The sequence below is a fragment of the Diceros bicornis genome, chromosome 35 (genome assembly GCF_020826845.1).
Source record: "Diceros bicornis minor isolate mBicDic1 chromosome 35, mDicBic1.mat.cur, whole genome shotgun sequence".
Taxonomy (NCBI): domain Eukaryota; kingdom Metazoa; phylum Chordata; class Mammalia; order Perissodactyla; family Rhinocerotidae; genus Diceros; species Diceros bicornis.
Window position 1 is genome coordinate 31,035,185 of NC_080774.1, and position 144,179 is coordinate 31,179,363.

A 144,179-nucleotide genomic window follows, 5' to 3' on the forward strand; every position below is an offset into this window, starting at 1 on the left:
CTGTACAGACATGAACCTCTTGTTCAGTTGTAGACACATCATCCTTACAAATACAGAGAGGAAACCAAATGAAACTTGAGGTGTTCCCTCCACCCTAAATTCTAATGCACAATCCCAAGAACTTGAAGTCCTGTTTTCTACTATACAAGCACCAAACTCAGAGTCATCAGGGCATCAAAGATGGACATGACGCAGCAGTCCCCCCATATCACCCCAGAAGGAGGCATTCAGTTCCAGAAAGAACTTCTCCAGTGACAAGGAACTGCCTCCTCCAGAGGAAAATTCCTCAACACTCTGGGAAGTGCTCTGGAATCCACCCAACCACACTTTTCAAATCCATATTATCATTGTGCCTTCCTTAAGTCCAGACACCCTGTATTTCACAGAGTGTTTCTCCCAGGAGGCCTGATGTGGCACTCAACTCCTCAGCCCCAGTGTGGTCAGAGTCAGCTCTATGACCTGGGGAAGCCCCCCAACTTCTTCATTTACAGAATGGGGGCTGGGGAGCTAGGTGGTCTGCAAGGCCACTTCTACCTGATTAACTAACGAATGACATAATCAAAGCAGTCAGGAAAATCATTCCTAGCTTTCAACAGAAAACCTTAATTACAAATTCATCACCAACCTCACCTGGATCATTAAAATCTACATTTCTTTAGTCAGCTGTATCTCCTCTATCAAAAAATTAATCGAAACTTCCTGTGATCTTTTCAAACTCCAGACCAACTTCTCTCTCCATATTTTTGGAAGATGACCTTGTTCCCTTCCTACCCAGAAGATTCACCTTCCTGCCCCAAATGTGCAAACAGACCCTTCCGCTCTCCCCTTCCTTTACTCTACAATGAAGCTGTGTTCTCCCGTGAATGAGCCCTTGCTCCTACTGATCCCCTACCCAGCGAGGTCCTCAGAGGAATCAGGGTGGAGTTCCCAGGCCGCCAGGGGTCCACAGACCTCTGCAGGGCACAGGGAGACAGAAGCATTTCACAGTAGGACTAGGAGGTGACTAGTCCTTCCACTGTGTTGACATTCGGCCTGATGGTGCACAATCAAAGGTGGACACAACGGCTGGCGCCTGAGCCCGAATCACGGCAGCGGCACCAGACTGTACCAGTGGTCACTGGGTTCCTCACACTTACGCGCTCAGAGAAAAAAGAAGAAAAAGTAAAGCCAGATTCACTTAAGAATGTCCCTGATGCAGCAGAGACGCTGATTAACTGTACTAAATCTCTCCCTGGAGAACTGCCACAAAACGCAAAGTAGGGACGCGGCACTTGTGCACAGGCCGAAACGCAGCGGCTCGGGAGGAGCCCGGGGCATTTGTTTGAGTCGCCAGCTGAACTAGCTGCTTTTCCACGGAACGCTGTTTTCACTCGCAAGGACTGACAACCCGGCTGTTCAGACTGCGGGGTCTGCTATTTACGGTAACGTGCTGCTTGAAAGCGAGTCTTTGTAAAGCGGCTCATCTTAATCTCTAACGTGAGCAGCCCCGGCAGACACGACCCCACGAACGCGGGCTCTGGGTCCTCGAGAACCTGCAGTCGCGGAGGGAGGTCCGGAGACCGCCCCCAGCCTTCGGGACCCCAACACCGTCTGTGCTCCCGGGGCCCGAGTCCAGGCCGAGCAACGACCCGCCGCCACCCCGGCTCCTGACGACACGATGTGCGGGAGCCGCCGCACCTGCACCCCCTTCACCGGACGCTCCCACGCCGGGTCCCCACCGCCCGGGGCCCGCACCCCAGAGGACGAGCCCGTTCCGGGCCCCCGGGCCTCGCGGTGCCCCCGGCCGCCGGCGCTCCGCTCGCCCCACAGGCCGGGCCGCCCGCGCCCTCTCCCCGCGGCCCCCGGGCCTGCCCCCGCCGCCTCACGTGGCGGCTTCGTCCGCCCTCCCGCCTGGGCGTCCGCGGGGCGACAGTGCCGGGGTCCCGCCAACGCCTGCCGGCCCGCAGCGCCGCCTCCCGCCCCGGCCTCACCATGCTGAGCTCCCCGCCGCCGCCGCCGCTCCTCGCCCTCAACCGCTCCTCGCCCTCAACCGCCGCCGCCGCCGAGCGCGCTCCCCAGAGGAGCCCGCCGCTGCCCCGCGGCCATTGGTCCGGAGCGCCAGGTGGGCGGACCAAATGCCCGGAATCCTGGTTTCAATTGGCTCTTGCTCGAGGCGCGGAGCGTAGTGCATTCTGATCGTGTGCGGGTTTGGCGGGAAGGTTGGGGCTCGCGAGAGGAGGAGGGAGAATCCCGCCGTCGGTGTTGTCTTCCGGCCGTAGGTTGGAGTGGCACCCCGCCCCCGATGGGGCACAGGGCCTAACCATACGAGTAAGCTCCCCCAACCTTGTTCTGCTGTCCCATCGCCAGGTGCCCAGGCCCGCTGGCCTCCCCGGTCCATATTCGGGTCTTTGCAGACATGCCTGCTCGTCATCAACCCAAAGTCTGCGCCCTCTTTCTTGTCTGCCCGGTTCCTGGTGCAGAAAAGACTTTCCCATCCAGCGCCCAGGAGCCGGGCGGGATTTGATTACTTCCTTAATGAGGTGTGGGATTCCAGGGACAAGGGAGGCGGAGGGTACACCACAGCCCTCACACCCCCAAGATCTGGGTTGGGGCACCGTGTCCCTTCTGGAGGACTTTGGAACAAGCACCTGATTCCTCCATTCTGTAAAGATGGACTGAACGTTCTTTAAGATCCAATGCGTATATACTTCTGGAAAAGCGGGGCGGGCGGGGGGCTGGGGGGGAGGAATCGAGGCGTACACCAGCTCAGCCCCAGAACGCAGCACCCGGTTATGGAGACTCCTTAGTGGATGTTCAAGCAGACCCTTAACTTGTCCTCCTTAGAGGAGAGTGGACACCCAACCCCTGCAATGGGACACAACAGATAGGCCCTGGGGAGCCTCTGAACAGTGCCTTGAGTTCTGCCCTTAGAAAGATCGCTTTGGCACTAGGAAGGAGGGGCATGGAGAGCCAGGGAAACCAGGAGAAAACCTCCCTGCAACATCTCTCCAGGAGAGTGAGTCCTGTCTCAGTCAGCTAGGGCTGCCAGAACAAAATACCACAGACTGAGTGGCTTAACCAACAGAATTTTATTTTCTCTGTGGACAGAGACAACAAAATGGAGTAACATATGTCAAGGCTTCTAAAATGGGGCTGGGAGGCCGTTAAGGAAATGAAGCCCATGCGCGCACACCATGTCTCTACCCAGGGGGATGTAACTTTTGAACTGTGCTTCACTGTTGTCATCTTTCCCTTCTCTCAAGAAATATGCTTACTCCTGTAGATAAGAACTTTCTGCCTTAGAGGTGGTCTTAGCAACCGATCACGTATAGCCAAGAAATAGCAGTTGTTGCAGCACCAATCACAAATTTTGCAAAACAACCTGTGTAGTTTATCTTTTTGCCTTTATAAACCCTTGCCTCCTTTGTCTTTCTTGCAGCACATTTTGGGTTTCTACCTGAATCTGTGTCTCCCAAATGGCAATTCTAATTGCCCAAATAAATATCTGCTATTTGAATTGTAGTGAATTTTTCCTTGGTCGACATTTCTTGGCATAGTTGGCAGGATCCAGAGCAAGTGACCCTGGACACTGGTGCTGCCACAGACACGTGGAAGGTACCTCGGTTTCCACCAGAGAGCCTCGGAGTTCCAGTGGTAAGTTCTCCTGGATCCAAGCTTCTATTTTCAGTTGAGTTTCTGAGCATGTTTTATTTGGGTGACTAGCTGGTTCTGCCCTCACTCCTCTGGAGGGGAGGATTCCATCCTCACCTTAACTAGGTGGAGGTTTGGGTTTAAGGACATTTCTTGGTGAGTGTTATTGTAGCGCTAGTAGTTTTTCATTTTGTTCAAGTGGCCACATTCTCTCACAATTTGAAATTCAGCTGTTCTTCAGTACAGACCTCTTAGTTTCTCCTCTTATGCAAATGAGACTCCTCTGACTCCGAAGAGCAGAGACATTGCTCCCTCTGACCCTCTTTGGGTTGTTTCTAGGTGACTAGAAACCTAGTGGAAGTGTCAGGACTCTGTCCCTGACCTACAGCAGTTTCACAGGGCCTCCCAACAGAAGGACATACTCCGTTCTTGGGTCACAAGGACCTTCATGAGGTCATCCGGAAGGTACACATAAAGGATTGGTTTTCCTAGGACCTTGAGCAACCTGACAGCACTTGGTGCTTGAGAATCTCCGAGACACGTAAAAGAGAGAGACCAACAGCCCATTGGTGACACTCTGGGAAGTGGTCCTCACACAACAGCCCATACCTGACCCAGAACATATACCCTCCTGCCTTGGTCATCCGAGAACACCCCTCTCTAAATTATGGGGAACAATTGTTCTAGAACAACCATAACTGATCAACCTTCCTTAGGAACTCCAGCTGGATTTATGCTTAAAGAATATGGTCCCTCTTCTTGTAATTTTATCTCAATGGACCCATATTACTCAGGGATATTTAAAACTTCCTTGGCCCCAATGGGGCTCACTTGAAATACCTAAATTAGTTTATTTGCATGCACAGTTAGAAAGTAAGAGATCTAAAACTAAGCAAGTAGAAATGGATGAATTTTTGAGATAATTTGGAATTGTAATGGCCATTCTGGGGAAACTTTGTTTCAGATAAGTCCACCTTAAGGGTCCCTCTTAAAAGAGAGGATTCCAAACCTCTCAGAGACAATGGAGTGCATTCTTTGATAGGTATGCAGAAGCTTCTAAAAGATAAAATGACTTCAAAAACAGCTCTAAAAAGGATCCCTACAGCATGCAAAAAAAAAATCTTTAGTAAAAATCTCTGACCATCTGAGCAGGTAATCTTAACTTGGTCCATCTGCCAGAAACACTATTTGGATCCAACTATTCTGTTAAGTTTTGCACCTGAGACATGGCTAAAAGTTTTAAAGATCTTTGTTTGTGTCTATCTGTATGTCTATGTATGTGAGTCTCCCTATATATGATATTTTTTCTACCTCTGGTTGGTATTGCCAAAATTAAACATTTATATCTGTTAAGTATTCCTAAAACTCTCAGAAATATAGACACTAACCCAAATGTTTTTCAAGACCAAGTGATTTGAGGGCCGGCCCCGTGGCTTAGCGGTTAAGTGCGCGCGCTCTGATACTGGCGGCTCCGGTTCGGATCCCGGGCGCGCACCAACGCACCGCTTCCCCGGCCATGCTGAGGCCGCGTCCCGCATACAGCAACTAGAAGGATGCGCAGCTATGACCTACAACTGTCTACTGGGGCTTTGGGGAGAAAAAGGATGGGGATTGGCGATGGATGTTAGCTCAGAGCTAGTCTTCCTCACACACACACAAAAAAGACCAAGTGATTTGAGATAATCTGTGGTAAAAAATAGTTTTAAGTTTGTTGGTTTACTAAAAACAGACACATCTTCCGAGTTATCAGTATTGCATGTAAAGCAAACATACAACTATTTCTACCTGGGTTTACTGGCTGAGTAGGCTTCTGCTGTTTCTGTTGCGGAATTTGTCTGAAGGGGGAATGACTTGGGATGATAGTTAGCTGTTTACTCTCTAGTCCTAATTCAATTAGTCCTAATTCAATTATTAAAAACAAGTGTTTAAATAAATGTAAATAAGATAAAAGTTTATACTAAGTTAAACTAAATAATAGATATTCATTGAATGTCTAATCATTTTGGGTAGAACGGTATACTGAGACATTGATTACTAAACATCAGTTTGTCTAGTTCTAGCTTTCTAATTCTTTTTCTGAGAGACAAGCAATATTTGGGTTATCAATAGACGTGTTTTTTGCCACATTGAAAAGTTTTCTGTGAAGAGAAATATGCTTCTAGAAATTATGAAATATGTTTATGGGTTTGCTAATCTACTATGGTTTCTACTATATGACAGTTCACAATTGCCTGCTTCCTAGTTTTTATTGGAAAGCAAAGATTGCAAATAGCTTTTTAAAAAGTTGGAAGAATGGGGTCGGTCCTGTGGCGTAGTGGTTAAGTGCACATGCTCCACTGCTGGCGGCCCGGGTTCGGATCCCGGGAGCGCACCGACGCACCGCTTGTCAGGCCATGCTGTGGTGGCGTCCTATATAAAGTAGAGGAAGATGTTACGCACCCCTACGTTCATCGCAGCATTATTCACTATAGCCAAGACATGGAAGCAACCCAAGTGTCCCTCGACTGATGAATGGATAAAGAAGATGTGGTATATATACCATGGAATACTACTCAGCCATAAAGAAAGACAAAATCATCCCATTTGCAACAACATGGATGGACCTGGAGGTTATTATGTTAAGTGAAATAAGCCAGAAAGAGAAAGACAAACAGTGCATGATTTCACTCATACGTGGAAGATAAACCAACACACGCACAGATAGAACTGTTTGGTGGTTACCAGGGGCAAGGGGGTGGGGGGTGGGCACAAGGGGTGGAGGGATGCACTTATATGGTGACTGATAAACAAAAATGTACAATAAAAATTTCACAATAAAAAAAAGAAATCTAAGATATAAAAATTTGCGATGAACAAAGACTCTGTGAAACTTGTAAACTAACTGTTGATAATATGGTGGTAAATACAATTTATTCGATAAAGATTCATAGAACAGATGAGGTATAATATTAAGAAGAAAAGCCAGTGGTGGAAAGTTCAATCTGAGTTGAACAAAACTGTTTGATGATGGAAAATGTGAGAGGAAAACATTAAATTATGATAAAAGTCTATCTGGCTAAAAGGGAAAAAAAAAAAAAAAAAAGTAGAGGGAGATGGGCGTGGATGTTAGCCCAGGGCCAGTCTTTCTCAGCAAAAAGAGGAGGATTGGCATGGATGTTACCTCAAGGCTGATCTTCCTCACAAAAAAAAAAAAAAAAGTGGGAAGAAGAGCTGAGAATACAAATGAGCCAAAGGGAAAATGTCATACATAACACTTAGAATAATAAATGTAAATTCACTCTACGCACACTGTGTGCATCGATGGGGAGAGAATGCAGGCAGAGCAGCAGGCACCCCTTTGACAGATGAGAAGCGATGGAATCTCATGGAGCTTCCTCCTACTCTGGAAGGATTTACTGTAACTTCTTATTTTTTAAACTGTGATCACAGATCATTGATAAATTATGATTAACATTTTTTTAAATGGAGAATGTACATGGTATCTACATTTATCAAAAGAGAGAAATGGATAATATATATCTTCAATTTTATCTATAATACATAGATAAATTTAATATAAATTTATTTATTATATATAAACGAATAATTTCATAGAATGAAAAATAGAATACATGTATGGCATATACTAAAAATAGGAAATACATGTCAGCTTATTAAATTTTTATTTCAGTTACTTATATGGTTTTATATACATAAGTATATGCTAGACCATAATATACACTCTGTGTCTTGCTATGGAATGATCTGAAGCCACTGCTCTTATACCACAGTAAACTGAGCAACAGAAAGTTCTGTGTGGCCCGATGGAAAGGCCAATACAAGAACAACCAGCCTTTCTGTCCTGCACACACACTGACAACTCTTCAAGGCCAGGCTGTAATCACTCTCTGAGAGGCTCACACTTTGTTGTCTTGTCTTTTCAGATTTACAGCCAGGCAGCGATCTTTATTTAGAAGAAGTTCCCCCATTTCTTATAACTGCTTCCAAGGCTGAGAATTCTGATGGTGGCTTCCCAGATATTTATAGCTCTGCCATCAGTTTAGAAGTTGTTGTTCCATCTGTCAAATCTTTATTCTGCCTACTCAACCTAGAGCAACGCTCTTCAGCAAGAATGTGGGGATCTTGTTGCCTCTGCCTGTTCTGTTATTCCCAGTTGAGCAGAGCAATGTCAGGATGAACCCGTAGGCACGAGTGAATCTCATACTGTCATTTCAAAAGAGTGGATTGTTTAACTATATTATATAGAAGGAGTTTATACTCATTTAATGTAATGCATAGGCAATTATGCTATCCTCCAAGAGTAAAATGCGTAATTATTCTCTAACAACTGCCTCACGTCAGTTCTTTCTTTAGATAAACTTTGTAAGTTTTTGAAATTAAGAAAACAATTATATATGAAAAGTAGACAAGGAAAGTAGGATATGTGTTTTCAGTAAGAGAAAGTGTGAAGGATGAAGATGCATTATTTATTTATTTATTTGTGAGGAAGATCAGCCCTGAGCTAATATCCATGCTAATCCTCCTCTTTTTGCTGAGGAAGACTGGCCCTGAGCTAACATCTATTGCCAATCCTCCTCCTTTTTTTTTTTTCCCCCAAAGCCCCAGTAGATAGTTGTATGTCATAGCTGCACATCCTTCTAGTTGCTGTATGTGGGATGCGGCCTCAGCATGGCCGGAGAAGCGGTGCATCTGGTGCACGCCCAGGATCCGAACCCGGGCCGCCAGTAGCGGAGCACGTGCACTTAACCGCTAAGCCACAGGGCCGGCCCTGAAGATGCATTTTTGTTAAAGGAAAATAAGAAAGTAATTTTGTCTTAAAATAAAATGATAGTTCCAAAATAAGAAAGAAAGAGATTGGACAAACCCGAAATAGACATAGAAAGTTGTAGAAGGTTTATGAATAAGGAATCTTTATTTTATTTTTTGTAAGGAAGATCAGCCCTGAGCTAACATCTGCCAATTCTCATCTTTTTTGCTGAGGAAGATTGGCCCTGGGCTAACATCCATGCCCATCTTCCTCTACTTTATATGGGACGCCGCCACCGCATGTCTTGACAAGCGGTGCGGTGGTGCGCACCCGGGATCCGAACCAGCGAATCCCGGGCCGCCGCTGTGGAGCACATGCACTTAACCGCTTGCGCCACCGGGCCAGCCCTGAGGAATCTTTAAAAAGAAATTTTGATATGTGGTCAAGCTGGCTAAGATTAAAATGAATTTATTTAAAAATGAATTTTAATATCAAAAGTAGACTGGTACAAAATTAAAATTTGGTTTTTCTCTCTATTAAAACACAAAGTCGGCCGGCCCCATGGCTTAGCGGTTAAGTGCATGCGCTCCGCTGCTGGCGGCCCGGGTTCGGATCCCGGGTGCGCACCGAGGCACTGCTTCTCCGGCCATGCTGAGGCCGCTTCCCACATACAGCAACTAGAAGGATGTGCAGCTATGACATACAACTATCTATTGGGGCTTTGGGGGAAAAAATAAATAAAATAAAATAAACAAAACACCCCACAAAGTCTTCTCAGATTATTTGTCTGCTCTTAATAAGAAATTGTAAACAGGGCCGGCCTGGTGGCTTAGTGGTTAAGTACGTGCGCTCCGATACTGGCAGCCCGGTTCAGATCCCCGGGGCGCACCGACACACCGCTTCTCCAGCCATGCTGAGGCCACGTACTACATACAGCAACTAGAAGGATGTGCAACTATGACATGCAACTATCTACTGGGGCTTTGGGGAAGGAAAAAAAAAAAAAAAAGGAGGAGGATTGGCAATAGATGTTAGCTCAGAGCTGGTCTTCCTCAGCAAAAAGAGGAGGATTAGCACGGATGTTAGCTCAGGGCTGATTTCCCTCAAACACACACACACAAAAAAGAAACTGTAAACAAAGTTTCTTTACATTTAATGTAATCTGCCTAGGAAACAAACATTCTGTGTTTTGTTTTTATCAAGTCTTCAATTACTTAGAAAAGCTAGGTTTTGCTCAGAACCGTGTAACTTTCTGTGTTTGCCTTTAAAATCTCTTTGTCACTTTGGTTAAATAGATAAGTATTGTTCCATAAAAATCTGTCATCCTTTTTAACCAAATATATATATATTTTAAGTTTATTGAGGTCATAAATGAAATTTCCATTGTACATTATTATTCGTGAGTAACCATATGAATGTGCCCCTTAACCCCTTATGCCCACTCCCCAAACCCCCTTCCCCTCTGGTAACCACTCATCTGTTCTCTTTGTTGATGTGTTAGTTTCTCTTCCACATGTGAGTGAAATCATACAGTGTTTGTCTTTCTCTGTCTGGCTTATTACACTTAACATAATACCCTCAAGGTCCATCCATGCTGTTGCGAATGGGATGATTTTGTCTTTTTTTATGTCTGAGTAGTATTTGTGTATATATATAAACCACATCTTCTTTATCCATTCATTAGTCGATGGGCACTTGTGTTGCTTCCACTTCTTGGCTATTGTGAATAATGTTGCAATGAACATAGGGGTGCATAAGCCTCTTTGGATTGTTGATTTCAAGTTCTTTGGATAAATACCCAGTAGTGGGATAGCCGGGTCGTATGGTATTTCTATTTTTAGTTTTTTGAGGAATCTCCATTACTGTTTTCCATAGTGGCTGCATCAGTTTGCATTCCCACCAGCAGTGTATGAGAGTTCCCTTTCCTCCACAACCTCTCCAGCACTTGTTATTTTTTGTCTTGGTGATTTTAGACCTTCTAACGGGTGTAAGGTGATATCTTAGTGTAGTTTTGATTTGCATTTCCCTGATGATTAGTGATGTTGAACATCATTTCATGTGCCTCTTGTCCATCTGTATATCTTCTTTGGAAAAATGTCTGATCATATCCTCTGCCTGTTTTTTGATTGGGTTGTTTGTTTTTTTGTTGTTGTGTTGTGTAAGTTCTCTGTATATTTTGGGGATTAACCCTTTATTGGATATATGATTTGCAAATATTTTCTCCTAGTTGTTGGGTTGTCTTTTCATTTTATTCCCGGTTTCTGTTGCCTTGCAGAAGGTCTTTAATCTGATGAAGTCCCACTTGTTTATTTTTTCTTTTATTTCCTTTGCCTGAGTAGACGTGGTATTTGAAAAGATGCTGCTAAGACTGATGTCAAAGAGCGTACTGCCTATATTTTCTTCTAGGAGATGTATGATTTCAGGTCTTACCTTCACGTCTTTGATCCATTTTGAGTTAATTTTTGTGTATGGCAAAAGATAATGGTCTACTTTCATTTTTTTGCATGTGGCTGTCCAGTTTTCACAACACCATTTATTGAAGAGGCTTTCTTTTCTCCATGGTATGTTCTTGGCTCCTTTGTCAAAGATTAACTGTCCATAGATGTTTGGTTTTATTTCTGGGCTTTCAATTCTGTTCCATGGATCTGTGTGTATGTTTTTGTGCCAGTACCATGATGTTTTGATTACTATAGCTTTGTAGTATATTTTGAAGTCAGGTATTGTGATGCCTCCAGTTTTGCTCTTTTTTCTCAGAATTGCTTTGGCTATTCGAGGTCTTTTGTTGTTCCATATAACTTTTAGGATTCTTTGTTCTATTTCTGTGAGTAATGTCATTGGGATTCTGTTTGGGATTGGAATCTGTAGATTGCTTTAGGTAATATGGACATTTTAACTATTTTCATTCCTCCAATCTATGGGCATGGAATATCTTTCCATTTCTTTGAATCTTCTTTGATTTCCTCCAATAATGTCTTTTTTTTTTTAAATAATTTTATTTATTTATTTTTCCCCCAAAGCCCCAGCAGATAGTTGCATGTCATAGTTGCACATCCTTCCAGCTGCTGCATGTGGGACGCGGCCTCAGCATGGCTGGAGAAGTGGTGCGTCGGTGCGCGCCCGGGATCCGAACCCGGGCCACCAGCAGCGGAATGCACGCACTTAACCGCTAAGCCACGGGGCCGGCCCTCCTCCAATAATGTCTTATAGTTCTCAGTGCATAGGTCTTTAGCGTCTTTAGCTAAATTTATTCCTAGATATTTTATTCTTTTTGTTGCGATTGTAAATGGGATTGTATTCTTGACTTTTCTTTCTGCTAGTTCATTATTAGTGTGTAGAAATGCAACTGAGTTTTGTAAGTTGATTTTGTATCCTGCAACTTTGCTATAGTTGTTGGTTATTTCTAATAGTTTTCTGATGGATTCTTTAGGGTTTCTGTATATAGAATCATGTCATCTGCAAACAGTGAGACTTTCATTTCTTCCCTTCCAATTTGGATTCCTTTTATTTCTTTTTCTTGCCTAATTGCTCTGGCCAAAGCCTCCAGTACTATGTTGAATAGGAGTGGCAAGAGTGGGCACCCTTGTCTTGTTCCTGTTCTCAGAGGGGTGGCTTTTAGCTTTTCACCGTTAAGTATGGTGTTGGCTGAAGACAAGATGGCGGCATAGGCAGACTCTGAGCTCACCTCTTCCCATGGCCACAGCCAATTTTACAACTACTCTTGGAAAAATTACCCCTGAGAGAGAACTGAAAACTGGATAAGAGGAACCCCTGTAACAAACTACAATCCTAATTGAGGTGAAAGAGGCATAAATTAGCTTCTGGAGAGAAAAAATGCCATCTTCACAAGCCACAATGCTTCATGGCCACCCGGGAGCAATCCAAAGTATGCAGCCTTCCCTGGAGGAGTGGGGGACCTGAGCTGGGGAGCACTTCTGCTGTAGGCATTATTTGGACCCTAGCACAACCAAGACTAGTGTTATAATATATGGTTTTGCTGGCCACAAACAACAATGGGGAATACCCCCAGAAAAGCTAGGGCACAAAAAATTAAAGCCGGCTCTTAAAGGGCCCATGCACAAACTCACCTGTTTTGGAAAGCAACCTAAAATCACCAGAAAGAAAAGTTCACAGTCCTTTCCTGAAAAGAGACTCACCTGAAAGGCTCTGGGTGCATCTTGGTGAGATGTGAGACCTCTCCAGGGACTGGGACATTGGCGATGGCCATTGCTGTATCCTAGTGTGGGCATGCTGAAACAGATGCTGGCAGACACCGTTGGAGTTCTCCCTGTGGCCTGCTAGCACAGGGTCTGCCCCACCCAGTAGAGCGAGGATTTAATCCAGCTCAGCCAAGGAAAGCAGCCTGCCCTAGGGACTGTCCCCACCCAACAACAAGCCCTCGGGCAACTTGTGGGCCTGCTAAGTGAGCTCCTTGGCTTCTCTGTATCCTGGCAAGTGGGTCCACCTCTGTGGGGCAGGATGTGCATGAGGAGTGGGTGGAGAGTGTGGGGCGTTGGTGGAGTGGGTGGGGCTTCTGCCTTGGAGTGACTGGGTCCACTCCAGGGGGTTGGGATGCATGCACAGGGCAGGACTGTGTTGACTGTGCATGTGGCCCTGTGGACAGAGGGCTTGTCAGCTGCAGAAGACTTGTGCTTCTCCAAGAGCCACATAGGGGATCAGCCCCACCTTCCAAAGCCTGAAACAATTGGGTGCTCCTCTGCCTGAGGCCAATGCCACCCAGCTGCATTCCTCAGAGAGCTGACAAGAGCCTTATGGGCTGGAGGCTTATAGCAATTGTAAGCCCCTGAGCCTAACAACCAGCTACGCTGGCGGCCTACTCACTTAATAGAAAAACTGAATATAGATATAGAAATAGAAAATAGAAATAGAAAAAATGAAACAGGAATGTGCTATTAGACCTTGTAGCCAACTGCTCTGGGGCTCCCCACACCTGATAAAGAGACTGAAGTGCCCACAAAAACTACACAGAGCTGAGCACTACAACCAGCCAGCCAGGGGGACAGCTCAGCCTCCCTGGGCACCTACGGCAAGAGCAACCCTGCCACAACAGAAGGACACATGTAGCCCACACAGAAGTCACTCCTGGAATATTTGGATCTGATGACAAGAGGGAAGCACACTGCTTGGCCTCATAAGGCATCACTTAGATAAGGTCACCTCTCCAATATCAGGAGATGTAGCTGACCTACCTAATACATAGACACAAGCACAGAGAAAGAGGCAGAATGAGGAGGCAAAGGAATATGTTCCAAGTAGGGGAACAAGACAAAACTCCAGAAAAGGAACTAAATGAAACAGAAATGAGCAATCTACCAGACAGAGAGTTCAAACAAAGACTCATAAAGATGCTCACTGATCTTGGAAGAAGAATGGATGAACTCAGTGAGAATGTCTACAGAGAAATGCAAGATATAAAAGAGAAACAGTCAGAAATGAAAAATGTGGGCCAGCCCCATGGCATAGCAGTTAAGTGTGTGAGCTCCACTGTGGTGGCCCAGGGTTTGGATCCTGAGTGCGCACTGATGCACCGCTTGTCAAGCTGTGCTGTGGCAGTGTCTCATATAAAGTGGAGGAAGATGGGCAGGATGTTAGCCCAGGACCGATCTTCCTCAGCAAAAAAAAAAAAAAAAAAAAGAGGAGGATTGGTATGGATGTTAGCTCAAGGCTGATCTTCCTCACACACACACACAAAAGAAATGAAAAATACAATACTGAAAATGAAAAATTCACTAGAGGGACTTAAAAGCAGAGTAGAGGATACAGAAGAACAGATCAGTGAACTGGATGAAAGACTAGAGAAATCACCCAAGCTGAACAATAGAAGAAAAAAGAATTAAAAAGAACAAGGACAGTCTAAGGGACCTCTAGGACAACATCAAGTGCACTAACATCCGTGTTATAGGTGTCCCAGAAGGAAAAGAGAGAGACAAAGGGGCAGAGATTCTATTCAAAGAAATAATAGCTGAAAACTTCCCTCACCTAAGGAAGGAAACAGACATCCAGGTACAGGAAGCACAGAGAGCGCCAAACAAGATAAACCCAAAGAGGCCCAAACCAAGACATATGGTAATTAAAATGTCCAGAATTAAAGATAAAGAGAGAATCCTAGAAGCCACCAGAGAAAGACAACACGTTACATACAATGGAAACCCCATGAGGCTGTCAGCTGACTTCTCAGCAGAAACCTTATAGACTAGAAGAGAGTGGCACAGTATATTTAAAGTACTAAAAGGAAAAAACCTACAGCCAAGAATACTCTACCTGGCAAGGTTATCATTCAGAATGGAAGGAGATATAAATAGTTTACAAGACAAGCAAAAATTAAAGGAGTTTATCATCAAGAAACCATTCCTATAAGAAATGCTAAAGGGACTTATGTAAGGGAGAAAGAGCAGACCACAAATAGGAAAAATTATCTATTTCCATGATAAGAGAGTAATGGATACAAATGCACAAAAAACAGGTTAGATATGATATCATAAACATAAAATGTGGGAGGAGGGGAGTAAAAGAGTAGAGATTTCAGATACAGGTCAAACTAAAGAGACCATCAACTTAATATATATAGATTACTATATATGAACCTCATGGTAATCACAAACCAGAAACATATAATAAATACACAAAAAACGAAGAGAGAGGAACCCAAACATAATACTAGAGAAAGCCATCAAACCACAAGGGAAGAGAGCAAGAGAAGAGAAGAAGAAAGGAACAAAGAAGAACTACTAAAACACCAGGAAAAAAAGTAAAAAAATGGCAATAAGTACATACTTATCAATAGCTACTTTAAACATCAATGGACTAAATGCTCCAATTAAAAGGTGTAGGTTGCTGATTGGATAAAAAAACAAGACCCATATATGTGCTGCATATAAGAGACACACTTCAGACCTAAAGACACTCACAAGCTGAAAGTGAAGGGATGGAAAAAGATACTCCATGCAAATGGCAATGAAAAGAAAGCTGGGGTAGCAATACTCATATCAGACAAAATAAACTTTAAAACAAAAACTGTAACAAGAGGTCAACAAAGGCACTGAATAATGATCAAGGGAACAACCCAACAAGAGGATATAACACTCGTAAATATCTATGCACCCAATGTAGAAGCACCTAAATGTATAAAACACTTATTAACAGACATAAAAGGAAAAATATACAGTAACACAATAATAGTAGGGGACTTTAACACTCCACTTACACCAATGGATAGATCATCCAAGCAGAAGATCAATAAGGAAACACTGGCCTTAAATGACACACTAGAACAGAAGGACCTAGTAGATGTATACAGAGCTTTCCATCCAAAAACCGAAGAATACATGTTCTTCTCAAATGCACATGGAACATTCTCCAGGATTGATCACATATTAGGCGACAAAACAAGTGTCCATAAATTTAAGAAGATTGAAATAATACCAAGCATCTTTTCTGTCCACAAGAGTATGAAACTAGAAATGAACTATAGGAAGAAAACCAAAAAAGCCACAAATATATGGAGATTAAACAAAATGCTACTGAACAACGATTGGGTCAGTGAAGAAATCAAAGGAGAAAGCAAAAAATACCTGGAGACAAATGAAAATGAAAATACAACATGCCAGAATTTATGGGATACAGCAAAGGTGGTTCTAAGAGGGAAGTTTATAGCAGTGCAGGCCTATCTCAACAAACAAGAAAAATCTCAAATAAACAATCTAACAATGCACCTAAAGGAACTGGAAAAAGAAGAACAAACAAAGCCCAAAATAGGTGGAAGGAGGGAAATAATAAAAATCAGAGCAGAAATAAATGATATAGAGACTAAAAAAACAGTAGAAAAAATTAATGAAACCAAGAGCTGGTTCTTTGAAAAGATAAACAAAATTGACAAACCTTTAGCTAGACTCACCAAGGAAAAAGGAGAGAAGGCTCAAAGAAATAAAATCAGAAATGAAAGAGGAGAAATTGCAATGAACACCTCAGAAATACAAAACATTATAAGAGAATACTATGAAAAACTACATGCCAACAAATGGGATGTTCTAGAAGAAATGGATAAATTCTTAGAACCATACAACCTTCCAAAATTGAATCAAGAAGAAATAGAGAATTTGAATAGACCAATCACCAGTAAGCAGATCAAAACTGTAATCAAAAATCTCCCAAAAAATAAAAGTCCAGCACCAGATGGCTTTCTCAGTGAATTCTACCAAACATTCAAAGACGACTTAATACCTATCTTTCTCAAACTCTTCCAAAAAATTGAAGAGGAAGGGAAGCTTCCTAACTCATTCTATGAAGCCAACCAAAACCAGACAAGGACAACACAAAAAAAAGAAAATTACAGACCAATATTGCTGATGAACATCAATGCAAAAATCCTCAACAAAATACTAGCAAATCACATACAACAATACATTAAAAAGATCATACACCATGATCAGGTGGGATTTATCCCAGGGATGCAGGGATGGTTCAACATCTGCAAATCAATCAATGTGACACGCCACATTAATAAAATGAAGAATAAAATCACATGATCATCTCAATTGATTCAGAGAAATCATTTGACAAGACACAGCATCTATTTATGATAAAAACTCTGAATAAAATAAGTATAGCAGGAAAGTGCCTCAACATAATAAAGGCCATATATGACAAACCCACAGCTAATATCATCCTCAATGGTGAAAAACTGAAAGCTATCCCTCTAAGAACAGGAACCAGACAAGGATGCCCACTTTCACCACTCTTATTTAACATAGGATTGGAAGTCGTAGCCAGAGCAATCAGGCAAGAAAAAGAAATGAAAGAAATCCAAATTGGAAAGGAAGAAGTGAAACTGTCACTATTTGCAGATGACATGATTTTATATATAGAAAACCCTAAAGAATCCACGAAAAAACTTTTAGAAATCATAGATGAATACGGTAAAGTTGCAGGATACAAAATCAACATACAAAAACCAGTTGCATTTCTATACACTAACAACCATGCAGCAGAAAGAGAAATTAAGAATACAATCCCATTAACAATTGCAACAAAAAGAATAAAATACCTAGGAATAAACTTAACCAAAGGGGTGAAAGATCTGTACACTGAAAACTATAAAACGTTGTTGAAAGAAATTGAAGAAGACACAAAGAAATGGAATGATATTCTGTGGTCTTGGATTGGAGGAATTAACATAGTTAAGATGTCCATATTTTCTACAGCAATCTATAGATCCAATGCAATCCCTATTAAAGTTCCAACAACGTTTTTCACAGAACTAGAACAAAGAATCGTAAAATTTATATGGAATAACAAAAGACCCCAAATAGCCAAAGGAATCCTGAGAAAAAAGAACAAAGCTGGAGGTATCACACTCCGTGATTTCAAAATATACTACAAAGCTGTAGTAACCAAAACAGCATAGTACTGGCACAAAAACAGACACACAGATCAATGGAATAGAATTGAAAGCCCAGAAATAAACCCACACATCTATGGACAGCTAATTTTTGACAAAGGAGCCGAGAACATACAATGGAGAAAGGAAAGTCTCTTCAACAAATGGTGTTGGCAAAACTGGACGGCCACATGCAAAAAAATGAAAGTAGACCGTTATCTTACACCACACACAAAAATTAACTCAAAATGGATGAACGACTTGAATGTAAGACCTGAAACCATGAAACTTCTAGAAGAAAACATAGGAAGTATGCTCTTCGACATCGGTCTTAGCAACATATTTTCAAGTACCATGTCTGATCGGGCAAGCGAAACAATAGAAAAAATAAACAAATGGGACTACATCAAACTAAAAAGCTTCTGCACAGCAAAGGAAGCCATCAACAAAATGAAAAGACAACCTAACAATTGGGAGAAGATATTTGCAAACTATATATCTGATAAAGGGTTAATCTCCAAAATATGTAAAGAACTCAATCATCTCAACAACAAAAAAGCTAACAACCCAATTAAAAGATGGGCAAAAGACCTGAACAGACATTTCTCCAAAGAAGATATACAGATGGCCAACAGGCACATGAAAAGATGTTCAACATCATTAACTATCAGGGAAATGCAAATCAAAACTACAATGAGATATCACCTCATGCCCCTCAGAATGCCATGCCTCAGAATGGCTATAATTAACAAGACAGGAAACAAGTGTTGGAGAGAATGTGGAGAGAAGGGAAGTCTCATACACTGCTGGTGGGAGTGCAAACTGGTGCAGCCACTATGGAAGACACTATGGAGATTCCTCAAAAAATCAAGGATAGAACTACCGCATGAGGGGCCGGCCCAGTGGCGTAGCGGTTAAGTGTGCACGCTCCACTTTGGCGGCCTGGGGTTCACGGGTTCAGATCCTGGATGCACACCGGCGCACCCCTTGTCAAACCATGCTGTGGCGGCATCCCATATAAAGTAGAGAAAGATGGTCACAGATGTTAGCCCAGGGCCAATCTTCCTCAGCAAAAAGAGGAGGATTGGCATCGGACGTTAGCTCAGGGCTAATCTTTCTCACCAAAAAAAAAAAAAAAAAAAAAAAAAAAGAACTACCATATGCTTCAGCTATTCCATTGCTGCGTATTTATCCAAAGGACATGAAAACTCCAATGTGTAAAGATACATGCACCCCTGTGTTCATTGCGGCATTATTCACAATAGCCAAGACTTGGAAGCAACCTAAGTGCCCATCAAGGGACAAGCAGATAAAGATGTGGTATATATTCACAATGGAATTCAACTCAGCCATAAGAAATGATGAAATCCAGCCGTTTGTGACAACATGGATGGACATTCAGGGTATTATGCTAAGTGAAATAAGTCAGAGGGAGAAGGTCAAATACCATATGATCTCACTTATAAGTAGAAGATAACAACAACAACAAACAAACACATAGAGACAGAGATTGGATTGGTGGTCACCAGAGGTGAAGGGGGGAGGGAGGAGGGTGAATGAGATGATTAGGCACATGTGTGTGGTGATGGATTTTACTTAGCATTTGGGTGGTGAACATGATGTAATCTATGCAGAAAGAGAAGTATAATGATGTACACCTGAAATTTATACAATGTTATAAACTAATGTGACTGCAATTAAAAAAAGATAAAAAAATAAAAAAAAATATCCTCACCAAAAAAAAAAAAATGATGTTGGCTGTGGGTTTGTCATATATGGCTTTATTATGTTGACGTGCTTTCTTTCTTTACCCATTGTATTGAGAGTTTTTATCATAAGTGGGCGTTGCATCTTGTCAAATGCTTTCTCTACATCTATTGAGATGATCATGATTTTTATTCCTCGTTTCGTTAATGTAGTTTATCACATTGATTGATTTGTGGATGTTGAACCATCCCTGCGTCCGTGGTATAAATCCCACTTGATCATGGTATATTATCCTTTTAATGTATTGCTGTATTTGGTTTTCTAATATTTTGTTGAGGATTTTTGCATCTATTTTCATCAGGGATATTGGTCTGTAGTTTTCCTTCTTAGTATTGTCTTTGCCTGGCTTTGGTATCAGGGTGATGTTGGCCTTGTAGAATGTGTTGGGAAGTGTTCCATCTTCCTTTATTTTTTGGAATAGTTTGAGAAGGATAGGTATTAAGTCTTCTTTGAACGTTTGGTAAAATTCTCCAGAGAAGCCATCTGGTCCTGGACTTTTATTTTTTGGGAGGTTTTTGATTACTGTTTCAATCTCTTTACTTGTGATTGGTCTATTCAGATTCTCTTTTCTTTTTTTTTTTTTGGTGAGGAAGATTGGCCCTGAGCTAACATCTGTTGCCAATCTTCCTCTTTTTGCTAGGAAGATTGACTCTGTGCTAACATCTGTGTCCATCTTCCTCCATTTTGTGTGTGGGGCACTGCCACAGCATGGCTTGATGAGTGGTGCATCAGTCCATGCCCAGGATTAGCACCTGCAAACCCTGGGCTGCCCAAGTGGAGTGCGCAAACTTAACCACTATGCCACCGGATCGGCCCCAGATTCTCTATTTCTTCTTGATTCAGTTTTGGGAGGTTGTATGAGTCTAGGAATTTATCCATTTCTTCTAGATTGTCAATTTGTTGGCATATAGTTTTTCATAGTATTCTCTTATAATCCTTTGTATTTCTGTGGTATCTGTTGTAATTTCTCCTCTTTCATTTCTAATTTTATTTATTTGAGCCTTCTCTCTTTTTTTTCTTAGTGAGTCTGGCTAAGAGTTTGTCAATTTTGTTAATCTTCTCGAAGCACCAGCTCTTAGTTTCATTGATCCATCTGCTGGGTTTTTTGGTTTCAATTTCATTTGTTTCTGCTCTAAATTTATTATTTCCCTCTGACTGCTGACTTTGGGCTTTGTTTGTTCTTCTTTTTCTAATTCTGTTAGATGTAGCTTAAGATTGCTTATTTGTGATTTTTTTTGTTTGTAAAGGTGGGCCTGTATTACTATAAATTTCCCTCCTTGGACCACTTTTGCTGCATCCCATATGAGTTGGTATGGTGTATTTTCATTTTCATTTGTCTCCAGATATTTTTTGATTTCTCCTTTAATTTCTTCAATGATCCATTGATTGTTCAGTAGTATGTTGTATAGTCTTCACATATATGTGACTTTCCCAGCTTTTTTCTTGTAGTTGATTTCTAGTTTCATATCATTGTGGTTGGAAAAGACACTTGATATGATTTCAATCTTGTTAAATTTATTGAGGCTTGCCTTGTTTCCCAACGTATGGTCTATCCTTGAGAATGTTCCATGTGCACTTGAGAAGAATGTGTAATCTGCTGTTTTTGAATGGAGTGTTCTATATATCTCTATTAAGTCCATTTGGTCTAGTTTTTTGTTTAATTCCACTATTTCCTTGTTGACTTTCTGTCTGGATGATCTATCCATTGATGTAAGTGGGGTGTTAAGGTCCCCTACTATTATTGTGTTGTTAATATCTCCTTTTAGGTTTGTTAATAGTTGCTTTATGTACTTTGATGCTCTTGTGTTGGGTGCACATATATTTATGTGTTGTGTCTTCTTGGTGGAGTGTCCTTTTTATCATTATATACTGCCCGTCTTTGTCTCTCATTGCCTGTTTTATTTTGAAGTTTATTTTATCTAAGTATGGCAACAACTGCTTTCTTTTGTTCACCAGTAGCTTGGAGTATCATCTTCTATCCCTTCTTTCTAGGCCTGTGTTTATCTTAAGAGCTGAGATGTGTTTCCTGGAGGCAGCCTATTGTTGCATCTTGTTTTTTTAATCCGTCCCGCCACTCTGTATCTTTTGATTGGAGAATTCAATCCATTTACATTAGAGTGATTATTGATATATGAGGGCTTAATGCTGCCATTTTATCATTCATTTTCCAGTTGTTCTGTACTTCCCTTGTTTCTTGTCCTGTGTGTTTCAGACTACCAATTCAGTTTTGTAGTTCTCTATGATAGGTTTCTTTTTTTTTTTTTAATTTTATTTATTTATTTTTCCCCCCAAAGCCCCAGTAGATAGTTGTATGTCATAGCTGCACATCCTTCTAGTTGCTGTATGTGGGATGCGGCCTCAGCATGGCCAGAGAAGCGATGTGTCGGTGCGCACCCGGGATCCGAACCCGGGCCGCCAGCAGTGGAGCGCGTGCACTTAACCGCTAAGCCACGGGCCGGCCCATATGATAGGTTTCTCAGTTTTCTCCTTATTTGTCATTTGTGTCTCTGTTCTGATTATTTGTTTAGTGGTTACGATGAGGTTTGTATGAAAAATCTCATAGATGAGACAGTCCATTTTCTGATAGCCTCATATTTACTTAGACTAAGCTGATTCCATCCCTTTCCTCTTCCCCTTCTAAGTTATTGTTGTCACAAATTATTCCATCTTGTGTTGTGAGTTTGTGGTTAAAATGACAGAGATTATATTTATTTTTGATGTTTTCTTTCCTTTTATCTTTAATGTTATAATTAAGTGTTTGCTAACCTGTTCTGATATAGAACTGCAATTTCCTGAATTTGTCTGCCTATTTATCTCCTTGATCAAGGCTTCGTAAACTCTTTATTTCTTTTTTCTTCTTGATTATTTCTTTTAGAGGATGTCTTATGGCAATGTACTCTCTTAGCTTTTGTTTATCTCAGAAAGTTTTTATTTCTCCATCATATCTGAAGGATATTTTTGTTGGATAGAGTATTCTTTTTTATTTTAATAATTTTATTTATTTATTTTTTTGTGTGTGTGTGTGAGGAAGATCAGCCCTGAGCTAACATCCATGCTAATCCTCCTCTTTTTGCTGAGGAGGACCAGCTCTGAGCTAACATCTATTGCCAATCCTCCTCCTTTTTTTACCCCCAAAGCCCGAGTATATAGCTGCATGTCATAGCTGCACATCCTTCTAATTGCCGTATGTGGGACGTGGCCTCAGCATGGCTGGAGAAGCGGTGCATCGGTGCGTGCCTGGGATCCGAACCCGGGCCGCCAGCAGTGGAACACGTGCCCTTAACCGCTAAGCCACAGAGCTGGCCCAGATAGAGTATTCTTGGCTGAAAGTTTTTGTCTTTCATAATTTTGTACATATCATTCTACTGTCTCCTAGCCTGTAAGGTTTCTGCCGAGAAATCTGCTGAAAGCCTGATAGGGGTTCCTTTGTAAGTTATTTTCTTCTGCCTTACTGCCCTTAATAGTTTTTCTTTGTCATTGACTTTGCCACCTTTACTACTATATGCCTTGGAGAAGATCTTTTTACATTGATATAATCAGGAGTTCTATTAGCTTCTTTTAATTGTATTTCCAGCTCCTTCCCCAGGTTTGGGAAGTTCTCAGCTATTATTTCTTTGAACAAGCTTTCTGCTCCATTCTCCCTCTATTCTCCCTCTGGAATACCTATAATCCTTATGTTTCATTTCCTAATTGAGTCAGATATTTCTCAGATAATTTCTTCATTTCTCTTTAGTCTTAGTTCTCTCTCCTCCTCCATCTGAAGCATTTCTATATTTCTGTCCTTCAGATTGCTAATTCTGTCCTCCATAATATCAGCTCTGTTATTCAGGAACTCCATATTTTTCTTTTTTCCTTTTTTTTGTGAGGAAGATTAGGCCTGAGCTAACATCCATTGCCAATCATCCTCTTTGTTTTGCTGAGGAAGACTGGCCCTGGGCTAACATCTGTGCTCATCTTCCTCTACCACAGGATGGCTTGGTGCGTCGGTCCGCACCTGGGATCCGAACCTGCAAGTCCTGGGCCACCGAAGTGGAGCGTGCAAACTTAACCACTACACCACCGGGCCATCTCATTGCCAGACTTTTGCCATCCTGACATCCTTGTAACGTGGCAGCGGTGTGCTCCTGAATCACAGAAATTAAGGTGGGGAAACAATGACTATAAATTCAATAGTCAGGGTTATGGAAAACCTGGTTCTTCCTGGCTCCCTGGCAAACCCCGTTTTTTTCATTTTTACATTCTTTCACCCACCATAGTGCATTACGAACAACTATTCTTCCCCAGAGGCCTCAGCACTCCTCCTTCTGGTCCTTTGAGCACGTGCAGCTGGATTTCATTCAATTGCCACTTACTATGGCTTGTGAATATGTTCTTGTTCTTGTATGTGTTTTCCGGATGGGTTAAAGCCTTTCTTTGCCACAAAGCTGATGACCTCACAATGGCAAAGAAACTGTTAGAAAATGTATTTCACACTTGGGATGTACCTTCCACAATCTGCAGTGACCAAGGCACCCACTTCGCTTGGCTAATCATACGAACCTTAATGAAAACTTTGCAAACTTCTTGGGATTCTCACTGTCCCTATCACCCTCAATCATCAGGCAAAGTCAAGAAAACTAATGGAAAAACTGGATTCATGCAGAAGAAATATTAAATTACACTGGACTACATGAGCTAAGAAAGATGGTCTAATGTTTTGTTTTTCCAGATTTAAAGAAATATTTTCTCTTAATCTATCAACTATTTGGTAAGACATACCTTTGTGAACAAAGATGAAACATTGACCTTTTCTCCCTACCTAAGCCTTCCAGAATTCAGAAATTCTCAGTGAGTATTCTTATTTCACTTGTATAAATAATCAGGTCAGGGGCCAGCCCAGTGGCACAAGCAATTAAGTGTGCATGCTCCGCTGCGGTGTCCTGGGGTTTGCCAGTTTGAATCCTGGGCACGCACCAACGCACCACTTGGCAAGCCATGCTGTGGCGGTGTCCCATATAAAGTGGAGGAAGACGGGCATGGATGTTAGCCAGGGCCAGTCTTCCTCAGCAAAAAAAAAAGAGGAGGATTGGAAGATGTTAGCACAGGGCTGATCTTCCTCACTAAATAAATAAATAAATAATCAGGCCAAGTTTTTAAGATAAACAAATTAGTTTTACTGTGACAATTTTTGGTAAAAAATGAGGGTAATTGTAGAGAGGAAAATTATGTTTGCACCTTTGTAAATATTAGATTCTAGTCCTATTGTCTTCGAGGTTTGTTATATACTGTGGACTGGACTTCCCTGGCTTAAGATATTGCTTTTGGTCTTGCTGACTGTTCCTAGTGCCCTCTTTGGAAAACATGAACTGACTCCACATGAGACAGTCACTAAGAGATCAGTGTCTGTTGGCACACAGCCTTCTGCTGATCTCCTGTTGTCTTATGTGAGTCTGACCAGCTACTGTAACTCCCTACTGTCTTATGCTCAAGCCCATCATCAACAGGTTAAAGATGCTTTCCAAGATTCCAATTTAAAGGATCCTGTTGGTCACAGTGCAGAGTGTGGTACTGGGTATACTAGAAGCATCATCAGGGGAAGACAGCCCTCGAGCCCCATGGAAAGGACCTCACCAAGTGTTCCTGACCACTGACACTGCTACAGAACTAGAAGACATTGCATGCTATGTGTCCCCTCTTGAGTACACCTTCCACCTATGGGGAATCATGGGCTTATGAATGTCTAGACAGCTGGTGTATGGCAGGACAATGCCTTTTAGGATTCCATAGTATTTTCTTTCAAGTTCTTTTAAAAGAAGAAACCCAACCACCATCTCATAGGTCTACACAAAACTTGGTGACCCCTTTTTACACCCCATCTACTCTCCATTGATTACCATTGCCAAAAACTTTGTCCCTTGGATTGACATTGTCCATAATGACCTGTTGATGAAAAATGTATCCCTAACCTTAGGTACTCTGGCAAATTCTACTGCTTCAGCCTTGGATTGATAACAATGATCCCTGGATTCCCTAGCAAGGGTTGTATTTGATAATCGAATGGCACTCAATTATATCCTTGAAGAACAGGGTGATATCTATGTCATAGCCAACACTTCCTACTGTACCTGGATCAACTCTTCTGGTAACGAGTTAGAACTTGGAAAAATTACAAAAATATCACGGGGTGTCTACAGTCCAATGTCTTCTAATGACACCCTCTGGTTCCCTATCAATGTTTTCAGCTGGCTTCCTTCAGGTACGTGTGCTTGGATGAGATCAGGACTTCAAATATTGTTTATGATGATTATTAGAATTTTGTTGTGCGTACTTGTGTTTAAGCTTCTTATGCTGCTACTCACTCAGATCTGCTCAATTTATACTAATGATTTATACTAATGATTATTGTTCTGATTTGTGTGATCTTTGTCGCCTTCAAGCTACTAAAGATTTGCATTTCTCCATGCTGTGTGTCTGTCTCTACCACCTGAATAATGATTGCTCAGCGACTTGAGATGATCGACCAATCTTGAAACTCCAAACAAAGGACTTGATACTTTTTCAGATAAAGACCGTGCCTACGACTCATTTCCTGACCATCTCCATATTGCTCAGACGCAGCCAGAGCCTCTGACTGCGTTATTCCTACTGATGACTGAGCACTTCGCTTCCCTCGACATGAGGGATATGGCTTCCCAAGAATGAGCCTTCCTGGAAATGAGGGAAATATCAATATATCAAACAGTTGATCTGAGATATTTTCAGGTGAAAGATCTTGATCAGAAGGGGAAAATGTAGACAGTGACAACAAAATGGAGTAACATATGTCAAGACTTCTAAAATGGAGCTGGGAGGCCATTAAGGAAATGGAGCTTATGCACGCACACCATGACTCTACCCAGAGGGAATGTAGCTTTTGAACTGTGCCTCACTGTTGTCATCTGGACCCTCTCTCAAGAAATATGTTTACTCCAATAGATAAGAACTTTGTGCCTTAGAGATGGCCTTAGCAGTCAATCACATATACCCTAGAAGTAACAGTTGTTGCTAGGACAAACCACAAATTTTGCAAAACCACCTGTGTAACTTATCTCTTTTTGCCTTTATAAACCCTTGCCTCCTCGTCTTCCTCAGGACACGTTTTGGGTTTCTGCCTGAATCTGTGTCTCCTGAGTTGCAATTCTAATTGCCTAAATAAATATCTGCTATTTGAATTGTAGTGAATTTTTCGTCAGTTGATATCTCATAGTTCTGGGGGCTACAGGTCCCAGATCAAAGTCCCAGATCATATAGGTTGACTTCTGGTGAGGCCTCTCTTCCTGGCTTGCAGAGAGCTGCCTTCTTGCTGTGTCCTCACATGGGGGGAGGGGGAGAGGGCAAGCTTTCTGGTGCTTCTTCTTATAGGGATACTAATCCTATGGGATCAGAGCCCCACCCTTATGGCCTCACTTAACCTTATTTACTTCCTGTCTCCAAATACAGTTACACTGGGGGTTAGGCCTTTAACATGTGAATTTTTTGGGGGAAAAATTCAGTCTATACCACCCTCCTTCCTCAGGACTCCAACCACGCCATGCACATAACTGAATTGTAGCCTGTATTATGTTGTGGTTTTAGGTACTATTTATTTTTCTGGTTCTAAAAGTAAGACATAGTTAGAGTAGAAAGTGTGGAAAATGCATAAAAATATAAAGAAAATAAAAATACATAAACCTACAACCTAGAGATAAACATTATTGAGATGCTAGGGGGTTTTTTTGGTGTTTTTCTTCCTGTGTTTTTCATAAATTTTTTTTACATAATTTGGGTCAAACAATATGATTCTTATTTTGGTAACAGCTTTCTTGAGATATAATGCACATACCATGCAATTCACCAGTGAGTGAATTCACCAAATGAATGAGAGCACAGGAAGGTCCAGGTTAGTGCAGGGACCATGGGGGCTGAGGAGGTACAGGTGTCAGAGTCATGAAGGCTGGCTCTGTAGGACTTACCCCCCAGTTGACAGGGGGCTCAGTGCAGACTCAGGTGGTAACAAGGCATGGTGAGGCCCAGAACCCTCCACTTTGAAGTTGAAGTGGCCAATGGAAGATGAGGAAGCCACACTCCACAGTCATTTCGGGGCAGATGCTGGTGGGGACGGTCTGAAGACTGGCAGCAACTGTGTTTTGTACTCCACTCTGTGGGCAGCAGTCTTTATGCAAAGCCCTGGGAGAATGACCTTCACTGAGCTGGCCAGGTCATCAAACTCTCTACTCACCTGGACATCCTGAGGAGACACCCAGGACAAGGCAGCACATTGTCACTTTCTGAGAACTTGACTTCTTTTAATTACACACACAGGGTCTTGAAGAAGCTCCTTAGTACAGCTTCTTTCCTATGGATGACAATGTCATTACTCCCCAAACTATTATTATAGAGAAGGGCAGGTGTTCATGAGGGCTTCTGGGAGCCTGCTCTATTTCTTGATCTGGGGTCAAGTGAAAATTTACAGTAAGGATTCAGACGTACTTCCCTTAAAGCTGAGGATAAAATCTGGGCTAGGCTGATTAGACTAATGATAACAGTGAAGGACAGAAAATAGAATGTTGTATCTAGACTAGCGTTGATCTCTGATTCAGAATCAAGATCTAATGTTGATGGATGAGGATTTGGTCCCAGGCCTCTCTGACTGCACACCCCATGGGATTTCCATTATACTAAAGCTTCTGATAATAACCATACATTATATTGAATAAGCTATATTGTTGCAGGAGAATTTCGTATATCCCTCCATTTGTTTTAGAATGATAGAGTCCAGTGCTGACAGGCATTCTCAGAGCAGAGAGAACAGGGTCAAGGCAAGCTCACCTCTGCCTGTGGAGCTGTAGAGATGAGGCAGGTAGAAGGAAACAAAGACATTTGACACCAGGTGGCACAAGCCTGAGGATTGGAACCGTGAAAACACATCTCTGGAGAGGCTTTGATTCAAGTCTGGATGGAAATAAATCAGGATGAGAATAAGCAGTGACTTGAGACTAGACTTTCTTTTAATAGTTTGTATTTGGGGAATCTCTCCTTAGTGTTTAACTGCCTTGGAAAAGAATGACATTGTTTCTATGTTAAAAACGCAAAATAGAATGAAAATGGGTCCTGATCTCCCTCACAGCCACACAAGGGACTCTTCCAGCACCAGGATCCACCTGCAGGCCGGACGGGCTGGGAGGAGGGGCCGCCTTGCAAAGGCTGAACCTGCAAATCCAAACACCAGAGAACCGTGAGCATCGTGCTCCCCGAGCCAGCTATTCTCTCTCAGCCAGTGAAGAACCAGGCAGGGGTCCGAGGTGAGACTGGGGCGGCACCCCAGTCAGGAGCAGGAGTGGAGCCAGAGGGGAGTCATGACCCACAGTCAGGCCTGGGCTGGAACGTGGACTCTGCCACACCATGGATCTGGGCAGGGCACTCTAGTTCTCTAATCCCCACTTTCTCCCTTTAAACGGTCCCTCAAGAGGCTGTTGGGAGGATCCCAGGTGGGGTTTATGGAAAGCTCTTACAGAGAAGTCCAGCAGTTCCAGGGCAGACACTGGATTCTCCTGGACAGACTTGAGAACACCAAAGCAGCCTGCACTTCGCATGGGATTCCTGGACAGCTAAGAAACCCACACACGCACACACTGAGAACAGCTGAGCCCGGGGAGGCCGGGAGATCAGCGTGAGGGGAAGGAAGGAGTCCTCATCTCAGGTGACACGGCCGAGGACGGCCCCACTGTCTCTGCTCCGGTGTCTCCATGGGACAGGATGCCTTGGGTGAGGCTGCAGGGCCAAGGAGAGAGGAAGGGAGTGATTGCTGGCTGAGTGCTCACGTAGTGCCCTGCTCTTTGCAGGGGACAAGGGTACAGACACACAAGACACACTCCTGCCCATAAAGAGCTCACCCATTGTGGGGAGGAGAGGAAAAGGAACCTCATATAAATGCAGTGTGATAAGTGCAATAGAGAGTGTGCCCCAGCTCCCCCTGGAGTAAAGTTCGGATGAGGACAGAGCCCCTGAGCTGAGCTCCACAGGTGAGGTGGGCGGAGCCGGGCACTTCAGCAAGAGGAGCAGCAGGAGCAAAGCAGAGGTGAGATCCCGCCCTGTGTGCACGGAGAATCCCAGGCAGCTGGGAGTCAGAGGATGGGTTTCAAAGTGGGAGGGAAGAGGGGGGATGGCAGAGCCCAGATCCTGAGGACGTGCTGTGAGTGACACACTGGGAAGCTTGGATTTATCCAGAGGGGAGCCACTGACGGGTTTAAACCAAGAGGGACAGGAGCACGTTTCTGGTTTAGGAAGATCACCTGGGAGCAGGTGGGAAGGAAGGGCCAGAGAGGAGAAAGCAGCAGGACCACAGGACTGGGGGAGGGGAAGTGAGAAGGAGGAGCAGGCAGCCTGGGCGTGCTGCAGGAGGTGAGATGGAGGAGGGAAGATGTGGGAAAGAGAGGGAGGGGCGAGTGCTGGGCCCCAGCTTCTGATGGGACGGAGTCCCCCTGACCAAGGGGCAGCCCTTAGAGGGAGATGATGCCTTCAGATTGGATCTCATAATCTGATGTGCCTAAGGGCCACGTGGGGGAGCATCCAGCTGGTGGCTGGAAGTGGGGATACAGAGCTTAAGAGAGAGGTCCAGGTTCTAGCCAAGGGCAGGAGAGGAGTGAGCCTCAGGCTGCAGATGGGGGTGCTGCAGGGGGCTCCTCTGCTAGTTGAGGGAGCTGAGGGCCCAGGAGGGCTGGATCCCCTGGAGCTGGTGGTTCTGTCCTCTGAGCACATGCTGTTGGCACAGTGGTCCTCGTGGACCTGCTCCACCCTCAATCACACCCTCCCTTCTCTGTCTTCTGCTCTCAGCCCCGCTCAGCAGCTCCCTCCCCCGTGGCAGCCCTGGAGGAAGGAACCCCTGCTGTGCGCCCAGGGCCTCAGGTAGGTCTGAGCCTGGGTCCAGCAAGGCCAGAGGAAGAGCAGGGGAGAAGATGAAGGGGAAGCAAGGGTGCCCTGGCCATCTTCAGCAGAGCAGCACCCAGTGGGCTGAGAAGGAGGAAGGGCAGCTGGGAGGGAAGGATGGAGGGGGAGGAGTCTGCAGAAGGGCATGGGCCAGGCCAGATGGGTGAGTGAATGGCAAAAGGAAGAAGTGGTCACAAGAAGAAGCCAGGAGGCCCCTTCCCATCTGAGCTCTGGAACCTGTGTCCCCTGCTGCCACTGGGGTGGGGAGATGTGACAGAGGAGGGATCTGCATGCACAGGCACAGACAGGTCTGTGTGGGGCCTCCCCCATCAGACTAGCACTCCCAACAAGAATCCTCAGTGTCTGGGTGACCCGGAGGCCCAGGCCCAGGCTCAGGGCTCCCACCACAGAGATGCGATGTTGCTGCAGCAGAAAGACATGTGCACTGTGCTGCCTTGCACACAGATCACCCCAGGCTCCCAGCTGGAGCTGCTGGTGCATCCACTGGGTCAGGCTTCACATTCCAGCCCCCACACACGCCCCAGGGACCCTGGGCAGGTCAGTGAGTAAAAGCTGGATAATGACTCTGCTTCATCGGAGTCTCCCAGTGTTCAGGGAGATCCCCCAGCAGACACGCCTAGAGCGTCCCTCCCCTGGTGGAGACCAGCAGCTGCTCCCTGGCCCTCAGAGCTCAGAGGGTGCTCCTATGAGTTCTGCCCCAGCTGGCACCCTGTACCTATCACTGTGACAGCATCTGTTCTGGGAAACCCCCCAGCTCCCTCCCCACATCCTTTCCTCCTCCCTCTCCTCCTGCTGGACCTGAACTCCAGGCCTCAGCACCGCTCTTGGCCACTTTGTCTTGGAGCCAGTCCCACTTCTCTCTGACTCCTCAGTCCCCAGCTCTGGCCTCAAATTTCAGCATCTCTCGTGGTCTCCTCTGGCCTTGGCTCCTTCCATGGGGAGCAAAGGTGGGCAAGATTGCAGCGGGCAGGCCCTGATCACTCTGGCAGCCCATGACCTGTCAGGGCTCTGCCTCTTTCCTTCCCTCTGGTTTGCGGCCCCTGCTCTGGTCCCCTGCTGAGGCCTGGGACCCTGCCTGGGCCTGGAGGGGCAGCCCCCACACAGCAGGCCCCCAGCAGCCATGTGCCGAGCAGAGCACGTGAGCTGCACCCACCCTGCACCAGGCTCTCTGAAGGTGCTTCATACATACGTGTGTGATTCCCAGCTCCCCGCCTGGGCAGTGGGAATTATGAGCCCCAGTGTTCGAATGGTGAACTCCAGTGAGATGGACAGAGCTGGGCGCTCTCGAATTGTGGCTCTGGCTCCATCATGGGTAGAGTGTGGTAGGCTTGGGAATTAAAGTGCTGAACAGCTGCAAGACCATGGACCCCTGGTCCCTGGGGTGGCTATGAGCCTGGAGACTGTGAAGTGGGGGACACTCATGCTCCTTTCCTCATGCTGAGTTCCTCTAACACGTTGTTGGTCTTAAGTGCCTCACCCATGGCAGAGGCTCCAGGATCTCCAAAGCCATTGTCTGAGATGTCCAGGACTCTCAGGAAGATGTTTGCCTGGAATGCAAAAGAGAGAAGACATGGGAGCACATGTGATAGTGGAGAAAGTCAGGGGCCACAGCCTCAGAGCCCAGGAGGCCTGAGGTGGAAAGAGCATGGACACAGTGTGGAACGGCAGAGACCAGGTTAGAGTCTTGTGTCTTGGATGGTGGTGAGCAGTGGAGCTGAACCCCTGGAAGCACAGTGGAGAGAGGGTGTGGATGTGAATGAACCTCAGAGCCTGGGGGGCCCCCAGAGACACAGTGATCAGGCCCTGTGCCCACTTGGGGCCCTCTCAAGGGCAGGGACCCAGAGGCACAGAGCAGCCAATATGCCCAGGGGGCTCCAGTGAAGGGCAGTTGCGGGGCTGTGATGGGGAGAAGGGTGGAGCTGGTGGATGTGCTGGGAAGACAGAGCCTGAGCTGCCACCTCGTGGGCAGGACCCCAGGTCAGCCCTGTCAGAGGGCACGGCAGTGGCTGCCATTCCTTGAGGAGGACCCACAGGGGGAGCCACACCAAGAGCACTGCAGGCACCTGTGCCACCCTGGCAGGGGCTGCAGCCACCCATTCCCGAGGCTACAAGCCACAACCTCCAAGGGAGTAAGTGGGCTGTTGAGAGTGTGCTGGGACCCAAGGGGGCCAGGGTGTCATCTCAGGAAGCATCTGCATAAGTCTAACAGCCAGCATGTGTCACCAGACTGTACCATGTCCCCACCAGCCGAGTGTCTGTGATATTTGGTATAGGTGTGTGACATTCAACTTCGGTCCCCTCAGTAAGTGATGTGAGAGTGGGCACAGGGAGATGGAACAGTGTCATCATTAAGTGGAGCTGGAAACATCAAAGTTACTTAAAGAAATATTCTTGAAGTTCTGCTGAAAAGATCCAATGTTCATTTCTCCTTTTTTTTTCTTTTCCCCCTTTTCTCCCCAAAGCCCCAGTAGATAGTTGTATGTCATAGTTGCACATCCCTCTAGTTGCTGTATGTGGGACGCTGCCTCAGCATGGATGGAGAAGCGGTGCGTTGGTGTGCTCCTGGGATCCGAACCCAGGCCACCAGTAGCGGAGTGCGTGCACTTAACCGCTAAGCCGCGGGGCCGGCCCCCAAGGTTCATTTCTTAATGAATAAAGAGCTGCAAAGATGGGGGGCTGGCACCTGGGAGACCTGCCCCTAAAAGACAGGCCAGTGGGGCTGATGGGTGGGGGCCTCATACCTCCAGTCCCTTGGCAAAGGCCGTGGCTCCTGGGCCTCAAAGGTGATTCCAGCTCATGTTAAGCTTGTTGAGTGCTGTGTTTTCCGCCAGGGCTTGTTCCAAGTGTCTCCCCTTCAGAAACACCAAGAGAGACCTTCTTATTCACTGTTTATTCCTTCAAAAAATGATACTGATGCCTGCTGTGTGCCAGGGTCTCTGCTGGGCCTGAGGGTCATGGAGTTGAACCCAACATGGGCCTGCCTTGCCCTCAAGAATTTCACATGTAATGGGGGAGACATATATCCAAATTAATGGAGTATGAGCTCTTCTAGTCTACAAACGGGGAGGCGTGGGAACAGAGTGGGGGCTAACCCTGGCTGGGGCGTCAGGAAAGTGAGAACAGAGGAGATAAACTTGAAGACTGAGGGACTCCCCATGCCCGTGTGCACACACAGTGGAGGGCAGACACAGGAAAGAGTGAATGTGTGGAGGCCAAGGGATCATGGGGCACTAGTGGTAATATACACAGGCCTGGTGCTGGTGGTGGCGGAGGGAGGCAGTGAAATGAGGTAGGAGCCATGGGCACTTGAGGGATGCTGAGATCCTTGAATGCTAGGACAAGGGTCTTGGGCACCGCCCTATTGAGGGTGAGGAGGCAGGGTAGGCTTTAAGAAGTGACAAGGCTGGATTCCTTAGTGGTGGGCGTAGGGGAGGGACTCAGGTGGGCAGGGGCAGAGACAAGAGGCAAGGGGACTGTTGGGAGGCTTGTGCCATAGTCTATAGGCAAGAAGTGACATGGCCAGCCCCGCTGTGGTGGAGAGGAGGCAGGGGTGGTAGAGGAAGGAAAGGGGGGCCCTGTGGGGTTAAGATACCCTAAGAGATATTCAGCATGTAAAATAGGCAGAAGCCCCACCCACCCGCCCACCCTGCTCTCCACTCTGTCAGCACTCAGCTAATCTGGTCTGAGTCCAGTTTTCAGAAGTTCCAGGATCAACACATCTCCAGGTTGTGTGGTCTGCTGTGTGGAACTACTGACCCCCTTCTTCACCTGGCTAACAGCTCCTCATCCTTCTAACCTAGGGTCACGGTGTTAGGAAGGCTTGCCCGCCTGGCTGGGCTGGGCCACCTCGGGCCTCATGTCCACTGTGCTTCCATCCTTCCAGGCTCTGGCCATTAGACCTCTCTTTGCCTGGCCTGTCTCTCTCACCAGACTAGGAGTCCCTCAGGGATCTGAACTTGACCCCTCTCCATGGTCCCAGCACCGAGCACAGGTCTAGTAAGGCTGGTCTGAAGAAATGCACAGAGGAAAACAGATGTATTGACTGAGCTCAGCCAGCCCGTGGGGCCAGAACACGTCTGGGCAGACACTTTCAGTACCTTGGAGAGCTCCCTACAAGGAGGGGAGGCCCCTGCGCTGCTTCTCTGAGAACAGGGCTCCAGACGCCATGCCCAGCACCGGGTCTGACCCCCACAGGTTCCAGATAGGGGTACTTTCCTCCTCCTCAGACACTTCCAGGGCTGGGAAGAGAGGGCAGTGGTCTCCCACTTTGTAGGGAAGCCCCTTTGCGGGACAGCTGGAGGATGAGAAAGTTCTTCTACAAGGAGGAATCGGTCTCTTGTGGTTCCAATGCTTGGTCTTCATGACCTCTGTAGCCAACTATGTGGCAGGTGCTACAATTGCCGTGGGTCAGGTGAGGACACTGGGACCCAAGCTCCTTCACCCTCCAGGGAGTTGGGCCCACCCACAGATCCCCACTTGGGGAAACAAAATGGCCCTGCTGCGTCTGTCCTTTTCCAGGCTGGAGGCCGCCCCCTCCCGTATTTGTGCAGCCTCCACAGGGCCATAGCCTCCAGCCTGCTCCCTCCTGGTTGCCTCTCTGGTGCTCACCGTCTGACCGTGCAGGCCCAGAGGGATGCCTATACTTAGTTTGAAAGTTTGAAAGTTTGAAATGAGCTTGTCTGTTAATTTCTCTGACTTCCCACAATAATTTTCTTAGATGGGGGTCTGGCTCTCTGGCAGTTAGATTCTAGGGCTGATTCTCACAGGCCAAGGCTGGTGCCACCCCATGCACTCTAAGCAGTTTGAGACAGAGCAGTGACTCCCAAAATTTCTCTATCAGACACATCTGCTGGGGCTCCTGCTAAAATGCAGATGCACAGGCCTCCCCCCAAGAGTCTGGTGCAGCAGGTCCAAGGCCCAGGAATCTGTATTCCTAAGCCAGGGTCCCAGGTGATTCTTATAATTGATTGGAGTAGTTGAGGACAGGCAAGTAGACCTCCATGTACCTCACAAAGCAGATAACCCCTGCAAAGGCCCTGGGGCATTAGAGAAAGTGGTGAGATCAAAGAATCCCACTGATGTCTTCTACAGACTCAGAATAAAATTTTAATGCCTTTTGCCATGATTTGTAGCCCTGCAGCCCCCTGTCACCTCTCCACTCCACAGCCTGGCCACTCTGCCCTGGCCCAATAGCCCATTCACACTGGTGTCTGTCAATCTGAGAAATAGGTCTGCATGTTCACCGTTCCTCTGCTTGAAATGCACTCCCTCTGGTCTTGCCATGGCTGATTCCTCCCCACCCTGCCCATTTCGGCTTCTATGTCGCCTCCTCACAGAGGCCACTCTGGCCACCCACCTAAGCAAGGACCCCCATTCTTCTCTAGAATCACACCCGTGTTTGTTTCTTTTGTAGCACCAATAATTATGGAGAATGACCTTGTTAATGTGTGTTCCCTGAGGCCAGGGCCTCTGTTGTGTTCATGCTGGGTCCCTACTGGCTAAGTCAGCACCCAGCACAGGCAGCAGTGGGCAATGTGATGTCCAGGCAGTGGACTAAGAGTTCTGTGTGGGAGGAGTGGGGAAGGGGCAGGCTGAAGTGGGACATGGGGAGAGGGCCCAGAGCATGGATGCTCAGAGTGGTCCTGCCAACCTCCCCCCACCCCTGCCCCAGGAAGACGGGCCCCATGGTGGCCCAGGCCAGATGGGACCTGCTTGTTCACTCAGATGATTAGAGCTCAGGTCCAGGGACTTCAGGCCCCTGTGGGCCAGCAGGAGTTCAGCAAGGTACTGGGGCGCCTGCTCCTCTAGGCTGTTCCTTGCCAGCTGTACCCTCTGCATGGCTGGGTTCACTGTGAGGGCGGCACACACAGCCTGGGTGCCCACTGCTCCCAGCTGGTTCTCCGATAGCTCCACATCTGGGGGCCGGCACCACTCCCAGTCAGCAGGCTCCAAAGTCAGGCACGACCCTCCCCCACCCTCCTCCATCCCCCAAACCTCCAGGCCTGAGGCAGTGGAAGGGGCTTTGCAGGCGGACTGTCCTGGGGTTGCATGGTGACTCTGCAACCCATCTGCTGGATACCCCACCCCCACCCCATGTGTCCACGAGTTTCTTTGTCAAGGGGTTACACCACCTCCTTTGTGGTGCTCTGGAGGATGCTGTGATGGGGCCACAGCCACCCCGTTGATGACTCGTGCCTGGCAGCAATATAACTCCCACAGAAGCCCTCACAGCCGCATCTCTGCAGACTGGCAACGACAGCCCAGAGGCCATGCACGGAGCACTGACATGGGCCAGACTCTCGGCTGAGCATCTAATGCTCATCACAACCCTGAGGGCTAAGTGGTGTTGTTGGGTTCATTTCACAGATTGGAAACTGAGGCTCAGCGAGGTTGAGCTGCTTGCCCAGGGTCACCCTGATCTTCTGTGGCAGAGGCGGCATTTGGATCCAGCCCCGCCAAACTCCCCCAGCCCTCCCTCCTCTCACCCTGCCAGCCCCGGTATCTCTGTGTCGAAGGACTCTCCCCCTGCAGTCAGGCATTGGGAGGCCCCCATCTGCAGGGGGTGCTGCCCGGCAGAAGAGGGGTTGAGGGGTGGGGTGGGTCAGGAAGGGAGTGGCGTCCAGCCTTGGGTGCACCACTGAGGGTCTAACTCCACCCCCACCCACCCCACCCTGCGATGAGGCCCCTCCCCCAGCAACACCAGCAGGTCCAGGGGGAGAAGGCCTGGCTGTGTAACACACAAAACTATGTGCAATGCTTAGGTGGGCTCTAATAGCAAGAGCCGAGCTGGAAGATCACCTCCCCTTCTCTATGCCCAGCCTCTGTTAATGTGTCCCGGGGCAGCTTCTGTTTTTGTGGGCAAACACAGCACACTCCTTCTTATGCTGAGTGCAGAGTCACTTATGATCTCTGGGTATTTTTACTACAATTGGGGTCAAGCCAGAGTGCCCCACCCTCTTCTTGCCCGTTCATGCAGAAATGCAGACTCTCCCCTGAAAGCTCACCTTTTCCTCTCGCCGGGGGATGTTCCAGGGATTCAGCGTCTGTCCCAGAGCACACTCGCTGTCTTCCCCAGCTGTGGATTTTTCCAACTTTTTTATTGCCACAAAATATATGTAACATAAAATTTACCATCTTAACCATTTTCAGGCGTACAGGTCCGCAGTTGTGGATTTTGTCTGAACAGTTGGGACCCAGGACATAGCCCTGGAAGCCTCCCTCCATGGTGAGGTCTCTCTTTTTTTTTTATAATTTTATTTATTTATTTCTTTTTCCCCAAAGCCCCAGTAGATAGTTGTATGTCATAGTTGCACATCCTTCTAGTTGCTGTATGTGGGATCTGGCCTCAGCATGGCCGGAGAAGCGGTGCGTAGGTGCGCGCCAGGGACGCGAACCCGGGCCGCCAGCAGCAGAGGGCGCGCACCTAACCGCTAAGCCACGGGGCCGGCCCCAACGTCTCTCTTTAATTGAGTCCAACATGGAATCACTGGCTGGGCTGGAGGGTCACTGTGTGGCCCCCTTTCCCCTGAGTCCTAGTCGTTGGTCCCACCACCGTTGCTGGGAGCCACATGTCCCTGGTTGGCCCCATCCACAAACGAGGTGAGGCAGGTGCACAAAGCATGTGCTGACATTCAGAAACACACGCGATGTCCTCCCTTTCTAGATGCTCAGAGATATCTAGTTGATGTGCTGTTTGTAGACTGTCCTGAAACTGTGCTGGGGCCACGGTTCTCTGTTTTCTGGAATCCACGTGGTTCCTCTTTGCCCGTGTCCAGGCTTCTGGCCCTTCCCTCAAAGCTGCCAGGGCTGGGTAATTCATCAGACCAGACACCCCGGCTTCCTGAGAATAGCAGAGTTCCTGCCAGCTCCTCTCAGGGTCTGGTCATTTGGTCTCTCCCAGCACATGCTCTGTGCTCCTTGTAGTGTCACAGCCTCCAGCAAACACCTGCTGAGCCTCCCCCAGACCAGACTTGCAGAACTACACCCTCCCCACCTCCCGGAGCTCCTGCACACACAGCCCGGCCAGGGGGGCAGGGCCTGCGATGGGGCAGAAGCTGCAGCTGGGAGACCCAGGGAGGCACGTCAGCCAACCCGGGGCCTCAGGAAGGGTTTCCTGCAGGATGGGAGGCTGAGTGGGATCTAGAGGATGTCCAGGCAGAGGGGCTGCATGGGCAAAGGCCCCAACTGTGTGAGAGGAGGCACCTCCAGGGTTCCCTGCTGCTGAGTGGGGTGGAGCCTAGATTTGGACTGGGGCAGGAAGGGGGTAGCCCCAGACCACAGGGGCCTGGGAGCCCCTCTAAGGAGCTGAACTGGAGCCAGCAGCATCAGGAGCCACAGATGGGCTCAGGGGAGGGGCGCTCGATCGTCTGTCACTGGGATGGGCCACTCGGGCTGCTGGAGGGAGGTGGATGAGGGCAGAGGTGGAGCCCCGTGGTGGTCACCGTGGGGTCTGTTCGGAGGAGATGGTGGCCCAGCCAGGGTGGAGAGGAGAGGCGGAGTCAGAACATAGGTAGGGACAGCGAGGCAGAGCAGGTGGCCCCACTCTGTCCTCTGCCCACTTATCGCAGTCCCACCCCCACAAAGTCCCACCATTTCCTTTGGCTTCTCAGAGTCTCCGGCCCTTCCTGCCACACTGGTGCTGCGTTCCTCCTGCTGCCCCTGAGCCCGGGGTGTCCACCCTCCGCCTGGCAGAACCATGTCTGTGCGAGTGCCTGACGCTTGAGGGTGCTTCCTCTCTGGGTCTGGGACTCCCAGAATGCTAACCACCATCCCCTCCTGGCTGATGCCCAGAACTCTGTGACTGTGTGCAGGCACTAATGTCCCTATTTCACAGCAGAACAAGCTGGGAAGGGACTGGCCTGTGGTCCCTTGTCCAGTGTGTGGGGTCCCACTTCCCTATAGGCCCCTCTGACTAGGGTCCCTCCCTTAGTCTGCCACGCCTAGCACCTCCACCCTGGCATGAACTTACCCTCCCAGAGTCCCGCCACCTTCCCTATTCTGTCATCGGAATTGCAGGAGGCCAGGCCTTGAGGAGTCATTTCTGCCCCCGCCAGGGACAGAACTCTCAGGAGGGAAGGAGTCTCGCTCTTTCTTGGGATACAGCACTGCACCCCGATCTGGCCAGGGCTGCTCGCCCTCTCCCCTCTGACCACCTCCTTTTATTTGCACCCCCCAGCTTTCCCATGTGTCCCCAAACTCAGGGAACCCTGGGGGCTAAGAGGGGGAAGGGCACGTCCTTGGGGACAGCAGGGCTGGGTCACGAAGGGGAGACACCTCCTGGGCCTGGACAACTCTGCTCTCTCACCGCCTCAGCACCCTCCATCCCACTGTGAACCGCTGGGCTGACGAGGACTGTCCTGAAGGGAGACGGGGACGCACAGCCACGGTAACTGTGGGCCTGTCTTCCAGTGCCTCCACTGGGAGGGGGTTCAGGGGGCCGTGCTGGGACCCTGGGTGGCTCCCTCATGCAGGCCCGGTGGTGCCTGTGTGTGTCTTCTTTCTGCCAACAGCCCCCTGCCCACTCCCTCCCCAGGCCCTGTGGAGTCTTGAGAGCCTGGAATTTGTCTTATTTTCAAGGCATAAAAATGGGCCAGTGTGTGGAGTTCAGTGGGACCCACAGGACCTGTGAGATCCGGGGCTGGTGCCCCGTGGAGAGCGACACTGTGCCCGTGTAAGTGTCCCCGACACCCAGGGCAGGTCCCAGGACCAGCAGAGCCTGCCCCTGACCTCCCCCACCTGCAGGAAGCCCCTGCTGGTCCAGGCTGAGAACCTCACACTGTTCATCAAAAAACTGTCACCTTCAGCAAGTTCAACTTCTCCAGGTCAGCATGGGGGGTCCTGGCTGCCCCGGATCCTCCTTGTCCCGTCTGGACCGACCCCCGGCCCCACCCCCTCTCAGGTCCAATGCCCTAGAGACCTGGGACGCCACCTAGTTTAAGTGCTGCCACTGTGACCCAGGCTTCAGTCCCACTGCCCTGTGTTCCTCATCGGCGACCTAGGGGCTGGGGCTGGAGGGGTCTGTGAGGACCTGGTGTTGCTGGTGGGCCCCTGGGGGGAGGGTTCTGGGAGGGCTGGGGAGAGGGTCCCTGCCTGCATGCTGGTGGAGCAGTGACGCGCTGTGTGCGGGGTGGGGCCGTGGGCATCCACATCTGCTGGGATTGTGACCTGGACGCCGGGGGGCTCTGACGGTGGCCCCACGACTCCTTCCAGCTGCAGGAGAGGAGCTACGACTCCAGGTGTGGCCCCACTGCCCGCCTGCTGCTCCTCAGCCAGGTCCCCCTCCACCTGTCCTCCTGTGGCGGCCGGGACAGACCCCAGCCTGGCCCATCACTCTGGACCCTCTGCTGTGTGTGTGAGGGGTCCCCAGGGCAGGAGGGGGGGCTCTGAACTCCAGGTCCCCCAGTACAGGCTCCGTCCAGCCTCCGCAGTGAGCCCTGTGGCCTCCACCCTGTGTGTCCCCCACACCCCTGCTGTAGCTGGGACCCCTCACCCCCAGCCCCTCCTCCACTCCACCCTGCCTCCAGCGTCTCCCTCCACCACACAGCGGGCTTTCTTTACTTTTCCCTTAAGGTTTTATCTAAAAAATTACAAGCATCTATAGAATAAACTTCAAAGATTAGTACTGTGAAAACCCATATAGCCTTCATCTGGGTTCACCAGGGTTTTTTTTTTTTAACCCTTTTGCCCCATTTGCTCTCTCCCTCCCTCTCTAGAGTGAGCCAGATATATGTAGATAGATTTCACAGGAAACTGTTGGAAAATAAGTGGCATATATCTGGACACTCACTCTCTCAATGCTGTCCTGAGAATGAGGACCTTCCCCAGGTGACCGCTGGCCTCCTGTCACACTCAGGAAATCTAACATTGGCAGATAACTCTAATATGTAAATTTCCCCAGCTGTGCCAATAATAGTCCTAAATCTTTTTTTTTTTAAAGATTTTATTTATTTTTTCCCCTCGAAGCCCCAGTAGATAGTTGTATGTCATAGCTGCACATCCTTCTAGTTGCTGTATGTGGGACGCAGCCTCAGCATGGCCGGTGAAGCGGTGCGTCGGTGCGTGCCTGGGATCCGAACCCGGGCCACCAGCAGCGGAGCACGCGCACTTAACCGCTAAGCCACGGGGCCCCTAAATCTTTTTTTTTTGCGATCCACGATGCACTCAAGGATCTTGTGTGCATGTATTGTCATGTCTTTGAGTGTCCTAAGCAGGCCCCCATCCTTCTGTCACCTGTCACCTTGTCACTCGCACGCATACGTGCACACAGCCCCCAGGCCTGGAGGTGATGCCCCTGACACTGCTTGCTGGGCCTGGCCTGGCCTGGCATCGCTGACCTCCCCAGCCCTTTGCAACCATGTGGGGCTGGACCCCGCCTACACTCTGCTCCCCGCACCCTGTGCTCTCACCGGCCCTACGTCTCTGCCTAGAACTCCTTCCTGACCCCTGGAAAACCAGCCAGAGAGTCTCTGAGCAGGAAGCCTTCCCTGGTTCCTAGGGGAGAGTGAGTGCCCCTCTCTGGACCCTCACAGACCCAGATCTGCCACCGCCTCCCCAACCCACTGCCAGTGTGTTTAGGGACCCTCTGTCCCCATCCCCTCAGCAGGCAAGGAGCTTCTGAGAGGCAGGTCCCAGCTTGCTTGTCCCCTGTGTCCTCAGCAGTGACACAGGGCTGAGACCCAGGACTCGGGCTGGGGGTGATGGAGTCAATGGATGAGGAAGATGAGGCCTGTGAGGGGCAGCCCAGCCCAGGAGTGGGCAGAGCAGGCCACTAGACTCCCTCCTGCCCCCAGGACAGCTGCTCACTGGTGGGAGGGCTCAGGAGTGGAGGCCCGGAGCCTGCTCAAGCTCTATGGGATCCTTTGATATCCCTGTCACTGGAGGTAGGGGGCAGACTGGGGCAGGCAAGGGTGAGGGGTGGGAGGGGTGACAGCCACAGCCAGAGATACTCAGCCCAGGTCTGTCTCAGGCAGGGAAGTTGGGGCTGATCCCCACAACCCTCACTCTGGGCACCGGAGCAGCTTGGCTGGGTGTGGTGAGTCAGGCCAACATGGCTCCCTCTGGCTGCCAGCAAGCATGTGCCCCTGGAGTGCGTGTACCCGGGCAGGTGGGCCTCCACATCCCGGGGCAGGCCTCAGGCACATGCCCTGCTCTCTGGGAGCCCTGGGAAACCGAGGGAACCCCAGAACTCCACAGCCCTTTCTAGGCGGCCGCCTTGGGGTCCAGGCTCTGCTCTCTGGATCAACCCCCGAGGGCACATGTGTGGAGCCTGGGAGTGAGCCTGACTCCACCCTGTCAGGGACCCCTCTGTTCCTGGTGTGTGTAGCTCCCCTCTGAGCTGGGCAGAGGGCACTGGCCTGCGGGCAAGACCCCAAGACCCAGGCCTGGCCATGTCCCTAACTCAGGGCTGTCCCAGTCCTGGTACCTCCCTCTTAGAGAACCCGGCAACTTTGCTGTTGATTAGGGACAACTGTCTAGATCCTGGGAGCAAGTGAGGACTCTGCCACAAAGATGCCACAGTGGACATGGCAGCAGGCCACATGTTGTTATTGTGGATCCCCGGGGCTGGGGGCCTCTTCCCTGCCCGCCCTACTCCACCTGCCCAGGTAGCTGGAGTTGGTCATAAACGGGAAGGCGCTGGGTTAAGAGTCCACCACACCAGCGCTGTCCACAGCCCACTCCCAAAGACTTGACACCTGGGCTAAGGTCCTGCAGTCCTGAGAACCCCCAGTCATGTGCAGGCCTGCAAACCCGAGCTGCACCAGGCAGAGGGGACTTCCAGCCCCTCTGGTCTCCCGAGAAGGTGGGGGAGGGCAAGCAGCTCCCTAGTGGTCCTCATGGATTGTCAGGCTGCCCTGTGTGTCTGGGCTCCTGGGCAGGTGTCTGGCTGAGGGGCTGCAGGGCCTGCACCGTCTCCTCCAGGCTGCCGCGTGGGGCAGTCAGCCCCGGCCGCTCCCGCTGGTTCTCCTTGCTGTGCCGGATGCCGTAGCCAAAATACACCGCGAGTCCTGCAAGAGTGACACAAGCGTGAAGAACAGGTCCCAGCCCTGCTTCCCTGCTTGCCCTCCTCCTGCAGCCCACCTGGGGTCACGGGCTGGCCCCCACTCACCGATCAGCAGCCAGATGGAGAAGCACAGCCAGGCCAGGGAGCTCAGGTGCAGCATGAGGAAGATGTTGAGGAGGATGCTCAGGGCTGGAGTCAGGGGCACCATGGGAATCTGGGGGGGCAAGGGCAGGGCTGGGCTGGGCTGTGGGAAGGTCTGCTGGCCCAGAGCCTCATTTCTCAGGAGTCCTCAGAGCCTTCTCCACTTCTGGAGATTCTGCAGACAAGGGCCCACTCGCCATGCAGAAAGAGGGGGATGGGGTACTGGCCTCCCCCGCCCTGTGAGCCCTGGTGCACCCTGCCACGGCAGAGGAGGGAGGGGCGAGGGGAGCTGGCTGGGCTGAGAGTGAAGGGGATTGGCTGGAGGAAGTACCTGGAAGGCGTCCTGCCGGCGCTGTTGCTGGTGGGCCCCCAGGACGAGGAGACTGAGCAGAAACATGACGGAGCTGAGCAGGAGCAGCAGGGTGTAGCCCCAGAGCGGGAGGTGCAGGGCCGAGTCCCCGAAGACCAACACGCAGTCCAGAGTGATGGCCGAGGCCAGTAGGACACCAAGTGCCCAAGCCACGGCAGCTCCAGGCCGGCACCCACCCAGGAAGCCGAGGTAGGGCCTCAGGGCTGGTCGCAGCTGCCCAGGCTCAGGGGCTGAGGCCTGCTCTGTGCCCACAGGGCTGGCTGGGTCCAAGGAACTGGATGGAGGGGCCTTTAGGAAGCGTAGCACAATGATGCTGGTGACCAGGAAGGTGTAGACCAGCAGTGCGCCGATGCAGCGGAACTGGACCAGCGTCTTGAGGTCCAGCAGCAGCGCTAGGAAAGCCATGATGACCATGAACACCAGAATGCCCACCATGGGCACCTGTGTCCGAGGGTGCACGTGGGCAAACACCTGGAAGAAGAGCCCGTCGGTGGCCATGGCACTGATGATATGTAGCAGGAAAAAGATGTACCTGAACAGCACGGTGGTCATGGCTGTGGCAGAGGATGGGAGACGGGTCAGCATGGTGGACAGGCCCACCAGGGGCTGCTGCTGGGGCCTAGGGCTTGGGTGGCCCCTTGGGAACATAGCATGATTTTGGTCTCCCAGAGTGAGCCTGAGTGTGTGTGGGGTGCTGGATTGTTCCCCCTCACCACACAGGAATGGGACACCCCAGTTTAGGTGATAGAACTGCTGGAGAATATGATGAGGGCTAAGTCCCTCTGCCAGGAAAGGACCTGGTTCTCTTGGAGACTTAGGGCAGGGCCTCACTCCCCTGGTCCCTCCCACCTTGCCGAGAAGGGCCCCTTACCGCAGATGGAGCCAGCCACTACGATGAAGCCTGCCCAGCTATAGCCTCGCTGGTAGAAGACGTCAGTGAGCGCCCAGTCAGGGTCCAGGCTGTGCCAGGGCACCATGAGGGTGAGCACAGTGGAGACAAGGATGTTGGTGCCAACCACCAGGGCAACTGAGATGGCGATGGCCCTAGGGACAGCTCGCTTTGGGTTCCGGGCCTCCTCGCTAGAGACAGCAATGGCGCCAAAGCCCATGAAGGCATAGAAGCAGGTGGCAGCACCAGCCATGATGCCGGAGAAGCCGAAGGGAGCAAAGCCGCCCTCCTCAGCGCTCCAGTTGTGCGGGCGGGCCAGGACACACCCCAGGATGATGATGAAGAGGATGACGACCAGGCTGATGGCAAGGAAGATGTGGTTGAGCCAGGAAGAGATGCGGACTCCACAGGAGACAAATGCAGAGACCAAAAGTATGATGCCAGCAGCCAAGAAGTCTGGGTACTGGGCCAGGAGGGGCACCTGCCAGATGCCCACATGGGCCACAGTGAAGCTGCGGATGTGGTGGCTGCAGATGGCGTCCAGATAGCTGCTCCAGACGCGGGCTATGGCGGCGCCACCAGTGAGACACTGGAGGATCAATATCCAGCCAATGAGGAAGGCCCACAGCTCACCCATGAACATGTAGGTGAACAGGTAGGAAGAGCCCCTGCGGGGCACACATGCCGCCAACTCCGCATAGCACAGGGCTGTCAGCAGGGAGGCCACGCCAGCCACAGCGAAGGACACGAGTACTGCAGGGCCGGCCATCTCCTTGACCACAGTGCCCGTGAGCACGTAGAGGCCCAAGCCCACTGTGGCACCCACACCCAGCAGGGTCAGGTCCAGCGTGGTCAGGTGGCGCTGCAGTGACGTCTCCCTGGTGGACTCCTCCAGTGTCTTCATCCGGTTCAGCTTCTGGCAGAAGCGCACCAGGCTGGCGGTGCTGGGCAGCCCCTGGGCCATGGTGGGCAGCTGAGAGGAGCAGCAAGCCGGCTGTCGGCACCTAGGAAAGCCAGAGGGGAGTGACGGGCTGCCCAGCAAGGTCCTGACCAGCCTTCAGTCCTTGCTCTGACCCTGCCCTGGGGACCCAAACCTGGAACCACTGGCTAGCTGGAGGGCTGGGATGAGGCAGGGTCAGGGCCTGCCAGCAGGGTGGCAGGAGGTCACAGGGAAGCAAGTAGATCCCTTTGGCCTGCCTCCTGGGCACGTTTGGGAGGGGCCCTGCTGGTGGGGAGGGGGCAGCCTCAGGGAGCCCAGCTAGGAACCACTCCAGTGGTCTGGGACCCTAAAGCAAGTGGGAAACCCGAGACTTCGTAGGAGCAGGGCCAGGCCTCCAGGACCTGAAATAGGAGCGACTCTGTGGCCCTGGGCTTAGCCAAGACAGCCACCTGGCCTCAGACACTGGCAATCATTGCCCCATCTCCCGCCTCGCCAGTCTGGTATAGCAGCTCACCCCACCTGGAGCGGGGCATGCCCTGTACCGTGTGCCCTGCCCCCATGCCTGGACATGCCGCCAGAGCCAGTTCTGTGTTGCCACTGTCCCCTGATATCAGAGTCTTTGCCTCCTCTCTCGCCTGAGTCCGTCCCCATAGGACTTGCTGTGACTCACCTGCTATCACCTGCTGTCACTGCCACTGCCCCTCTGTGCAGAGGGCGCACTCCTACCTCTGGGTGCCAGATCTAGCACTGGACTCTATGTCATGGTCACACAGGCACTCAGGCCCCCCTACCCACACCTCACATGGTCAAGACCAGAGCTCACAAGGTTCTAGGGAAACCCTATTACTGTGCCCGGTTCAGAGATGAGGAAGCCCAGGTGACCGGGTAAGTGAATAGCCCAGGTCACGGGGTGGCCTCGGGAGGCTGGTGGAGGTTAAGGTCCAGGTCTGGGGGTGGTTATCCGGAACCCACCCGTTTTCCACTGCTGCAGACACCCTCCTTGATCCCTCATCCCAACACACATATTCCTCCTGCTGGGCACCCTCCAGGCCCCTCAACACTGGGAGGTGTGGGGGCTGCGGGCATCAGGCAAGACTCTGGTAAGATGAGGGTATGAATCTGGCTGAGAGGCCCTGGGCAGTCCCTGACCTCCCGGCACAATGGGATGGCAGGAAGCCACCCTCCTCCATTGACGAGGGAGTGCCTGACTTTGGGGAGTGTTCTGTGAATGGACAGAACTCACACTGGCTGTTCTGAGCTTCCAGCTACAGACAGTGTCCTGAAAGGAGGCAAGTAGACTCCTGGGGACGACAACCAGCCCTCCAGGTTGGGGCACCCCTAGGGCCCGTCAGATACCAATGGCAGCCCCTCCTCGCCCAGGAGCACCTATCAAGCCTGCAGGACCCCAGGGGACCCTAAGGGCAGCTCCCTTCTTGTGGATATCCATGAGAGGTATCATGGACTGAGCATCTACTCCATGCCAGTCCCTGCATCACAGGAGCACATCATGTGTCTCATCACGTGACCATCACAAGCCCCACCGCCCCAGGCTTATTTATTCCTGGGGCTGAGGGGTCTTTGTCCTTCTGCTCCTCCCACTTCTTTGAAGGTGGAAATGTTGGTGTGACAGGTGTTAACTTGTTTACAGCAAAATGACGACAATCCATCCAAGCAAAGCAAAACCAAAACAGATGTCCTCTTCCCCCAGAACTTTCTCCATGTTTTCAGGTTTGTATGTGGTTTGTGGAATAGGACTTTAGGGGCACCTGCAGGCTGTCTGGCTCAGTGGGCTGGTGACAGGATGGTGGATTCCCAGACAAGATGGTGCCACTTAGAACACTCTGCCTTAGCCAGCCCCCTTGCTCCCTTCTGATATTTGGCTGACATTGTCTTGAGGAACTTCTCAGATGGGCTCCCACTTCCTGCAGGGGTGACATCTCCCTTACCTCGCTCCCGTGGGGCCTGAACATAATTGAGCAGATGATGGCTGTAAAGATAATGTAGGATAGAGGTTACGATAGGAAAGGCACCAAGCCTCTTTTATCAAAAACTCTGTCTCTCCCTGACCACCTTATCTATAGATGACCCTGAAAAGAACTGTCTTCCTGCCCTCTGAAGTCCCAGGCCACTACCCACCCCCAACACGCTCCTCGCCTTTAGCTGCAATACTTAAGCAAGCAGCTTAGACAGAGGGACGAGTTGCTCATTTCTGAGTTTCTCCCATGTATACATGTTATTAAACTTGGTATTATTTTCTCCTGCTAACCTGTCTTGTTAATTATTTGGCCAGCCACAAGAACCTTAAGGGAAAGGGCAGAGGGAGATTCTCCCTCTTCCCCCACACATCACAAGAAAAGAAAACTACAGACCAATATCTTTTATGAATATAGATCCAGAATTGCTCAAGTGGATACTAGCAAATTGAATCCAGCAACATATAAAAAGGACCAGGTGGGATTTACCCCAGGAATGCAACATCGATTTAACGTGAAAATCCATCAATGTAATATGCTGTACTAATAGAATAAAGGACAAAAACCACAGATCGTCTCAATAGACACAGAAAAAAACAGTCAACAAACCTGGAACAGAAGGGACCACCCTCAAACTGATAAAGACCATCTACGAAACACCCTGGGCTACTACACTCAATGGTGAGAGACTGAAAGCTCTCCCTTTCATCAGGAACAACAGCAGGATGTCCTCTCTCTCCACTTGTACTCAACATTTTACTGGAGGCTCTGCCCATGGCAATTAGGTGAGAACATGAAATAAAGGGAATCCAGAGTGGAAAGGAAAAAGTAAAACTCTCTCTAGCCACTGATGACATGATCTTATGTGTAGAAAATCCTCAAGTATCTGCACAAAAAATATTAGAATGGATAAACAAGTTCAGCAAAGGTGCAGAAGATAAGATCGATATACAAAAATCAATTGTATTTCTATACACCAGCAATGAACTACCCAGAAATGAAATTAAGAAAACAATTCTGCTTACATAGCATGAAAAAGAATAAATTTATGTATAAACATACTTAAAATAAATTTAACAAAAGAAATGCAAAACTTGTACACTGAAAACTACTAAACATTGAAAAAAATTAAAGAAGACCTAAATAAGTGGAAAGACATTCCATGTTCATGGACTGCAAAACTTAATATTGTAAAGATGGCAATATTCCCCAAATTGGTCTACAGATTTAGTGCAATTCCTATCAAAATCCCAACTGCCTATATTCCAGAAATTATCAAGCTGATCCTAAATTCATATGCAGATGCAACAGACCCAGAAGAGCCAAAACAATTTTGCAAAGAAACAAAGTTGGAGAAAAACTTACACGTTCTGAGGTCTAAACTGACCACAAAGGTACAGGAATCAAGACAGTGTGTTACTGACATAAGGATCACTGGAATAGAACTGAGAGTCCAAAAATATGGGCAATTAATTTTTTAAAATTTATGGCCAATTGATTTTTAAAAAATACACTTTATTTTTTTTAGAGCAGTTTTAGGTTCACAACAAAATTGATCAGGAGGTGGAGCTCCCATATACCCCCAGCCCCTACACATGCACAGCCTCCCCCACTATCAACATCCCCCACCAGATCGGTACATTTGTTATAACTGATGAACCTACATTGTCACGTCATTATCACCTAAAGTCCATAGGTACACTAGGGCTCACTCTTGGTGTTATACATTCCATGGGTTATATGACATATGTATAATGACATGTATAGATTATTACAGTCTGCCCTAAAAATCCTCTGTGCTTCACCTATTTATCCCTCCCTCCCCACTAACCTCTGGCAATCACTGATCTTTTCACTGTCTCCACAGTTTGGCCTTTCCAGAAAGTCATATAGTTGGAATCGAATCATACACTATGTAGCCTTTTGAGATTGGCCTTTTTCACTTAGTCATATGCATTTAAGGTCGTCTTATGTCTTCTCATGGCTTGATAGCTCATTTCATTTTAGTGCTGAGTTATAGTTCTTGTCTGGGTGGACCATAGTTTATTTATCCATTCACCTACTGAAGGACATCTTGGTTACTTCCAAGTTTTGGCAATTATGAATGAAGCTGCTGTAAACATCCATGTGCAGGTTTTTGTATGGACATAAATTTTCAACTCATTTGGGTAAATACCAAGGCGTGTGGTTGCTGAATCATATGGTAAAAGTATATTCAGCTTTGTAAGAAACTGACAAACTGTCTTCCAAAATAGCTGTGCCATATTGCATTCCCACCAGCAATGAAGGAGCATTCCTGTTGCTCCACATCCTCAGCAAAATTTGGTGTTGTCAGTGTATTGGATTTTTGTCATTCTAACAGGTGTGTAGTGGTACAATATTGTTGTTATAGTTTGCAATTCCTTAATGACATATGATGTGGAGCACCTTTTCATATGCGTACTTGCCAACTGTACATCTTTGGTGAGGTGTCTGTTCAGGTCTTTTGCCCATTTTTAATTAGGTTGTTGGTTTTCTTATTGATTTTTAAGAGTTCTTTGTATATTTTGGATAACAATCCGTTTTCAGCTATGTCTTTTACAAATATTTTCTCCTACTCTATGCCTTGTCTTCTCATTCTCTTGATAGCCAATTGATTTTTGACGAGTGTCAAAACAATTCTATGGGGGAAACAATAGTCCTTTCAACACACTGTGCTCCAACAACTGGATATCCACATGCAAATGAATGAAGTCAGACTCCTAGCTCACACCACATACAAAAATTAACTCTAAATGAATCAGAGACCTAAATCTAAGAGCTGAAACTATACAGGCATACCTTGGAGATATTGTGGGTTTGGTTCCAGGACACCATAATAAAATGAATGTCACAATAAAGTGAGTAACATGAATTTTTTGGTTTCCAATTGCATAAAAAAGTTATTTTGCACTATACTGTAGTCTATTTAAGTTTGCAATAGCATTTTGTCTAAAAAAAGAATGTACATATGTCGGGGGAAGAGAGAGAATCTCCCTCTGCCCTTTCCCTTAAGGTTCTTCTGGCTGGCCAAATAATCAACAAGACAGGTTAGCAGGAGAAAATAATACCAAGTTTAATAACATGTATACATGGGAGAAAGCAGGAACACTGCGTTTCTCAACACAATAGCAGAAATTCTCGTCTTAAATATCATTTTCAGCCAATGACAAAGGAGGATTTTGGGGGTGGGGGGAGTCAGTTACAGGAGATTACCACTAAAGCACAGTAAACAAGAGTAAGGTTTATTATGTAGCTCAAGGCCTCACCTTCCACATTGATAAGTCACTAGAAATGAGCTCATCCCCCTCTCTTCTCCAAACAGAGAGGGAGATACCTTTACAAATGGAGATTTCCCTTATAAATGTAAATGATTGTCTGGCAACTCTTTGCAGGGTCATCCAGAGAATGTGGCCAGAGAGACAGAACTTTTGATAACAGGGGCTTGTTGGTGCCTTTCCTATTGTAACATTTACCCTACGTTATCTTTACAGCCATCGTGATAGATCTGTTCTAGGAAGGAGCCACCATGTCAAATTTTTTAGGCAGTTAGTGGGGGAGGTCAAATGTCCCTAGAGAAAACAACCAAGGTAAAGAGATAGATTTCAGGGTGGCCAAATCTTGATCTCCCACACATACATTAATTTAAAAATACTTTATTGCTAAAAAAATGCTAACCACCATCTGAGCCTTCAGTCAGTTGTAATCTTTTAGTTGGTGGAGGGTTTTGCCTCCATGTTGATGGCTGCTGACTGATCAGGGTAGTGGTTGCTGAAGGTTGGGGTGGCTGTGGCAATTTATTAAAACAAGACAACAATGAAGTTTGCCACATTGATTGGCTCTTCCTTTCGCAAACATTTTCTCTGTAGCATGCAATGCTGTTTGATAGCATTTTACCCACGGTAGAAGTCTTTCAAAATTGGGGTCAGTCCTCTCAAACCTTGTCACTGCTTTATCAACTAAGTTTATGTAACAGTCTAAATTGTTTGTTGTCATATCAACAATCTTCATAGCATTGTCACCAGGAGTAGACTCCATCTCAAGAAACCATTTTCTTTGCTCAACCACAAGAAGCAACTCCTCATCCCTTAAAATTTTATCATGAGATTACAACAATTCAGTCACATCTTCAGGCTCCACTTTCTTTTTTTTTTTTTGTGAGGAAGATCAGCCCTGAGCTAACATCCATGCCAATCCTCTACTTTTTTTTGCTGAGGAAGACTGGCCCTGGGCTAACATCCGTGCCCATCCTCCTCCACTTTATATGGGACGCCGCCACAGCATGGCCTGACAAACAGTGCATTGGTGCACGCCCTGGATCCAAACCCAGGCTGCCAGCCTGGAGTGCGTGCACTTAACCGCTATGCCACTGGGCTGGCCCCATCCACTTCTAATTCTAGTTCTCTTGCTATTTCCACCATATCTGCAGTTACTTCCTCCACTGAAGTCTTGAACCCCTCAAAGTCATCCATGAGGGTTGGAGTCAACTTCTTCCAAATTCCTGTTAAGGTTGATATTTTGGCCTCTTCCCATAAATCATGAATGTTCTTAATGGCATCTAGAATGGTGAATCCTTTCCAGAAGGTTTCAATTTACCCTGCCCAGATCCATCAGAGGAATTACTATCTATGGTAGCTATAGCCTTATGAAATGTATTTCTTAAATAAGAAGACTTGAAAGTCAAAATTACTCCTAGATCCATGATCAAAATGACTGCCCACATCCTGCAGAATGGATGTTGTGCTAGCAGGCATGAAAGCAACATTAATCTCATTGTACATCTCCATCAGAGCTCTTGGGTGACCAGGTGCATTGTCAATGAGCAGTAATATTTTGAAAGGAACCTTTTTTTCTGAGCAGTAGGTCTCAATAGTGGGCTTAAAATATTCAGTAAACTGTGTTGCAAACAGATGTGCTGTCATCTAGGCTTTGTTGCATTCATGGAGCACAGGCAGAGCAGATTTAGCACAATTCTTAAGGGCCCTAGGATTTTCAGAATGGTAAATGAGCACTGGCTTCAACTTAAAGTTACCAGCTGCATTACCCCTAACAAGAGAGTCAGCCTGTTCTTTGAAGCTTTGAAGCCAGGCATTGACTTCTCCTCTCTAGCTATGAAAGTCCTAGATGGCATCTACTTCCAGTATAAAGCTGTTTTGTCTAAGATGAAAATCCATTGTTTAGAGTAGCCACCTTCATTAATGATCTTAGCTAGATCTTCTGGATAATTTGCTGCAGCTTCTACACCAGCACTTGCTGCTTCACCTTGGACTTTTATGTTATGGAGATGGCTTCTTTCCTTAAACCTCATGAACAAACTTCTCCTAGCTTTAACCTCTTCTTCTGCAGCTTCCTCATCTCTCTCAGCCTTCAAAGAATTGAAGAGAGTTAGGACCTTTGTTCTGGATTAGGCTTTGGCTTAAGGGAATGTCATGGCCGGTTTGATTAGCGAGTCTGTGACTGGAGGTGTCCCATGCTCTGGAGGGAGACTGGAGACATCATTTTCAGAACACCATCCTTACTACCTGTGCAATGGAAGCTCTTTACTCTCTCTATTTTGGGGAATGAACATTTTGGACCCTGGGGGCTACATCATCTATGCGCTCCCCAGGGATGCCTCCTTCATCCATGGTAAAGATTTTAAGCCTGGAAACTTATCACCAATCTTTTCCTTAAAATGGCTCATTGGACTGAGCCACTATTGGAATAAATATACAAATGGAGATCCTCCTCATCAACGGCCTGATGATAGATCTTTTGAATTGGCAATTCTTCTATATTTGAAAACTATTTTAGAGAGCTCTTATCACAAGCAGCTGCCTGATTAGTATTTATGGGAAGATCAAATGGAAAAGCCAAAAAAATATAATGGCTAGCCTTAGGGAATCTCTTAATAAAATTAAAGAACAGAAGTCAGATTTAGAACAAAGATTAAAAACCAAATTTAATGAAAATTCCCCTTCTCCTCCCTGTCTCCAACTCCCTGTCCCCGACTCCCCAGGAGATCTGTTGGGTCTCTGGGCCCCTGGTTTCAACTCCCTCTCTCAAGACTTAGCTCCTCAGCCAGCTCCTCAGCCAGTTCCCTCAGATCCTAAAACCCCACCTTCTCCAAACAGCACTCAGCTGCCCATTTTCACTTCCCTCTCTTTAGAAGACTTACAGGGGGCACTCAGGCCTGACCTCCAAGCCAGGGGCATACAGGCCAATTGTGTAAATGCTGAAAGCTAGGAAGTGATTCAGTAGAAGCAGCCAGGAGAGGCAGGAAGGCTGGCTTTGCTGTCCCTCCTAAGTCCTCCTACTTCCCAGGGCTCTGTCATCAGGCTCTGCCAGCTTCAGGCATTCCTACACAGTGTCCACTGTGGATGTGTCCTGGACCTCCACTGCAGAGAATTCATGTCCCCTGGACAGCAGGTGATCTATTAAATTATAAAACTCTCCTGCCTCCATTGTCAGAAGATGCCACTAAATTTAGAGAGGAATTAGAAAGATTAGTGGCTATTCATAACCCCACCCACAGACATCTCCACTGGCTGCTAAGGGGGGTTTCCTCCAGCCCAGGTTTACACTGTAGTTGAGCCACACAGCTCCCTGGAGAAAACCCTCCTCATAGGGGAAATATATGGCCAGACTCTCTCCCAGACCCTCCTGCAAATGACCAGGAAGCGGCTCTGCTAGAGGCTGATATTCAAGGTTTAATAGGAGCGATTTTAGAGGCCTTTCCTCCTAAAGTTAATTGGTCAAAAATTGAATTATGCCCTCAGAATGAGGGGAACATCCAAAAGCCTTTGTTGAACATTTCACACAAACTTTTCAAAGGCACACTGCATGAAACCCGGAAGCCCCAGAGCACAGGAATCTCCTAATTTTTGCTTTAGTAAGAAATTTTCTTCCTGATATAAAAAAAAACCCAACCCCATATTCCAAATAGTGTGGTTGGTTGGTCAGAGCAACCATTAAGTGTAATAATGGAGACTGCTACACAATTCTTTGAAAATAGCAAGAAAGCAAAAGGAAAAGAGAATTAAAAGCAATTCTTCTCACTTTACAACTTGAGTCTTGAGACAAGTAAAAATGTAACTCTGAAAGTAAATTACAGCCTACTCAGAGGCCTCCTTATTTGCCTCCAGACAATTGCAGGTATTGCAAGAAACCAGGGCATTGGAAAAGAGATCGTCCTGCTTTTAAGAGAAGAGACAGCTTAAATATACCCCGCCTTGGCCCCAACACCCCCAGAAGGCTTGTTTTTCTCCTCCTGAGGGGCATTTTCCCCTAAGTGATGGGGTCAGCCGATCCTCAGTCACACCCGAGCCTACCACTAAAAAAACAGAGGATAGGGACCTGGATTTCTTTTTCTTTTTTTTTTTTTTTTTTTGTGTGAGGAGATCAGCCCTGTGCTAACATCTGCCAATCCTCCTTTTTCGCTGAGGAAGACTGGCCCTGAGCTAACATCCATGCCCATCCTCCTCCACTTTATATGGGACGCTGCCACAGCGTGGCCTAACAAGCGGTGCCTCGGTGCGCGCCTGGGATCCGAACCGGCGAACCCTGGGCCACCGCAGCAGAGCGCGCGTACTTAACTGCTTGCGCCACCAGGCTGGCCCCAGGAACTGGATTTCTTAATTGATACTGGTGTGACTTTCTCTACTAACCCTTCAGAGGATTTATGTCTACCTGTCACCTCTGATTCTATTCAAGCAATTGGAGTCTCTGGGCAGCCTATTTCATGGCCTACGTCTCAGCCCACTCCAACATTTTTAGGCCCCTTAGCACTCATCCTGCCTTTCTAGTCTCCCACTGTTCACCAGCAAACGTTTTTGGCAGAGATTTGTTATGTAAATATAATGCCACTATAAATCGTCACGAGAAAGACTTTTTTATCTCCCTGCCCTCAGACCACAACCCAAGTCTCCTACTTTCCTTGCTAGAAACTCATCTTGATTTAAATTCTTCTGAAGAGGATGAGTCTTTAAATGATGTCCCAATTAGTCTCTGGGCTATACATGCAAATGAAGTAGATTGTTACTGTGCACATTACAGAGAAAAAAAATGAACTGTGTCCATCAGTAGCCCAATATCTGCTCTTCAGAGATGCAGAGTGAGGACCTGAATCTATAACAGACTCCCGTTTGCAACAGGGTATACTAGTTTTTACTTCCTCATTCTGTAATACTCCAATCTTGTGATACATAAATGACAAGCAATAGGATATATTGGAGTATATGAGGAAGCCACTTGGGTTAAAACTAATTCAGCCTGGCCTTGTTTGTCCAAAATGGCCTGATGTGGCTTGTTGAGCATGCATTGTATATCTGCTTTAAGTATTTACTATGTCCCAAAGCCAAGAACCATGCCCTTAAAGATAAGAATGTAACATCCCCCACACCAGCATTTCTGTAAGAATAAGCATCTCTCCCTAAACTAAGGATTAATTGCTGACCTGCTGTGCTCACCTTGTGACCACCCACCTTGCAACCACCAACCTGCTGTGTTAACCAAATTGCTGTGCCGGTGAAGCAATGTCATGACTACTGTAAAAAGGACATTCCTGTTATATGTGATGCATGCTCTTTGATGGTGTATAACCACTTTGTAGACCCCACTTCTTTTTTTTTTTGGTGAGGAAGATCAGCCCTGAGCTAACATCCATGCTAATCCTCCTCTTTTTTGCTGAGGAAGACAGGCCCTGAGCTAACATCTATTGCCAATCTTCCTCCTTTTTTTCCCTTTTTCTCCCCATAGCCCCAGTAGATAGTTGTATGTCATAGTTGCACATCCTTCTAGTGGCTGTATGTGGGACGCCACCTCAGCATGGCCGGAGAAGCGATGCGTCGGTGCGCGCCCGGGATCCGAACCCAGGCTGCCAGTAGCTCAGTGCACACAATTAACTGCTAAGCCACGGGGCTAGCGCCCTACACCTCACTTCTTTGGAGCGTTCCCTTCCTTTGTGAAAGGACTCTCCTGGGCTATGGTCCTCAAGGTTGGCTCATAATAAACTCACCCCAATTTTGATTTATAGATTGGTTATGGATTATTTGCATCATTTCTTGGCATAGTTGGCAGGATTTCAGAGAAACTCACCAGAGACCACCTGGAATCTACATTTAACTGGTGCTTGGTACTACAGGTGTTACTGCCCAAGGCAGGGGGGAAGTGTCATCTGCCCACTGCAAGACATGCCAGTAGTCAAGAGGCAAGGAGGTAGGAGAGAAAGGACTGTTTATTACAGCTTGCTAGCAAGGGGGAAGATGGCAGACTAATGTCCAAAAGAACCATCTTACAGAACAAAGACTACAGGCCAGTTATATAGGGGGCTGGTCTCCGGGTGGGAGAGGCATCTGGTCTCAGGGTGGGGCATCCATCTGGTCTCTGGGTGGAGGCAGACATGTTGTCTTAGTTCCTGATAGTCTTGTTTCACTGAATATGCATCAGAGATGGGAGAAATACCCTCTATCCTGATCTTTCAGTTGTCCTTGATGATGGTCATCAGCATAGACTCTCTGCCCAGGGGTCATCACATTCCTAAGGAACTCAAAAGAACAAAGTTATCAACTTATTGCAGCTGGGAGGGGCCATACAATCCACAGAGCATGTCTGGGCTAGTTAATCAGAGGTCATTCAAAGTTACAATATGATCTCTTTTCTACAATATGGCTTCCCTCATGTCAACCTTGTGTTGAGCTGGTATCACAGGGACCCCTTGAGCTCCGTGGATCACTGCATTCTTCAGGTGATCCTGGTGAGTTCTCCTAAAACCCAGACCTCCTTATTTTAAGTTGACGGTCTGAGAGTTTACATGAGCTGTTTAAGGTCTTAAGACTAGAGAATTTGAAGGGTACTGGTACATTTCCTAGGTGAAGAGAAACCTAGGGGGAATATCCTAGGCCAGGGGAGCTTAGGGGAAGCTTGGAGTGAACTGGGTTGGTTGCCCTTTTAATTTGGCTTTAAAATTGGAAAGAATTGCTTTATAAAGTCTGAACAAACTGCTTGATAGAGAAATGAGAGTCTAAACTTCTTCAGCTCAGAAGAAAAGGGACACGAGCTCCTCCCGGCCAAAAAGCGTTCTCAGGTGGCTGAGAACCTCAGTGGGAGTGTCAGAGGATCAAATCCTCACAACACATAGCTGGCCTATAGGGAACTCCACTATCGTTCATGTTAATTAATTAAAGGCTCATCTGGGGAAGCGCATATTAGAGTTGGTCACTCTCACGCTCTGAGCCCCCATGGTGGTCTTAGACTGCCAGCAGGAGAAAGCGTGACACGTAAGAGAGTGTTTATGATCGTTCTTTAGGGAGTAATACCCACAAGCAGCACATTTCTGACCCACTACACTGTCCTTAGAAATTGTTCAGACTTTATAATAAAACAAAACTAAAAGAAAATGGGAAACTGTGCTTCTAAAGCTGGCCAGCTCCTAGATGGACAACCCTACAGTGGAACTCCAGATGGTTTCATGTACAATGTGTACAGGAACAAAGCTTGCAAGTGTTTAACAAAATGGGAAAGATTAACAAGGATGACTTAAGTCTTAAATAGCCAAAGCGGGGAACATTTGGCCTGTCAAAACTACTGTATTCAGATGCACAAGTTGAAAAAGCCGGCTATAAAACTAAAAGAATGTGAAGCCTATTACAATTGACATTTAGAGGCTTCAAAATGTAATAATGATAAAATGACTTCTTTACAGGAGACTAACCATAAATTGGCAGAGACTGTGTCTGAATTAAAGAGAGATAAGAAGTCAGAAGCTGACTTCCCCCTTATCTTTTCCATCTCCTCTGCTGCCACTTTCGGCACCTCAGAACTCATCTTCTCCCTCAGCACCCTTATATCCTTTCCTTTCTGAACTTCCACACACTGACTTGTCCACTCTACCTCCTCCTCCCCCTCCTCCACCCCTAGAGAAAACGAGGAGTAACTCTCAGGGAGCAGATACTAAAAGTCCTAAAGTTATAGTGGCTCCCTTTAAGGAGAAACCTTTACTGGGAGAGGTGAGCCTGTTCTTGTGTATAATCCCTCAACCAGAACTGAACTTAAGAATTTAATGAGAGACTTCACAGACCCTTTGCAAGATCCTTGAGGGTTTGCTTGAGAATTTGATTTAATCATTAGAACACATGCACCAGGATATTCAGATTTATATCAGCTTGTGCATTTGCTGGTGTCTGAGAGCAAAGCAAAGGGATGGATAAAAGAGGCAAGTTGGAGAGATCCCCTGGAGGATTTCCGTAAGTATGAGCCTCAGGACCTTAAGGAGTGTAGAGATATTGCTCGAGACTTACATAAAGTCATTCCTGTAATTTTTCCCAGGAAGACAGATTGGGCTAAAGTCCATCAATGTAAGCATAGACCGAAAGAATCTATCTTTGATTATTCTGAAAGGCTCGAGGAAACCTTCAAACAACACTTTGGGATGGCTCCTGGAAGTTATCAGGATCATCAAAATGATCCAATTTTATTTATTTGTTTGTTTTAGTTTTTTTGTGTGTATGTGAGAAAGATTAGCCCTGAGCTAATATCCGATGCCAATCCTCCTCTTTTTGCTGAGGAAGATTGGCCCTGGGCTAACATCCGTGCCCATCTTCCTCTATTTTATATAGGATGCTGCCACAGCATGGCTTGACAAGTGGTGCGTCAGTCTGCGCCCGGGATCCAAATCTGCAAACCTCGGGTGGCCAAAGCAGAGTGCGCGAACTTAACCACTACACCACCAGGCCGGCCCCAAATGATCCAATTTTAAATTCAATTTTCTTAGATGGATTAGATGAGGAATCAGCAAATTAGTTAAGAGACATGAATTGGATTGGACTTTAATGCACATTAGTGTTCTGGACAATACTGCAGCTAAACTATCTAAAATCTTACAGAAAAAGCCACTAAGGTTATGAGTATACAACTGCAACAGCTTAGTGGCCCAACAAAACCCATCCTTTTAAAATCTAACCAGAGAGAGAGAGAGTCAAGATGGCGGCGTAAGCAGACTCTGAACTCACCTCCTCCAGCGGACACAGCCAATTTACAACTACTCGTGGAAAAATTACCCCGAGACAGAACTGAAAACTGGATAAGAGGAACTCCTGCAACAAAGGACAATCCTAATTGAGGTTGAAGAGCCAGAAACTCCCTTCTGGAGAGAAAAAAACACCACCTTCACAAGCCGCCAGCTTCACGGCTGCCCGGGAGCAGCCCACAGGTACGCAGCCCTCCCTGGAGGAGTGGGGTCCTGAGCCGGGGAGTGCCCCCGCAGTGGGCATTTTGTGGACCCAGCACAAACGAGACGAGTGGCATAATATCTGACTTTGCCTGCTACTAAAACATCGGGGAGTACCCCCAGAAAAGCTGGTTCACAAAGAAAGTAAAACCGGCTCTTAAAGGGCCCACATGCAAACTCACCCATTTCAGAAAGCAACCTAAAATCACCAGAAAGAAAGGTGCATGGTGCTTTGGTGAAAAAGAGACTCACCTGATAGGCCCTGAGTGCATCTTGGTGAGAGGTGAGATCTCTCCAGGGACTGGGACATTGGCGGCGGCCATTGTTGTGGCCTGGTGTGGGTATGCTGACACAGACACCATTGGAGTTCTCCCGGGGGGCCTGTTAGCCCAGGTCTGCCCCACCCACTAGAGCACCGATTTAATCCAGCTCAGCCAGGGCAGGCAGCCCACCCTAGAGACTGGCCCCACCCAACAAAAGCCCTCAGGCAACTTGTGGGCCTGCATAGATTAGTGACTGGATTCTCTGCAGCCTGGCAACTGAGCCCACTTCAGTGGGGCAGGGCATGCACAAGGAGCGGGTGGAGAGTGTGGGGCGGTGGTGGAGTGTGTGGGGCTCCCATTGTGGAGAGACTGGGTCCACTTCAGAGATGGGGCGTGCACACAGGGCAGGACTGTGTTGACTGTGTGTGTGGACCTGTGGGCGGCAGGGCTTGTCAGCTGCAGAAGACTTGTGCTTCTCAAAGACCCACATAGGGGGTTTGCCCCACCTTCCAAAGCCTGAAATAATTGGGTGCTCCCGTGCCTGAGGCCAGCCCCACCCAGCTGCAATCCTCAGACAGCTGAAAAGAGACCTAAAGGCTGGAGGTCTCTTATGGCAATTGTAAGCCCCTGAGCCTAACAACCTGCCATGCTGGGGGCCTACTCACTTAAAAGAAACACTGCAACACAAATGTGGTATTAGAACTTGCAGCCAACTGTACTGGGGCTCCCCACACCTGATAAAGAGACTGAAGGGCCCACAACAACTAAAAACAGCTGAGCATTACAACAGCTGGGCAGGAGCATAACTCAGCCTCCTTGGGTGCATAGAGGGAGAGCAAACAGGCCACAACAGAAGGACACACATAGCCCACATAGGGGTCACCCCTGGAACACTGAGAACTGAGGGAAGCACACTGCAGGCCTCCTAAGGCATCACTTATATAAGGTCACCTATCCAAGAGCAGGAGACGTAGCTGACCTACCTAATACATAGACACAAGCACAGGGAAAGAGGCAAAATGAGGAGGCAAAAGAATACATTCCAAGTAAGGGAACAGGACAAAACCACAGAAAATGAACTAAGTGAAACAGAAATGAGCAACCTACCTGACAGAGAGTTCAAACTAAGAGTGTTAAGGATGCTCACTGATCTGGGGAGAAGAATAGATGAACTCAGTGAGAATGTCAACAAAGAAATGGAAGATATAAAAAAGAACCAATCAGAAATGAAGAATACGATACTGGAAATGAAAAATTCACTAGAGGGACTCAAAAGCAGAGTAGAGGATACAGAAGAACGGATCTGTGAGCTGGACGAAAGACTAAAAGAAATTACCCAAGCTGAAGAGGTAAAAGAGACAAGAATTAAAAAGAGTGAGAACAATCTAAGGGACCTCTGGGACAACATCAAGCGCACTAACATCCGTGTTATAGGTGTCCCAGAAGGAGAAGAGCGAGACAAAGGGGCAGAGAATCTATTTCAAGAAATAATAGATGAAAACTTCCCTAACCTAAGGGAGGAAACAGACATCCAGGTACAGGAAGCACAGAGAGCCCCAAACAAGATAAACCCAAAGAGGCCCACACCAAGACACATCATAATCAAAATGTCCAGTATTAAAGACAAAGAGAGAATCCTAAAAGCCACAAGAAAAAGACAAGTTACTGGGCCAGCCCCGTGGCTTAGCAGTTAAGTGCACGTGCTCCGCTGCTGGCGGCCCGGGTTCGGATCCCAGGCGCGCACCGACACACCGCTTCTCCGGCCATGCTGAGGCCGTGTCCCACATACAGCAACTAGAAGGATGTGCAGCTGTGACACACAACTATCTACTGGGGCTTTTGGAGGAAAAAAAAATAAATAAAATTATAAAAAAAAAAAGACAAGTTACATACAAAGGAAACCCCATAAGTCTATCAGCTGACTTCTCACCAGAAACCTTACAGGCTAGAAGAGAGTGGCACGATATATTTAAAGTGCTAAAAGGAAAAAACTTACAGCCAAGAATACTCTACCCAGCAAGGTTATCATTCAAAACGGAAGGAGACATCAAAAATTTCCCAGACAAGCAAAAATTAAAGGAGTTTGTCACCAAGAAACCAGTGCTACAAGAAATGTTAAAGGGACTGATTTAAGGGGAAAAGAGAAGACCACAAATAGAAAAAATTATCTATTTCCATGATAAGAGGGTAATGGATACAAATGCACAAAAAAGAGGTTAGATATGATATCAAAAACATAAAATGAGGGAGGAGGGGAGTTAAAGAGTAGAGCTTTCAGACGGAGGTCAAACTAAAGAGACCATCAATTCTGTATAGAAGCAGAAAGGAACAGAGAAAGACTACTAAAACACTGAGGAAAAAAAAAGTTAAAAAATGGCAGTAAGTACATGCTTATCAATAGCTACTTTAAACGTCAATGGACTAAATGCTCCAATTAAAAGGCATAGGGTGGCTGACTGGATAAAACAACAAGACCCATGTATATGCTGCACACAAGAGACACACTTCAGACCTAAAGACACTCACAAAGTGAAAGTGAACGGATGCAAAAAGATACTCCACGCAAAATAGACTTTAAAACAAAAACTGTAAAAAAAGACAAAGAAGGGCATTACATAATGATCAAGGGAACAATCCAACAAGAGGATATGACACTTGTAAATATCTACGCACCCAATGTAGGTGCACCTAAATATATAAAGCAATTATTAACAGACATAAAAAGAGAAATAGACAGTAACACAATAATAGTAGGGGACTTTAACACTCCACTTACACGAACGGATAGATCATCAAAACAGAAGATCAACAGGAAACATTGGCCTTAAATAACACATTAGAACAGATGGACCTAGTAGATACATACAGAGCATTCCATCCAAAAACCGAAGAATACACGTTCTTTTCAAATGCACATGGAACATTCTCCAGGACTGATCACCTATTAGGCCACAAAACAAGTCTCCATAAATTTAAGAAGACTGAAATAATACCAAGAATTTTTCTGACCACAATGGTATGAAACTGGAAATCAACTATAGGAAGAAAATCAGAAAAGCCACAAATACGTGGAGATTAAACAAAACGCTACTGAACAACGACTGGGTCAATGAAGAAATCAATGAAGAAATCAAAAAATACCTGGAGACAAATGAAAATGAAAATACAACCAGAATTTATGGGATACAGCAAAAGCGGTTCTAAGAGGGAAGTTTATAGCAATACAGGCCTATCTCAACAAACAAGAAAAATCTCAAATAAACAATCTAACAATGCACCTAAAGGAACTGGAAAAAGAAGAACAAACAAAGCCCAAAATCAGTAGAAGAAGGGAAATAATAAAAATCAGAGCAGAAATAAATGAAATAGAGACTAAAAAAAATAAGAAAAAATTAATAAAACCAAGAGCTGGTTCTTTGAAAAGATAAACAAAATTGACAAACCTTTAGCTAGACTCACCAAGAAAAAAAGAGAGAAGGCACAAATAAGTAAAATCAGAAATGAAAGAGGAGAAATTACAACAGACACCTCAGAAATACAAAAGATTATAAGAGAATACTATGAAAAGCTATATGCCAACCAATTCGACAATCTGGAAGAAATGGATAAATTCTTAGAAACATACAACCTTCCAAAACTGGATCAAGAAGAAGTAGAGAATTTGAATAGACCAATCACCAGCAAGGAGATCAAAACAGTAATCAAAAACCTCCCCGGGAGGGGCCGGCCCGGTGGCGCAAGCGGTTAAGTGCGCGCGCTCCGCTGCGGCGGCCCGGGGTTCGCTGGTTCGGATGCCGGGCGCGCACCGACGCACTGCTTGGTAAGCCATGCTGTGGCGGCGTCCCATATAAAGTGGCGGAAGATAGGCACAGATGTTAGCCCAGGGCCGTCTTCCTCAGCAAAAAAAGAGGAGGATTGGCGGATGTTAGCTCAGGGCTGATCTCCTTACAAAAAAAACAAACAAACAAAAAAAAACAAAAAAAACCTCCCCCAAAATAAAAGTCCCGGACCAGACGGCTTCCCTGGTGAATTCTACCAAACATTCAAAGAAGACGTAATACCTATCCTTCTCAAACTCTTCCAAAAAATTGAGGAGCGGGGGAAGCTCCCTAACTCATTCTATGAAGCTGACATTACCCTGATACCAAAACCAGACAAGGACAACAACAAAAAAAGAAAATTACAAGCCAATATCACTGATGAACATCGATGCAAAAATCCTCAATAAAATACTAGCAAATCGCATACAACAATACGTTAAAAAGATTATACACCAGGATCAAGTGGGATTTATTCCAGGTATGCAGGGATGGTTCAACCTTTGCAAATCAATCAACGTAATACACCACATTAATAAAATGAAGAATAAAAATCACATGATCATCTCAATAGATGCAAAGAAAGCATTTGACAAGATACAGCATCCATTTATGATAAAAACTCTGAATAAAATGGGTATAGAAGGAAAGTACCTCAACATAATAAAGGCCATATACGACAAACCCACAGCTAAAATCTTCCTCAATGGTGAAAAACTGAAACCTATCCCTCTAAGAACAGGAACCAGACAAGGATGACCACTGTCACCACTCCTATTTAACGTAGTACTGGAAGTCCTAGCCAGAGCAATAAGGCAAGATAAAGAAATAAAAGGGATCCACATTGGAAAGGAAGAAGTGAAACTCTCACTATTTGCAGATGACATGATTTTTATATATAGAAAACCCTAAAGAATCCACCAAGTTTTAGAAGTAATAAACGGATATGGTAAAGTTGCAGGATACAAAATCAACATACAAAAATCAGCTGCATTTCTATACACTAACAAGGAAGTAGCAGAAAGAGAAATTAAGAATACAATCCCATTTACAATTGCAACAAAAAGAATAAAATACCTGGGAATAAACTTAACCAAAGAGGTGAAGGATCTCTACACCGAAAACTATAAAACACTGCTGAAAGAAATGGAGAAGATACAAAGAAATGGAAAGATATTCCATGCTCTTGGATTGGAAGAATTAACATAGTTAAGATGTCCATACTTCCTAAAGCAATCTATAGATTCAATGCAATCCCTATCAAAGTTCCAACAACGTTTTTCACAGAAATAGAACAAAGAATCCTAAAATTTATATAGAACAACAAAAGACCCCGAATAGCCAAAGGAATACTGAGAAAAAAGAACAAAGATCGAGGTATCACACTCCATGATTTCAAAATATACTACAAAGCTGTAGTAACCAAAACAGCATGGTACTGGCACAAAAACAGACACACAAATTGATGGAATAGAATCGAAAGCCCAGAAATAAACCCACACATCTATGGACAGCTAATCTTTGAGAAAGGAGCCAAGAACATACAATGGAGAAAAGAAAGTCTCTTCAACAAATGGTGTTGGGAAAACTGGATAGCCACATGCAAAAAAATGAAAGTAGACCCTTACCTTACACCATACACAAAAATTAACTCAAAATGGATTAAAGACTTGAATGTAAGACCTGAAACGGTGAAACTTCTAGAAGAAAACATAGGCAGTATGCTCTTTGACATGGGTCTTAGCAACATGTTTTCAAGCACCATGTCTGACCGGGCAAGAGAAACAATAGAAAAAATAAACAAACGGGACTACATCAAACTAAAAAGCTTCTGCACAGCAAAGGAAACCATCAACAAACGAAAAGACAACCTAACAATTGGGAGAAGATATTTGCAAACCATACATCTGATAAGGGGTTAATCTCCAAAATATATAAAGAACTCATGCATCTCAACAACAAAAAAACTAACAACCCAATTAAAAAATGGGCAAAAGACCTGAAGAGACATTTCTCCAAAGAAGATATACAGACGGCCAACAGACACATGAAAAGATGTTCAAAATCATTAACTATCAGGGAAATGCAAATCAAAACTACAATGAGATATCACCTCACCTCATTCAGCCCGTCAGAATGGCTATAATGAACAAGACAGGAAACAACATGTGTTGGAGAGGATGTTGAGAGAAGGGAACTCTCATACACTGCTGGTGGGAGTGCAAACTGGTGCAGCCACTATGGAAAACAGTATGGAGATTCCTCAAAAAATCAAGGATGCAAGTACCATATGATCCAGCTATTCCACTGCTGGGTATTTATCCGAAGAACTTGAAAACACCAATGCGTAAAGATACATGCACCCCTGTGTTCACTGCAGCGTTATTCACAATAGCCAAGACTCGGAAGCAACCTAAGTGCCCATCAGGGGACGAATGAATAAAGAAGATGTGGTATATACACACAATGGAATACTACTCAGGCAAAAGAAAGGATGAAATCCAGCAATTTGTGACAACATGGATGGACATTGAGGGTATTATGCAAAGTGAAATAAGTCAGAGGAAGGTCAAATACCATATGATTTCCTTCATTAAGTAGTAGATAATAACAATGATAAACAAACACATAGAGACAGAGATTCGATTGGTGCTTACCCGAGGGGAAGGGGAGAGGGAGGAGGGTGAAAGGGATAATTCGGCACGTGTTAGGTGATGGGTTGTAATTAGTATTTGGTTGGTGAACATGATGCAATCTATGCAGAAATAGAAATATAATGATGTACACCTGAAATTTATACAATGTTATAAACCAATGTTACTGCAATAAACAAAAAATTAAAAAAATAAAAAATCAAATCAAATCTAACCAGAAACAAAATGACCATGCCTGTTACTGTTGCAAAAAGCCTGGTCATTTCAAATGAGATTGCCATAAACTCAAGTGGGATTTAGGGCGGGACAACAACAAATAGCAGTAAGGTTGCTCTGAGGGTTACGAGAGGGTGTTTCCCCTCCTCACAAATACCTTAGGGGAACTTGAGATAACTATCGCGTTTCAAATTTTCCAATGCAGGTTTTTAAATCTGAACCAATAATTTTTCAATTAGGAACCACCATGGGAAAACAAGTGTTTCTCCTGGTAAAACGTGCTCTAATTCATTTGATTGGATGAGATCTTCTAGAAGCATACAATGCCCATATTGCCTTGTCACAAAAGAGTGAAGTGCTTCTAGATTTAGAAAATAGGGATGCTGACAAAAATGTAGTTACTGAAAGGTTGATGATTGTGAAATCAATGACTCAAATAAAAGAAGAGAGGGCCGGTCCTGTGCGCAAGCAGTTAAGTGCGCGCGCTCCGCTGCGGTGGCCCAGGGTTCGCCAGGGCGGATCCCGGGCGCGCACCGACACACTACTTTTGTTAAGCCATGCTGTGGCGGCGTCCCATATAAAGTAGAGGAAGATGGGCATGGATGTCAGCCCAGGGCTAGTCTTCCTCAGCAAAAAAGAGGAAGATCGGCATCGGATATTAGCTCAGGGCTGATCTTCCTCACACACACACACAAAAACATCTAAGGACTGGACTATTGATTGATTTTGAAAGGATTAAAGGAATCTTGGCTTTTTCTCTCCCTAAGACAAAGAAACAGTTAAGGGGATTCCTAGGACTAATGGCATATTGCAGCAACAGGGTACCTAGCTTTTCACTCATTGCCCAATCCTTACATACATGACTAAAGTCTGACCAGCCTGATTTAATGGAATGGATGCCAGAAGGAGAGAAGGCAGTAATTACCTTAAAGTCTGTTTTGGCTCAAGCACCAGCCTTAGGACATCCTAATTACAGCTTGCTGTTTTTCCTCTTCATACACGGAGATAAAGGAAATGCCTTAGGTATCTTAACTCAAAAACATGGAGATCAACATCGACCTATAGGGTATTATAGTCAGCAATTGGACTCAGTGGCAAAAGGGCTTCCACCTTGTATGAGAGCCATTTCAGCAGCAGCCCTCTTATGCAAGACCACTGAAGAAATAGTGATGGGGTCCCTTTAACTATCTATGTTCCTCACTCAGTCGAATCTCTCCTAAATTCTCAGCACACTCAGCATTACTCTGTCAGCCGACTAGCCTCCTATGAAGCTCTGTTGCTCTCTGAACCTAATATTACCTTAGCCTGGTGTAATAATCTTAATCCTGCAATTTTACTTCCAGCATCACAGGAAGAAGATGCCCATGACTGCATTTTATTAACTGATTACCTACTTACTCCTAGGAACGATTTCCAAAAAACTCCCACTGACAATGCTGCTCTAATTTGGTTTACAGATGGGTCTTACTGAAAGGATGAACAAGGACATTATCAGGCTGGATATGCAGTAACGTCCTCAGTGGATGTAATCGAGAGTTCTTATTTACCAGAGATCAAATCAGCACAGCAAGCTGAATTAATTGCTTTAGCTTAAGCTTGTCAGTTGGCCAGAGACCACGTAGCAAATATCTACCCTGACAGCCGTCATACTTTTGGAGTAGCAAATGACTTTGGAATGCTGTGGAAACAATGAGGGTTTTTAAAACCTCTTCAGGTCAACCTATAAAGAATGGGAAAAAAGTTGCAGAATTATTAAATTCTACACAGCTACCGAGACAACTAGCAATTATTAAAGTACCAGGGGATTTCAAATCTGATACTTTGGAAGCTAAAGGAAACCGGCTTGCTGATGCAGCTGCTAAACAAGAACCCTTGCTCTATCCAGCCTCGAGGATGCCTGCTGCTTCCTATTAACTCTGCTAACCCAGTAAAAGGTTTCCTTCTACAGGCTCAAGAAATCACCGTGGAAGAAGAGAAACAGACATGGCAGTCAAAAGGGGGAAATTTTGACGCCCCCTCACAGATGTGCTTCAGGCCCAACAGGAAACCCATAGTGCCTGTTGGAGCACAATTGCCACTGCTCCAACATATATACCAACTAACCCATTGGGCACCTGAAAAGACGATTTTATGGGGAAGACAATACTTTTGGAAACCTTCTCCCACAGTGGCCCATAAAACCTACACTCGTTGTGTTATATGCCCAAAATATAATCCAGGGAAACCACTTCATGGATCATAAGGCCATTTTCCTCTTTTAAAGGGACCCTTTGAAGTATGGCAATTGGACTTTGTCCAAATGCCACCATCTCAAGGATATAAATATATCTTGGTAATGATCTGTATGTTCTCACATTGGATTGAGGCCTTTCCTTGCAGAAGAGCAATGGCTCTAACAGTAGTTAAATTACTATTGGAGAGAATAATCTCCTGTTTGGAGAGAATAATTCCTACTGAGTTACATAGTGACTGGGGAACTCATTTCACTGGACAAATAATTAAATCTATTTGTAAAATTTGGCCAATAATACAGCATTTCCACCGTGCTTACCATCCCCAATCCTCAGGACTGGTAGAAAGAACTAATGGCACAATCAAAACTCAATTGGCAAAGTTTTCATGAGCATTTAATCTCTCATGGCCAAAAGCTCTTCCGCTAGTGCTCCTCAATCTTAGATCTACACCCTTTGGTAAACATCAGCTGTCTCCTTTTGAGATAATAACTGGACGGCCTATGCAATTAAATGAAGGAATGTATGAATCAACTTTACTTAAAGGAGATATTTTACATTTTTGTCAAGGTCTCATTGAGACACTCAAAAGAAATGAGAGATTGGTAGCTGATTCATTTCACAGTGAGCTCCTGGGAGATTAAGACCTTAAGGATCATGCATTACAATCTGGAGACTTTGTTTATTGGAAAGGACACCAGATAAAGGACTCTGCAGCTCTGTTGGAAAGGACCATATCAGATGCTTTTAACCAACCCATATGCTGCAAAATTAAAAGGCACAGGGGCCGGCCCGGTGGCGCATAGCGGTTAAGTTTGCGCATTCTGCTTCGGCAGCACGGGGTTCACTGGTTCAGATCCTGGGGGCAGACCTACTTACTGCTCATCAGGCCATGCTGAGGCGGTGTCCCACATAGAAGAGCTACAACCCTACAACTATGATACACAACTATGTACCGGGGCTTTGGGGAGAAAAAAAAAAAGAGGAAGGTTGGCAACAGATGTTAACGCAGGGCCAATCTTCCTCAAAAAAAAAAAAAAAGGCATAGACTCATGGATTCACATTTCTCATTTAAAAAAGGCTTCTCTACCTGAGCGGGCTTCAACTCCAGTCTCTGACACCTGCCTTTGACTGACCAAGACGTATATCTCCAAAGCAGCATGAGAAGATGACATCTGCTGTAGACAGCTGCCCCAAGACTCTGGACCAGGCCTGTATTCCTAACCTTATATCTCCTCATTTAAACCCTTGTAATATTTAGACTTTATGTAATTCCTACAATAATCAATTTCTAGATTGCCTTACCTTTTTCATACCCCAATACTTTACTCCCCCCAACTTTATAAGATAGATTAGAACCTAATTACAAAGCCTTTAATTAATTACGAAAATGCTATTTAAGATTTTCCTAATACTATGTTTGTTTTTCCAATCTACATCTGAATGTGCCTCTGATGGCAATGTTTTTCTGCAATGGGCACATTCTCTTGCTACATGCAAAAATCAGTCCAATTGTTGGCTATGTGGCCAACTTCCACGTTCTAGTATCTCTGGGTTGCCTTGGTGGGTCTCTCCCTTTTCAAGGCAAGGATTGGAAAGCTCTAAAGCAATTGATTGGAAAGCTCTAAAGCAATTAATTACGATGGAAAGATCTGGTTCCAATGTTCACAGTTCATCTGATATTACTAATTATGATCATGAAACATGGCCAGTAGCCCATGCTATTAATGATACAGGGCATGGTATTCTTTTTTTGTTACTCAGACCATCCAATTAACCCAACAATTTGCAAATAAACAAAAGAAACCAGATATTACAGTGAGAACTATGGAAGGTTTCACACAAATTTGGGATGGATATGTTTGGCTTACTCCTAAGCCAGGAATCTTTAAACATACGGGCATTTTTATGTTGGGAACAAAGAAATCATTCCAAATAAAATCTACCAAATTACACTCAAAATATGGGCTGGATAGCCCCTGAGTCATGTCAGAATACTATCATACTTAAAGAAAGTGGTTGGTTTGGAACAGACTGGTCTCAAAGACCAGGCATTTATTGGGTGGCTCCTAATGGAACTCAGTGGTTATATGGAACAAACCTCTGGCCTTGGCTGCTGTCTGGATGGCTAGGGCGCTGCACTCTGGTATTCCTTTGCATACAAGGAAGCATTCGCCCTGAGCTAACAACTGTTGCCAATCTCCCCCTCCTTAAGGCCAGAGGGGCTCGTTCAGTGTTCCACTGGTATGACCACCTAGCGGCTATATTTGTTCCTTCCTTGGGGCTAGATGTCATATCACATATAGAGGCTCTGACTAAATTTACTCAACAAGCCCTTAACGATAGTCAAACAGGAATAGCTTTATTAAATACTGAAATATCTTTAATGAGAAAGGCTGTCCTTCCAAATAGAATGGCCTTAGATATTCTAACAGCATCCCAAGGTGGTACATGTGCAATCATTCAACTGAATGCTGTTTTTTATACCTGATGAGTCTTCCAATATATCATCTCTGCTAAAGCACATGAAAAAACAGGTGAATGCCTTAAGTGATCCCACACCCAGTCTCAATTTGTTTGGTTGGCCCCCTTCCAGTATCGGTTCCCTTTTTCAATCCAGATAGCACTTCCTATTTCTATTACTTCTTGGAATTCTTGTACTAGTCATAATATTCAAACTAATTGCCATTTTCTTTACTCAGTGTTGTAAGACTGGCATGCAAGCTAGAGTAAGGATTGCTCAGCAACTTGAGATGGTCGATTGATCTTACAACCCTGGACAAATTTCCTTTTCTGATAAGAACTACGCCTAAGAACTCACTTTAAACTAATCTTTTCAAATATTGAATTATTATCACTGTTACTATACTTATTCTATAACTGTGAACAATGTAAACATAAGGAGTCATAGAAAAACACATGTATAATGTTTGTGCAACAACTTAAAATTAATTAAAAAACCTATGAAATGCTTCCTCAGTTAATATATATATATATCTCTCTCTCTATGCTTGTCCACTATATCCAATTATTTCCCCCCAACATGGACAACTGGGCAAACAAGTGAGATAAAAGCCTGGCACCAAGGAACATGATGGACCCAGGGCAGGCAGCAACCACCCTGGTGCCAAGGGACAATATTTTGATAATCAATGCTTTCTATCAAAAGATTATAGATCAAAAGGGGGAAAATGATAAATAAATGACAAGCAATAGGATATACTGGAGTATATCAGGAAGCCATTTGGGTTAAAACTAATTCAGCCTGGCCTTGTTTCACCAAAAGGGGCTAATGTGGCCTGTTGAGCATGCATTGTATATCTGCTTTAAGTATTTACTATGTCCCAAAGATAAGAAAAATGCCCTTTAAGGAGGTAACTTCCTCCACATTGGCATTTCCTTAAGGATAAGCATCTCTCCCTAAACTAAGGATTGATGTCTGACCTGATGTGCTCACCTTGTGACCTTGAGACCAGGGACCTGCTGTGTTCACTGAACTGCTGTGCTGCCAAAACAATCTCATGACTATTGTAAAAAGGACATTCCAATCATATGTGATGCATGCTCTTTGATGGTATATAACCACTCTGTACACCCCACTTCTTTGCAGTGTTCCCTTCCTTTGTGAAAGGACTCTCCTGGGTTATGTGATCCTTAGGGTTGGCTCATAATAAACTCACTCCCAAGTTTGATTTATAGATTGGTTATGGATTATTTGCATTGACACTTGCCAGTGAAAAAAGAAGGCAAGTTTCTCTCAGATAGGAACCAAATCTGTAGATTTGTACAAGACCTCAGGCCATAAAGTCTTTTGTATTCCTCAGCATCCCTGGTCCCTGAACCAGCTGTTATCCTGACCTCAGTTCCGGCAGGTGCAGCCTGGGTGACAGGAGTTGACCCTTGCTCAGCTTTCTTTTCAATCCCTTTGCAGCCTGACTCACAAGTTCTTTTCGCATTTACATTTAAAAGGAGGCAATGAACATGGACTCACCTACCTCAGGGATATTGTGAGTCCCCTTCATTATTTTCCCAAATTCTTAAAGCTGACTTGGATTCTGTAGTCTTTACTCAAGGCTCCACTCCTGTTCAATATGTGGATGACCTCCTACTCTGTAACCAAACTCTTGACTCCCTTGTTCTCCTGAAGGCATGAGCTGCATGAGGCCATAAAGCCTCCAGATCTAAACTTCAGTGGGTGCAAATGACTGTTATTTACTTAGCACATGAGATATCTCAAGGCATTCAAAACCTACCCCAAAATGCCTTGAGTCCATTTTGTCCATCCCTCTCCCCAAAAAGGAAAACACAGCTACATAAATTTCTAGGGGCAGCTGGTTACTGCCCCAGTGGATTCCTAATTCTGCAGCCCTTGCTAAACCTCTGTATGCTCTTCTCCCAGATATCACCCCAGAGCCAATTTCCTGGTCTTCACAGGCATTAAACTCCTTTGAAGCTTTAAAATTAACTTTGTCTACACCCTGGCTCTCGGCTTACCTAATCTTGAAAAACCTTTTCATCTATACTACCGTGAAAATAGTGGAACTGCTGCAGGCATTCTAGGACAGTCTTTGCCTCTCAGATATGTCCTATAGCCTATTTCTCATGCCAACTAGTCCCCGTGGCATCAGGCATGCCCCCATGCTTATGTGCAGTGGCCACAGCTGCTACCCTGATTGACAAAGACAGTACTCTAACGTTAGGCTCTCCCATTCATCTCTATGTTCCCCATGCTGCTATTTTGCAAGTTCACAGGACACAACACATCTCTACAGGATGACAGACCACCTATGAGCTGGCTCTTTTAACTAACACTTCCACTATCTTAAATCATTGTCACACTTTACATCCAGCTACCTTACGACCCCTCCCTGATGATGGAGAGCCCCACTCCATCCCACATGATTGCCCTGCAACTACAGACACGGTCTCAAAGCCATGAGAGGATCTCGCGGATATCCCTTCAGACAATCCAGACTTTTGTTTTGTGATGGCTCCTGCCAATGGAATTTCTGGGGAAACATAATAACTGGTTATGCCGCAGCTTCCCCACATGAAATGCTTGAAGCTTATTCCCCACCTACTGTAAAATCAGCCCAAGCTGCTGGACTCATAGCTCTTTCTAGAGCCTGCACACAAGCAAAAGGGAAACTGCCACTCTTTACAGTGACTCCAGATATGCTTTTGGAGTCTGCCATGCTGTTCGCACGATTTGGAAATTCCCTGGATTCTTAACTTCCGCAGGAACCCCTATTGCTAATGGACACTTAATTGCTGCCCTGTTACTAGCTATTCACCTCCCTTCTCAAATTGCCATTGTTCACTGCTCAGCCCATGCTCAGGAGACTGATGTCGTATCTTCAGGAAAAGCTGCTAAATATGCAGGTCATCATGGAGCCCCTTGTCCTTTCTTCATCCAATTTTTAAACCTGCCTTTAGCCCTGACTCACACTATTAACTCTCAGGCAAATGCCCCACGAAAGGAGCGCCAAATAATGGATACAAAAGGGTGCCAAATAATGATCAGATGGATTTGACACTGGGCGAAAGGACTTCCTGTAGTTCCTTTTCCTTTGACTTTTTGGCTTCCCCTTATCTCCCACCAAATGGGACAGATGTGCAGACGTGGGATAGTTAAGGAAACAAAAGACAATTGGTTTTGCCCTAGCAGCCACAAAATTTCTGACCCAATTATTTCCCAGCGCACGACTTGTAAATCTCACCAAGTTTCTGGGAGAAGTCAGTGTACCCCAGGAAGTCCTCCCAGGCCCACACTGCCCTTTGTGGCACTCCAAATGGACTTTATAGACCTGCCCCCAGCTTTAGGCTATTCTCACTGTTTGGTTATCATCTGCATGGTGAGTGGATGGACTGAATGTTATCCGACTAGACGTGCAGATGCCACAACAGTGGTAAAGAAATTAATAACAGGTTATTCCTTGTTTTGACATTCCTTTATGGATTGAATCAGACCAAGGAGCTCATTTTACAGTAGATAAACCACTTGCTTGCAGAAACTCTAGGGTACTCATTATAATTTCATTCCCCACATCATCCTCAATCATCACGGCAAGTGCAACGTAAAAATCTAGACATCAAAAGGACTTTAGCAAAGGTCTGTCAGGAAACTGGGCTTAAGCGGGCAGAAGCTCTGCCCTTGGCCCTTATGAAGATCCAGAATACTCCAAATAGGAGACATGGATCGACTTCTTTTGAAATAGGTTTTGGATGCCCGATGCCTACTGGCATCTCTAAACCTTCCATTCCTGGCTTAAGTGAATATTATGGGAACTTAAGTGAACCATTTGATGCCAAGACTAGCTATAGACAAAAATTAACTAGTATACTTGAAGCATATCATCAACAGGTAAAAGAGGTATGACTCCACCATCCCTTTGGACCAGGAGATCAGGTGTACATCAAGGTCTTTAAAAGAAAACATGCAGTGTCATCTCACTGGAAAGGACATTATGAAGTCCTACTGACCACATACACTGTCATCAAAATAAAGGAAAAATCTTGCGGCATCCATGCAAACCACACCAAAATAGACCCAGAATATCACTCTCAAGACAACTGGGAGAGTCCCCACAGTCCTTTTTTTTTTGTGAGGAAGATCAGCCCTGAGTTAACATCCATGCTAATCCTCCTCTTTTTGCTGAGGAAGACCAGCTCTGAGCTAACATCTATTGCCAATCCTCCTCCTTTTTTTTTTTTTCCCCAAAGCCCCAGTAGAAAGTTGCACATCCTTCCAGCTGCTGCATGTGGGACGCGGCCTCAGCATGGCCGGAGAAGCGGTGCGTCGGTGTGCACCCGGGATCCGAACCTGGGCCGCCAGTAGCAGAGCGCGCGCACATAACCACTAAGCCACGGAGCCGGCCTCCCACAATCCTTAAACTAAGAATTTCCAGGGCAAATTCCCAGGCCCCAGAAGCAGCCGGCCTCATGGAGTAGATGGCTTTTCCTAAGATCATGGATCAAGAAACCTGGCTTTCATCTATTTTCCCACCTTCCTTTTAAAACTCCCGAACACACACACACACACACACACACACACACACACACACACACACGCACCTTTTCCTATTAATAAATATATATATATTCCTTTTAATCATATATTAGAAAGCTGACTGGAGAGCACTCTTCTTTATCTGTCCCTCTTCCCTCTCTAAGTTTCCACTATGGGCTTTTTCCAATCTGTCTTGCTTTTACTAACGCCTCTCTTTCTCAACAGGTCGAGTGCAGACCAAACTCCCCCTTATGCCAGTTTACCAAACCCTGGCCACACCAAGTAATGCATCTGACGGTGGGTTATGTCAACAGCTAGACAGTGCAAAAGAACCTAAACTAGTCTCTGCTCCTGCTGATGTAAACACCTGGTGGACTAAGTATGGAAGATGGATGAACGACAGGGTATGGCATCCACGACAAGGAAAACATCACTCTGCTTCTTCTCCTGGTGAGTCACTTCAGCCCCAGAAAACCTCTACAGAAGCTCACGGACTGTCCCTTGCCCAGATAAAGACAATTGGTGAAAATTGTTCCCTTTGCATTGAAAGTAAACATGACACTGGACCTTTCCTGGGTGACACACCAGGACAGCAGTGCAACCAAACTCTGTGGTTTGATTCCACAGGTGGCATCTTTAAACTTCTCAAGGGAATCGTAAGTGACTCTAACACTACTCCCTTTGGCACAAACATCTGCCAAATCATGTCAAAACCAGAGGACCTATACCAGCTACTCTGCAATCTGTTCTGCTCTCCCAGGTTGACAGGAGCACACGGAAAATGGAGATGTTTAGGCACTAACAGTACCAGTGGCAAAGGTCACAGAATACTCCAGACTCTGGGAACTACAGGTTCAGTTCTAACCTTGTCTGTAAACCACACTGGTCTTTTTATTTTATGTGGCAACAAAGTACATAAAAGGATTCCCACCTAATTGGTCAGGACGATGTGGACTTGGATACCTGGTCCCTTCTGTCACCAGATACTCCACCCTAAATGCCAGCCACATCGCAAACGGGTTTGTTTGTTGTTAAGATTGTGCCACATAAACGTGGCAGTTGAGAAATCATAGAGAATCTGCTTGTGTATAACAAGTTTCATTTCTTTTCAGCATCAAAGTCTTATTCTCCAGCTTTGGAAATTATGAGTTGGAAAAGGCAATCTTAAATCTCTCCATGGTAATGAACAAGAGTTCACCACCACCATGCAAACTTTGAAAATGCTCCAGTCACAGATTAACAGCCCAGCCTCTGTGGCCCTCAAAATCGATGTGCTCTGGACACACTGACTGCCCAGCCAGGAGGAACTTGTGCAGTCATCAGTGAAAAACGTTGGGGTTTTTTTTTTTTTTTTTGTGAGGAGATCAGCCCTGTGCTAACATCCGCCAATCCTCCTCTTTTTTCTCTCCACAGTCACCAGCTCAGCTTTTAATATGTGAACCTTCCAGCGAAGTTTCAGAGAAGGGAACTGATGGGGTTTAGGGCAGGCCACTCCAAGGTGTGCCACTCTGGTATGCAGATTATTTTGAGCTGAAGATGATCAAGGCTAAGAAGACTCTGAAGAACACTTGACTTTCCCCCAAATTGCCTAAAAGAATTTCAGAAAGAAGGGCCTGTCCCAGGAAAGAGAACTTACCATAGATAATTCTAGGTGTGGTAGGCAGGAAGGCATCTAGCAAGGGCCATTTTATCAAAAGATTTCTTTTGGGTCCCATTGTCTATAGATAAGACAATGTAAACATGTGTTACCAAATATGAACTCTTCCCATCTTCCTGTAAATTGCTTTCTCCCCCTTTGAAGGCTCAGATCTCTATCTCCCTCTCCTTAGTCCAGAAAGACATAGATACCTCATTTTCCCTATCTTTGGAATTCTTCAAGCTTATGTAAATTTCCCATGTGCACATATTAAACTTTGATTTTCTCGTGCTAACCTGCCTTGTGTCATTTCTAATTCTATGACCAGCCATAAGAACCACAAGGGGAAAAGGGGTTATTCTCCCTCTTCCCCTACATCTTCAATTTGTAAAAAACACAATATCTGCAAAGCACAATAAAATGAGGTATGCCTGTAATAGGTATTGTGACTTTGTTAAGTTAACATTTGTTAAGTAGAGCCCTGGGGGTATTAGATGGTGAGCCTCTGTTCAACAACAGACCACAAAGGAATTGAAATAGAGAAGTCTGTTACTCACAGGTCCTGGAGAAGGTCCACAGGGGACAGACCTTGAGGAGCCACACCAGGAGGTTAAAGCAGAGTGCAGGCAGAGAGCAGGGCAGGACCTGGGGCATATGCCTTTATTAGGGTTCGCAGGTGGAATGCTTTGTGGTTGCCAGCCTAAGTCTGGGTTGGTCAATTCAAACCAAAAAGAGGTTGTGGTAAGCTTTGCAGGGGTCTCATCTAAAGGGTGCACAACCAGAAGGCCCTGGGAGGCCGGGAGAATGCTTCTCACAAGGGCAGTTGCAGGAATCATATCAGGAACTTAGGTTTACTTATGACTCTGTTACCTAGCCCACCAATCCCCTAAGACATTAACCACAACGCTGCTCAGAAAAAGCCTAACGGATGATCTTTAGCTTACAGGAAACCACAGAGAGAGGAAGGAGAAGATGACTGAGACCCATGGTGAAAACCAGTTAAAACTGGTTGAAGGCACCATGACAGTCTGACTTGACCTTACATAGACCCTGCAGCTCATTATATGCTCATTGTAATACATTATCATGCTACGTATCACACCTACCCATGGCCATGACAGGAAATTCCAGACCAAATAAGGGAAGAAAAGGGGTGGCACCCCTTTCCCCAGAAAACCCTGCCCAGTGCCCCATACTGCTATGAATATTCCTCTCCTTCATTACCCTGACCCCTTGTAACAGCTGCTTAATCCCTCCAGAGCTGAGAAGTTCATTTGCAAAATTTGTTCCTGCTTTTCTATACTTCAGCCATTGTATAAAGCTTGTGCTATTGAATGCTCAGCTTCAGTTTTGTTTCCACTCTGTAACACCAAACAGGAAGGAACTATCCAAAGAAGAGCTGGGGATTGTGGTTTGAGTGGCACCTATGGACTCTTCCTCATGTCCCCTCTGATTGTGGGTTTGAGTCCCAGCAGAGGAAGGCTAAATTGGTAACAGAATTGGCATCTGATTGTGGGTTTAAGTCACACCAGAGTGAAATTGGTAAGAAGTCTGCCACTGGTTATTTGGGGCGTGCACTCTCGGGAGGGGCTAGTGTCACTTCCAGGCCCCTGCAGGCTGCTTGTCCACACAAGATGGATGCCGAGACAGCAACACTATGGAGTAGTTTAGCTGAACTCCCAAGAAAGTCTTAGAAGAAAACATATGAGTAAATCTTCATGACTGTGGGTTAGCCAATGGTTTTTTTCTTTCTTTTATTTTTTATTTTTTATTGAGGTAACATTGATTTATAACACTGTATAGATTTCAGGTGTACAACATTAGAATTCAACATCTGTATACACTACAGTGTGCTCACTACCAAAAGCATAGTTTCCATTTATCACCATATACTTGACCCCCTTTACCCATCTCACCTTCTCCCCAATGGTTTCTTTAAACATGACAGCAAAAGTTCAAGCAACCTAAGAAAAATATGGATAAACTGAACTTCATCAAAATTGAAAACTTGTGTGCTTCAAAGGATACCATCAAGAAACTGAAAAGAGAATAATCCACAGAATGGCAGAAAATATTTGCAAATCATATATTTGATAAGGGGATTGTATCCAGAATACAGAAAGAACTTTTACAACTCAACAATAAACAGATAAATAGCCCAATTTAAAAATGGGCAAAGGATCTGAAAAGAGATTTCTCCAAAGAGGATACACAAATGTCCAATAAGCACATGGAAAGATTCTTGTCATTATTAGTCATTAGGGAAATGGAAATCAAAACCACAGTACGATGAACTCCCTAGGATGGCTACAGTCAAAAAGTCAGAGAAGAACAAGTGTTGAAGATGATGTGGAGTGACTGGAACCCTCATACATTGCTGGTGGGAATGTAAGATGGTGCAGCTCTTTTGGAAAACCACTGAGCTGTTCCTTAAAATGCTAAACATTGAGTTACTGTATGATCCAGCCATTCCGCCCCTAGGTATATACTCAAGACATGAAAACATGTGTCCACACAAAAACTTGTACGTGAATTTTCATAACAGCCCCAAAGCAGAAGCAATTCAAATGTCCATCCACTCCTGATGGATAAATAAAATGTGAAATATCCATATAAGGAATATTATTTGTCCATAAGAATGAATAAAGTGGTGAGATAACATGGATGAATCTTGAGAACACTATTGCTAAGTGAAAGAAGCCAGTTACAAAAGACCACAGAGATTGAATGATTTCATTTATATAAAATGTCCAGAATAGGCAAATCCATAGAGACAGAAAGTAGCTTAGTGGTGGCCAGAGGATGGGGGGAGAGGCGAATGGGAAGTGACTGCTAATGGGTACATAGTTTCTTTTTGAGGTGATGGAAATGTTCTGAAATTAGATAGCGGTGATGGTTGCACAATTCTGTGGATATACTACAACCCACTGAAGTGTACATTTTCAGTTGGTGAGTATTATGGTATGTGAATAAAACTTTTATCAAAATAAAAGATAAAGCACCAACTGTTTCCAAGAAAGAACTCCAGGGGCACGAAGGGCTGAGTGCCAGACAGAGATGAAGACTGGTAAACAGAGGAAGAGAGTGAGAAGTTGGAAGACTAGTGTTTCTCCTAAGCTGGCCCCTTGTGCATTACCTGATTGAGCTTGTGAAATGTGAAACAAAACAGTCGTTTATGTCTAAGGGGTTTAAAATGGAGCTGGGAAGCCATTAAGGAAATGGGTCTTATGCACGTCCTCATCCAGCAGGACCATGAACTTTAGAGCTGAGAAATGTTGCAAGAACCCTGCAGCTCATCATAGGGACAGACTTTTGCCTCCCTCTAGCTAGCCTTAGCAATCACTTATTTTTAGCCAAGATTAGTTTTCTGCCTTCAATCCCGATTATCATTGTTTGTAATGCAAACCTCCCTTCTGTGTCTTTAAAAGCTCCTGACTTTTACTCCCTAGCAGGACACTATTTGGGTTTCTACCTGAATGTGCTCCCTGAATTGCAATTCTCTGATCCCCAAATAAATGCCTGTATGCCTCTTATTTGGGTTCTTTATTTTTAGGTTAACATACATATGTGTCAGAAAGTGGGACCTGAAGTGACCTCACCTTCGTGGACGGACCTCCCCTGGAACCGGGTAAGGTAGCTACATGAGCCACCTGGGGCTCACTGTTTCCATGGACTGTGGGTCCTCTCAGGTTCTGACCTCCCTCCATTTGGTTGAAGTCAGTGCCCATTTTTTTTTTTGATGGGGTAGGCGACTGTCCAGAAAATGATTGTCTCAGTCTAGTGTGGCGGCCATTGCCACAGGAGGGGATTCCTCAGCAGGGTTTTTTCTTTGATTGGTGAGCACTCTCACTAAATTGAGGGATTTCTCTATTGTCATTCTGCAACTGTGGACCCTCCAGGACCAGTTCAACTGAGCCCATCTCTTATCAACAGAGTGATTAAGAATTGACTTGAAGAAAATGTTCCTCACAGAACAAGCTCATGGGCAAAAGAAGAAATCGTGACCTGAAATGATCTCAGAATCAAAGAGCCTCCTTCCATGGAACCCAAGGACAGGGACACTACCAGAACTTGAAAGTCAGACCCTTATCAGAAGGGAGGAATCCCTCATTCAGGAAGATCCAGTGTTAAAATTCCTTCCCCACCTCATCAAAAATGTTTACAACCCCATCACAAATGTTTAGAACCTCATCATAAACATTTAGAATCCTGACATAAATGTTTAAAACCTTACCATGTATGCTTGAAGGCCAACAATCAAAACCTGTCCAGACAGCAATTCTGCATGCCAGCCTATTCTCCCTAACCTCTTAAATTTCACCCCAAATCCTGAAGACAGATCTGAAGGCACGCACCCTCTGTCCCCCTGCAGATCAATCTTGCAGAATAAAGCTGATCTCTTTTCCCAAAGGCTGTAGCCATAATTCACTGGCTTGTTTATGCTCATGGGGCAGAGAACCCCAATTTTGTGTGGTAACAATTCCTGTCTGTGAGCTTTGCTTTCACATGGGACTTTCATTTTCTAAAGTCTCCTGAAAAGTTTCTCCCTCAGAAAGTCCTACCAGTTTTATGTTTAAGAACTGTGGTTGCCTCTCTTTTAAATTTCTATCTCAATGGACCAAAATTACTAAGGATCATTTAAAATCACAATGACTAGTCAAGGAACATTTTAATGAGATAAGATCATTTAAAAGGTGCACTTAAAAGCAAAGGCTTCAAAATTCTAAAATAGCTTCATTGAAAGTTTTGTTGCAAAAAGCTAATGAAAAATTAAAGCTATAAGAGGGACCTGAAAGACTACACAACCATAAACAGAAGTCCACCAAGTTAGTGGCTTTACTGACACCCTCATATCCACTCTCATATGCGGTCTCCTGGATGGACCCTTCCAGAGTTGATGAGACTCTGAAGGTTTTTCTGGTAAACTGCTATGTTATTCCTCTAAACAGCCCAGGGGAAAGTAAAATTAGAATTAATGGGGTTATTTAATACTTCCAGAAATGTTTTCTGTTTGTCCCAGCTGAAAACTAACAAGATATTGAGAAGGATTTTTTTTTTTAAGTAGTTCTATGGCCAAAAATTGGCCAAATTAAAAGCTGATATTCAGAGCCTGATAGGAATTTTTTAATAGACTTTCTTCCCTAAGTGTTACCACACAAAATTCTTTCCTCAGGGTTCCTCTTCCACAAACCTTCTATAACTTTCTTTTTTGCATTCAGAATTTGTCCCATGCCTTTTTTCTTCCCTTCTAGTATTTCAGGACAAATTTATCTTTCTTAACAAAACAAACAGAAATATTTCCATTATTTATACCTTCTTTACTGAAAACACATATCTTACTTTCCTTGAATACAAAGATATTTTCCTTATTAATTTTTAGTAGCTTTAGTTACACATATTAATTGAAATATTTAATCCTTACAGACCTTAATTTGTAGTGAAAACTAAAAAGCAAGCAATTATGAACTGTCTTTTACATTAGCATTCTGTGTCTTGGCAAGATTATAAACACTTTTCATAATTTCTAGAAACACGCTACTTCACAGTACAATTTTTGTGTGTGTGTGTGAGGAAGATCAGCCCTGAGCTAACATCCAATGCCAATCCTCCTCTTTTTTGCTGAGGAAGACTGGTCCTGGGCTAACATCTGTGCCCATCTTCCTCTACTTTATATGGGATGCTGCCACAGCATGGCTTGACAAGTGGTGCATTGCTGCGTGCCCAGGGTCTGAACCTGCACACCCTTGGGCTGCTGCAGAGGAGCGCGTGCACTTAACCGCTATGCCACCGGGCCAGCCCCTTCACAGTACAATTTTTAATGAAATACAAGACATGTTTACTAATAGACTCAAATATCTTCTAGTTTCTCTGTAATAAGAAGCCAAAAGTAGATAAACTTAGACATGTTCAGTGATAATGTTTCAGTATTCTATCTTATTTGAAAATGACCCAAATAGTCAACAAGTTTTTTTTTTTTTTTTTGTGAGGAAGATCAGCCCTGAGCTAACATCCATGCCAATCCTCCTCTTTTTGCTGAGGAAGATTGGCCCTGGGCTAACATCCGTGCCCATCTTCCTCCACTTTATACGGGACGCCACCACTGCATGGCTTGACAAGCGGTGCGTCAGTGTGTGCCTGGGATCCGAACCCTGGGCCGCTGCAGTGCAGTGCGTGCACTTAACCGCTACACCACCGGGCTGGCCCCTTCAACGAGTTTTCTATCACTTAATTTCACCTAGCAAAACTTCAAAGTTTCAAGTTACCAGAGAGATTTTGGAAGTTATGTTAAATATACATGCCATAACATAATTATTGTCAAAAAGTTCAGCCAACACATCTTTTTCATATCTATTTAGTTTACTCATTTCCAATAATTATTTAGATTGCCTACAAAACTCCATGAGACAGTAGGTAAAATTAGCATTCATTTTAAGTGATTATTTTTGCTAACTAGTTTTGTAATAGAGATAACATCAGCTTATTTGACCAATAAATGTAGAATAAAGACTGCAGGTCTGCCTCATATGCAATGCTGATAACTTTGAGGACATGCCCACTTTAATCAAGTCAACAAGCTTCAATAAGCTTTCATTTACCAAAGATTATTTTTTATCATGTTAACTTGAAAGATATTTGGGTTAGTTTCTACTACATTTAGAAATATTTTACATAAGTGCTTACTTTAAGCCAATTGAACAGAGCTCTTTAGAAATGATACCATCCAGGGGTAAGATGTCACACACACACGTATATATAGACACACATACACAAGGACTCCATAGCTACTGTTTTAAAATTACTGCCATGAGTCAGGTACAGTAATACGAGTCTCCCTAGTTATGAATCCAAATTTTGGTTTAAGCTTTTTACTAATATTTGTGGAGCAGATACTCAAGATGCTAGATTTTTTGGTGGGGGTGCTCTTTGGCTGTTTTTCTTTCCTTTTTCCTTTTTTTTCTTCAGTCTTAGGAATTGGTGATGGGCTAGATACTACCTGGGAAGTTTGCCAGTTCTTTGAGATAAGGGTAATGAATGGAATCTGAACTGCCTCTAGGGCTGCATTTCCAGTCTTGCAAGGATTTTTTTTTTTTTTTTGTGAGGAAGATCAGCCCTGAGCTAACATCTGCCAATCCTCCTGTTTTTGCTGAGGAAGACTGGCCCTGGGCTAACATCCATGCCCATCTTCCTCCACTTTATATGGGACGCTACCATAGCATGGCTTGACAAGTGGTGCGTTGGTGCGTGCCTGGAACCCGAACCAGCGAACCCCGGGCTGCCGCAGTGGAGCGCATGCACTTAACCGCTTGTGCCACTGGGCAGGCCCCGCAATGATTTTTTTTTTAATGACAGTTGCTCTTAATTCCTCAGAAATTGGGTTGTAACTTAAATGACATTATAGGTTGATCTACCTGTCCAACTACATTTGGACATATCAGTTTCTAACATTCTAACATCTATAAGCATTTTTAAAGGAATAGGGGAGGCTTTGGGATTGGAAAAAGGACAAGTCTAGATCCATACCTCTGGCCCTGCAGAGATTTGCAAGACAAAGATGGTTGTTTCCAGTTCCCCAAAGAACTGGAAAGGTGGACCCACCCTTTCAGGTACAATTTTTCCAATTGCCTCTCTATATCAGGGAGATTTTTAATTTAAGAGGTGAATCAAAAGATTTTTATGTTCTAAAACTTCAGGACAATGTATCACACCTTTAAAAAGTGTGCACAAAGTGTTTAAAAAGGCCCTTTTTCCAAGTGCACAATTCAACTCTAGATCAATTTACCCTGGGCGGGGGGGGGGGGGGGGGGGGGGCTTTCATTAGCATATATAAGACCATGAGGGGAAGATGAGACTCCAAATTTGCTTAAGTTCTTTTAAGACTAGCCATTATGAGAGCTCTCAAAATTTTTTTTTCCAATTTAGAAGTTTTTCCAATTTAAGGATCCATCGACAGGCAGAATCTTAATAATGACTCAAACCGATAAGCATTTATGGCTTAACTATGGATGCAAGAGGTGTCCCCAAAAAAGAGTGCAAAAGAAGCAGCCCTCACAAGATCCAGAAAGTTCACTCCCAAAAATAGCCCAAGAAAGCAAAGGTTTCTACTGTACAGGTGGTAGTGCACTAACAAGCAATGAACGTTGAGATGACAAAGGCCCTTGGTGGATTGAGACCTCTCATGACAAATTCTTCTCAGAGCTGATACAGCCAGACAAAGAGAGTACATCTCAGAATCCTAGTCTACTTGACTGGCCACCAAGATGAACATTGGTGCATGCATCCTCCAGATGGTGGAGACCAAAAAGGCCAAAAGCCAAGCTCTCAAGACACAGAACAAGACAAAAGAAAAAAAATCTCATCTCATATGCATATTAACAGCTTTAACTAAGCTTTGGGTCTCTTGGAGCCAAACTAATACCTAGGAGGGAAGTGTCTCTGGGTTGGGGATTGTGTGTTGTTTTACAGAGTACCTCATAGCATAGAAATTTTCTTGAGGTTGGTGGGGATCCTGTCATCATCTACCCCGTTCTGTGACCAACTTATCCTATCACAGGAGTCTTCTGGAGGTGGCAAGCACCCTAACGGCTCTTAACTGCGTGACTCAAGCCCACCAATTTTGCAGCCTTTTTTGGCTTCCAAGAGGCCCCTCAGCAATAGCTTTCACCTTATGCACATACTTAACGTACAGCAAAGTTTACTTGGGGCCCACCACCCAGACAACAGGCTTATGGAGATGCCTGCAACTTGCCCTATGGTTTTTTCCTTTTCATGACAAACGACACAAAAGACAGAGACAAGGAAAAATAGTGACCATCTCTGGGAGGAGAAGAATCAATAAACCAATAAGTACTCACACCAAATTTCTCAGAGTTACTGAATGATCCATTATCTGGCCATTTTCTCCAGAGTTGAAAGAATATTGTGGCCATGCAATGTTATAAAAGAATATCACCTTTTCCTATTTCATGGGCTTGTAGCTAAAAGTCACCAAGTTTGGAAGAATGCAGCCTAAGGGGCTACAGGTGGGGATCGAATGAGGGTTTCCTATTGTTTCAGAATTTAGACACAGCCAGTCAAAGTATATTTATGCTGCAGCTAGAATGAGATGGTGAAATTTTGGGCATCCCCGAAACCAAGTCCCTCACAATGAAGGCCAAGCAAAGGAATCCTTCTAATGGGCAATGTAATTCCCGAGGCTGATGGCAGTTTGGTAGGACCTTTAGCCACAATGTGGAATGCAACAATATTTTTCCCCAACTGTATTTTGGGACCTCCAACCTGATGATGATTAAGGCAAGCCCTCAGGACACTAAACAAGCTTGGTAACATCCTGCAGTTCTTTGTAAACATGGTAAACATTTACAGCTTTTGGGACCTTTAGGTGTCAGAAGGTGGCGAGCTTGACTCTTTAAAGAAATTTCTCTATTACCTGGCTCTTAAAAAGGAGCCCCAAAGTGGCCACTGTAATTTTAAATTATCCTGGGTTATCTTGCCAGCTGTTTACAGTTATGCCCATTTTAGGGGGCTTTATCCAAAGTGGCTGCAACAAATAAGGTAATTTCTAAAGAGAGTTTGTTATGATCACTGAGAAACTCAGTCCCCAAACAGCCAATTTAATTCAGACAAACACTAATACACAGTACAATTCTACATACAACACAGAGCAGAATACTAGCTAGTATTCCAGGAGTAGCTGAGAACCAGTGCCAGGAGCCACTCAAAACCAGATTACCAGGGGCAGCTCACAACCAGAGCCAGGAGTTGCCCAGATCCAGAAGCAACTCCATGATGAGCCTTTTATCCTGCTTCTAATTACCTTGGGTGGTTCCAGCCCAAGGTTCAGGTCTCAGCCCACCAGGATTCCCCAGAATACAAGCCAAATATATTTCAGGAAATCATACCAGAGAGATGACATAAGGGACAGTTGCTTTCTTAAAGTTACTCACCCAGAGCCCAGAGACGTCTTGATTCAGAAGCTGTTTCTTCTCTCAAAGGGAAAAAAACTACCTCGGGGCCTGGTGTGCCACAGCTGGAAACAGAAATCCAATCATTTGAGCCTCTAGATAAAATTGTCTAGGCAGCTGCTTACACAATGAAGGACCCCACACCCCACTGGGGGTTCTGGAGCCTCAGGCAGGCAGTCACAGGACCTTGTCCCGTCATGGTCACCAGTTGTTACTGCACAAAATTGGGGTTCTCTTGCCTGATGTCCATAAACAGCCAATTAATTATGGTATCAGCCTTTCTGGGAGAAATCAACTTTATCTGCAATATAGATCTGCAGGGAGACAAGGGGCGTGTGCCCTCAGATTTGTCTTCCTGATACAGGATTTGGGGTGAAATTCCCCCCCCCAAGCCCCAGTAGATAGTTGTATGTCATAGCTGCACATCCTTCTAGTTGTTGTATGTGGGACGCGGCCTCAGCATGGCTGGAGAAGTGGTGCGTCAGTGTGTTGGTGCGCGCCTGGGATCCGAACCCGGGCGGCCAGTAGCGGAGCTCCAGCACTTAACTGCTAAGCCACGGGGCCGGCCCATGGGGTGAAATTTAAGAGGTTAGGGAGAACAGGGTAGCACACAGAAATGCTTAGTAGGACGGGGGTTGATTGGTAGGCTTCAAGTATTTACGGTAAGGCTTTAAACATTTATGATGAGGTTCTAAACGTTTATGATAGGGCTCTAAATATTTATTATGACGTGGGGAAGGAATTTTAACACTGGATCTTCCTGAATGAGGGACCCCTCGCATCTGATAAGAGGGTGACTTTCAAGTTCTGGCCGTGTCCTGGTCCTTTGGGCTCTGTGGGGAAAATCTTTGGTTCCTCAGTCATTTCAGGTCAAGATTTCTTCTGCACATGCTCTGGCTACATGACTTTGCAAGTTTTCTTTCTTTTCTTTTTTTTTTTTCCTTGTGTGAGGAAGATCAGCCCTGCGCTAACTTCTGATGACAATGCTCCTCTTTTTGCCGAGGAAGACTGGCCCTGGGCTAATATCTGTGCCCATCTTCCTCTACTTTATATGTGGGACACCTGCCACAGCACGGCTCAACAAGCGATGCATCGGTGCGCGCCCGGGATCTGAACCTGCAAACCCCGGGCCGCCAAAGCGGAGCACGCGCGCTTCACTGCTATGCCACCGGGACGGCCCTGCACATTTTCTGAAAGGCAATTATAAATCACTTTGTTGATAAGAGATGGGGTCAGTTTAACTGGTACTGGAAGGCCTGCGGTTATATAAATTAAAACTATGTACCCAGAGAGAAAGAAGCAAGTTAGGGGTAACATACAACATTCCAACCCAATTTCTGAGGCATTGAGAGCAACTGTCCTTGTCTTACAAATCTTTGTAAAATGGAAAATGCAGCTCTAAAAGCAGTTCAGATTCCACCCATTCCCTTTCACCAATCCTAAAACCTCCCCAATCTGACTAAAAGCCTTGGAACCTCTCCAGGAACTCTTATTTAGACCACCCCCAATTCCTAAGACTGAAGGAAAATTTTAAATCACAATTACCCTGAAACTCCTAGGAAAAAACTTGCATTTTTTTGTCTGTCCTCTGAAGTTGTAAAATTTCCATATCTTTAGAATGTAAACACCCCAGGAGACAACAGCCCACAGTCACCTGAGACTAAGCCTGGTAGCTCAATCAGTAAAGCCTGAGGTTAAAGAAAAAAAGGCGGGGAGGAGTTTCATTTTAAATGCAGGTTGCTAGAGAGGCTCCTTCCCCCAAATCTAATTCATCGCCTCCTTATCTACAGCAAAGATAAATCTTAAAGTCTTCTCCACAAATATTAACAACAACAACAAAAACTTTTATGCAGGTAACCTAAACATGTTCTATCTGCTGGAGAAGCATTTATTTGTAAACTACTGAGTTTTCTATTGTACCTGATTCACAGCTAAAATTTTTAAAATGAAAGCTATAAGATCTCTGTGTTGGTCTCTATATACATATGTACGTTATATAGGTGTGATATTTTCCTACCTTCAGATGGTATCAACAAAACTAACTTCTAAAAAAGAGTTCTACTTAATGAACTTACAGTAAGAGCTTATATAAATTACTTCTAAACATAATGGAAAGTAACCCAAATGTTTTTCAAGATAACAATATAAAATAATCTTTGGTCAATAAAAGCTTGCTTAAGTTTGCTGGTTTAATGAAAATGGGCATGTCTTCAGAGTTATCAGCACTGGATATAATCGAAACATACAACTTGAACTCTACCTAGGTTATTAATCAAATAAGCTCACGTCATCACTGTTATAAGATTTGTCAGCAAGATTAACTTAAAATGATAGCTACCTGCTTTAATGTCTCATAAAATTTTCATGGTCTGATAAGAATAAATGAGTTATATATAGATGTCATTGAAATAAGGAACTTTAAGTGCAATACTTATGTTTTATGATATGTGTACTTTAAAAATAGCTTCCTCAAATCTTTTGGTAACTTGAAACCTTAGAGTTTTGCTAAATGAAAGCAAATGATGGAAAATTCATTGAATATCTAGAAAAGGTAAAACAGGGGCTGGCCCAGCGGCGCAAGCGGTTAAGTGCGTGCTGTCCGCTTCGGCAGCCCGGGGTTCGCAGGTTCAGATCCCAGGCGCGCACTGATGCACCGCTTGTCAAAGCCATACTGTGGCAGTGGCCCATATAAAATAGAGGAAGATGGGCACAGATGTTAGCTCAGGGCCAACCTTCCTCAGCAAAAAAAGAGGACGATTGGCATTGGATGTTAGCTCAGGGCTGATCTTCCTCACACACACACAAAAAAAGATAAAACAGAAAAATGTTAATTACTGAACAGGGGTTTCTCTACTTTTGGCTTCTTATCACAGAAAAACTAAAAGATGTTTGGATCTATTAGTACACATGTCTTGTGCCACATTAAAAAACTTATGCTATGAGAAAATGTATATTTTCAGTAAAAGAAGGTATGAGGAAGGGAGATATTTTTAAGAAAGTAAATTTGTCATAAAATAAACCTGGTTATGGGAAAGAAAAAAGGACAAATTCTGAATGCAAAAAAGAAAGTTTGTGGAAGGGGAACCCTGAGAAAAGCGTCTTGTGCATGTTTGAGCTGGCTAAGATTGGAATGAATTTAATTAAGTACATGAGTTTTAATACCAAAAATAAGCTGGTACATAATGAGAATTTGGTTTTCTATGTTTGTTATAAGGACAAGGTTTCTTGGGCTTTTAATCTACTCCTGATAAAGTGATTATGAAAAGTTTTTCTTTACCTTCGTGTAATCTGCCTAAAAGACAGGGATGCTATGTTTTATCAAAATAATTTCCTGTGTTTTATGTTAAAAGCTGAGTCCTTCCTATTACAGAGAGCTAAGGTTTTGCAGCTATGTAACCTTCTATATTAGTCTTTGAAATTTTTTTGTCATCATGATTAAATAGATAATTAAATATTAAGTTGCATAGTGATCTGTGATCCTATTTAGGCAAGTATTTTAGGACTTTCTTTGATATTTTGGACAAACTTCCCCAAATCAGATTCTACATGAAGTCTTTTTTGACCTCTAGCTAACATTGGGATTTTTCAGAGGATCCTTGAAACATCTCAAAAGATTGGTTTTCTCTCCTTATAAAAGGAGAGATATTAAACTAATTAGGCTTATCTGATATGTGAAATTACATGGGAAGCATTGTGAAATAAGATTAAGCCTTCTTCATGTTATGTCTTTAAATGCATATGTCTTTAAATACTTTGTAAGTATATAACAGTTCCAGAAATTATGTGAAATTCGTGGGAGTCTAAGATGTCCTGGTATAAAAGGCTGTCTGTCATCAAAATTGAGCCTCACACTCAATTTTAATATTAGGAAAGCTCCTTAGCTGATTGTCATGTAAAGGCAGCAATCACAGAATAAAGATTATCATATGTGAATGACGTCCATTCTGCCTTTGCAAAGAACAGTCCCTCATTGCCAGACTTCTCCCATCCTGATGTGCTTATAACATGGCAACAGTCTGATCCTGAAGCAGAGAAATTAAGGTGGGTAAACAATGGCTGTAAATTGAACAGTCAGGGCTATGGAAAACCCAAGACGGCCTCTGGGCTCTTTCCAGCTCTCTGGCAAATCCCATTTTTCAGTTTTTACGTTGCTTCACCCACTATAGGAAAAACTATTCCTATCCTCAGAGGCCTCAGAACTCCTCCCTCTGGGTCCTTTGAGCACCTGCAGCTGGACTTCATTCAACTGCCACTTCCTATGGCTCATCAATATGTTCTCATTATTGTATGTGTTTTCTGGATGTGTTAAAGCCTTTCCCTTGCCACACAGCTGATGCCCTCACAATGGCAAAGAAAACTGTTAGAACACGTGCTTCCCACTTGGGATGTACCAATCTCCAGTGACCAAGGTACTCACTTCACTGGGCAAATCATATGAACCTTAGTGAAAACTTTGCAAACTTCTTAGGATTATCACTGTCCCTATCACCCTCAGTCATCAGGCAAAGTCAAGAAAACTAATGGAAAAACTGGATTCAAGCAGAATATTAAATTACATAGGACCACATGAGCTGAGAAAAAGATTCTCTAACGTTTTGCTTTTCCAGACTTCAAGAAATCTTTTCTCTACTGACAACTTGGTAAGAAATACCTTTGTGAACAAGGATGAAACATTGACTTTTTCTCCCTACCTGATCTCTCCAGAATTCAGAAAGTCTCAGTGAATATTCTTATTTTCATTTGTATAAATAATCAGGCCAAATTTTTAATTTAAGCAAATTAGTTTTGCTGTGATTACCTTTAGCAAAAAAAAAAAAAAAAAAAAAAGGGTAATTATAGAGAGAAAAATTCTATTTGTACCTTTGTTGATATTAGATTTCAGTCCTATTAATTGTCTTTGGTTTGTTATATACTGTGGACTGGACTCGTCTGGCCTCAGGTATTGCCTTCGGTCTTGCTGAGTGTTTGCATGGCCCTCCTTGGAAAACATGAACTGACTCTACATGAGATGGTCACCAGCAGATCAGTGTCTGTTGGTTCACAGCCTTCTGCTGATGCCGTTGTCTTATGCAAGTCTGACCAGCTACTGTGAGTCTCTACTGTCTTATGCTCAAGCCCATCATCAACAGGTTAGACGCTTTCCTGGATTCCAATTTAAAGAATCCTGTTGGTCACAGTCTAGAGCCTGGTGACTGGATATTCTGGAAGCATCATCAGAGGAAGACAGCCCTTGAGCCTTGTTGGAAAGTACATTACCAAGTGCTTCTGACCACTGACACTACTATAGAGCTAGAAGGCATTGCATTCTAAGTGTCCCCTTTCGGGTACTCCTTTGTGTGTGGATTACTATGGGGACCCATGGGCTTATGAATGTCTGGACAGCTGGCATATGGCAGGACAATGCCCTTTAGGATACCATAGTTTTCCATTTCAAGTTCTTGTTAAAGAAGAAACCCAACCACAATCTCATAGGTCTAGGTGAGAGTTGGAGACCCCCTTTTTACACCCCATCTACTCCCCATTGATTACCATGGCCAAAGGCATTGTCACTTGGACTGACATTGTCCATCACAATCTGTTGATAAAAAAACATATCCCTGATGATAGCTACACTGGCAAATTCTACCACTTGAACCCTAGCTCAACAACAATGATCCCTGGATTTCTTAGCAAGGGTTGTATTAGGTAACTGAATGGCACTCCGTTACCTCCTTGCAGAACAGGGTGGCATCTGCGTCGTAGCCAACACTTCTTGCTACATCTGCATCAATTCTTCTGGTGATGTTGACTTAGAACTCACAAAAATGATAAAAGTAGCACAGGATGTCTCCTGTCCAATGTCTTTCAATGACACCCTCTGGTTCCCTGTTGATGTTTTCAGCTGGCTTACTTCAGGTATAGGTGCTTGGATGAGATCAGGACTTCAAATACTGTTTATGATTATTATTGGAATTTTGCCATGTGTACTTGTATTTAAACTTCTTATGCTACGACTCACTCAGATCTGCTCCAGAACTTCCTCAAACACCAAGATTATGGTCACTCAACATATTGAAATGATACATAAGGCTTATTCACCTGAACCTTCAGATAACCAGATGAAATTCCCAGGCAAGGAAACTGCCTAAAAGTCATTTCCTGACTGCCCCATTGCTCAAATGTGGCCTAAACGTTATGACACTGACTCCTAGGAATAACCATGGGAAAAAAATATTAACTTCACCTAATGTGGGACATGACTCTTTAGGACAGGCCCATCCCAGCGATGCGGGACTAAACAAACCTATGGTCGATCAGTGATGCTTTCAGAGAAAGACCTCCATCAAAAGGGGAAAAATTTGAAATGTGAAATAAAATGGACTCACTTATGTCTAAGGGCTTTAAAATGGAGCTGGGAAGCCATTAAGGAAATGGGTCTTATGCACGTCCTCATGCAGCAGAACATGAACTGTTGAACTGAGTAACACTGTAAGAAACTTGCAGCTCCTCACAGTGGTAGACTTTTGCCCCCTCTAGCTAGCCTTAGCTATCAATTGTTTTTAGCCAAGATTAGCTCTCTGTTGCCAACTCCAAGTAACATTCTTTGTAATACAAACCTCCCTTCTGTGCCTTTAAAAGCACCTAACTTTTACTCCCTAGGGGACACTGTTTGGGTTTCTAGCTGAATCTGTGTTCCCTGAATTGCAATTCTTTGATCCCAAAATAAACACCTCTCTGCCTCTCATTTTTCTTCTTTATTTTTAGGTTAATCAGGCCAGTGGTGTGTGTCTGACTCCCGCCTAGCACTTGGATTTCTGTTTTGATTTGAGCCAGAATATCAGCAAAAGCTGCAAAGCGAATATTCCGCTACATGCCCAGCTGGGCGACCAGTGTGGGACAGGTTGCTGAGAGACTGAAGAAAAGACCCGGAGACAGTGAATGAGACGTATGGGTTTATTGGGGAGTTACTCCCAGGGAAGGTGGAGTAGCAGCCGGCTGGACAGGAAATGTGCACCCACTACCACCCCCTGAGAGAAGCTTGCTTAAGTAGGCAGAGGAGGAAAGGCTGCATGCTTGCCAAGGGTGACTGTCCCTGTATGACCTGCATTCCAAGGACCAGAGCTTTCCTCCTGCCCCCCCCCCCGCCCCCGCCGCCCCCGCAGGGCCTCCGTGTTCCTTCAGACCTCAAGGGTCTCAAAGGTCTGCTAAATCGCCCACGAGAAAACAGCTGGGTTGGCCAAGCCCAGGCCTGTTACCATCATGAGTGCTAGTGTGCAGCCCAGACAAGGAGCCTGAAGGACACGTGGTTTAAAGGGCATGTAGGATAGTGCCCCTACCGAGAACATGCTCCTGATATTTTTGATTTGCTCTGTCTTCTAGGCTAGCCTGAAAGCCGACTCTATAAAGAAGCCCTTTGCACAGCGCTGCCAAGACTTCGTTCAAGTCATTGAGGATTTTGCAGGAATGATACAGCTCTGGGGTGTGTCTCATACACTCCTTGAAAAACGTTATTACTGATTCCCACCTCTGAGCCCTGCCCTACACAGAGGCCTGACCCGTACTGTGACTATCACATTTGGAGACACACTGAATCATGTGAACATGCAGGCCAGGATCACGCCAAGGCCTCCCTCCGGCTGCTCCGGAGCCAAGCAGCCCCCACTGGGGCTCACAAGCGGCCTGGGAAGGGAGCCTCGGGGACCCGTCCTACGGATGAGGAAATTGAGGCTCGGAGAACTCGAGCCCCACGGGGAGGAGGGCTCGGCCGGGACCCACACCGCTGGGCGACCCGAGGCTCAGCTTTCACCCCGAGCTCCCTTCCGCCGGCCCGTTCACGAGCGTTAACCGAGCACACGGGGCGGGCGTGAGAGGCGGCAGGAGGGCGCGGCCGGCCCCGGGCTCCCTGCCGGCCCGGCCCGGGGCTCGCGGAGGAACCAGACGGCTTCGGCGGAGGTTCCGGGAGACCGCCAGGACGCGGGGCGGCCCCCCCACTCACCTGTGGGGTCCACAGCGTCGCTCGCATCAGGGACAGAGGCCTTCACTCGACTACCGGGCGCCGAAATGTCGTCATCAAGCTGCGCGTGGGACCACGACCCTTGCCTGGAGGAGAAACGCGCCATAACCATTCCGGGATTCCACCTCGAAAGGCGCGTGCGCAAAGCGAAGGCCGGCTGGGTCTACGGTCTCCACCTCTGAAGACGCGTATGCAGTAGGAGGAGCTGCGCGGCTTAAGCCTGCAACACCCAGTATCCACGGCAAGGACTGGGCGTGCGCGTAATGAGAGGCCAGTTATTCCGGTCCTCGAGGCGCGCCTCATAGTGGGGAACCGCCGCAGAACAATTACGCAGAGTGTATTGACTGCCCTGCCTCCGACAGGCCTTTATTGAGCGCCCTCTGTATGACAGGCACCGCGCTGAGTGCTGCTTACCTAAGCGAGAATGAGCGATGCAGCCTAGTAGGGAAGCACTGATCGCCAAGGAGCGGGTCTCTGGGATCGGCCACGTTTTCCCCCACACGTAACACACTGCCCGACACGTACATGTCTGTGGACAGAATGGCCAGGGGGAGACGGAGCCGTCCCTACCCTCTGGGGTCGGGCTGCCGAGGAGGACAGGCGGGTCGTTGCCGGGAAGGGAACCGCCGGCCGGGCCGGTAGAGGGCGCTGTTGGGGCGGGGGCGGAGGACAGGGGCGGGGGCGGAGGACAGGGGCGGGGACGGAGGGGGGCGGGGCGCGCACCTTCCCGCGGCCGCGCAGATGGCACCCCCGGCCGGGGGCGCCCCCGGGGCTGGAGGCGACCTTGCAGAAGCTCGCGCTGCGGCGGAAGAAGGTGCTGAGCGCCGAGGAGACGGAGCTGTACGAGCTAGGGCAGGCGGCGGGCGGCGCCATCGACCCCGACGTGTTCAAGTGAGTGGGCGAGGGGGCGCTGCGCTCGGCCTTCCCCCGACACTCCTGCTCCCCACCCCCGCCCTTGTCGGACCCCCGTGAGGCCCAGAGTAGAGTCGGGGTCTTGAGGGAGGCGGCCACGCCTGGTCCGGGCGAGGAGGGTTCCCTGCGCACCGCGTCTGCTCTCTCCAGGATCCTGGTGGACCTGCTGAAGCTGAACGTGGCGCCGCTCGCCGTCTTCCAGATGCTCAAGTCCTTGTGTGTGTCGGGCAGAGGCTGGCGAGCGAGCCCCAGGACCCTGTGGCCGTGTCTCTTCCCACATCGAGCGTGCCCGAGACGACAAGTCAGAGTCGGGCCTGGTACTCCCTGCCCCTGTCGCCCGGGCGGCCGGGTGGCCGGGGCGGGGAGCAGGGCAGCGCCCGCCAAAGCGCGGGCTTGCCCTCAGTGGCCAGGCCTATCTGTCGGTCTTCTCCCAGGACCCGCTGGGCCATCCAAGGGCTCCCCGTCCCCAGCTTCGGGTTGGCTGCCGCCCTTGAGAGAGCACTGCCCAGATCGGGTGGGCTCAGAGGGTCTGCCCCAGGAAGGCCCCAGTAGGCTGGGGGCCTCATCCGGGACTTTCGCTGCCCGACTCTTCTCACCTCTGGGCTCCTGCCTTCACTCCACAAACGCGGGAACAAGACTGCTTTGGTTCTTGTTGTCAAGGTTTGTACAGCCTCCAGGGACGTGCTCAGGGAGCTGGGCAGGCAGAGGCCTTCCTGCCACCCCCTCGCCTGTACCCCACCCTGGCCCAAGTCCTGCTCAGGAGTCTGGCCAGCTGAGCTTTCCTCCTCGGGTTGTGGGACGGGAGTCAGCATGGCAGCCCCTGGCTGCCCTAGATGCTCAGGGTGCAGAGGCCTAAGTGGCAGAGCGCTGGGCTCAGGTGTGAGGGGCCTCCTCACTCTCGAGGGTCATGACTGGGGGATGAACAGGTGTTGGTGACCAGGTGTCACGGTGGAGCGCCAACTGCATCCTCCCTGTGTGTCACTTCTGCTCCCAGTGGCTATCAGAAACCCTCTGACATGCAGCCGAACCTCCTGGGCTGGCTCCTGGGCCAGAAGCACCAGGGCTCTCACAGACACCCCGAGACAGGGCTGACGTTTGGGTAGGGGGCACGCTGTGCCCCTGTGGGTGGGAGTGCCAGGGCCCTGGGTACCCGCGTCCCCTGTCCTGTGAGACCCCGGGCACTCGAGCGCAGGCCTCCTCACTGACCCACGCTCTGTCTGCTCTCTGTGTCTCTCTCTCTGACCTCCAGAGGCCTCCTTCCTCTCTTCCAAGAACTGTAGCCCCCTGCAAGGCCCTCCTTTTCCTGGGCCCCGCGGCCTGTGGCCTCTCCAGTTCTACTCCACGGCCCAGCTGCCAGGCACTCGCCTCTCTCTCCTGGGCCCCCCGGTGCCCTCCCGTTCTCTTGCTGCCCGTTCTCTCCTTTTACAGGTTGTTTATTGGTTTATCTCTGGGGGTTGGTGTGCTTTCTTGTTTCCATGGAAATTGCCGTGGCCCCCAGAAAGCCAGAGCAGCTTCAAGCTACAAGGGCAGGACCCTGCAGGCCATCCCTGCCATGCAGCTTGGAGACCAAGGACAGGATTTCACAGTTCGCTTTATTAGAGACAACCTGCAGTAATTCTAGAACAGGACCAACACCCCCTCCCCCAGAGGCTAACTCTGCTGGGTGAGGCTTGTGCTCTGTAGGTGCCCCCACCCCTGAGGAGGAGAACAGACCGAGGGCCAGGGAAGGGGCAGCATGGTGCGCTGTGGAGAGCAAAGCCCTGGGTGTGGGAGACACCTTTGCTTCTCAGATGCTGTTAGCCACCTGGATGGGCAGCCTGGAGGATAAACTGTGACTCCTCTTTTCTGCCTGGTTCCTGAGTCGGGGGTACCTCCCAGGCATTGCCAGGGGCGTGAGGGAGAGCCTGAGATCCCACAGTTGATCGGGCTTTGCCCTCCTTCACGCCCCTCCCCATGTCGCCCACCTGGAAGTTCCAGGTGCCACCTGGAGCTCGGGCCAGGGAGGAGTGGGGAAGGGCCGAGGGGCAGGTCAGGGGAGGGGTGGGTGGACTAGAGGCTGGGCTGAGGAATCGATGGGTGAGTTTCCAGAGGGAGGGAGAAAGAGGGAACAGAGCCCTCACTCGAGGGCTCACTCACTCAGGACTCTAGGTGCCAGGCTGGCTCCAGTGCTGAGAGCGCAGTGGGACTGCGAGAGGGACATGCTCTTGGTCCAGGGAGGGAGGTGGCCAGATAAAGTGACAGTAACAGGGACGGGAGGAGGCCAGTGCTGCTGGCCTTGCTGGAGCAGTAAGGGTTAAGCAGGCGGGGGGCCCTTGGTGCCAGCTGCAGTCTCCTTGCCCTGGAGCCCTGCAGGTGGGGTGGTGGGGAGGGGCTGAGAGAGGAAGGGCAGGCGGGAGGCAGATGCGGAGCCTGGATCCAGGCCACTGGTGGGAGCTGGGCCTGAGCTGGGGGGTGTGGGGAGAGGGAGACAGTGGGGTGTCAGGAGGTGTGCTGTGGGAAGGGCGCTGGGAGCACTGGCATAGAGGGGGTGGGAGGATCCGAGGGGGCTCTCGGGGAGGTGGGGAGGAAGCCTCAAGCCCGGGGACAGGAGTGGAGTGCTGGGCTCCACAGGGTCGTTCTCTCCTCAAGTGCTCAGGCCTTGGGTCCTGCTGGGCTGGGCGGCCGGCAGCCAGGAGACCAGGACACGGAGGCCCTGGGGAGATGCCTGGTGGGGTAGAGGGCAGCCTGGGAGGGGTTTGATGGGGAGGAGTGGGAGGGGAGCGGGCAGATGAGGGGCCATGCCAGGAATGTGCTGTGGCCGATAGGCAGAGGCCACCAGACAAGACAGATGTCTTAGGCCACATGTCGCAGCATCTGTCACAGAGACCTTCGGGCCACCTCATTAATGGTAGGATCTGGGGTGGAGAAAATAAAGAGTTCTCAGAGTGACCCCGCTGTGGGGCCCATGATGGCCCAGGAGGACGACGGGGGTCTTGGGCTGTGGGCACTCACTGGCCTTAGGTTTCCCACAGAATTGGGGTTTGCAGTTGCTCCAGGCCATGGGCTGGACCCCACTCAGGGGCTTGACTCTGGGTTCCTGACCCCCGGCCATCGAGGTGGCCTGTGGGGACTGTCACTGACATGCTCACTCATTTCTGCCTTTTCTTGGCAGAAAAGGGGGAAACAGAAGACCCCGAAAGCACAGAGGGATAATGCTTGTCATGAGGATGGGGGTCACTAAGGAAAAGTTAAATTCAGTGGAGTGTTCTCTGTTGAGGTTTAGGGAAACTACATTTTAACAAGACGTCCCTTGGGCCAGCCCCGTGGCGTAGCGGTTAAGTGCACGCATTCCGCTGCTAGCACCCCAGGTTCGGATCCCGGGCGCGCACCGAGGCACTGCTTGTCAGGCCATGCTGTGGCGGCGTCCCACATAGAGCAACCAGAAGGATGTGCAACTATGACATACAACTATCTACTGGGGCTTTGGGGAGAAAGGGGGAAGAAAGGAGGAAGGTTGGCAATAGATGTTAGCTCAGGGCCAGTCTTCCTCAGCAAAAAAAGAGGAGGACTGGCATGGATGATAGCTCAGGGTTGATCTTCCTCAAAAAAAAAAAAAAAAAAAAGTCCTTCAGGACGTGTGAGATGAACTTGGTGAGCGAAAGCCGTGAGCCTCACATGGAGCTGCGCCGTCCAGTGAGGGAGCCACAGGCCCCGGGGCTGGTGCAGGTGAGATGCACTGGGAGTGTAGGTGCAGAGCGCATGCCCAGACGCTGGAGGACTGGCACAGAGAAGGAATGTACCACTTCACGAATAACTTTCATATTGATTCCATGCTGAAATGATCATATATTGGATATTTGGGATTAATTAAAACAGATTAATTTCCTGTTTCTTTTTACCTTTTAATGTGGCCATTAGAAAATTTAAAATTACACATGTGGCTCGCATCACATTACTATTGGACAGCGCTGCTCCAGAATATTCACAATCACAGCTGTGTGTGTGTGTGCAGGGCAGGGTCACTGGGCACGTCCATCTGGGAGAGCACCTTCCCAAGGAGTGGAGGCTCAGTTCAGGGTTAAAACTGCATGTGTGCACATCCCTGGGGCACGTCGGTCACTGTCGTGTCCGTAATGTGTTCTAGAGGCAGTGATTAAGCCCCTACTTTGAGCCTGGCCAGAGAGGGCAGCAGTGCTGGCTGGTGGGTGCAGACCTTCTGGTGGGCTCTCCAGCCAGGTCATGTACCGCCCGGGCCAACTACTCGCCCTGGCCACTACCCTGCCTGCCTGCCTTGAAGACTTCGGGGTGGCCCGCTGTGCTGCCTCGCCTGGCTGCAGTGGCTCCCGCAGCGGGGCTGTCTTTTCTTTCGTCTCGTCATTACTCTCTGCACCCCCATCCTCCCGCCCCCCTGATCTTTTCCTTCCTCACACAACATGCATTAGGGAACACTCTTGGCCAGTCACTAATATTTGCTTCTGCGGCCCCAGTGGACTATTTCCCCATGAAGAGGCGCTCCCACCACGAAGGAGGAAGACAACTTTTGGGGACCAGCAGGAAGGGATGGGAGCAGCAGTTCCCACTGGGCTTTTTATAGATCCTGTTGTCAAGCGGCTCTGCCGGGAGAGCTTGCAGGGGATGGTGAGTGGGGATCACGGGGGCCACACCAAGGAGAAACGGCAGAGTGGGTCCCACCGGTCTGGCCGGCTCCTCAGCTTCAGGGGCTCCCTGAGTCCTGGGTGCTGACAGGCTGGTACGTTTTAGGGTTTGCTTCATTAGAGCGTCACAGAGCACTGAGCGGCCACAAGCTGGTTTTGGGGATCGGAGGAGCACTGACGTTGAAGACAATAAGCCAGAGTGTTTCTAGCATTCAAGTGATCGCTGTCTTGGACGCCTAAGAGGGGCCCTCAGGAACCCGGCCTGGGAGCACGTCCCTACCCTGCCCCACCCCAGCCTGCAGTCACCCTTGGCTCAGCCCTACCCTCCATTCCCTCTGACCCTACTAACTCCTCCACAAGGGAGCTGGGGCAGGTGTGACCCGCTCCCAACAGTCCCTTGCTGGGTCCCCCAGGGAGGGCGTGGCTGAGCCGGGCTTAACAAAGCAGGTCTTCCCGTTGCCAGGCCCTGCAGACCATTCTCCACCTTCCTATCTCCATGGGGAAAATGAAGAGTCCTGAATGGGTCTCCCCGCTAATCCCGGGAGCATGTGATTCCTGAAGGACTCCAAGAATCACCCAGAGCGGGATGATGGCCTGCTTTCACCGTTAGATGGTTTCTCAGTGCCTTCTGTGGCTCAAAGTTACACTGGTTTCTTACTTCTGGGGTTTATCGGCCTTGTCAAGTTTAAAGGTGAAGATTATTTGCTTGTCTCTACTTTCCTCTCATCCTTGAGTTTCCAGAAGGGCCAAGTCACTATACTGAGGGGGACAGGAAACTCACCTGTGTGGCAGGCTGAAGAAAAGCTGGCTTCAAAGGCCCATGCCTGAGAGCCGCCACTTGCTGGGGGTGAGCTGTGCCTGAGCTCTTCTCCTCAGTCCTTCAGGAAACGCCCCTCATGGAGAGTCCATGGGCCTCTAACCTCCCAGGGTTAGGCCAGAGGCTACAGAAGACCTAACTCTGTGCCACCTTGCCTGGGGTGGGGCTGTGGCCTCAGGGGCACTGGTGTGTTGGGAGACACTGCAGGGTGGTGGGGCCCATGCTATCATAGGACATGGGATCCTTGCAGTGGGGACCAGAATAGTGGCATTTGTACCAAAGGAAATGGGGGGTGACGGTTCTCTCTGTGTCTGTCTTTGTGAGTCACTGGTAGGCTGCGTTGGCCCAGCTTCACCCCACCACACGCTCCTGTCTGCTCACCCTCGGCTCTGGATAACCTGTTATTACATCTTTGTCTCATCAAGTGTACGTGAGCCCTTGAGTGTGAAACCCAGGGAGGCGAGGCTGGGAAAACCCGAGCCCTCAGAGTTACAAGCATGGCACCACTGTAACCCTCCCCATCAACCGGGCGGCAAAGACCCTCTGCTTTTTGAGGGAGAAGTTTCCAGAAATTCTCTTAAGAAGGGCCACCCCATCCCTGCAGGAATCCTGGGGAGAATTCAGTTGCCAGTATTAGCATGAAAAGTGAGCCTGATGTCCTTCTGGAGGAGCCAGGGTCTGCAAAGTCTCAAATGCAGACGTCTATGCTTGCTCAAGGTGACAAATGGTGACAAAGACGTGACCTAACAGGCTCCTAAGAACCTTCCTTGTGTCTTTTCTCCAAGAACTCACAATTCCACGTTGCAGGCTATTTGACCAAGAACCGAGATGGAGGCTGGGGGTCAAGCAGGGCACACGTACCCTGGTCAGAGGCCGCAGGGCAGACCCTGCTAGGCCAGAGCAGAGGAGAGCCCTGGCTGGAGCAGGGCCAATGGGGGGGCACTGTGACCCAGCAGGCAAGCCTGTTCCCTGGCATGTTTTGTCCCTGTTGGATCCTCTCGGTCTCGCTGATGCTGTCACGCCCCCCTGAGCCCTGGGCAGCTACTCCTTCAATCGAGCTCTGGCCCAGGTGTGGCTACAGAGCTTCCTGGCTGTCTTCACAAAGAGAATAAAGAAAGCAAAGGACACATCAAGGAGTAGCTGAACCCGTGGGCTCCATATGTGGAGCCTGCGTCTGAGTGTGACTCCCATGGTCAGGGCGAGGCTCGAGCGGTTAAGCCTCAGCAGAGCCCCGTCACGGGCCCAGGAGTGACCCTGGGAGCAGGAGGCTCGACCACAGAATGTGTGCGGGATCCTGAGGGAGGGCGGGAAATGTGTGAGAAAGAGCTCTCCAGATGCAGATCCAAAAGCCTGACTTCCGTACTTGATGACTGACGCGCTTCCTGATCCGTTCAGATGTGGGCGATCTGGAGAGGAGGAGAGGGGAGAGGGCCTGGGGGCTGAGACCAGCGGCCCTGTAGGGAGCCCTCCTGTGCTGCTGGCAGTCAGGGCCGACCGCATATACTTTCCAGGGCGGGAGTCACCAGGCTGAGCTCCCCTTCCCCTATATTGATCTTCAGAACGTCCCCCATCGCTCCTGGCATTGCCTCCATCCTAGGAGGGCCTCCTGCACTCTGCCAAGGACTCCTCTTGGATGTGCTGTCTCCAGGTGGTGCTCACCCTCAGGTTGCCATAGGGTCTCCAGCTGAAAGGACTGTGACAGAAATGTCCTCAACATAAATGTTGCTCAGAGAACACAAACACAGTAGGTGCGCGGCGACTGTGGGGCTTGCCCGGGTTCCTGACGGTGGTGTTCTGTCTGCTCAGGGAGAAACAAAGGCAGCAGTGCTCGCAGTGGAGGCCTGGCACTGGCAGAACGCGGCAGCTGGGCAGGATCCAGCCAGAGGATGCCCCGCCAGCCCAGTGCCACCAGGCTGCCCAATGGGGGTGGACCAAGGGAAAAGCCCCCCTGGGAGCAGCACCTGAGACGGGTGGAGACTTCTCATGCCGCCTGGCTGTGGGCTCCCCAGCCCCCAGCAGAGGCTCTGTGTGGCTTCCTCCAGTTGATAATAGACCTTTTTGAAAAACTGAGGGTCATTCAAGACGTTTTCTATCACATATTGAATACATCGAGGCACACAGACTTAGAACTAGTTCTCTGTGCTGGTCCTGGTTATGCTACAGCTGAACTAACCAAAAAGTGACTTAAACCAAGCTGAAGGGAACAGGGGAATTCTCTGCAAAGGGCCATGTTCTATTGCAGGGTCTGCTGCTTGCTAAGAGGTAGACCCCCTCCACATCACCCAGACCTACCTTAAATCCAGTCAGGCACCAATCCACAAACTGGATGGTGCGCTTGGTCTTAATGGTGGCGATGGCTGCGTTAACGTCTTTCAGCACCAAGCACCCCCTGTACAACATGCAGCAGGCCATGTACTTGCCATGGCGAGGGTCACACGACCATCTGGTTGGCCGGCTTGAAGTAGGCATTGGCGATTTCGGCCACGGACAGCCGCTCATGGTAGGCCTTCTCGGCTGAGATGACCGGGGCGTAGGTGGCCAGGGGGAAGTGGATGCGGGGGTACGGGACCAGGTTGGTCTGGAATTCCATCAAGTCCACATTCAGGGCCCCATCGAATTGCAGGCAGGCCGTGATGGAGGACATGACTTGCCTGATCAGACGGTTGAGGTTGGTGTACGTGGGCTGCTCAATATCCAGGTTGCACCGACATATGTCATAGGTGGCTTTGTTGTCTACCACCAAGGCACAGTTAGAATGTTCCAGGGTTGTGTTGGTGGTCAGGATGGAGTTGTGGGGCTCCACTATGGCCACGGAAACCTAGGGGGCTGGGTAAATGGCAAATTCGAGCTTGGACTTCTTGCCATAGTCCACTGAGAGGCGCTCCATGAGCAGAGATGCAAACCCAGCACCAGTGCCGCCCCCAAAGCTGTGGAAGATGAGGAAGCCCTGCAGCCCCGTGCACAGATCCGCCTGAGAGAAAGCAGAGAACGTGAGCCAACACCTGCAGAAGCCACACCGCCCACCTCCAACCAGCCACGGTCACTTCTCTTCCTCTGCAAGATCATACGACTCACATCCTCCCCAGTGAACACGCATTACACCTAGAGGCAGAGCAGAGCAGACGTTAAAGATGTATGGGTGCACCGCAGCCGCACTGGAGAGTCAGACTGTGAACTCGTGATTCTGGCCTCGGTTTTGCCAAAATGTCCTCCTGGTCACAATCCAAGGCCTACCCTCCCGTCTAGGACAATGTCCACAGGAAGCCTTCTCAGCGCTCTTCTTACCATTTTGTGGATCCGGTCCAGGACCAGGTCAACCATCTCCTTGCCGATGGTGTAGTGGCCTCTGGCGTAATTATTGGCTGCGTCTTCCTTCCCAGTGATCAGCTGCTCCGGGTGGAAGAGCTGCCTGTAGGTCCCTGTGCACACTTCATCTACAGAGGACACAGGGGCCGCGAGACTTTAAGGCCTATTGTTAACTCACCAGGGTGGACAGATTCGGGACTGTTCCATTCTCCCAAGCACATGCTGTTCCTTGTAGGTCAACAGCATCTGTGTCTCTTAGGAAATGTCTCCATGTAATACACAGACCACAACTGCAACCTATGGCTCTAGGAAAGTAAAGTCAACTCACGGTACAAATGCCAGTGTGGCTGGTTCCCAAAGAAGGGAACAGAGTTCTCACACCCGCACAGAGGCAATTATACACGTGCATGTTTTTTCATACCCGTAGCTATAGCCAAGGGTGTAATTTAAAACCCCCTTACATACTAGACAGTTCACAGCATGACTTTTGCTGGGCAGTCCCATCAGGGCACTCTATGTGGCCCGGGTCTCACAGACTTCAGGGTGACATTCTGTCATCTCCTGGGTGGCCACTGAAAGGTGCTCTCTTTGCAGCTCTCCTTGGAAACTACCTCAGACTCCTAATCTGGAGGAACCCAACGAATGTTCTGTACTTACCTTTCTATGTCTAAGATGCAGGTCAAGACTCGGGCACCAGCCTGAGGGAGTGCACAGCATTAAGAAGGGACCAGTGCCTGGGCACCCTGCAGACAGGGTCTACACAACCACCTGACCAGGGCTGAGGTGGCCATGAGTGAATCTATCCCCAGCCCATCTTCCTGCTGGCCCACCTTACAGTAGGTTTTTCTAAATTAGGAGCCCTAGTCCCACAGACATTTCAAGCACTAACCTTCCAGTTTCTCACCTAACGTGGCCAAGGGTATACACTTGTACGTCTGTCCTTTCTGCAGAGGAGTCAAAGGAGCACACGTGGGGCTTTAGCAAGGCTCTCCCACCCTCCCAGGACAGCTGCCCTGAGTGCCCGAGTACCTACCCACCACGGTGGGCTCCAGGTCCCACAAACACTGCTCTGGGCACATGCTTGCCAGCCCCAGTCTCGCTGAAGAATGTGTTGAACGAGTCATCACCACCACCGCTGGTTTTGTCACTTGGCATCTGACCATCGGGCTGAATTCCATGTTCAAGGCAGTACAGTTCCCAGCAGGCATTGCCGATCCGGACCCTGGGCCACCCCACGTGGATAGAGATGCACTCACGCCGGGAACCAGAACATAAAGGTGAGACCCTCGTCTTCAAGGCAATCGTCACTCTATGACATGCAGAACATGTGTGTGTGCTTCAGAGTGTCTACAGCTTTCTCAAACCTTATTTCCCACAAGGTTTATGTGACCATTTTATGTGAAAACAGACATGCCCTAAACCACCCTAGCTAGTACGTGCCAGAGTTAGCCCAGAACCTAAGTGTTTGCTACTGTACAAAACTTGGGTTATTTTAAAACATGGAAGCCGAGTAATGTGAACAGTAAACTCCACATTATGGCTAGTCACATAATTCTGTGAAGGATACGGCAGTTTTTGATTGTGTCCTGACCAAAGAATAAGGTAAAAGTGATAGAGTCGGGGAAGGAAAAGTGGACTAGGACACAGGTCACCATGGCCCAAGCGCTGGCGGTCACTGTGTGTGTGTGTGTCTCCCAGCTGCCCTCTGGATCTACCCTCTGTTGTTCTCCATCCAGATCCAGGCTCCCAGAGGCTGACCACGGGGACTGCATCAAAGGGCTTCCTTGTCCCCTGGCTTCTGCTTGCTCTAGCCAGTGGCAGGCAGCAGCAAGACACCGGGAGGTTAAAAGAAAGTGTGGTCAGGGCTCCCTCCTGGGCTCTCTCCCTGCCAGACCACCAGCGGTTGCTGGAGGCGGCTTATCAAGGCCACAGCTTTCAGCAGCCAGCGCTCCTCATAAAGCTGCCCTGTCAACTTCTAGTGACCACTCCCTCACGTCCCCACTTCAAGCCTAGGAGGTGATGGCTCCCAGACACCCCGAATGCTGGGAAACCGCGCTGCCCTTTGGTGGTTTCCTGAAATTCTGCCCATTCCTTTATAAACGGTACCTTTTAAAGATTCTCCCCAAAGTACCTATTCTGAATGTACCATCTCTTTCCTGCCGGGAACCTAACTGTACAGACATGAACCTCTTGTTCAGTTGTAGACACATCATCCTTACAAATACAGAGAGGAAACCAAATGAAACTTGAGGTGTTCCCTCCACCCTAAATTCTAATGCACAATCCCAAGAACTTGAAGTCCTGTTTTCTACTATACAAGCACCAAACTCAGAGTCATCAGGGCATCAAAGATGGACATGACGCAGCAGTCCCCCCATATCACCCCAGAAGGAGGCATTCAGTTCCAGAAAGAACTTCTCCAGTGACAAGGAACTGCCTCCTCCAGAGGAAAATTCCTCAACACTCTGGGAAGTGCTCTGGAATCCACCCAACCACACTTTTCAAATCCATATTATCATTGTGCCTTCCTTAAGTCCAGACACCCTGTATTTCACAGAGTGTTTCTCCCAGGAGGCCTGATGTGGCACTCAACTCCTCAGCCCCAGTGTGGTCAGAGTCAGCTCTATGACCTGGGGAAGCCCCCCAACTTCTTCATTTACAGAATGGGGGCTGGGGAGCTAGGTGGTCTGCAAGGCCACTTCTACCTGATTAACTAACGAATGACATAATCAAAGCAGTCAGGAAAATCATTCCTAGCTTTCAACAGAAAACCTTAATTACAAATTCATCACCAACCTCACCTGGATCATTAAAATCTACATTTCTTTAGTCAGCTGTATCTCCTCTATCAAAAAATTAATCGAAACTTCCTGTGATCTTTTCAAACTCCAGACCAACTTCTCTCTCCATATTTTTGGAAGATGACCTTGTTCCCTTCCTACCCAGAAGATTCACCTTCCTGCCCCAAATGTGCAAACAGACCCTTCCGCTCTCCCCTTCCTTTACTCTACAATGAAGCTGTGTTCTCCCGTGAATGAGCCCTTGCTCCTACTGATCCCCTACCCAGCGAGGTCCTCAGAGGAATCAGGGTGGAGTTCCCAGGCCGCCAGGGGTCCACAGACCTCTGCAGGGCACAGGGAGACAGAAGCATTTCACAGTAGGACTAGGAGGTGACTAGTCCTTCCACTGTGTTGACATTCGGCCTGATGGTGCACAATCAAAGGTGGACACAACGGCTGGCGCCTGAGCCCGAATCACGGCAGCGGCACCAGACTGTACCAGTGGTCACTGGGTTCCTCACACTTACGCGCTCAGAGAAAAAAGAAGAAAAAGTAAAGCCAGATTCACTTAAGAATGTCCCTGATGCAGCAGAGACGCTGATTAACTGTACTAAATCTCTCCCTGGAGAACTGCCACAAAACGCAAAGTAGGGACGCGGCACTTGTGCACAGGCCGAAACGCAGCGGCTCGGGAGGAGCCCGGGGCATTTGTTTGAGTCGCCAGCTGAACTAGCTGCTTTTCCACGGAACGCTGTTTTCACTCGCAAGGACTGACAACCCGGCTGTTCAGACTGCGGGGTCTGCTATTTACGGTAACGTGCTGCTTGAAAGCGAGTCTTTGTAAAGCGGCTCATCTTAATCTCTAACGTGAGCAGCCCCGGCAGACACGACCCCACGAACGCGGGCTCTGGGTCCTCGAGAACCTGCAGTCGCGGAGGGAGGTCCGGAGACCGCCCCCAGCCTTCGGGACCCCAACACCGTCTGTGCTCCCGGGGCCCGAGTCCAGGCCGAGCAACGACCCGCCGCCACCCCGGCTCCTGACGACACGATGTCCGGGAGCCGCCGCACCTGCACCCCCTTCACCGGACGCTCCCACGCCGGGTCCCCACCGCCCGGGGCCCGCACCCCAGAGGACGAGCCCGTTCCGGGCCCCCGGGCCTCGCGGTGCCCCCGGCCGCCGGCGCTCCGCTCGCCCCACAGGCCGGGCCGCCCGCGCCCTCTCCCCGCGGCCCCCGGGCCTGCCCCCGCCGCCTCACGTGGCGGCTTCGTCCGCCCTCCCGCCTGGGCGTCCGCGGGGCGACAGTGCCGGGGTCCCGCCAACGCCTGCCGGCCCGCAGCGCCGCCTCCCGCCCCGGCCTCACCATGCTGAGCTCCCCGCCGCCGCCGCCGCCGCTCCTCGCCCTCAACCGCTCCTCGCCCTCAACCGCCGCCGCCGCCGAGCGCGCTCCCCAGAGGAGCCCGCCGCTGCCCCGCGGCCATTGGTCCGGAGCGCCAGGTGGGCGGACCAAATGCCCGGAATCCTGGTTTCAATTGGCTCTTGCTCGAGGCGCGGAGCGTAGTGCATTCTGATCGTGTGCGGGTTTGGCGGGAAGGTTGGGGCTCGCGAGAGGAGGAGGGAGAATCCCGCCGTCGGTGTTGTCTTCCGGCCGTAGGTTGGAGTGGCACCCCGCCCCCGATGGGGCACAGGGCCTAACCATACGAGTAAGCTCCCCCAACCTTGTTCTGCTGTCCCATCGCCAGGTGCCCAGGCCCGCTGGCCTCCCCGGTCCATATTCGGGTCTTTGCAGACATGCCTGCTCGTCATCAACCCAAAGTCTGCGCCCTCTTTCTTGTCTGCCCGGTTCCTGGTGCAGAAAAGACTTTCCCATCCAGCGCCCAGGAGCCGGGCGGGATTTGATTACTTCCTTAATGAGGTGTGGGATTCCAGGGACAAGGGAGGCGGAGGGTACACCACAGCCCTCACACCCCCAAGATCTGGGTTGGGGCACCGTGTCCCTTCTGGAGGACTTTGGAACAAGCACCTGATTCCTCCATTCTGTAAAGAGGGACTGAACGTTCTTTAAGATCCAATGCGTATATACTTCTGGGAAAAGCGGGGCGGGCGGGGGGCGGGGGGGGAGGATTCGAGGCGTACACCAGCTCAGCGCCAGAACGCAGCACCCGGTTCTGGAGACTCCTTAGTGGATGTTCAAGCAGACCCTTAACTTGTCCTCCTTAGAGGAGAGTGGACACCCAACCCCTGCAATGGGACACAACAGATAGGCCCTGGGGAGCCTCTGAACAGTGCCTTGAGTTCTGCCCTTAGAAAGATCGCTTTGGCACTAGGAAGGAGGGGCATGGAGAGCCAGGGAAACCAGGAGAAAACCTCCCTGCAACATCTCTCCAGGAGAGTGAGTCCTGTCTCAGTCAGCTAGGGCTGCCAGAACAAAATACCACAGACTGAGTGGCTTAACCAACAGAATTTTATTTTCTCTGTGGACAGAGACAACAAAATGGAGTAACATATGTCAAGGCTTCTAAAATGGGGCTGGGAGGCCGTTAAGGAAATGAAGCCCATGCGCGCACACCATGTCTCTACCCAGAGGGATGTAACTTTTGAACTGTGCTTCACTGTTGTCATCTTTCCCTTCTCTCAAGAAATATGCTTACTCCTGTAGATAAGAACTTTCTGCCTTAGAGGTGGTCTTAGCAACCGATCACGTATAGCCAAGAAATAGCAGTTGTTGCAGCACCAATCACAAATTTTGCGAAACAACCTGTGTAGTTTATCTTTTTGCCTTTATAAACCCTTGCCTCCTTTGTCTTTCTTGCAGCACATTTTGGGTTTCTGCCTGAATCTGTGTCTCCCAAATGGCAATTCTAATTGCCCAAATAAATATCTGCTATTTGAATTGTAGTGAATTTTTCCTTTGTCGACATTTCTTGGCATAGTTGGCAGGATCCAGAGCAAGTGACCCTGGACACTGGTGCTGCCACAGACAACGTGGAAGGTACCTCGGTTTCCACCAGAGAGCCTCGGAGTTCCAGTGGTAAGTTCTCCTGGATCCAAAGCTTCTATTTTCAGTTGGGTTTCTGACCAGATTTGGGGTGACTAGCTGGTTCTGCCCTCACTCCTCTGGAGGGGAGGATTCCATCCTCACCTTAACTAGGTGGAGGTTTGGGTTTAAGGACATTTCTTGGTGAGTGTTATTGTAGCGCTAGTAGTTTTTCATTTTATTCAAGTGGCCACATTCTGTCACAATTTGAAATTCAGCTGTTCTTCAGTACAGACCTCTTAGTTTCTCCTCTTATGCAAATGAGACTCCTCTGACTCCAAAGAGCAGAGACATTGCTCCCTCTGACCCTCTTTGGGTTGTTTCTAGGTGACTAGAAACCTAGTGGAAGTGTCAGGACTCGGTCCCTGACCTACAGCAGTTTCACAGGGCCTCCCAACAGAAGGACATACCCCATTCTTGGGTCACAAGGACCTTCATAAGCTCATCCGGAAGGTACTCATAAAGGATTGGTTTTCCTAGGACCTTGAGCAACCTGACAGCACTCGGTGCTCGAGAATCTCCGAGACACATAAAAGAGAGAGACCAACAGCCCATTGGTGACACTCTGGGAAGTGGTCCTCACACAACAGCCCATACCTGACCCAGAACATATACCCTCCTGCCTTGGTCATCCGAGAACACCCCTCTCTAAATTATGGGGAACAATTGTTCTAGAACAACCATAACTGATCAACCTTCCTTAGGAACACCAGCTGGATTTATGTTTAAAGAATATGGTCCCTCTTCTTGTAATTTTACCTCAATGGACCCATATTACTCAGGGATATTTAAAACTTCCTTGGCCCCAATGGGGCTCACTTGAAATACCTAAATTAGTTTATTTGCATGCACAGTTAGGAAGTAAGAGATCTAAAACTAAGCAAGTGGAAATGGATGAACTTTTGAGATAATTTGGAAATGTAATGGCTATTCTGGGTAAACTTTGATAAGTCCCCTTAAGGGTCCACCTTAAAAGAGAAGATTCCAAACCTCTCAGAGACAATGGAGTGCATTCTTTGATTGGTATGCAGAAGCTTCTAAAAGATAAAATGACTTCAAAAACAGCTCTAAAAAGGATCCCTACAGCATGCAAAAAAAAAAAAAAAAATCTTTAGTAAAAATCTCTGGCCATCTGAGCAGGTAACCTTAACTTGGTCCATCTGCCAGAAACACTATTTGGATCCAACTATACTTTTGAATTTTGCACCTGAGACATGGCTAAAAGTTTTAAAGTTCTCTGTTTGTGTCTTTCTGTACATCTATGAATGTGTGTCTCTCTCTATATATATGACATTTTTCTACTTTGGGATGGTATTGCTAAAATTAAACATTTCTATAAGTTAAGTATTCCTAAAACTCTCAGAAATATGGAAACTATCCCAAATGTTTTTCAAGTTCAAGTGATTTGAGATAATCTGTGTAAAAAATAGTTTAAGTTTGTTGGTTTACTAAAAGCAGACACATCTTCCGAGTTATCAGTATTGAATGTAAAGCAAACATACAACTATTTCTACCTGGGTTTACTGGCCGGGTAGGCTCCTGCTGTTTCTGTTGTGGAATTTGTCTGCAGGGGGAATGACTTGGGATAATGGCTAACTATTTACTGTCTAATCCAAACGTAATTGTAAAAACAAGTGTTTAAATAAATGTAAATAAGATAAAAGTTTATACTAAGTTAAACTAAATAATAGATATTCATCAAATGTCTAATTCCTTTCAGATAGGATGGTATACTGAAATATTGATTGCTAAACATAAGTTTGCCTAGTTCTGGCTTTCTAATTCTTTTTTAGAGAGGCAAACACTATTTGGATTATCAGTAGACATGTTTTGTGCCACACTGAAAAGTTTTCTGTGTAGAGAAATATGCTTCTAGAAATTATGAAATGTGTTTATGGGTTTGCTAATGCACTATGGATGCTACTATATGACAGTTCACAATTGCCTGCTTCCTAGTTTTCACTGGAAAGCAAAGATTGCAATAGTTTTCTAAAAAGTTGGAAGAGCTGAGAATACAAATGAAGCAAAGAGAAAATGTCAGAACACTTAGAGTAAGAGACGTAAATTCACTCTACGCACACTGTGTGCATCGATGGGGAGAGAATGCAGGCAGAGCAGCAGGTGCCCCTTTGACAGATGAGAAGCCATGGAATCTCATGGAGCTTCCTCCTACTCTGGAAGGATTTACTGTAACTTCTTATTTTTCAAACTATGATCACAGATCATTGATAAATTATGATTAACATTTATTTAAATAGAGAATGTACACAGTGTCTACATTTATCAAAATAGAGAAATGGATAATATATATTTTCAATTTTATCAATGATACATAGATAAATTCATTATAAATTTATTATATGTAATTAAAAGAAAATAATTTCATAGAATGAAAAACAGAATACATGTATGGCATATACTAAAAACAGGAAGTACATGTCAGTTTATTAAATTTTTATTTCAGTTACTTATATGGTTTTATATATATAAGTATATGCTAGACCATAATATACACTCTATGTCTTGCTATGGAATGATCTGAAGCCACTGCTCTTATACCACAGTAAACTGAGCAACAGAAAGTTCTGTGTGGCCAGATGGAGAGGCCAATACAAGAACAACCACCCTTTCTGTCCTGCACACACACTGACAACTCTTCAAGGCCAGGCTGTAATCACTCTCTGAGAGGCTCACACTTTGTTGCCTTGTCTTTTCAGATTTACAGCCAGGCAGCGATCTTTATTTAGAAGAAGTTCCCCCATTTCTTATAACTGCTTCCAAGGCTGAGAATTCTGATGGTGGCTTCCCAGATATTTATAGCTCTGCCATCAGTTTAGAAGTTGTTGTTCCATCTGTCAAATCTTTATTCTGCCTACTCAACCTAGAGCAACGCTCTTCAGCAAGAATGTGGGGATCTTGTTGCCTCTGCCTGTTCTGTTATTCCCAGTTGAGCAGAGCAATGTCAGGATGAACCCGTAGACACGAGTGAATCTCATACTGTCATTTCAAAAGAGTGGATGGTTTAACTATATTATATAGAAGGAGTTTATACTCATTTAATGTAATGCATAGGCAATTATGCTATCCTCCAAGAGTAAAATCTGTAATTATTTTCTAACAACTGCCTCATGTCAGTTCTTTTTTTAGATAAACTTTGTAAGTTTTTGAAATTAAGAAAACAATTATATATGAAAAGTAGACAAGGAAAGTAGGATATGTGTTTTCAGTAAAAGAAAGTATGAAGGATGAGGATCCATTTTTGTTAAAGGAAAATAAGAAAGTAATTTTGTCCTAAAATAAAATGATAGTTCCAAAATAAGAAAGAAAAAGATAGGACAAAACCTAAATAGACATAGAATGTTGTAGAAGGTTTATGAATAAGGAATCTTTAAAAAGAAATTTTGACGTGTGGTCAAGCTGGCTAAGATTAAAATGAATTTATTTAAAAATGAATTTTAATATCAAAAGTAGACTGGTACAAAATTAGAATTTGGTTTTTCTCTCTATTAAAGGACGAAGTCTTCTCAGATTATTGGTCTGCTCTTAATAAGAAATTGTACACGAAGTTTCTTTACTTTTATTGTAATCTCCCTAGAAAACAAAGATTCTGTGTTTTGTCTTTATCAAGTCTTCAATTACTTAGAAAAGCTAGGCTTTGCTCAGAACCATGTAACTTTCTGTGTTTGCCTTTAAAATGTCTTTGTCACTTTGGTTAAATAGATAATTAAGTATCATTTCATAAAAATCTGTGATCCTTTTTAAGCAACCATATATATATTTAAAGTTTATTGAGGTCATAATAGTTTATAACATTGTGAAATTTCAGTTGTACATTATTATTTGTCAGTCACCATATAAATGTGCCCCTTAACCCCTTATGCCCACTCCCTAACCCCCTTCCCCTCTGGTAACCACTCATCTGTTCTCTTTGTTGATGTGTTAGTTTCTCTTCCACATGTGAGTGAAATCATACAGTGTTTGTCTTTCTCTGTCTGGCTTATCTCACTTAACATAATACCCTCAAGGTCCATCTGTGTTGTTGCAAATGGAACGATTTTGTCTTTTTTTATGGCTGAATAGTATTCCATTGTATATATATACCACATCTTCTTTATCCAATCATCAATTGAGGCACACTTGGGTTGCTTCCACTTGTTGACTATTGTGAATAATGCTGCAGTGAACATAGGGGTGCATAAGTCTCTCTGAATTGTAGATTTCAAATTCTTTGGATAAATACACAGTACCCCGATAGCTGGGTCATATGGTATTTCTATTTTTAATTTTTTGATAAATCTCCATACTGTTTTCCATAGAGGCTGCACCAGTTTGCATTCCCACCAGCAGTGAATGAGAGTTCCCTTTCCTCCACATCCTCTCCAACATTTGTTATTTTTTGTCTTGGTGATTTTAGCCATTCTAACAGGTGTAAGGTGATATCTTAATGTAGTCTTGATTTGCATTTCCCTGATGATTAGTGATGTTGAGCATCTTTTCCTGTGCCTGTTGGCCATCTGTATGTCTTCTTTGGAAGAATATCTGTTCATATCCTCTGCCCATTTTTTGATTGGGTTGTTTGTTTCTTGTTATTGTGTTATGCGGAATTCTTTATACATTTTGGAGATTAACCCTTTGTCAGATATATGATTTGCAAATATTTTCTCCTAGTTGTTGGGTTGTCTTTTCGTTTTGTTCCTGGTTTCCATTGCCTTGCAGAAGCTCTTTAGTCTGATGAAGTCCCACTTGTTTATTTTTTCTTTTGTTTCCTTTGCCCATGTAGACATGGTATTTGTTATTTATTTATTTATTTTTATTAGGAAGATCAGCCCTGAGCTAACATCCATGCTAATCCTCCTCTTTTTGCTGAGGAAGACCGGCTCTGAGCTAACATCTATTGCCAGTCCTCCTCCTTTTTTTTTCCCCAAAAACCCCAGTAGACAGTTGTATGTCATAATTGCACATCCTTCTAGTTGCTGTGTGTGGGCCGAGGCCTCAGCATGGCCGGAGAAGCGGTGCATCGGTGCGTGCCCGGGATCCGAACCTGGGCCGTCAGTAGCGGAGCGTGCACACTTAACCGCTAAGCCATGGGGCCGGCCCCGAGACATGGTATTTGAAAAGATGCTGCTAAGACTGATGTCAAAGAGTGTGCTGCCTATATTTTCTTCTAGGAGATGTATGGTTTCAGGTCTTACCTTCAAGTCTTTGATCCATTTTGAGTTAATTTTTGTGTATGGCAAAAGATAATGGTCTACTTGCATTCTTTTGCATGTGGCTGTCCAGTTTTCCCAGCACCATTTATTGAAGAGACTTTCCTTTCACTGTTGTATGTTCTTGGCTCCTTTGTAACAAAGATTAACTGTCCATATATATTTGGTTTTATTTCTGGGCTTTCACTTCAGTTCCATTGATTTGTATATGTGTGTTTTTGTGCCAGTACCATGTTGTTTTGATTACTATAGCTTTGTAGTATATTTTGAAGTCAGGTATTGTGATGCGTCTAGCTTTGTTCTTTTTTCTCAGAATTGCTTTGGCTATTTGAGGTCTCTTGTTGTTCCATATACCTTTTAGGATCTTTGTTCTATTTCCGTGAATCATATCATTGAGATTCTGTTTGGGATTGCATTGAATCTGTAGATTGCTTTAGATAATATGGACATTTTAACTATTTTTATTCTTCCAATTCATGAGCATGGGATATCTTTCCATTTCTTTGAATCCTCTTTGATTTCCTTCAATAATGTCTTATACTTTTTAGTGTATAGGTCTTTAACCTCTTTAGCTAAATTTATTCCTAGATATTTTACTCTTTTTGTTTCAATTGTAAAAGGGTTGTATTCTTGACTTTTCTTCCTGCTAGTTCATTATTACTCTGTAGAAATGGAACTGATTTTTGTAAGTTGATTTTGTATCCTGTAACTTTGCTGTAGTTCTTGATTATTTCTAATAGTTTTCTGATGGATTCTTTAGCGTTTCTGTATATAGAATCATGTCATCTGCAAACAGTGAGAGTTTCATTTCTTCCCTTCCAATTTGGATTCCTTTTATTTCTTTTTCTTGCCTAATTGCTCTGGCCAAAGCCTCCAGTACTATGTTGAATGGGAGTGGCGACAGTGGGCACCTCTGTCTTATTCCTGTTCTTGGAGGGATGGCTTTTAGTTTTTCACCGTTAAGTATGATTGGCTGATTGGTTGTGAGTTTGTCATATATGGCCTTTATTATGTTGAGGTACTTTCTTTCTGTACCCATTTTACTGAGAGTTTTTACCATAAATTTGTGTTGGATATTGTCAAATGCTTTCTCTGCATCTATTGAGATGATCATGTGATTTTTATTCCTCATTTTGTTAATGTGGTGTATCACATTGATTGATTTGTGGATTTTGCATCATCCCTGTGTCCCTGGTACAAATCCCACTTGATCATGGTATGTTATCCTTTCAATATATTGCTGTATTTGGTTTGCTATTTTGTTGAGGATTTTTACATCTATGTTCATCAGTGATATTGGCCTGTAATTTTCCTTCTTTGCGTTGTGATGTTCTGGCTTTGGTTGCAGGGTAATGTTGGCCTCACAGAATGAGTTAGGAAATGTTCCATCTTCTTCAACTTTTTGGAACAGTTTGAGAAGGATAAGTATTAAATCTTCTTTGAATGTTTGGTAGAATTCTCCAGAGAAGCCATCTGGTCCTGGACTTTTATTTTTTGGGAGGTTTTTGATTACTGTTTCAATCTCTTTACTTGTGATTGGTCTATTCAGATTCTCTATTTTTTTTGAAGAAGAGGATTGGCTCTGAGCTAACATCTATGCCCATCTTCCACCATTTTGTATGTGGGACGCTGCCACAGCATGGCTTGATGAGTGGTGCATCAGTCTGTTCCCGGGATTCGAACCTGCAAACCCCGGCCTGCCCAAGTGGAGCACAAAAACTTAATCACTATGCCACTGGGCCAGCTCCAGATTCTCTATTTCTTCTTGATTCAATTTTGGGAGGTTGTATGAGTCTAAGAATTTATCCATTTCTTCTAGATTGTCCAATTTGTTGGCATATAGTTTTTCATAGTGTTCTCTTATAATCCTCTGTATTTCTGTGGTATCTGTTGTAATTTCTCCTCTTTTATTTCTAATTTTATTTATTTTAGCCTCTCTCTTTTTTTCTTAGTGAGTCTGGCTAAGGGTTTGTCAATTTTGTTTATCTTCTCAAAGAACCCACTCTTAGTTTCATTGATCCTTTCTTCTGGGTTTTTTTTTGGGGGTTTCAATTTCATTTATTTCTGCTGTAATTTTTATTATTTCCCTCCTGCTGACTTTGCGCTTTGTTTGTTCTTCTTTTTCTAATTATGTTAGGGATAGTTTAAGATTGCTTGTTTGAGGGCCGGCCCTGTAGCGTAGCAGTTAAGTGTGTGTGCTCCGCTACTGGTGGCCCGGGTTCAGATCCCGGGCCCACACCGATGCACCGCTTGTCAGGCCCTGCTGTGGCGGCGTCCTACATAAAGTGGAGGAAGATCGGCATGGATGTTTGCTCAGGGCCAGTCTTCCTCAGCAAAAAAGAGGAGGATTGGCATGGATGTTAGCTCAGGGCTGATCTTCCTCACACACAAAAAAAGATTGCTTGTTTGAGATTTTTCTTGTTTGTTAAGGTGGGCCTGTATTGCTATGAGTTTCCCTCTTAGGACCACTTTTGCTGTATTCCATATGAGTTGGTATGGTGTATTTTCATTTTCATTTGTCTCCAGATATTTTTTGATTTCTCCTTTAATTTCTTCAGTGATCCCTTGGTTGTTCAGTAGCATGTTGTTTAGTCTCCACATATTTGTCACTTTCCCAGCTTTTTTCCTGTAGTTCATTTCTAGTTTCATAGCATTATGATCAGAAAAAATGCTTGATATGATTTCAATCTTGTTAAGTTTCTTGAGGCTTGCCTTGTTTCCAAATATATGGTCCATCCTTGAGAATTTTCCAGGTGCACTTGAGAAGAATGTGTATTCTGCTGTTTTTGGATGGAGTGTTCTATATATCTCTATTAAGTCCATTTGACTCGTTTTTTCTTTAATTCCACTATTTCCTTATTGACTTTCTGTCTGGATGATCTATCCATTGATGTAAGTGGGGTGTTAAGGTCTCCTACTATTATCGTGTTGTTTTTTATATCTCCTTTTAGGTTTGTTAATAGTTGCTTTTTGTACTTTGGTGCTCTTGTGTTGGATGCATATATATTAGTTTTATGTCTCTTGGTGGAGTGTCCCTTTTATCATTATGTACTGCCCCTCTTTGTCTCTCATTGCCTGTTTTATCTTGAAGTCTATTTTGTCTAAGTATGGCAACAATTGCTTTCTTTCGTTTGCCGTTAGCTTGGACTATTGTCTTGCATCCCTTCATTCTGAGCCTGTGCTTGTCTTTAGAACTGAGATGTGTTTCCTGGAGGCAGCATATTGTTGGGTCTTGTTTTTTGAATCCATCCCACCACTCTGTGTCTTTTGATTGGAGAATTCAATTCATTTACATTTGGAGTGATTATTGATGTATGAGGGCTTAATGCTGCCATTTTATCACTCATTTTCCAGTTGTTGTGTATTTCCCTTGTTTCTTGTCCCGTGTATTTCGGACTACCAATTCAGTTTGGTAGTTCTCTATGATGGTTTTCTCAGTTTTTTCTCTATTTATCATTTGTGTCTCTGTTCTGATTATTTATTTAGTGGTTACCATGAGGTTTGTATGAAAAATCTCATAAATGAGACAGTCCATTTTCTGCTAGCCTCTTATTTCCTTACCCTAAGCCAATTCCATCCCTTTCCTCTTCCCCTTCTAAGTTATTGTTGTCACAAATTATTCCATCTTGTGTTGTGAGTTTGTGGTTAAAATGACAGAGATTATATTTATTTTTGATGTTTTCCTTCCCTTTATCTTTAATATTACAATTAAGTGTTTGCTAACCTGTTCTGATATAGAGCTGCAATTTCCTGATTTTGTCTGCCTATTTATCTCCTTGTTCAAGGCTTTGTAAACTTTCTTTGTTTTTTTCCCCAGGTATGAGAGTCTTCTTGATTATTTCTTCCAGGGGGTGTCTTGTGGCAATGAATTCCCTTAGCTTTTGTTTATCTGGGAAAGTTTTTAATTTCCACATCATATCTGAAGGATATTTTTGCTGGAAAGAGTATTCTTCGCTGAAAGTTTTTGTTTTTCAGAATTTTGAATATATCATTCCACTCTTTCCTAGCTTGTAAAGTTTCTGCTGAGAAATCCACTGAAGGTCTGATATGGGTTCCTTTGTAAGTTATTTTCTTCTGCCTTGCTGCCCTTAATATTTTCTCTTTGTCATTGACTTTTGCCAGTTTTACTACTAGATGCATTGGAGAAGGCCTTTTTACATTGATATAATTAGGAGTTCTATTAGCTTCTTTTACTTGTATTTCCAGCTCCTTCCCTTTGTTTGGGAAGTTCTCAGCTATTATTTCTTTGAACAAGCTTTCTGCTCCATTCTCCCTCTTTTCTCCCTTCGGAATACCTATCATCCTTATGTTGCATTTCCTAATTGAGTTGGACATTTCTCAGAGAATTTCTTCGTTTCTTTTTAGTCTTAGTTCTCTCTCCTCCTCCATCTGAAGCATTTCTATGTTTCTGTGCTCCAGATTGCTAATTCTATCCTCCATAATATCAGCTGTTATTTAGGGACTCCAGATTTTTCTTTATCTCATCCATTCTGTTTTTCACCTCCAACATTTCTGATTGGCTTTTTAACCAAATATTTTAAAACCTTTTTGAATATTTTTTGAAAAACTTCCCCCAGATCAAATTCTAAATAAAGTCTTTTTTGACCTGAAAGATATTCAACTAATTAGGCTTAGCTGATGTGTTAAATTACATGGGAAGCATTGTCAAATAAGAAATAACATTAAGCCATCTTTATGTTACGTCTCTACAGGTATATGTTATAAGAGTTCCAGAAATTATGTGAAATTCCTGGAAGTCTAAGATGTCCTGGTATAAAATGTTGTCTGTTATCAAATTTGACGCTCACTCTAAATGTCAGAAAAGCACCTTAGCTGACTTTCATGTAAAGGCAGCAACAACAGAATTTATAAAGGTTATGACACATGTGGATGAAGTCCATTCTGCTTCTCTTGCAAAGAAAAAAAATTGACCTCTCATTGCCAGACTTTTTTTTTTTTTTTTGGTGAGGAATATTAGCCCTGAGCTAACATCTGTTGCTAATCCTCCTCTTTTTGCTATGGAAGATTGGCCCTGGGCTAACATCTGTGCCAGTCTTCCTCTACTTTTATATGTGGGATGCCTGGCACTGCATGGCTTCATAAGCAGTGTGTAGGTCCACACCTGGGATCCAAATCTGTGAACCCTGGGCTGCTTAAGTGGAGCGCACGAACTTAACCACTACACCACCAGGCCAGCTCATTGCCAGACTTTTGCCATCCTGACATCCTTGTAACATGGGACCAGTGTGCTCCTGAATCAAAGAAATTAGGGTTGGGAAACAATGACCGTTATTTCAACCAACAGCTGGGGCTATGGAAAACCCAAGTGGCCACTTGGTTCTTCCTGGCTCCCTGGCAAGCCCCATTTTTCTTCATTTTTACATTCTGTACCCCACCACAGTGCATTAGGAACAACTATTCTGTCCTCAGAGGCCTCAGATCTCCTCCCTCTGGGTCCTTTGAGCACCTGCAGCTGGATTCACTCAATTGCCACTTACTATGGCTTATCAATACATTCTTGTTATTGTATGTGTTTTCTGGATGTGTTAAAACCCTTCCTTGCTACAAAGTTGATGCCCCCACGATGAGAAAGAAACTTAGAAAATGTATTTCCCACTTGGGATGTACCTTCCACAATCTCCAGTGACCAAGGCACCTACTTCACTGGACAAATCGTACCTTAATGAAAACTTTGCAAACTTCTTAGGATTATCACTGTCCCTATCACCCTCAATCATCAGTTGAAGTCAAGAAAACTAATGGAAAACTGGCTTCAAGCAGAAGAAATATTAAATTCCATGGGACTACATGAGCTGAGAAAGATGCTCTAATGTTTTGTTTTCCCAGATTTAAAGAAATCTTTTCTCTTAATCTGTCAGCTATTTGGTAACACATACCTTTGTGAACAAAGATGAAACATTGACTTTTTCTGCCTACCTGATCTTTCCAGAATTCAGAAAGTCTCAGTAAGTATTCTTATTTCACTTGTATAAATAATCAGGCCAAGTTTTTAATATAAACAAATTAGTTTTACTGTGAGAATTTTTCGTAAAAAATGAGGGTAATTGTAGAGAGAAAAATTCTGTTTGCACCTTTGTAGATATTAGATTCTAGTCTTGTTAATTGTCTTTGAGGTTTGTTACGTACTGTGGACTGGCATCCCCTGGTCTTGCCAACTGTTTGCAGTGCTCTCTTCGGAAAACATAAACTAACTCCACATGAGACCATCACCAGCAGATCAGTGTCTGTTGGTACACAACCTTCTGCTGATCCCCTATTGTCTTATATGAGTGTGACCAGCTACTCTAAGTCTCTGCTGTCTTATGCTCAAGCCCATCATCAACAGGTTAAAGATGTCTTCCCAGATTCCAATTTAAAGGATCATGTTGGTCATAGTCTAGCGCCTGGTGACTGGGTATTCTGGAAGCATCATCAGAGGAAGACAGCCCTTGAGCTCCATTGGAAAGGACTTTACCAAGTGTTCCTGAGCACTGACACTGCTACAGAGCTAGAGAGCATTGTATTCTGTGTGTCGCCTTTTGCATACATACTTGTACTTAAGCTTCTTATGCTATTATTCACTCAGATCTGCTCAATTTATACTAATGATTACTGTTCTGATTTGTGTGATCTTTGTGACCTTCAAGCTACTAAAGATTTGCATTTCTCCATGCTGTGTGTCTGTCTCTACCTCTTGAATACTGATTGCTCAGCGACTTGAGATGATTGACCAGTCTTGAAACTCCAAACAAAGGACTTGATACTTTTCCAGATAGAGACCGTGCCTACGACTCATTTCATGACCGTCTCCTTATTGCTCAGATGCGGCCAGAGCCTCTGACTGTGTTATTCCTACTGATGACTGAGCACCTCGCTTCCCCAGCATGAGGGACATGACCTCCCAGGAATGAGCCTTCCTGGCCATGAGGGAAATACCAATATATCAAACAGTTGATCCATGATGCTTTCTGGTGAAAGATCTTGATCATAAGGGGTAAATGTGGACAATGACAAAATGGAGTAACATGTGTCAAGACTTCTAAAATGGAGCTGGGAGGCCATTAAGGAAACGGGGCCAATGTACACACACCATGTCTCTACCCAGAGGGAATAGAACTTTTGAACTCTGCTTTGCTGTTGTCATCTTGACCTCCTTTTAAGAAATATGCTTGCTCCCATAGATAAAAACTTTCTGCCTTAGAGGTGGCCTTAGCAACTGATCTCGTACAGCCAAGAAGTAACAGTTAGTTGTTGCAGCACCAACCACAAATTTTATGAAACAATCCATGCAATTTTCTTTTTGCTTTTATAAACTCTTGCCTCATTGTCTTCCTTGGAACACATTTTGGGTTTCTGCCTGAATTTATGTCCCCTGAATTGCAATTCTAATTGCCCAAATAAATATCTGCTATTTGAATTATAGTGAATTTTTCCTTGGTTGACATCACATAGTTCTGGAGGCCACAGGTCCCAGATCAAGGTCGGGAGGGTTGACTGGTGATGTCTCTCTTCCTGGCTTTCACAGGGCTGCCTTCTTGCTGTGTCCTCACATGGGGGGAGGGGGAGAGAGCAAGCTTTCTGCTGCTGCTTCTTATAAGGATACTAATGCTATCAGATCAGACCCTCACCCTTATGACCTCATTTAACGTTAATTAATTCCTTTCTCCAAACACAGTCACATTGGGAGTTAGGGCTTCACCATATGAAGTTTGGGAAGACAAAATTCAGTCTATAGCACCCTCCCTCCTTAGGACTCCAACCACACCATGCATATAACTAAATTGTAGCCTGTATTGCATTGTGTTTTAAAGTCCTATTTATTTTCTGACTCTAAAAGTAACACATACGTAGAGTAGAAACTGGGGAAAATGCAAAAAAATATGAAGAAAATAAAAATACATAAACCCACAACCTAGAGATCAACATTATTAAGATGCCAGAGGTTTTTTTGGTCTTGTTTTCCTCTGTATGAACATTCATACATTTTTTTTCCTACACAATTTGGATCAAAGAATATGTTTTTTCTTTTTTTTTTGTAACAGCTTTTTTGAGATATAATGCACACACCATGCAAATCACCCATGAGTGAATTCACCAAAGGAGTTAGAGCACAGGAAGGTCCAGGTTAGTGCAGGGACCGTGGGGGCTGAGGAGGTACAGGTGTCAGAGACATGAAGGCTGGCTCTGTAGGACTTACCCCCCAGTTGACATGGGGACTTAGTGCAGACTCAGGTGGTAACAAGGCATGGTGAGGCCCAGAACCCTCCAGGTGGAAGGGGAAGTGGCTGATGGAAGATGAGGAAGCCACACTCCATAGTCATTTTGGGGCAGACACTGGTGGGGACGGTCTGAAGACCGGCAGCAACTCTTTTTCATACACCACTAGCGGGCAGCAGTCTTTATGCAAAGCCCTGGAAGAATGAGCTTCACTGAGCTGGTGAGGTCATCAAACTCTCTACTCACCTGGACATCCTGAGGAGACACCCAGGACAAGGCAGCACATGGTCACTTTCTGAGAACTTGACTTCTTTTACTTACACTCACAGGGTCTCGAAGAAGCTCCTCAGGACAGCTTCTCTCCTAGGATCACAATATCATTACTCCCCAAACTATTCAAATAGAGAAGGACAGGGGCTCGAGGGGGCTTCTGGGGGCCTAGTCCATTTCTTGATCTGGTGGCTGATTACATAGGTCTATGCTGTTTGTGAAAATTCACCAGGCTCTGCTTTTAACCCAAGTGTACTTTTCAGCATAAATGTTGTTCCTCAACAAAAAATGGAAACCAGAGAGGTTGGGGGAAGAGAACGAGCAGTGAGTCTTTCTCTGCACAGGCCCTTTCCATGGGATCTGTCATCTCATCCCGTCTGACAGTGACCGTGGCTGGTAGGTACTAGCCCCGTTTCACACAAACACAAGGTTGAGTCATTGGAAGGGTTTTACATGAAATGTAAGGATTCAGAAGTATTTCCCTTAAATCTGAGGATAAAATCTGGGTCTGGCAGATCAGACTAATGATAAGAGTTAAGGAACAGGAAATAGAACATTGTACCTAGACTAGTGCTCATCTCTGATTCAGAATCAAGATGCAACGTTGATGGATCAGGATTTGGTCCCAGGTCTGTCTGACTGCAAACACCATGAGATTTCCATTATACTAAAGCTTCTGGTAATAACCATACATTATATTGAATAAGCTGTATTGTTGCAGGACAATTTCATGTATCACTCCATTTGTTTTAGAACGACAGAGTCCAGTGCTGACAGGCATTCTCAGAGCAGAGGGAACACGGTCAATGCAAGCTCACCTCTGGCTGTGCCGCCATAGAGACAAGGCTGGTAGAAGGAAACAGGGACGTTCAACACCAGGTGTCCCAAGCCTGAGGGCTGAACTGTGAAAACACATCTCTGGAGAGGCTTTGACTCAAGTCTGGATGGAAATGAATCAGGGTTAGAATAAGCAGTGATTTGTGATTAGGCTTTCTTTTAATAATTTGTATTTGGGGAATCTCTCCTTAGTGTTTAACTGCCTTGGAAAAGAATGACATTTTTTCTATGTTAAAAAGGTATAATTGAGGGGCCGGCCCAGTGGCGTAGTGGTTAAATTCATGCACTCTGCTTAGGAGGCCCGGGGTTCGCATGTTCGGATCCTGGGTGCGCACCGACACACCGCTTGTCAAACCATACTGTGGCGGTGTCCCATATAAAGTAGAGGAAGATGGGCACGGATATTAGCCCAGAGCCAATCTTCCTTGGCAAGAAGAGAAGGATTGGCAACAGATGTTAGCTCAGGGCCAATCTTCATCACACACACACACAAAAGGCAAAACAGAATGAAAAGGGGTCCTGATCTCCCTCACAGCCACACAGGTGAATCTTCCAGCACCAGGATCCACCTGCAGGCAGGACAGGCTGGAGGGAGGGATCACCGTGCAAGGGCTGAACCTGTGAGTCCAAACATCAGAGAACCGTGAGCATCGTGTCCCGTCCCCTGAGCCAGCTATTCTCTCTCAGCCATGAAGAACCAGGCAGGGGTCTGAGGTGAGGCCAGGGCGGTACCCCAGTCAGGAGCAGGAGTGGAGCCGGTGGGGTGTCATGACCCACATTCAGACCTGGGCTGGAATGTGGACTTGGCCATGCCATGGATCTGGGCAGAGCACTCCAGTTCTCTAATCCCCACTTTCTCCCTTTAAATGATCCCTCACGGGGCTGAGGGGAGGGTCTGAGGTGGGGTTTATGAAAAGTGCTTCCAGAGAAATCCAGCAGTTCCAGGGCAGACACTGGACTCTCCTGGACACACTTGAGAACAGCAAAGCAGCCTGCACTTCTCATGGTTCCTGGACACCTAAGAAACCCACATTCACACACTGAGAACAGCTGAGCCCAGGGAGCCCGGGAGAGGAGCTTGAAGAGCAGGAGTGATTCCTCATCTCTGGTGACATGGCCGAGGATGGCCCCACTGTCTCTGCTGAGAAGGTGTCTCCATGGGACAGAATGCCCTGGGTGAGGATGCAGGGCCGAGGAGAGAGGAAGGGAGTGGATGGTGAGTGAGTGCCCACCCAGTGCCACCTCTGTGCTGGGGACAAAGGTACAGACACACAAGACACACTCCTGCCCATAAAGAGCTCAGCCATTGTGGGGAGGAGAGGAAAAGGAACCTCATATAAATGCAGTGTGATAAGTGCAATAGAGAGTGTGCCCCAGCTCTCCTGGAGTAAAGGTCGGATGGGGACAGAGCCCCTGGGCTGAGCTCCACAGGTGAGGTGGGCGGAGCTGGGCACTTCAGCAAGAGGAGCAGCAGGAGCAAAGCAGAGGTGAGATCCCACCCCGTGTGCACGGAGAATCCGAGGCAGCTGGGAGTCAGAGGATGGGTTTCAAGGTGGGAGGGAAGAGGGGGGATGGCAGAGCCCAGATCCTGAGGACGTGCTGTGAGTGACACACTACTGAGCTTGGATTTATCCAGAGAGGAGCCACTGACAGGTGTAAATCAGGAAGGACAAGGACACGTTTCTGGTTTAGGAAGATCACCTGGGAGCAGGTGGGAAGGAAGGGCCAGAGAGGAGAAAGCAGCAGGACCACAGGACTGGGGGAGGGGAAGTGAGAAGGAAGAGCAGGCAGCCTGGGCGCGCTGCAGGAGGTGAGATGGAGGAGGGAAGATGTGGGAAAGAGAGGGAGGGGCGAGCACTGGGCCCCAGCTTCTGATGGGAAGGAGTCCCCCCACCACTTCTCTAGTGGGCTGAGATGGAGGAAGCGCAGCTGGGAGGGAAGGAGGGAGGGGGAGGAGTCTGTAGAAGGGCATGGGCCACGCCAGAGATGGGTGAGTGAATGGCAAAAGGAAGAAGTGGTCACAAGAAGACGCCAGGAGGCCCCTCCCCATCTGGACTCTGGACCCTTGTACCCTGCTGCCACTGGGGTGGGGAGACATGACAGAGAAGGGGTCTGTGTCGACAGGCACAGGCAGCCCTGTGCTGGGGTCTCCCCCATCAGGCTAGCACTCACAACAAGAATCCTCAGTGTCTGGTTGACCCGGAGGCCCAGGCCCAGGCTCAGGACTCCCACCGCAGAGATGCGGTTGTTGCTGCAGCAGAAAGACATGTGCACTGTGCTGCCTTGCACACAGATCTCCCCAGGCTCCCAGCTGGAGCTGCTGGTGCATCCACTGGGTCAGGCTTCACATTCCAGCCTCCACACACGCCCCAGGGACCCGGGGCAGGTCAGTGTGTAAAAGCTGGATAAGGACCCCGCTTCATCGGAGGCTCCCAGTGTTCAGGAAGATCCCCCAGCAAACACGCCTAGAGCGTCCCTCCCCTGGTGGAGACCAGCAGTTGCCCCCTGGCCCTCAGAGCTCAGCAGCAGCTCCCATGAATTCTGCCCCAGCCGGCACCCTGTACCTATCACCAAGACAGCATCTGTTCTGGGAAACCCCCCAGCTCCCTCCCCACCTCCTCTCCTCCTCCTCCTCCTCATCCTGCTGGAACTGAACTCCAGGCCTCAGCACAGCTCTTGGCCACTTTGTCTCGGAGCCAGTCCCACTTCTCTCTGACTCTTCAGCCCCCAGCTCTGGCCTGGAATTTCAGCATCTCTCGTGGCCTCCTCTGGCGTTGGCTCCTTCCACGGGGAGCAAAGATGGGCAACATCGCAGCAGACAGGCCCTGCTCACTCTGGCAGCTCATGACCTGTCAGGGCTCTGCCTCTTTCCTTCCCTCTGGTTTGCAGCCCCTCTCTGGTCCCCTGCTTAGGCCTGGGACCCTGCCTGGGCCTGGAGGAGCAGCCCCCACACAGCAGGACCCCAGCAGCCATGTGCCGAGCAGAGCATGTGAGCACCTAACCTGTACCAGGCTCTCTGAAGATGCTTCACACGTGCGTGTGCAATTCCCAGCCCCCCACCTATGCAGTGGGAATTATGGGCCCCAGTGTTCGAATGATGCTCAAGTGACAAGGTCGAAGCTGGCCACTCTCGGATTGTGGCTCAGGCTCCATCATGGGTAGACTGTGGTAGGTTTGGGAATTAAAGTGGTGAACAGCTGCAAGATCACAAAGCCCCTAGTCCCTGGGCTGTCTATGGGCCCAGAGGCTGTGACACGTGGGGCAACCCGTGCTCCTCACCTCACGTTGAGCTCCTCCAACATGTTGTTGGTTGTGTCTCACCTGCTGTGGAGGCTCCAGGATCTCCAAAGCCATTGTCTGAGATGTCCAGGACTCTCAGGAAGATGTTTGCCTGGAATGCAAAAGAGAAGCCATGGGACCATATGTGATGTCACATAAAATCAGGGGCCACAGCCTCAGAGCCCAAAAGGCCCGAGGTGCAAAGAGCATCAGAGTCCATGTTAGAGTCTTGTGCCTTGGATGGTAGTGAGCAGTAGATCCAAACCCCTAGAAGCACAGTGGAGAGAGGGGTGTGGATGTGAATGACCCTCAGAACCTGGGGCCTGCCACATGGGAGCAGGCCCAAAAGACACAGCAATCAGGCCCCATGGCCACTTGAGGGCTTCTCAAGGGCAGGGACCTCAAGGCGCAGAGCAGAGCAGGGGCCCAGGGGGCTCCAGTGAAGAGCTGTTGGGGTGCTGTGCTGGGGAGAAGGGTGGAACTTGTGGATGTGCTGGGAAGACAGAGCCTGTCTTGTTACATTGGGGACAGGAGCCCAGGTCACCCCTGTCAGAGGGCATGGCAGCGGCTGCCGTTTCCTGAGGAGGAGCCACAGAGAGATCTAGCACCAGGAGCACTGCAGGCCCCTGTGCCACCGTGGCAGGGGCTGGAGCCGCCCGTTCCTGAGGCCTGCAAGCCACAACATCCAAGAGAGTAAGTGGGCTATTGAGAGTGTGCTGGGACCCAAGGGTGCCAGGGTGTCATCTCAGGAAACATCGGCATACGCCCAACAATGAGCATGTGTCATCACACTGCACCGTGTCCCCACCACCTGAGCATCTGTCATGTCTTGGGAAGGTGTGAGACAGTCAGCTTCAGACCCCTCAGTAAGTGATGTGAGAGTGGACACAGGGAGATGGAATATTGTCATCATTAAATGAAGCAGGGAAAATTAAAGATACTGAAAAAATATTCTTTAACTTCTGCCTCAAAGATCCAAGGTTCATTTCTGTTCTTTTCTTTTTTTTTTGTGAGGAGTCAGCCCTGTGCTAACATCTGCCAATCCCCCTCTTTGTTTTGCTGAGGAAGACTGGCCCTGGGCTAACATCCGTGCCCATCTTCCTCCACTTTACATGGGATGCCGCCACAGCATGGCTTGCCAAGCAGTGCGTCGGTACGCACCTGGGATCTGAACCAGCGAACCCCGGGCCGCAGCAGTGGAGAGTGCACTTAACTCTCCAGGCCAGCCCCCAAGGTTCATTTCTTAAGAGTCAGAAAGATGGGGAGCTGGTACCTGGGAAACCTGTCCCAAAAAGGACAGGCCAGAGGGGCTGATGGGCGGGGGCCTCATATCTCCAGTCCCCTGGCAAAGGCCATGGCTCCTGGGCCTTGAAGGTGATTCCAACTCATGTTAAGCTCAGTGAGTCCTGTGTATTCTGTCAGGGCTGGTCCAAGTGTTGACCCTTCAGAAAAACCAAAAGAGACATTCTTATTCACTGTTTGTGCCTTCAAAAAATGATACTGATGCCTGCTGTGTGCCACCTGCTGGGCATGAGGGTCACAGAGTTGAACCCAACACGGGCCTGTCCTGCCGTCAAGGATTTCACATGTAATGGGGAAGACATAAATACAAATTAATGGGATATGAGCTTTTCTAGACGACAAACAGGGAGGCGTGGGAACAGAGTGGAGGCTACCCTGCCTGGGGGGGCTCAGGAAAGCGAGGACAGAAGAGATAGCCTTGAAGACTGAGGGACTCCCCATGCACTTGTGCATGCATAGTGGAGAGCAGGCACAGGAAAGAGCGAATGTGTGGAGGCCCAGGGAGCACAGGGCACTTGTGGAAATGGACACAGGCCTGGCACTGGTGCTGGTGGTGGTGGGGGGAAGCCAGTGAAATAAGGCAGGAGCCATGGGCACTTGAGAGATGCTGAGAGCCTTGAATGCTAGGACAAGTGTCTGGGGCACCGCCCTATTGGTGGTAAGGAGGCAGGGAGGGCTTAAGAAGTGACAAGGCTAAGGAGAGAATTCAAGATGGTGGCGTAAGCAGACTCTGAACTCACCTCCTCCCGCGGGCACAGCCAATTTACAACTACTCGTGGAAAAATTACCCCTGAGACAGAACCGAAAGCTGGATAAGAGGAACTCCTGCAACAAAAGACAATCCTAATTGAGGTGGAAGAGGCAGAAACTCCCTTCTGGAGAGAAAAAAACACCGCCTTCACAAGCCGTAGTGCCTCACAGCCGCCCGGGAGCAGCCCAAAGGTACGCAGCCCTCCCTGGAGGAACGGGGCCCTGAGCCGGGGAGTGCCCCTGCAGTGGGCATTTTTTGACCCAGCACAATCGAGATGAGTGGCATAATATCTGACTTTGCCTGCTACTAAAACGTTGGGGAGTACCCCCAGAAAAGCTGGTTCACAAAAAAATTAAAACCGGCTCTTAAAGGGCCCATGCACAAACTCACCCGTTTCAGAAAGCAACCTAAAATCACCAGAAAGAAAGGTGCACAGTGCTTTGGTGAAAAGAGACTCACCTGATAGGACCTGAGTGCATCTCGGTGAGAAGTGAGACCTCTCCAGGGACTGGGACATTGGCGGTGGCCATTGTTGTGGCCTGGTGTGGGCATGCTGACACAGACACCATTGGAGTTCTCCCTGGGGCATGCTAGCCCAGGTCTGCCCCACCCACTAGAGGACGGATCTAATCCCGCTCAGCCAGAGCAGGCAGCCCACCCTAGAGACTGGCCCCACCCAACAACAAGCCCTCAGGCAACTTGTGGGCCTGCATAGATTCGTGACTGGATTCTCTGTAGCCTGGCAACTGAGCCCACTTCAGTGGGGCAGGGTGCGCACAAGGAGCAGGTGGAGAGTATGGGGTGGTGGTGGAGTGTGTGGGGCTCCCGCCGTGGAGAGACTGGGTCCACATCAGGAGGTCGGGGCGTGCACATGGGGCAGGACTGTGTTGACTGTGTGTGTGGACCTGTGGGCGGCAGGGCTTGTCAGCGGCACAAGACTTGTGCTTCTCAAAGACCCACATGGGGGTTTGCCCCACCTTCCAAAGCCTGAAACAATTGGGTGCTCCCATGCCTGAGGCCAGCCCCACCCTGCTGCAATCCTCAGACAGCTGAAAAGAGACCTAAAGGCTGGAGGCTTATAGCAATTGTAAGAGCCTGAGCCTAACAACCTGCCACGCTGCGGGCCTACTCACTTAAAAGAAATACTGCAACACAAATGTGGTATTAGAACTTGCAGCCACCTGTGCTGGGGCTCCCCACACCTGATAAAGAGACTGAAGGGCCCACAGCAACTACAAGCAGCTGAGCATTACAACAGGTGGCCAGGAGCATAACTCAGTCTCCCTGGGTGCCTACAGGGAGAGCAAACAAGCCACAACAGAAGGACACACATAGCCCACATAGGGGTCACCCCTGGAACATTGAGAACTGAGGGAAGCACACTGCAGGCCTCCTAAGGCATCACTTATATAAGGTCACCTATCCAAGAGCAGGAGACGTAGCTGACCTACCTAATACGTAGACAAAAGCACAGGGAAAGAGGCAAAATGAGGACGCAAAGGAATACATTCCAAGTAAGGGAACAGGACAAAACCCCAGAAAAGGAACTAAGTGAAACAGAAATGAGCAACCTACCCGACAGAGAGTTCAAGCAAAGAGTGTTAAGGATGCTCGCTGATCTTGGGAGAAGAATAGATGAACTCAGTGAGAATTTCAACAAAGAAATGGAAGATATAAAAAAGAACCAATCAGAAATGAAGAATACGATACTGGAAATGAAAAATTCACTAGAGGGACTCAAAAGCAGAGTAGAGGATACAGAAGAATGGATCTGCGAGCTGGACGAAAGACTAGAAGAAATTACCCAAGCTGAAGAGGTAAAAGAGAAAAGAATTAAAAAGAGTGAGGACAGTCTAAGGGACCTCTGGGACAACGTCAAGCGCACTAACATCCGTGTTATAGGTGTCCTGGAGGGAGAAGAGCGAGACAAAGGGGCAGAGAATCTATTTCAAGAAATAATAGATGAAAGCTTCCCTAACCTAAGGAAGGAAACAGACATCCAAGTACAGGAATCACAGAGAGCCCCAAACAAGATAAACCCAAAGAGGCCCACACCAAGACACATCATAATCAAAATGTCCAGAATTAAAGATAAAGAGAGAATCCTAAAAGCTGCAAGAGAAAGACAAGTTACATACAAAGGAAACCCCGTAAGGCTATCAGATGACTTCTCAGCAGAAAGCTTACAGGCTAGAAGAGAGTGGCATGATATATTTAAAGTGCTAAAAGGAAAACACTTACAGCCAAGTATACTCAACCCAGCAAGGTTATCATTCAAAATGGAAGGAGAGATCAAAAATTTCCCAGACAAGCAAAAATTAAAGGAGTTTGTCACCAAGAAGCCAGTGCTACAAGAAATGTTAAAGGGACTGATTTAAGGGGAAAAGAGAAGACCACAAATAGGAAAAATTATCTATTTCCATGATAAGAGGGTAATGGATACAAATGCACAAAAAAGAAGTTAGATATGATGTCAAAAACATAAAATGAGGGAGGAGGGAAGTTAAAGAGTAGAGGTTTAGAGGTCAAACTAAAGACACCATCAATTCTGTATAGAAGCAGAAAGGAACAGAGATGGACTACTAAAACACTGAGGAAAAAAAAGTTAAAAAATGGCAGTAAGTACATACTTATCAATAGTGACTTTAAACGTCAATGGACTAAATGCTCCAATTAAAAGGCATAGGGTGGCTGATTGGATAAAACAACAAGACCCATATATATGCTGCATACAAGAGACACACTTCAGACCTAAAGACACTCACAAAGTGAAAGTGAATGGATGGAAAAAGATACTCCACGCAAATGGCAATGAAAAGAAAGCTGGGGTAGCAGTACCTATATCAGACAAAATAGACTTTAAAACAAAAACTGTAAAAAGACTCAAAGAAGGGCATTACATAATGATCAAGGGAATAATCCAACAAGAGGCTATAACACTTGTAAATATCTACGCACCCAATGTAGGTGCCCCTAAATATATAAAGCAATTAATAACAGACATAAAAAGAGAAATAGACAGTAACACAATAATAGTAGGGACTTTAACACTCCACTTACACCAACGGATAGATCATCCAAACAGAAGATCAATAAGGAAACATTGGCCTTAAATGACACACTGGAACAGATGGACCTGGTAGATATATACAGAGCATTCCATCCAAAAACCGAAGAATACACGTTCTTTTCAAATGCACATGGAACATTCTCCAGGATTGATCACATATTAGGCCACAAAACAATTCTCCATAAATTTAAGAAGATTGAAATAATACCAAGTATCTTTTCTGACCACAATGGTATGAAACTAGAAATTAACTATAGGAAGAAAATCAGAAAAGCCACAAATACAAGGAGATTAAACAGAATGCTACTGAACAACGACTGGGTCAACGAAGAAATCAAAGAAGAAATCAAAAAATACCTGGAGACAAATGAAAATGAAAATATGACATGCCAGAGTTTATGGGATACAGCAAAAGCTGTTCTAAGAGGGAAGTTTATAGCAATACAGGCCTATCACAACAAACAACAAAAATCTCAAATAAACAATCTAACAATGCACCTAAAGGAACTGGAAAAAGAAGAACAAACAAAGCCCAAAATCAGTAGAAGAAGGGAAATAATAAAAATCAGAGCAGAAATAAATGAAATAGGGACCAAAAAAAAAAATAGAAAAAGTTAATAAAACCAAGAGCTGGTTCTTTGAAAAGATAAACAAAATTGACAAACCTTTAGCTAGACTCACCAAGAAAAAAAGAGAGAAGGCAGAAATAAGTAAAATCAGAAATGAAAGAGGAGAAATTACAACAGACACCTCAGAAATACAAAAGATTATAAGAGAATACTATGAAAAGCTATATGCCAACCAATTCGACAATCTGGAAGAAATGGATAAATTCTTAGAATCATACAACCTTCCAAAACTGGATCAAGAAGAAGTAGAGAATTTGAATAGATCAATCACCAGTAAAGAGATCGAAACAGTAATCAAAAACCTCCCCAAAAATAAAAGTCCCGGACCAGACGGCTTCGCTGGTGAATTCTACCAAACATTCAAAGAAGACTTAATAGCTATCCTTCTCAAACTCTTCCAAAAAATTGAGGAGGGGGGGAGCTCCCTAACTGATTCTATGAAACCGACATTACCCTGATACCAAAACCAGACAAGGACAACAACAAAAAAAGAAAATTACAGGCCAATATCACTGATGAACATCGATGCAAAAATCCTCAACAAAATATTTGCAAATCGCATACAACAATACATTAAAAAGATTATACACCATGGTCAAGTGGGATTTATTCCAGGGATGCAGGGATGGTTCAACATTCCCAAATCAATCAACGTAATACACCACATTAATAAAATGAATAAAAATCACATGATCATCTCAATAGATGCAGAGAAAGCATTTGACAAGATACAGCATCCATTCATGATAAAAGCTCTGAATAAAATGGGTGTAGAAGGAAAGTACCTCAACATAATAAAGGCCATATATGACAAACCCACAGCTAATATCATCCTCAATGGTGAAAAACTGAAACCTATCCCTCTAAGAACAGGAACCAGACAAGGATGCCCACTCTCACCACTCCTATTTAACATAGTACTGGAAGTCCTAGCCAGAGCAATCATGCAAGAAAAAGAAATAAAAGGGATCCAAATTGGAAAAGAAGAAGTGAAACTCTCACTATTTGCAGATGACATGATTTTATATATAGAAAACCCTAAAGAATCCACCAGAAAACTTTTAAAAGTAATAAACGAATATGGTAAAGTTGCAGGATACAAAATCAACATACAGAAATCAGTAGCATTTCTATACACTAACAAGGAAGTAGTAGAAAGAGAAATTAAGAATACCATCCGATTTACAATTGCAACAAAAAGAATAAAATACATAGGAATAAACTTAACCAAAGAGGTGAAAGATCTGTACACTGAAAACTATAAAACATTGCTGAAAGAAATTGAAGAAGACACAAAGAAATGGAAAGATATTCCGTGCTCTTGGATTGGAAGAATTAACATAGTTAAGATGTCCATACTTCCTAAAACAATCTATAGATTCAGTGCAATCCCTATCAAAGTTCCAACAACACTTCACAGAAATAGAATAAAGAATCTTAAAATTTATATGGAACAACAAAAGACCCCGAATAGGTAAAGGAATCCTGAGAAAAAAGAACAAAGCTGGAGGTATCACACTCTCTGATTTCAAAATATACTACAAAGCTATAGCAACCAAAACAGCATGGTACTGGCACAAAAACAGACACACAGATCAATGGAATAGAATCAAAATCCCAGAAATAAACCCACACATCTATGGACAGCTAATCTTTGACAAAGGAGCCAAGAACATACAATGGAGAAAGGAAAGTCTCTTCAATAAATGGTGTTGGGAAAACTGGACAGCCACATGCAAAAAAATGAAAGTAGACCCTTACCTTACACCATACACAAAAATTAACTCCAAATGGATTAAAGACTTTTTTTCCCCCCAAAGCCCCAGTAGATAGTTGTATGTCATAGCTGCACATCCTTCTAGTTGCTGTATGTGGGACACAGCCTCAGCATGGCCGGAGAAGCGCTGCGTGGGTGCGCGCCAGGGATCCGAACCCCGGGCCGCCAGCAGCGGAGCGCACGCACTTAACTGCTAAGCCATGGGGCTGGCCCTGGCTTAAAGACTTGAATGTAACCTGAAACTATGAAACCTCTAGAAGAAAACATAGGCAGTACGCTCTTTACATCGGTCTTAGCAACACATTTTCAAGCACCATGTCTGACCGGGCAAGAGAAACAATAGAAAAAATAAACAAATGGGACTACATCAAACTAAAAAGCTTCTGCACAGCAAAGGAAACCATCAACAAAACGAAAAGACAACCTAACAATTGGGAGAAGATATTTGCAAACCATACATCTGATAAGGGGTTAATCTCCAAAATATATAAAGAACTCATGCATCTCAACAACAAAAAAAACTACCAACCCAATCAAAAAATGGGCAAAAGACCTGAACAGACATTTCTCCAAAGAAGATATACAGATGGCCAACAGACACATGAAATGATATTCAAAATCATTAACTATCAGGGAAATGCAAATCAAAACTACAATGAGATATCACCTCACGCCCTTCAGAATGGCTCTAATTGGGGCCGGCCCCGTGGTGTAGCGGTTAATTCCACGGGCTCCGCTGCTGGAGGCCAAGGTTCAGATCCCTGACATGCACCGACACACGACTCGTCAGGCCATGCTGAGATGGCGTCCCACATAAAGTGGCGTAAGATGGGCACGGATGTTAGCTCAGGGCCAGTCTTCCTTGGCAAAAAAGAGGAGGATTGGCATGGATGTTAGCTCAGGGCTGATCTTCCTCACACACACACACAAAATTTAAAAAAAATTAAAAAAAAAAAAGAATGGCTATAATCAACAAGACAGGAAACAACATGTGTTGGAGAGGATGTGGAGAGAAGGGAACTCTCATACACTGCTGGTGGGAGTGCAAACTGGTGCAGCCACTATGGAAAACAGTATGGAGATTCCTCAGAAAATCAAGGATAGAACTACCATATGATCCAGCTATTCCACTGCTGGGTATTTATCCAAAGAACTTCAAAACACCAATGCGTAAAGATACATGCACCCCTGTGTTCATTGCAGCATTGTTCACAATAGCCAAGACTCGGAAGCAACCTAAGTGCCCATCAAGCGACGAGTGGATAAAGATGTGGTATATATACACAATGGAATACTACTCAGCCATAAGAAACGATGAAATCCAGCCATTTCTGACAACATGGATGGACATTGAGGGTATTATGCAAAGTGAAATAAGTCAGAGGGAGAAGGTCCAATACCGTATCATTTCCTTCATTAAGTAGTAAATAATAACAACAATAAACAAACACATAGAGACAGAGATTGGATTGGTGGTTACCAGAGGGGAAGGGGGGTGGGAAGAGGGCGAAAGGGATAATTCGGCACATGTGTGTGGTGATGGGTTGTAATTAGTATTTGGGTGGTGAACATGATGCACTCTATGCAGAAATAGAAATATAATCATGTACACCTGAAATTTATACAATGTTATAAACTGCAATAAACAAAAAATTAAAAAAAAAAGTTCTTTAGGGAAGTTCAGTCAAGAAACTTGACTTAAATGGCCAAAAGCTCTGCCCTTGGCCCTTATAAAGATCCAGATTTCTCCAAATAGGAGACATGGATTTATTCCTTTTGAAATAGTTTTTGGATGCCCAATATGTACTGGATTCTCTAAACCTTCCATTCCTGGATTAAGAGAATATTATGAGAACTTAAGTGAACAATTTGATGCTATGACTAGCTATAGAAAAAATTAACTAGAATACTTGAAGTGTATCATCAACAGGTAAAAAAGGCGTGTCCACCACCTTCTGACAAGCCTTGCCATCCCTTTGGAAGAGAAGATCGGGTGTACATCAAGGTCTTTAGAAGAAAAAAATTTGCTGCCACCTCACTGGGAAGTCGCCTTATGAAGGCAACTACGCTGCCATCAAAATAAAGGAAAAATCTTTCTAGATCCATGCAAGACACACCAAAGTATAACCAGAACATTGCTCTCAAGATAACTGAGAGACAGTCCCCACAAGTGACCTTCAACTAAGGATTTCCAGGGCCAATTCCCAGGCCCAGAAGCAGCTGCCGCATGAAGTAGACAGCTTTTCCCAAGATCATAGATCAAGGAACCTCACTTTCACCTATTTCCCACCTTGCTTTTAAAACTCCCCCCCACAACAACTCTCTTCCTATTAATGAACATATATATTTCTTTTAATCACTTATTAGAAAGCTGACTGGAGAGTGCTGGTCTCTATCTGTCTACTTCCCCTCTCTAAGTTTCCACTATGGGCTCTTTTTCAATCTGTGTCTTGCTCTTACTAACCCTCTCTTTCTCAACAGGTCGAGCACAGACCAAACACCCCCTCATGCCAGTTTACCAAACCCTGGCCATGCTAACTAATCAATCTGACCATTGGTTATGTCAACAGCTAGGTAGCACAAAAGAGCCTGAACTAGTCTCTGCTCCTGCTGATGTAAACACCTGGTGGACTAAGTATGGAAGATGGATCAATGATGGGGTATGGTATCCACGACAAGGAAAATATCACTCTGCCTTTTCTTCTGGTGAGTCACTTTGGCCCCAGAAAACCTCTAGAGAAGCTCAAGGACTGTTCCTTGCCCAGATAAAGACAACAGGTGAAAAATTTTCCCTTTGCATTGAAAGGAAACTGGACACTGGACCTTTCCTGGGTGGCACACCAGGAAAATGTTGCAATAAACTCTGTGGTTTGATTCCACAGGTGGCATCTTCAAACCTCTGAAGTAAATTGTAAGTGACTCTAATATTACTCCCTTTGGCACAAACATTTATCAAAACACCTAATGTTCTGATGGCTAATGAGCCACCCTTGTCCAACTTGGGGTATTGAAGCTGCCCGCATGGTTAAGCTGCCCAGTACCACAAACTATATATTGGTGGATCAAAACTCTGGACTCAAGTGGTCAGGTGACGGACCAGGCTTTATAGCTGCCAAATCAGACTGCAGGTCTCCTATACCAGCAATCCCGCAATCTGTTCTGCTCTCCCAGATTGACAGGAGTGCATGGAAAATCGAGGTGTTAGGCATTAACAGTACCAGTGGCAAAGGTGATGGAATATTCCAGACCCTGGGAAATAAAGGTTCAGTTCTGACCTTTTCTATAAACCACACTGATCTTCTTATTTTATGTGGCAATAAAGTATGGAAAGGGTTCCAACCTAATGGGTCAGGACGATGTGCACTTGGATACCTGGCCCCTTCCGTCACCAGATACTCCACACTCAATGCTACCCAAATTGCAAACTTGGGTTCCTTTGTTCATAAGATTGTGCCACATCAACATGCCGGTTGAGAAATTGTAGAGAATTTGCTTGTGTATCACAACTTCAAATTCTTTTCAGCATCGAAAGTCTTATTTCCCAGCTTTGGAAATTATGAATTGGAAACGGCAATCTTAAATCTCTCCATGGTAATAGAATAAGAGTTCAACACCACTGTGTGGAATCATAATTGGCCACCCAAAATGTCTCTTTAGCTTGATTATTTTTAAGGACAAAAGACTCTGAAAGAAACTTTGACCTTCCCCTTAACTTCCTAAATGAATTTAAGATAGGCTTATCCCCAGGCCTTAAATAACTCTGTGTATAATAGACTGGGTGGATCCTTGCTAAGCCCATTTTTATCAAAATTCTTTTTCTCTCTCTCTCTTTCTGGTCACATTGTCTATAGATGGCCCAGCAAACATTTGTTTATCAAACATTTGCTTTTCCATCTCCATGTAAATTGCCTTCCTCCCTTTTAAGTCCCAAACCACTACCCCCAACATCCTCCTTTGTCTGTAGCTGAAGATGGTATTTAAAGTAATGGCTTCCAACATTTTGGTGAGTTACTCAGTTTTTCTGGGTTTCTCCCATGTATACATGTTATTAAACTTTGTTTGATTTTCTCCTGTTATTCTGTCTCATGTCAATTTAATCCTCAGACTAGCCAGAAGGACCTAGAGGGTAGGGGAATAGTTCTTCCTCCCCTATAGTTTGGTGACCACAAAGGGACAAAACTTCACTGGTTGGACACTGTGTGCTCCTGGACTACTGCAGCTGAGAAATCCTCGACCCCTGACAAGAGCCGGCAGGTCAGAGCTCTTACCACATCCATCTCCTGGATCTCTAACTTCAGGGTCCAGTGAAAATGAGAGTGGTTAGTTTTTTTTCCTTTTCTAAATTTAGATTAGCTAGAGAAAATATTGGTGAAGCTAGCTTCTTGGACTCAGCCACTCTGGGAAATTTGGCTTGAGTACTCATTGATTTATTGATGCTTCTCCTCCCAGAGATGGTCACTATTTTTCCTTGTCTCTGTCTCTTGTGTCATTTGTTGTAAAAAGGAAAAACGATAGGGCAAGACACAGGCATCTCTATAAGCCTACTGTCTGAGAATATGTGCATGAGGTGAAAGCTGTTGCCAATGGCATCTTGGAAGCCAAAGAGACCACAAATTTGGTGGGCATGGGTCAAGTAGTTAAGAGCCATTAGGGCACTCACCACCTTAAGAAGACGCCTATGGTAAGGTAAGTTGGTCATGGAATAGGGTAAATGACAACAGGTCCCCTGCCAACCTCAAGAAAATTTCCACACAATGAGGTACTCTATAAAACACACACAATGCCCAACTCCATGGCACCTCCCTGTTAGATATTAGTTTGGCTCCAAGAGACCCAAGGCTTAGCTAAAGCCGTTGATGTGATTATAAGATGAAGTTTTTTCTTTTGTCCTGTTCTTTGTCTTGACAACTTGGCTTTGTGACCTTTCTGGTCTCCACCATCCAGAGGATGCACATACCAGCATGCATCTTGATGGCCAGTTAAATAGACAGGGGTTCTGAGCCACACTCCCTTTGCCTAGCTGTGTCAGCTCTCAGAAGAGTTTGTTATAAGGGGTCCCAGTTGCTTTCATAAGGGGTCTTTGCCCTCTCAACCTTCATTGCTTGTTAATGCTGGCACCTTACTGCCTGTACAATGAGGCCCTTTGCTTTGTTAGACTCTTTTGGGCAGTGAACTTTCTGGACCTTGTGAGAGCTGCTTCTTTTGCACTTTCTTTTGGGGATGGCTCTTGCATTCATAGTTAAGCCATAAAAGCCTTATTAGTTTCAGTTGCTATTAAGATCCTACTCATCAGTGGCCAGATGATGGGTCATTTAAATTGAAAAAACTTCTAAATTGGAAAAATTTTTAGAGAGCTCTCATCATAATTGTTTTATTGGTACCTATGAAAAGACAAAATTAAAAAGTAAATACAAAGAAATAATGACTAGCCTTAAAAACTTAATCAAATTTGGAGTCTATCAATACCCTATTGGTGGGACTCTGACGTAGGCTACAATTAAATTGAGAAAATGTAAAATTATAAGTGTTATGAGAGTATAAAGGTTGGAATGTTTGAGCTAATTTTATATAAAGAAGTTATATCAACTTTGCCTGAGTATGTTTTGAAAACGGATGTTATATCTGGCTGGGAATGCTTCTCTTCCCCCAAATTATAACATCGAGGCCTGTTGATGAAGTCCAAATGGAAGCTATGATTAGAGCTATAAGTGGATGGAATTCTGGTGAAATTTTGTAGGAAAACTGATATATTTACAGGCTTTATGTGAAGTGATTGCATCTCATTTTGCCTGATTGTATTATAGATTGTATTGTGGGGATAGACATTATGTCTCAATGTGGAATGTTTCCCCTGCCTGATTGTAAGACGGCATATAAACCTGCCCTTCAGACAATAGTAAATAAACATGCTAAAAGGAAGTCAATAGGGTTGCCTGAGCCCACATCCTATGAGATAAAAACTAGAGGCTCAAATCAAGTGCTAATAAAAAAATAACAAAAGCTCCCCCCAAGGTAAATTGGTCTAGAGTTCAATTGTGCTCTTGGAAAGAAAGTCTTTGTTAAATTCTTTGTGCAGACTTTTAAAGATGTGGTACATTGTCCTAAAGTTTTAAAACAATAGCTGTTTGTGGAGTCTTTGTATGGAGTTTTTGTGTGTGTGTGTGTATGTGTACGTTACATATGTGTGATATTTTTCTACCTCCAGATGGTATGGCCAAAAATTAAGAGCTCTGTTTAATTGGCTTAAAGTAAGCACTTACATAAATTATTTCTAAATGTAACATTAAATTATTTGTAAACATAACAGAAACTAACCCAAACGTCTTTCAAGTTAATGTGATATGAAATAATCTTTGGTAAATAAAAGCTTATTTAAGTTTGTTGGTTTGGTTGAAATAGGCAGGTCCTCAGAGTTATCAGCATTGGAAATGATGCAGAGGTGCATCCTGGATTTACTAGTCAAATAAGCTCATGTTATCCCTGTTACAAATTTTTCAGCAAAATAATAGGTTAGAATGATAGCTGATTTTGTCTAATGTCTCATAAAGTATTTGCAGGGAATCTAAACATAATTTTTGGAAACAAGTAAACTAAATAGATGTAAATAAGATAAAAGTTTTGGGGTGAAGTTTTTAACTTATGTTAATAATTATGTTAATAATTATGTGTTATGGTATACATACCTAAAATAACTTCAAAAGCTTTTGGTGACTTGAAACTTTAGGGTTTTGTTAAATTAAGTTAAATGATAAAAATTTATTGAATATCTAGATTATTTCTAAATAATGTAAAATATTAGACATTAGTTATTAAATATAAGCTTATCTATCTTTGGCTTCTTATTACAGAGAAAGTAAAACATATTTGGGTCTATTAGTAAGCATGTCTTGTGTTTCACTAAAAGACTATACTATAAAGTAACATGTTTCTAGACATTATAAAAAGTATTTATAAATTTGCCAAGCCACAGAATGCTAATGTAAAAGACAGTTCATAATTGCTTACTTGTAATTGTCACTAAAAATTAAAGTCTATAAGGGTTAAGTATTCTAACTAATAAATGTGGTTAAAGCTATTGAAATTTAAACATCTTTTTATTCAAGGAATGTAAGATGTATATTTTCAGTAAAGAAGGTACAGGAAATAAAGATATTTTTGTTTGTTAAAATGGTTGTAGGAGGTTTATGGAAAAAAAGGTCTGAGAAAGAGTTTTCTACATGGTCAAATTGGCTGAAATTGAAATGAATTTAATTAAGTGAATGTGTGTTAATATCAAAAGTAAGCTGGTACAAAACTAGAATTTGATTTTTCCCTCTCTTAAAAGGATAATTTTCTTAAACTTTTAGTCTTCTCTTGATAAAGAGATTATGAAAGGTTTTTTCTTTGAGTAGTCTACCAGAAAGGTAGGGATTTTATGTTTTATCAAAATAAATTTCCTGTGTTGATTTTATCAGGTCTTTAATCATAGGCACTAAAGTTTTTCTGAAAGCTATTTAATTTTCTGCATTCACCTGAAAATCTTTCATTGTCATTATGGTTAACTAGATAACTAAGCA

The 144,179-nt window shown here is 46.0% G+C and overlaps 1 protein-coding gene and 3 pseudogenes across 3 annotated transcripts; 1 reads left to right on the plus strand and 3 right to left on the minus strand.

Moving 5' to 3' along the window:
- Positions 1-27,606: 27,606 nt before the first annotated feature.
- LOC131398622 (leucine-rich repeat-containing protein 74B-like) lies at positions 27,607-36,467 on the minus strand (annotated as a pseudogene).
- Positions 36,468-42,130: 5,663 nt separating this feature from the next.
- Positions 42,131-96,368, minus strand: LOC131398495 (cationic amino acid transporter 4-like). Of its 3 annotated transcripts, none has more exons than XM_058532081.1 (5): positions 95,783-96,367; positions 44,865-45,886; positions 43,955-44,385; positions 43,588-43,696; positions 42,131-43,486 (listed from the first exon to the last, which is right to left on the minus strand). In XM_058532081.1, exons 2-5 carry the CDS (start codon positions 45,844-45,846, stop codon positions 43,314-43,316), a joined length of 1,695 nt encoding a protein of 564 aa, XP_058388064.1. In that variant the 5' UTR covers positions 45,847-45,886; positions 95,783-96,367; the 3' UTR covers positions 42,131-43,313. The 3 variants fall into 3 exon arrangements, with proteins under 3 accessions (XP_058388064.1, XP_058388063.1, XP_058388066.1); XM_058532080.1 differs by having other exon boundaries at positions 43,955-44,547; XM_058532083.1 differs by lacking the exons at positions 42,131-43,486; positions 43,588-43,696 and adding an exon at positions 43,734-43,798 and having other exon boundaries at positions 43,955-44,547; positions 95,783-96,368.
- On the plus strand, positions 96,232-101,543 carry LOC131398623 (mitotic-spindle organizing protein 2B-like; annotated as a pseudogene).
- Positions 101,544-101,635: 92 nt separating this feature from the next.
- On the minus strand, positions 101,636-107,028 carry LOC131398499 (tubulin alpha-3 chain-like; annotated as a pseudogene).
- Between the last annotated feature and the right edge of the window lie 37,151 nt (positions 107,029-144,179).

Coding starts and splice junctions, on each gene's coding strand:
- LOC131398495 (XM_058532080.1), bottom strand. CDS start 45,846: ATGGCCCAGGGGCTGCCCAGCACCGCCAGCCTGGTGCGCTTCTGCCAG. Junction 43,697..43,954: donor GCCGGCAGGACGCCTTCCAG/GTACTTCCTCCA, acceptor TTGCCCCCCCAG/ATTCCCATGGTGCCCCTGAC. Junction 43,487..43,587: donor CTCCATCTGGCTGCTGATCG/GTGAGTGGGGGC, acceptor TCACTCTTGCAG/GACTCGCGGTGTATTTTGGC.